The sequence below is a fragment of the Vulpes lagopus genome, chromosome 3, assembly GCF_018345385.1.
Source record: "Vulpes lagopus strain Blue_001 chromosome 3, ASM1834538v1, whole genome shotgun sequence".
NCBI lineage: Eukaryota > Metazoa > Chordata > Mammalia > Carnivora > Canidae > Vulpes > Vulpes lagopus.
In genome coordinates this window covers 19,830,820-19,933,234 of record NC_054826.1, presented here as the reverse complement: position 1 = coordinate 19,933,234, position 102,415 = coordinate 19,830,820, and the positions used below count along the sequence as shown (strand labels likewise).

At 39.9% G+C, this 102,415-nt stretch overlaps 2 protein-coding genes across 5 annotated transcripts; both read right to left on the bottom strand.

Annotated features, from left to right (window-relative positions):
- Window positions 1-386: 386 nt before the first annotated feature.
- On the bottom strand, window positions 387-53,442 carry C7 (complement C7). Of its 3 annotated transcripts, none has more exons than XM_041748607.1 (18): window positions 53,282-53,438; window positions 48,560-48,615; window positions 46,336-46,411; window positions 42,251-42,392; window positions 39,992-40,139; window positions 38,712-38,850; window positions 30,776-30,946; window positions 28,437-28,680; window positions 26,112-26,225; window positions 21,951-22,117; window positions 19,237-19,465; window positions 16,731-16,902; window positions 15,351-15,438; window positions 12,531-12,663; window positions 10,296-10,487; window positions 5,773-5,863; window positions 3,104-3,288; window positions 387-1,740 (listed from the first exon to the last, which is right to left on the bottom strand). In XM_041748607.1, the coding sequence occupies exons 1-18, from the start codon at window positions 53,285-53,287 to the stop codon at window positions 1,535-1,537; spliced, it is 2,559 nt and encodes an 852-aa protein (XP_041604541.1). In that variant the 5' UTR covers window positions 53,288-53,438; the 3' UTR covers window positions 387-1,534. The 3 variants fall into 3 exon arrangements, 1 of the variants encoding a protein (XP_041604541.1); XR_005986786.1 differs by lacking the exon at window positions 387-1,740 and adding an exon at window positions 5,067-5,271 and having other exon boundaries at window positions 3,154-3,288; window positions 53,282-53,442; XR_005986787.1 differs by lacking the exon at window positions 387-1,740 and having other exon boundaries at window positions 3,151-3,288; window positions 5,773-5,865; window positions 10,297-10,487; window positions 53,282-53,442.
- Window positions 53,443-82,231: 28,789 nt separating this feature from the next.
- Window positions 82,232-100,416, bottom strand: CARD6 (caspase recruitment domain family member 6). 2 transcript variants are annotated; one of them, XM_041750186.1, is made up of 3 exons: window positions 100,004-100,416; window positions 97,837-98,484; window positions 82,232-85,194 (listed from the first exon to the last, which is right to left on the bottom strand). In XM_041750186.1, exons 1-3 carry the CDS (start codon window positions 100,284-100,286, stop codon window positions 82,793-82,795), a joined length of 3,333 nt encoding a protein of 1,110 aa, XP_041606120.1. In that variant the 5' UTR covers window positions 100,287-100,416; the 3' UTR covers window positions 82,232-82,792. The 2 variants fall into 2 exon arrangements, with proteins under 2 accessions (XP_041606120.1, XP_041606121.1); XM_041750187.1 differs by having other exon boundaries at window positions 100,080-100,193.
- Between the last annotated feature and the right edge of the window lie 1,999 nt (window positions 100,417-102,415).

Here is a 102,415-nt window from a genome sequence, read left to right as displayed (position 1 = left end):
TTCCCCTCTGTTCCTCCCACTGTTCGAGTGCTCTCTCTCTCTTTGTAAAATAAATAAATAAAATCTCCAAGGAAATTTTCTATGAAAAAAGATCTTATGCTGTGTTCTTACCATATAAATAAATAAATAAGTAAATGACAACAACAATGATAATAAGAGAGGTAGGGGAAAACTTTCGGAGGTGATGGATGTGTTTATGGTCTTGACTGGTGTCTACTTATCCCCAAACTCATCAAGTTGTATACAATAAATATGTATAGCTTTTTACACGCCAATCATACCTCAATAAAGTAGTTTAAAAACTAAAGATATATTTAAAAAGAACACATTAGCCATTCTTCATGGAAAGATTCACAAATACAGGTGAAAAAAATTCCAGAGACTAGTATCTTTAATGAGATTTTAATCATTGTCATTTTAACTAAGGTTTTGTTGAAATGTATTTATCAGTACCAGAAAAGTACACAGATATTATGTGTATATAAAAGCATATTTTAAATTCCATTTAAGCCCACTCATTTCATCTCCCACAGCTGCTTTTTTGTTTTGATGAAACATTGAAAAAGGAATAAATAGAAGGCCAATGTCTTCAATTGATGTACCTGTATGGCCCCCTGAAAAATCCAAGCATGTATTCATATGCAAGAAAACTGTTCTGTCAGATACACAATCTCTCAATAGCTCAGGCCAGAACTGATGCCTCCTACAAAAGAAAAGGGGGAGAAAGCACGCAAATTGCATTTCTTGTGCTTGACACATACTAAAGAAAAGCCCCAGAGAGAAGATGGGATTGTCTTTGTCGTCAGACAAGAAGGCAGAAGGCGCCAGTGACTACAGCACAGTGGTCCAGACTTTTCAGGGGGTGCATCTCCCGACAAGATTTAGGGATCCCTGCATGTGGTGCTTGAGTCCTCGGGCAGCTGAGGTTGCCGCTTGGGGTGGGTAGCCGGATCGGCCTTCTTCCATTCAAGGTGCCCTTTGCCTTATTCAGCTTCACTGGGGGAAGCAAGCCGACCTCTCTGACCTTCCAGTTTTCCTGATCCACGTGTTCAGACTGGGTGTTCTGGCCCCCCGGTGGGTGGGGCCGATCACGGGTCAATCATACTCGAGGGAATCAAAGGGCGGGGGTAGTCGCCTTCCTCTGGGCTAAGCCCCTAATTTTCAGATTTAAAAAAGTCACGGTTCAGACACATTAGCAGTTTGTCCAAGAGCACACGGTTCGTGCAAGGGGTCAGGTGGGCTGCTCGTGCAGACTGGCTTTTTTCTTTTTTTTTTTTTAAGATTTTATATTTTTTAAAGATTGTATTTATTCATTCATGAGAGACACACAGAGAGAGAGAGAGAGACAGAGAGGCAGAGTCACAGGCAGAGGGAGAAGCAGGCTCCACGCAGGGAGCCGGACGCGGGACTCGATCCTGCGGAGCATCCGGCTCGCGGTGGGCGGAGCCACGGGCCGCGCTGGGGTTGGGGCGCCCGGCGGGGCGCAGCGGGGACGGCGCAGCGCAGGGGCCGGGGCGTGGGGGGCTCCCGCGGGTCAGCGCAGCGCGGGCGGCGGGGCCCCCGGCGGCGCGCAGGGCCGCGTGCCCGTGACCGTGACGCTCTGCCCGCGGCACCGGAGCGCGCCCGCCGCGCACTCGCTCACGGTCCGCAGGGCGCCGTCCACCTGCGCGCACACCGCGAAGCCGCCGTCCTCGCCCTGGCACTCGGAGGCTTCCCTGCAGACGCACCGGCCGCTCGCGGCTGGGAAGGAGACGGCGGAGGCTTAGAGGCACGCGGCGGCGCTGGGGCGCGCAAGGCCCGAGCCCCACCCCCCCACACCCGCGGGGCGCTGCCGGAGATCTCTAGGGCTCCCGCCGCCGGGAAAGCTCTCTCCAAGTGGGGGCCCCCAGTGCCCCGCTCCCCTGTGCCGCTGTCTGGGGAAGCCAGAAGCGGAGCCCTCCTCCAGCCCCGGGCCGGGGGCTGGAGACCTCAGAAGAGACCGCGTCGCTGCGGGGCTCAGAGGCAAAGGAAAGCATTCAACCTGCTTTGAGAGATGGGGCCTAAGACACAAAGGGCCACATGTCCCGTAAAAACAAGCCAGAGATGAGTTGGGGACGATTCCACCGTGTGCGCTGCAGGTGCCAGGCTGGAGTTACACCAGCCAGGTGTCTGCAAACGGAGTGACCAGGTCAGCCAGCCCAGGGGTGACTGCCACTCCCAACGTGACCCAGCGGGGAGAGTTCAACAGTGCATCGTGGCTTGTGTGGCAAAGTGTCCAGGAGTGAGGGGGGGAGGGCCTGAGATGCTGCAGAGGTCTCACAGATCACGCAGTCCAGCTCCCAAATTTATAGAAGGGGAAACTGAGAGCAATGACTTGGCGCCAGCCGCCCAGGCTTTCCCCCTTGGTAAAGTAGCTAAACCTGTGGGAGGTAGGCCGTGCCAGGGGTGCTGCTGCTGTTCAAGGTCATGCTAAGTGCTGGTCGGACATAGCACTGGCAAATCTTGAAAAAAATCACTCCTTTTTCTCTCCTTCAAATTCTTCTGATTACTTCTAGGAGAAAGTGTCACCTTAGCGCTGATACGCTTTTAGGCACTTTTACCACCTCCTTAACACTTGCTAGACTCCCTTCATCCCAAAGAAGCAGCATCCCTCAGGCTGCCACCAGCATCTGGCTAGCATCTGCAACCTTACTTTGTGTCATTATATGCATTTTTGTAGTTGCCTAATATTTATGGCAAGTGGTATCTCCTTTTAAGAAAGTGATAATGAAATTTTCTTCTTAAAAAATAGTTATTTTTATGTGAATCTATTTTTTTTAATGAGTACATAAAACGGGTAAGACAAGGACAGAGCAAAAATCATGAGGGGAGACTGGGAACCGTCAGTGTTTGGGAGGAGGACATTCAGAGCATCGATGGTGGGTTTTTGTCCTCTTAGGTACTTGATCCCCCCAGCTCCCCAGGAAAGGCTGTGGGCAAGGACAGTTACCCTTAGACCAGCCTGGGACTTTCACATCCTCAGGGATCTGCTTGGACTTGCTGCTAAACTAGAAACTACAGTTTTTAAAACCTCAGTACGACTGCCTCAGCGTTGTCACCGTTACAATTACGAAATGCCCCTTACCATCACATTTTCCCCAGAGTGGACAGGCCCCGCAAGCTTTCTCGGTGGCGGCCGGCAGAGTACAGCTGTCGCTACCAGCAAGGGTGTAATTTCGGCCCTGACAGTGGAGAACATGCATCTTGCACACTGTCAGAGGCAGTATCCTTTTGCTTCTCTCATCTCGAGCACATACATCCAAGGAGGACCTGAAACAAATGTTTTAAATTCCATTATTTAGAAGATGTTCATTCTCAAAAGTGGAAGATGAGAAGTGAAAGGAGAGGCTCGGAGCTCCGTGCCTCAGATGTTACCAGCCACAGCAAAAAGATGAAGCAGAACCTCAAATTTCCTTCATGACTGGGGCTCACCCTCCTCAGATCTTCGAAATGAACATATTTTGCTCTTTATTGGCTCACAATTTTTACACGCGTAGATACCTGGTGTTGATCTAGTTTCATCTAGAGCAGCTCAGATACAGCAAATTAGAAGAGAAGGCAAGGTCTGCTCAGGAAGCCGGGGGGGTGACAAGCAGGAAGGAGACAAAATCAGCAAAGATCACACACTCAGACACTAGTCCAGTGGGACCATTGACTGCAGGAGAAATTAGGTCCTCCCAGCCCAGCAGCCCTCAGAGTTCATGTCCATGATACGGCATTGTCCAACACCTGATGATCAAATCCTCAAGGGAAGATGAAATCATATTTGTCAATGGGATTTTTTAAAGTATCTGTGTTTACAAAATCATTTAGGGATATTTCTATGAAAATTTATTACTTTTTTTTTCTTAAGCATGGGTGCTAAAATGGTGAGATTCAGCTTTTTAGAAATGTCACTGATAAAAACAAGCATCTTTCAGAATGTTGATGGATAAGGAAGGCATTACCATAGTGAACCCTTAAACAACAAAGTGTTTTTGTATGGTAGTTGGAGCCTATATTTATTTTTATATATATTTAGTTCTAATATTTTCTTCAATGACCAAGAGCTAAATTTACTTGGAGTTATTTACATCAAATCCTTATATCTTTCTTTTATCTGCTTATTTAAGCTTTAAATCAAACTACTCAGAACAGCCTAAAGAGCAGAGACCTTGCAAAGCCGCCTTGTTATCAGTATCTGATAGAAAGCTCACTCGTGTCTATAGACAGTAGACCGCAGAGAAACTAAATGAATCAGAGAAGTTAGAAAGAGGATAAAAGTGAATCAAAGTCAACAATGATTCCCCATAAAGAACTAACGCCACAGTCAGAACATTCTGGTTGGACAACCACTGCCATTTACACTATTCAGGTGTATTTTTCTCGCAAGAAGTCACTTCTTATAAGATACCACCAAAATCACCATTGCCCACTGTTGGCGCTCAAGGAGTTGGATATGAGTCAAGTACAGTTGACCTTCCAGCAACACTGGTTTGAACTGCACCACAGGTCCACTTTTACAGGCTTTGTTTTGATATAGACAGTACTATAAATGTATTTTCTCTTCCTTATCATTTTCTTAATAGCATTTTCTTCTCTCTAGATTATTTTATTATAAGAATACAGCATATGACACATATAACATAGAAAATATTTATGTTATTGGTAAGGCTTCCGGTCAATAGTGGTTAAATTTTGGAGGAGTCAGAAGTTATATGTGGACTTTTGACTGTGCAGGGGGTTCAGCACCCCAACTTCTGGGTTGTTCAAAGGTCAACTATGATTAGTCAGTACATTTGTGTTTTGATTCTTAACCTTAAAGATGACCAGTAGATCTGGGGGCCCAAGTATCTCCCATTTGCCTCTCCAGATTCACTCTCCACTCTCCCCCTGCTGCCAAGAAGGCTGACACTATGAGCCACATCCACGGACTTCCTATCCTCTGGCTTTGGGTGCGTTTGATCAATGGCAGGAGATTGGAGGGATGTTCAGTGCCCTGGCTCACTGCAAGGAGGGTATCTCTGAGGTCCCTAAAATGAGAGACTAAGCTCTTCCTCAGCTCCCACCTGCACAGAGTCTTCTCTGTCTCCAGCTTTGCATAAGAGCCCCTCTCATCGCTCCAGGCCTGGGCGCAGATATGTAGCCTGGCTGTTAGCAGTCCAGAAGTACTGCCTCGTGGCATCAGTTTCCTTCACGCTGCCCACACTTCTGTAAACAGTCCCACTAGGAAACCTCTTCTTGTCCTACTGCAATCATACCATCTGTATCCACCTAGGACCAGATCACAGACATCTAGTACCTACTTCAGAAGTCCACCTACAGCGGAGTGATTTCAGGTTGGGTGTCATTCTTACAATGCACATCTAGAGGCACAGACATTTCAAGAATGGGAAAAGCAGCACTTGTATCTGTTGGTACACTGCATTGAGAGTTTATATTTCAAGGGAATTTCAACCCTAATCTCCTCAAGCTCTAAATCCTCAAGTGACAGTGTTTTCCTTTTCCTCCATCTCGTGTATAAAACAAGCAGTGCCTGAGTCCTTCAGCCTTTCTCTAGACGGAATAGAACACAGCTTTAACACCGCTGGTTGTCAGCCCCCATGACCCAGGCAAATAACAGACAGCAGATGGACCAGGTTAAAACGCAAACAACTATCCTTAACCCTTGGTCAGCAACACCTTCCATCTAACAGAGACTAGCATCCACCAACACATTTTTTTAAAAATCTTGAATAAAATAAAACAGAGAGAGGCGAGCAAAGAAGAGCTTACCCACATTCATAGGGCATTTTACAAACACATCTTGAATTCTGCAGTTTCTCCCAGCGCTGACATTTAGGCCCTGCTGGTATCAAAGGAACATCTGGAAGAAAAGGATGAGGGAGATACAATCATTAGAAGAGCTTCTTTGTCGTAAACAAAATGTTATTTTAATTGTTGAACTGGGTTTCTGTAATATTTTCAACTGCCACAAATTTGTACAGTCAAAAAACAAAGCTTTTTAAAGCATTTTATGGAAGACAGAGTGTTCCTAGGAGAACCCTACAAATAATGTCATTGTTAGCACTTCCTACTGTGTGAGCATTTACTATTGTGATATTTAATCCTCCTTAATAAATGCCCACTTCAGGTTAAAGAAACTAAGGGCCAGAAAAGTTAAGAAACTGGTGCTAGTTCATACGTTTAATAGATTGGCCAAGCCAGGATTTAAGTCCATGTTTGTCTGAATTCAAGGCCAGTGGAGCAGGCTCCCTTTCATCAAGAAGTTGGTATTTATAAACTGTTGTTTGGAACACATTTGCCCACTCTGTAGTGGAACAGAAAGCAACACAATGTGACCTGTACATGGAGAACTCCCTGGTACCCCAAGATCTATAATAATCTCTCACATGTAAATGTCTAACTGGGGATCCCTGGGTGGCGCAGCGGTTTGGCGCCTGCCTTTGGCCCAGGGCGCGATCCTGGAGACCCAGGATCAAATCCCACGTCAGGCTCCCGGTGCATGGAGCCTGCTTCTCCCTCTGCCTGTGTCTCTGCCTCTCTCTCTGTGTGTGTGTGACTATCATAAAAAAAAAAAAGTCTAACTGGTCTCCCTTCAATGGTGAGTAAATATCTAGAGATATTTACATTAATAAAACCCTTTCCATTGCTTTGTGTTTTCTACAAACTGCTCAAAATCAACCATCTTCCTATTTTTATAAGAAAACACCTTAGGTCCAGCTTACAAGAGCTTAATTTGACTGCCATCCCCCCAGCCATCCCTGATTACAAGGTGAATGACCTAAAACATCCTGTTTTTTCCACCTCCTGCCAGCTTCATGACAATGAAATTCAGGGACATATATTTTCCCAACATAAAATGGCCACATATAAAATGGCCTCATAAAAATGGCCACAATGTGAAGCATAGCGTTCCATGTCCAGCAACATCTGTAATGAATACTCATTCTTTAAACACTTCCCTTTCAAAGTTTATCCTAAATGCAATGTAGTATTCTGAATTGGATCCTGAATTGGATATAGTGAAAAAAACCAGTGATATATAAAGAAAATCTGGACTTTAGTCAATAGTATTACACTAATATTAGCGTCTTAGTTAACCCACTAAATTATGTCAAGGTATATGAGATGTTTATATTATAAGAACATGGTAAAGGGTATATGGAAACTATATTTGCAACTTTTCTGAAAACTAATATTATTCCGAAATAAGATGTTTTTAAAGATGGTGTTATCTAGGGGGCACCTGGGTGACTTAGTCGGTTAAGCATCCAACTCTTGATTTCACCTCATGATCTCAGGGTCGTGAGATCAAGCCCTGCCTCAGGCCGCCTTATTTAGCAGATTCTCTCCCTCTCCCTCTCCCTGTCCCTCTGCACCCCCTCTGCTAAAGCAGCAACAACAACAATAACAACAACAAAAAGATGGTGTTATTTAAAACAGTGCTTCTCAACCAGGGGCAATTCACCAATGTCCAGAGACATTTTTGGTTATCCACTTACAGGTATCTAGTAAGTAAAGACCTGGGATGCTGCTAAACATCTTACAATGCACAGGACAGATTCCCACAACAAAGAATTACCAGTCCAAAATTCTAATAGTGTTAAGGTTGAGAAAGTCTAATCTAAATGTACCAAAACCAAGGTTCAATGATAAAGTCATATAAATGAGTTCTGCATTATGCAGAAGTTTATTTGCCAAAGACAAAGGTGGGAATATGGAAAGAAGATGGTCAAAGGATCCAAAATTCCAGTTATAAGATAGATGGGTACTGAGGATGTAATGTGCAACACGAAGACGATACTTAACACCGCTCTATGATATATAGGTAGATTTTTGGGAGAGTGGATCCTGAGATTTCTCATCACAGGGAGAAATTTTCTTTTTTTCTTAATTGATTTTTAGTGAGATGATGGATGTTAACTGGACCTGATGTGGTAAGCATTTCACAATAGATGTAAATCAAACCATCATGATGTACACCTTGAGCATCTACAGTGATCTACATCAATGATTTCTCAATAAAACTACAAAAGACATTTTTTAAAACTTTATTTACTAACCATTCATAAGAATGAAATTTTAGGGATCCCTGGGTGGCGCAGCGGTTTGGCGCCTGCCTTTGGCCCAGGGCGCGATCCTGGAGACCTGGGATCGAATCCCACATTGGGCTCCCGGTGCATGGAGCCTGCTTCTCCCTCTGCCTGTGTCTCTGCCTCTCTGTCTCTCTCTGTGTGACTATCATGAATAAATAAATAAAATCTTAAAAAAAAAAAAAGAATGAAATTTTAGATTTTAAATGTTTTCTAGAAGTTATTATAATTTCTTTATGAAAAATCACTGGTAGAATTAGCTAGATGAAAGACCTTTGTATTTAAGAACACAGCTTTGTTGGGCACCTGAGTGGCTCAGTGGTTGAGCGTCTGCCTTTGGCTCAGGTCGTGATCCCAGGGTCCTGGGATTGAGTCCTGCATCAGACTTTTTGCAGGCAGCCTGCTTCTCCTTCTGCCTATGTCTCTGCCTCTCTCTCTCTCTCTCTCTCATGAATGAATAAGTAAAATCTTAAAACAAAACAAAACAAAAACATAGCTGCGTTATCTTCATATATGTTTATGAGACTGCATTCTGATGGAGGAAGGGATAAATGAGTAGTTGGTGTTTAATGAGTAGAGAGTTTCAGACTGGGAAGATGAGAAAGTTCCAGAGATGGATGGTGATGATCGTTGCACAATAATGGGAATGTACTTAATGCACTGAACTGTACATTTAAAAATGGCTAAAATGATAAATGTAATGTCTGTTTTACTACAATAAAAATAAAAAGACTCCTGATACAGCAGGTATTTTAAAACATCAGTTTTGGAGGCTGACAAACCGGGTTTCTTTTTTTTCACCTGTAATAGGCTTATTTTAAGGGAAGTTACTATTATTATTCATCATGTCTTCAAAAAAACACACAGGCCTGAAAAATATCCTTAATTAAAACTTTAATAGAATTTGCTACTGAGTAGGGGAAAATTCATACTGAATTGTGCTACAAAAGGACTGAAGCAGACATTTTAGAAAGACAAGTATATAATATCTCATTTGGAATAAAAGAGCAACCTCATCAAGTGTACATTGTTCTCTTTAATTTTAGAATTCCTGGTACAGGCCCATAACTTCAAATATCCCTGATAAATTCATATTTATGCTTCAGTGCAGTAGAAAACAAAGCACTTGTCTCTGCTGTGGACCTTTGACAGCTAATGAACATGGAACCAATGTGGTGGGCACTCTGCTGGCCACGCCGCCCTCCCTTTCTGTCATCAGGGTCTATATTTAACACCAACAGCCTATGTCCACCATCAGCCACAGAGGCCTCTATGCAGCCTGCCCTCCCTTCAGTTGTAACCATCTAACTCATCTGACAGTATCACTCACAGATTCTAGTACTTCATCCTCACTAAAAAAGGCAAATCTTAGCATTGAATTAAAAGTCATACACCAGAAAATAAGAATACCATATACCAAAATAAGAATAATGGAATATAAGTGAGTTTTCCCTCCTTCCTGTCTTTTAATTGTCACAAATATGTATTTTCCATTTATTTTTTAAATACGTTTAAAATGTAAACAAAGAAGAAACTGGAGGCTATTTTAAAAACAAACCCATCCTACCTTAAATACCCCTAAAAAGAAATAGTTTGCTTTCTAAATCTCTTCTTATTGTAGCTTCTTAAAAGACCATTTTAATTTGCCTGGTGTTCAAAAATACTGGATTTTTGGATTTCCACTATTAAGACCAACTTCACAAACCCCAGCACTTTGCTTTCAATAACTTCGGCTTTGCAGTGTTAAATGTAAATGCTTTTAAATTTTCTATTTCAATAATGCTAATAAACTCTCTGAAAGCTCAGGAATGAAACATACAGAATTTTTTATAAATTTTCATCTCAACTCTGTATTTAATAAAAGTACCTTTAAAATTTTTAGGAAAAAAAACAGAAATTATTTTTGAAAAAGCCTTTATATTCTTGGCACCAAAACAGATACAAAGCTAATTTTCAATAAGAAGGATTTAAGTTTGTTTCAGAATCACCAGAATTCTTGCCTTGCCTTGCATTCCATGAGTCTATCTGTGTCATGTGAAAAAAAAAAAACTGTTACCCAGTCTATGAACTGACCTTCCCGTAGAAGGGCAAAGAGGGAAGGAATGATTCACAGTATGTCCATCCAGGGCCATAAAAGACCACCACAAGGAGCCTCACTCACCTGAGTGCAGGTGTCCTTGGACAGATCTATGAGCTATTCACCTTTTTTCACACACTGAACGTTCTTCATGTCAGGACTCCACTTAAGGCTGGATCCACAGAGAAACGCTGAAGGACCTTCTAAGGACATGCCACCTGAACAGGAAATGGTCACCTTTTCACCAACTCCATAGAAAGGTTTGTGGGGATGACTCTGTATGCCATCCTTCAATGGAGGTAGAACACAGGCAATTTCTAAAAATAAAAGAAAACAGAATACAAGGATCATTGCTTTCCTAAGTCATCTTTTCTTAAATGATAGCTTCCAATAATGCTAATATACATGCTCTGCTTTTTTTCATATTAGAAGACAAAGAGGAAGAGGTAAGTTCACTCCTAGAATGCCCTGAAAGACATGTCCCATAGTGCCTGGCATGTCATTGACCAATGAAAGACTAAAGACCAAAACAATCCCCATTCTCCATCCCGGCCCTCAAAGCTATGTGACAATTTAAAATGAATCATCTTTATAAACAGAGTCCCAAAGCCCAGGCTGCTGTTAAAACCAGACTTTTCACAGCTGCCACTTATCTTTTTGGTCTTGAAGTCCCACCAGAATTTTCCCAGGAACTCTGTTCATTTGCATATCATTAAGCATACATCCAATTAGATATTTTTACTATCTGAAAGTCTTAAAGAACCACCTTTAATCTTGCAACCGTACAAGTATTAAATATCTTTGGTTTTCCATCTCTACTCTTTCTCACTCGATTACATTCATTATCTCAAATCTTCTACTTGAGAAAACAGCAAAGAGAAAAATGAGAAACATGCAGAGTTATGGGAAGCAAGTCAGAATTTATGATTCAAAAAAAAAATCTTGGCAACCTCTCTAATGGACTTTGGACAGTATTCTACAAAATATTGCTCTGTTTCTGTACCATTTCCATCAGAAACTCCATTCATTCATTAATTCAAAAACAACATCTACTAAGTGTCTATATTTAGCCAAGTATGTTGTGTGCTGCTGGGGATGTGACAAGATACAAATCTACAACGTTTGGTAATACCTTTCTCCTTGATGTATTTGTGGTTTGAAAAAAAAATGTTTGAAGTCTGCTAAACTAAGGAGGAACTGCTGCTCAGAGGCTGAAAAATGGATAGAGTTTTTAAGAGTCTTATAGGGTTAGGGAACTAAGAGTTAGAGTCTAGTCCCATCACAAAGGAGAACCTAGGAAGAAATCCCAGACTTTCTATTGAGATCCCTTAATGGCTACACACTAGGAATAAAAGTAAACAGGACATAAAACAGCCTCACTGCTTGCCAGAAACAAAAATCAAATCTTTTCTAGAGGAAGAGAACGTCATCTAAAACCTCAAATTATTCCCTTATTTTTTTACACATAAAGTCTGGCATTTAATCAAAACTAATCTAACATTTAAAAGGCCAAGAATTAACCAAAATCCCCCCAGAAGACAATAGCAAACTGCCCACAGCAGGTCCAGATTATGGGATTAACAGCCACGGACCTTGAAAAAACTGTTATTAACAAGTTGGGAAAAAATTAAATGACAAGGTGCAGGATCTCAACAGAGAATAAGAAAATATAGAAAAGTGGATAAATGAAATACCTAGGATTGGAAAATGAAATTAAGAACTCAACAGAGTTCTTAAAAGCAGATTAATACAACTGTACAGAGAATTAATAAACTGGAAGGTAGACCAATAGAAAATATTTAGAATGAAACAGAGAGAGAGGGAAAATTATGTAAAACAAAGAAAAAAATATACGTAATATACACAATCTAAAAAGTACATCATCTGTGTTTCACGAGAAGTGAGCAAGAATGGGACAAAGGCAATGAGGACACAGTGGCCAAGAATTTCCTAAAATTGGCAGAAGACATTAAAGAATAGATTCAAGAAGTGCTTCGAATATCAGCCAGGGTAAAGACAAAGAAAATCACACCTAGGGACATCACAGTGGAGGTGCTTCTGAAACACAAGGACCGGGAAAAAAATAGAAATTCTCAAAAGTAGCCAAACATAAGATTTTCAACCAGAAACAGTGAGACTCGGAGTACAGTAAAATGTGCCTTCCCAACAGGAGCACTATCAACTAGAGACTGCTGAGGGCTTTTTCAAGACACAACTGAAACTTGAACAGGAGCATATGAGCCTCTCTGGAAAGGGAGGTCAAGACACGGGCCACACAGTGAGCAATGATTCATCTTGATTCATTCTCTTCCACATTATTCTCTCATCTTAAGTTATATGCTACAGCCAAGGCCACTCACTTTGACAACGCATTTCCCCAACAAGCCACTGTAAATCATCTCCACATCTGGCTACAGGGTCTCCAATAAGAGAATATCCTTCATTGCAAGTGTATACTACATTAGTCCCAACAGGAAACATGGCACCTTCATCCTAAACAGAAATAAAAGAGAGATAGAGAGAAAAAAGTATGTCTATTTTGCATTAACAGAACATTTCTCTAGATATATTTGGCCTATAAATCATGTCTTCTATTAATCATCAGGCAAACTAAGTTCAAATAACTAATTTAGAAAATCGTCTTTAAAAACATTTTTCCCTCGATGGTCCTACCCAACCCTTGCACTACCATTAGTTGAAATAAACCCATTAACACCACTGTCCTATAATTTATTGATTACCCCCGAAACACCAAGCACTATACTAAGCATTTTACTAAAATAACTTTAGTGGACACTACCCAAGTCACTTCTTTCCCCCTACTTTTCAGGAAAATACACTTTGTTATCAGATTTTGGAAAAGTACTTGTCAGTCAGTTCTTTTTAGAGAGATGTCATGGGCTGTTCATTGGTAATACTGCCTAATAAGAGCCAGTAAGAACAGATAGGAATGTTCAAACCCTATCAGCACATTCATGAGAGTTAAGGTTTCTCACTGATGACTTTTAGGGAAACCATAGTGCTGATCTTCTCTCATCCCACCCTCCAGCCCCCACCCTGTAAGGGCAGTGCTTCTGGGGCTGGGCCAGATTCAGGGACATGGCATTAGCCCAAGATGCCAGGAGGTGAGATTTCACAGTGAAGCAAGGAAGAATTTGAAGTCTGAGACTGAAGGATGTAATCATGCTCTTCTCTTCGTCCTTTCCTCATCCTTCAGGTTCTCTGCCACGCCAGGGGTGGTGGTGAAGAACATCGACCTGGGGGAGGGCTGAAAGCCGGACCTGTTCCGCTCCCGGCAGTAGAACAAAATTCCATGATGCCATTTTCTTCTTGCTGTCAGTCCTGGACCAAGTTGGCTCCATCATGGGAGTTGGTAGGAAACAGAGGACCCAGGTTACTACCAAGGTTTGAAGAAAATGGGGAAGGATATTTGATTTGCTTTAAGTCCCTAGGCCTTCCTTTGTCTTGCAAAGGGGACTGCTATAAGGGGAAATTGGGCTCAACAGTGCCCAAACTTGACTCTGTATCAGAACCACTAGTAGCAATTCAAAAAAAGGGGGTGGGGGGCACCTGGGGGGCTCAGTTGGTTAAGTGTGTGACTTCAGCTCAGGTCATGATCTGACAGTCCTGGGATGGAGCCCCATGTCAAGCCCCCTGCTCAGGGGGGAGTCTGCTTCTCCCTATCCTTCTGCCCCTTCTCTGTGTTCTCTCTCTCTCTTTCTCTTTCTCTCTCATAAATAAATAAATAAATAAATAAATAAATAAATAAATACTTTTTAAAAAAGACAATTCTCAGGCTTTACCCTAAACATACAGAATGAGAAAGAAGAAGAAAGAAAGAAAGATGAGGGGCAAGCAGCAATCTCTGTTGTTAAGTTTCCTGGGTGACTATGTTGTAGCCCATCTGTAGCGCAGTGTTCAGGAGTCAGGGGTTCCAAACCCAGGAGTTTGGGACAGCAGTTCAGAATTTGCTAACTATACAAGTTTACTTGGTGTTGCTCTCCAAGCCTTCAGGAATTTCATGGATTGTGGGAGCTGTATTGGAACATCTGACTGTTAGAGCTGCTGGATTCATTCTCCTCTCTCTCTCTCTCTCTCTCTCTCTCCACACACACACACACACACACACACACACACACACCTTTTCCATTTCCCAACAGTACCTGTATTTGGAGAATCTTCGACAAAATGTCAGTGAGTGTATGTTTAAGGTCCTGGAATTTTAGGGGCAAATCCTTCATGGAGAAAGCAAGGCTGACCATACTGAGAGGGTCCTGCTGCACAGTATCTCCTATGTGAGCCAGGAAGACACTTCACTGGGGCTTTGGGGCCAAAGTCTCATCATAACAAGCAGCAAGAAAAATATGCATTAATATGGCCCCAAAGTAAAAAAAACAAAAAAAAAAAAACAAAAAAAATTCCCCTAGAACGACAAGTGGTAGATGACTTGTGTTCCTTCCTGAAGAAGAAAATTGCCCAAAGTATCATGACCCATATCTCACCAACACTGGCAAAATGTCTTACTGGCTTCTGGAATAAACCCAATATTTCATCCCAAACCCCATATTTATGAAAAAAAAAATTTTAAAGACATTTTTTCAGGGTGCCTAGTTGGCTCAGTCAGTTGGACATCTGCCTTCGGCTCAGGTCATGAGCATGGGGCTCCATACTCAGCAGGGACTCTGTCTCCCTCTCTCCCTCTGCCCCTGGCTTGTATACTCTTTCTCTCTCTCTCTTCTTTCTTTCTCTCTCTCTCTCTCTTTTGCTCACTCACTCTCAAATAAATAAATAATAAAATCTTTTTTAAAAAGGACATTTTTCAGTGGCAAGAATAAAATTCTCCTTGTTGAAGATCTTGCTTATGGATTCCTATTTTAGCGTCCAGAATGGAAATGTTCAGCAGCCCTCTGGCATGATTACATTTCTAATTTCACTGGGCAGCAGTATTGATTTACCTTACCACAGAAGATCTACTGCCTTCTGCAGAATTCTAATCACCTTGGGCCAAAGAAGAAAAGTCACGAACTAAAACCCTCACCACTAAAAGGACAATGCACATATAAACTATTTTTAGCTCTGTTTCATATGGAAGAAGGAAACAGATTATGACATCAGTAGAGAGAGAGTCCTTGGAGCAGAGAGTATATGTAAAGGAAAGCAATATATCTTTCATAACCAACTTGAACAAATCCATCTTTCAAGGCAGGAGGTGATGGACAGAATTCTTTTGGAACCAAAGACAAAGGAAAACAATGTGGTTCAATCAACCTGAAAAGTAAAGGAAACATAATTAATGTGATGGATTTCCACAGTATGATAAATATTTTGCAGCACACTGAATTTTTCATGTACATCTGAAGGGACTCCGTTCACATAAATACACTGATGCAATTGCCATTTTCAAAATCGGTATCTGATCATGTCCTGTAGTAGAGAACTCAAACATGAACTCAAGCTTCCAAAACATAGCTAGTAAGTCAGCAGTATGAAGAACAAAGAAGAAAGAAAAGGAAATAAAAGTCATTGGTCAACACACCTACTTTGTATGATTTCTAGAGGTCACCTGTCTCAGACCTGCTTTTTCCCCTGCTGTCTGGATTTGAAACGCCCTTAACAGAATTAAATCTGTATTAAAAATAAGGTAGGGCAGCCCGGGTGGCTCAGCGGTTTAGCTCTGCCTTCAGCCCAGGGTGTGATCCTGGAGACCGGGGATGGAGTCCCATGCATGGAGCCTGCTTCTCCCTCTGCCTGTGTCTCTGCCTCTCTCTCTCTCTCTGTCTCTCATGAATAAATAAAATCTTTAAAAAAAAAAATAAGATAATAACGGGCACCTGGGTGACTTACTTAAGTGTCTGCCTTCCCCTCAGGTCATCATCTTGGATTCCCTGGGGGTCAAGCCCCACATCTGGCTCCCAGCTCAGCAGGGAGTTTGCTTCTCCCTCTCCCTCTGTGCCCCCCACCCCCATCTCCCCACTTCTTCTCTCTCTTGCTGGATGGTTCTCTCAAATAAATAAATCTTTTTTTTAAGTAAGGCAATAACAGTTAGTGATCCTGCAAGAGAGGTTACACAAAAATAATAACTAGTTTTGATTGAGCATTTACTATGTGGTAGACACCCTGGCAGTTGCTCCACGAATGTGCATTATCTCAATTCAATTCACAGTGACCTTAAGAGCTAAGAAAGAAAACAAAGGCTCAGAAAGGCTGAATGACTTGTCCAAGGTTATAAAGCAATAAATGTCAGGGCTGCATTCATGCTGTAGTCAGCTAGGCTCCTACAGTCATGCTCTCTCTATCACCCAGCCGGTAGGGAGCAGATCTGCTTGATGCCACAGCTGCTCCGACCCCCTTGGCCAGGCGGCCTCTGAGTTACTCAGTCAGGAAAACGTGAAACACACAAGTGCTCGTGGACCACACACGTCTCCCTCCTTCATCTGACCCCACTGCCAAGGGCAAAGGAGTCACTGATGATTAATTTCTGAATCTTTAGTCGCTGCAAATCGCTTACTGCAGAGGGCGCTGTGCTCTCTGCAATTGCCAGGAACCCTGGTGGCCATTACCTCAAATGCTGCAGCTCCTCATCCTCACAGGGGCTGCTTTCCCGTGGTTCTCCAATACAGGATTGCCCACCCTCACTGGGTGGTGGGTTATTGCATTCTCGACGCCTTGTTTTCTTCCCTTGAACACAGGGGGTCCAAGAGGACCAGCAACTCCAACCCCCATCCACCCCTCCTGTAAGATAAGAGAGAGGCTGTTCAGAAAGCACTTGGAGAAGATTTCAGAGTTTAGTGCTGAGCTTCCTGCTCAGGCAGTTGTTGGCAGAGGGGACAATCTGGGCACTCACTACCTTCAGGACATCTTCTACAATGACCAGAGTATCTCTGCACATCGTCTAGGTTTGTCCATGTTAAGGCTGCATTAACCAATCTCTTGCAATAATAATAATATCTTAAATTTGTTTACTATTTTGCAACTGTTTCAGAGCACTTTTACATACATTCAACCCTTCGTTTACTTCTCACAAGAATGAATCCAGATGGGCAGGAGATCTGTCACCCATTCTCTGTTGATACGTATGGAATCTAAGACAAGGTGGTTAAATGCCATGCCCAGTGCTAAAACAGCTGCCAAGAGACACGTCCAGACAGCAACATGGTCTTATGGCTGGGTCTGGGCTCCTCTCATTACACCAGTTTCTATTGTGAACATTTCTATTGTAGAAGCAGTGATTGGGCATGAGAAGGACATAATCTACCGGGTATTCCAGACTGCCGACCTCAGAGCTGGCACCGCACAAAATGAGGAAGTGCATACATAGGAGAAATGCTGTTGCCTCCTGTCAACATCCTTCAATCTGCAGGCACTTACTTGGCCCAGCCTGGCCATCTTCCAACTCAGGGCCAATTCACCACTAACAGTGCTTTTACTATTTTCCCCCAACATATTCCTTGGGGGAGGCAAGAGAGAACTTGCACTATATTCTAAGAACTTGGCTTTCCTAGTTAGAAACTGATCTCAGAACCATGCCCCAAAGCATTACTTCCTGATGATGGATGTGTTTCCTGCTCTGTAGCTATTTCTACTGTGTAGACTGCACCCCTCTATTTACCCTCTCCCCTCCACTCGGCAGCCACTCTTCAGTATCACACACACCAAAAATAAACTAATTTGGTAATATTTTCCCATGAGTTCCTTTATGCTTTCTTACAGAATCAGCAATTGAGTTAATAAAGTAGTTCCCTGAGCATACCAACAGAGGGTGATAACAGCTTGATATATCGATCGCTACCCCGACCCTTACCAGCAGGGGGAGCTTCCATTTTATCAAATTACAGGAAATCCAAGCCATGAAGAAATGAAATCAAAGCGGTGGAATTTCAATTTACCAGACAGGCCACTTGGGAAGAGAATTAGAGGTAAGGATGCCTTCTTGATGCTTGTCTATAAGCAACTATAGTTTAGTCATCATGTATTCATTCATTCATTAAACATTTATTAAGTGACTTCTATGAATCAAGCCCTGTTGGGCTCCGGGAATAAAAAAAAGGAATCACGGTTCTGACTTTAAGCAATGAACTTTCTAGAGGAGAGAGATATATAAATAAATACAACATTACCTCATGCTTTGTCTACTCATGAAGTCATTCTCACATAGATCTGTACAAAAGTGCTTATAGTACCAAGAATTCAGTTGAGCACATTCAGCAGATGTTCAAAAGCATTTGTGAATAATTGATTGATGGAACACAATACAAAATAGAAAGATATTTCAAAGAGCTTGCTGTCAGAAAGGCTAAGCTATGCATACACAAGCTCCACAGACCTATGTTACAATAAATCCTTAAGGACATGACTTTGGAAGGACAGAGGTGTTTTAAGCATTAACCTATTCCAATGGAGAATGGAGGCCAGGGTGGGTCTGCAAATTAAGACAGGACAATGGAGAAACCCCTGGGTGGCTCAATCGGTTGAGCTTTTTTTTTTTTTTTTTTTAAGATTTTATCTATTTATTTGAGAGGGAGAGAATGACACGAGCAGGGAAGGGGCAGGGGGAGAAGCAGATTCCCTGCTGAGCAGGGAGCCCAACAGACTCAGAGCTCCATCCCAGAACCCCAGGATCATGACCTGAGCCAAAGGCAGATGCTTAACTGACTGAGTCACCTGGGCACCCTAAGTGTCCAACTCTTAATTTCAGCTCAGGTCATGATCTCAAGGGTCATGAGATCAAGCCCCACATCGGCTCCATGCTCAGTGAGAAATCTGCTTGGGATTCTCTCTCTCTCTCTCTCTCTCTCTCTCTTTCTCTCTCTCTCTCTTCCTCTCCCTCTGCTGGTCCCCACCCCCATCTCTCAAATAAATAAATAAATCTTAAAAAATAGAAAGATGGAAAAACAGAGACAGCAGAGGACCTTGACCCAGTAGCTAGGACCCAGAAGTGGAATAAGAAGGGTGATACTAAATTAAAATCCCCATACACAAAGAAGCACAACCTCAGGAGCCAGATGGAAAGAGTATTTCCCTTTTCTCTGTGTCCAGCAATAACTAGCAAAAATTCAGCACACTGACCTGCTTCATTTCCTACAAGGAATCCTTGCTCACAAGCCACACCAAATGTATATGGTTTGCAATGGCACTGACATTGGGTCCCCTCAACGGTGGCAATGCCACCATTTTGGCAAGGTCGGCAATGGCAGGGGTCAAATTCATCCAGATATTCCTCAAGAGCTCGCTTCAGGTAGAGTCTTTTCACGGAGGCACAAGGTACTTCCTTTACCAGCTCATACAAAGGTGTCAGCTATACAGATAAAGATATCATGGTCAGTAATCAGGGTTTTATGCAAGAATACTTTTTTTCTGGCATTTAGGCTCAATCCCCATTAGGATAAAATGAAAGGCTACTCTTAATGTTAATTCCAATTATTTCTTGTTCAAATAAAAAAAAAGAAATTCACTTTCTTTGCAAGGCAAAAGGACAAATAGGAATGAATAGGGAAGGAATTATTTTATATCTCACACGAAATTTTTCAAAACCAACAGGACCTTCATTTTCTAGTTACTGAAAGATTATTTTGAAGGCAGTACATTTCCACCCTTGCAGGGGACAGAAGACAGGGAAACACACTTAAATTACAGTGAAGAAGCAAGTGCAAATAAATTCACAATGAAATATCCTGACTCTAAGAGACTTAGCATGTCTCTTAGTGGAGATTGTGACTATTTTTCCCTGAAGAAATTTAAAACAGATAGACATAATTGCTCTGTGCTGAACATGTCCGATGAAAAGCAACTTGGAAACCCTAGATGTGCTGGCTAAGCTTTAACAATCTGCTCTCCTAACGAAAAAAAAAATGTTCCACTTTGTAGCATTTGCCAATTTCTGCAGTAGAAGAACTCTCCTCATGGCCAATTTCAGGTTGTCACTGTGATGCCAATGACCATGGAGTTGGGAAGACCTAAGCACCATCTGGCTCTTGTGAAGGCCCGTCCGCGCTGGCTGCAGCACACCACTGCGAGTCAAGACTCAGCCACGTTCCCCTCCATCTCTGCCTGGCCTTACACTGCAGCTTGAAATAATTGACTGGATGGCATTGTGCGGACATACACCTATAATAAGTTAGCACAGCTGTGACTGTTACAGTCTGATGTGGAGAAGAGCAGAGTTGAGAATGAGAAGGAATGTCTGTTTCCTCCTAATCCACGATTTCGAATTTTTCAAGATGTGTTATGGGGCACTGGCATTGAAAGTAGGTCATCGTGAATATCGGTGGTGGTGCTCTGTGATAAGACCTCCTCGGAAAAACTACCCTCCTCCCTCCACCCTTATTCAGAGGCAAGTGGGTGTGTGTGGGGTTAGGAGGGTGCTCAAGGAGCTGGTGTGATATGGGGCTTTATAAAATGTATCCAGGTCAAAAAAAAAAAAAAAAAATGTATCCAGGTCAAGTTTCACCTGGGACTCTGCTTGACTCCCATGATATGGAATAGACTATAGAATCAGTTCTGCTACAGCATTTGTTTTGAAAATGTGAATTTGTTGGGACGCCTGGGTGGCTCAGTGGTTGAGCCTCGGCCTTCAGCTCAGGGCCTGATTCCGGGACCGGGGATGGAGTCCCACACCCGGTTCCCCGCAGGGAGCCTGCTTCTCCTTCTACCTGTGTCTCTGCCTCTCTCTCTCTCTCTCTCTCTCTCTGTCTCTCTCTGTCTGTGTCTCTCATGAATAAATAAATAAAATCTTTTTTTTAAAAATGTGCATTTGTTCCATGGAGACAGATGTATTAGGAACCACTCTGAGTACATTGCAGATTTTGCATTTTCTTACATACACTTTCATCCACAAGAAAAACCAGGTGAACCCAGAAAAGTGGACACAACTGACCTGAGATAGGAATACACAAAATGCACACAAACACACACTCCAAACATCCATCCAGTTCAGTGTCTGTGTAATGAACTACACCGGTCCATGTCTGGTGCTACAACTATCATCTAGCAGTTTCTACGATCATCCAAAGGCTCTAGCCCTTTCTTCCTCCAGCAAGCTGCAAGTCTTTTTCCAGGAATCGCGCCCCATTAGTGCAGCATATGCACTCCTTAACAATTGAACACATATAAAACTGCACTGTGGTTTTTACTGATGCCTGTCTTTTTTTTTTTTTTTATTGAGCGTCAAAGATCAAGTTTTTTAGTTTTACGTCCTTAACCCCATTTTCCCCACACCCCAGGTAGTGTTTATTTGTGCAATCCTGCCTAGCTCTCTGATTTTTAGGAGCACATATGTTGCATTATAAAAGAAGTGACTGCATCCACAAAACATCCTAAAATTCTGCCGGCCGAATTTGTTCCATCTTTTTTTTTTTTTTTTTTTCGAATTTGTTCTATCTTGATGTATATGTCTCCGCCATGCCAGAGAAGGAAAAGATGACCTGATGAGACAGCAGACATGCCTAAATGCTTTCCTCTTACGAGAATCTATTCTTCTGAAGTAGAGACCAAGGAAAACATAATCAAATTTAGGTCAAAAGCTTACGATGCAAATTTTGTTATTAATTTCTCTTGGGATTTACAAGACATTTAACCTTTACAATTGAAATATGGACATACAAGATAATGAAGCCTCTGTTTCTCATTATTATGTATGCATTCACTGCACCATACAAAACATAATTGGGAGACAGAAAATGCTAATGAGGGCTGTCTCTGTTTAACCACCTTGATTTAATCTCATTTTCCCAGTGTGAATAAACATGCCTGCCTTGTGCTGCTTTCAACAGAGCAGGACATACCTTTTGTTTTATGACTTGGGGAAAACGAGTCACAGATTCTGCCCAGGAAGCATACCGCCCTTTGTTTCCAGCAGGATTGTCCAGCTGCAGCTTACTGAGGCCAGCCACGAAGTCTAAACTTCCCCCCTTGACATACGGGTCCCCTCGCACCATATTGCCTTGAGTTCCTACGCAAGGAGAAATCAGATAAATTAGATCAGGATGCTCAAACAAAACCAAAAGGAGACTATAAAAGTGAAAAGTCTATCAAGTACTAAAACACAACCCATCCAGCTTTTTTATATTCTGGGAAAGGAAGAACTATGGAGACAGTAAGAAGACCCATGAGTAAGAAGACCCATGATTGCCAACAGTAGTGGATGGGAGGAAGAGTACATAGGTGGAGCACGTTGGATGTTTAGAGCCGTGAAATTGCTCAGTATGATACTACATGGTGGATATATGGTATTAGACATCTGTCCACACCCAAAGAATGTACAACACCAAGGCTGAACTCTAACATAAACTATGGACTCCGGGTGATCATGACGTGTCAATGTAGGTTCACCAACTGGAACAAATGTTCCATTGTGGTGGGGAATGGACAGTGGAGAGGCCTTAGTTTCTGACAGGGGTGTACAGAAATCCCTTGTCCCTTTTGCTCAGTTGTGCTGTAAACCTAAAACTACTCTTAAAAATGTCTATTAGAGGAAAAAAGAAGGGGCACCTGACTGGCTTAGTGGATGGAAAGTTCAACTCTTGTTTTCAGCTCTCGTCATGATCTCAGCATTGTGGGATACAGCCCCAAGTCAGGCTCTGTGCTCAGTGCAGAGTCAGCTTGGGATTCTCTTGCTCTCTATCCCTCTGTTTGCTCAACAGCAAATTTATTTTAACAAATTTATTTGTTTATTCAAATAAATAAATAAATAAATCTTAAAATAAATAAATAAAATCTTAAAAAAAAAGAAAAAACACAATCATTACCTGACAGTAGATGATATTAGGGAATTATTGTTCATATTCTTTTTTTTTAAGATTATATTTATTTATTCATGAGAGACACAGAGAGAGAGAGAGAGAGAGAGGCAGAGACACAGGCAGGGGGAGAAGAAGGCTCCATGCAGGGAGCCTCACATGGGACTCGATCCCGGGTCTCAATGATGACACCCTGGGCTGAAGGCAGCGCTAAACCGCTGAGCCACCCGGGCTGCCCTATTGTTCATATTCTTAATGTTCTTGGTATTATAAGAGCATAGGAGACTGCCAAGCTTCTTAGAAAATATATGCATATATTTTGGGATGAAGCATCATGAAATTTACTTCCAAATTTTTCAAATAAGATTACAAATATTTTAAATATATAATATTTATGTTATTAGATAATCCACGTTATAAATATTAAATGTAGATTATATAGCAAAATGTCATAATAATCATTACATATAAGAGGTGAGTATATGGGTATTTATTACTATGTTCTTTCTGTGTGTTGGAAAGTTTTCATAATAAAATAAGAGGGAAGTTCTGGAACACTAACAATAAGAAAAAAAAACTATTAACAGACATACATTAACACGTGCAAAGTGTTCTAAACAGTGAATATTAATTGAATTCTTTTCTTTTTTTTTTAAATTGAATTCTTTTCTGCATTTATGTGCCTTGTATGTTCAGAAATATTTTTGCCTCCATTTGTAATTGATTGATTTTTACACTAGAAATTCCTAACTTGCAGACCAGATTTGGGGTGATTTTCCATTCATTTCTTTTCTTTTTAAGATTTTATTTATTTATTCACAAGAGACACAGAGAGAGAGAGGCAGAGACACAGGCAGAGGGAGAAGCAGGCTCCATGCAGGGAGCCTGATGTGGGACTCAATCCCGGGTCTCCAGGATGACGCCCTGGGCTGAAGGCGGCGCTAAACCGCTGAGCCACCCAGGCTGCCCCCATTCATTTCTTTTAACTAAATTTTGCAATTTCTTAAAATTTTTCAAATTCAAAACTGTACACATTTATCAGAAATTATTAAAGCTTGATGTTTTTAATAAATTAGCTGAGTGCTTCCTCATCTTCATTGTTAGCTCTGCCCTTAATATGCAAACAGTCGCCCATAGAAGGCAGTGAATCACAATGTTCAGTTCCTCCACGACCTGAACCAGAACCACGTGGAGTGACTACACATTTCTGAGCTCCAGCATCTATGAAAGAACAGCTAGGTGGAAAGCCCTGGAGTCAGTATTTTAACAAGTTTCCCCCATAGTCTCGATGTATACTAAAGTTGGAGAAATCACTGCCTTCATTGGCACACCTGTTTATGAATTACAGATTCTAAGAAACCAGTTTTATTTTTTTTAAAGATTTATTTATTTATGATAGACAGAGAGAGAGAGAGAGGCAGAGACACAGGAGGAGGGAGAAGCAGGCTCCATGCCCGGAGCCTGATGTGGGGCTTGATCCCGGGACTCCAGGATCGCGCCCTGGGCCAAAGGCAGGTGCCAAACCACTGAGCCACCCAGGGATCCCCAAGAAACCATTTTTAATTTTATTTTTAAGCCTGTAGCCACTCTCTTCACACCTCAGTGAGCTCCCTGCTCCAGCTGGCCCTCTTCCTCCAGACAATGGACTTGTGTGACAATGAGGACTGTGAAGCCAGATGTCATGCCTTTGAATCTCATGTCTGACCCTTACCAACTGCGATCTTGGGCAACCTTTCTGTGACTCAGTGTCCCTGTCTGTATAATGGGAATATGAATAATACCTAACTCTTAGGTCAGAGGAATGTATTGGCTAATTTTTGTAAACCACTTAAAATTGTGTTGGGCACAAAGTAAATGCTACGTGTTAAACACCAAATTACATAAAGTCAGCGAGCAGCCTCCAGTCACGAGCCCAGTTGGTAACTGATGTCTACATGTTCACAAATCTCCCACTCTCATTTCTATTTCCAGATCACTATATTTCTATCTCTTTCAAAGACCTGTCCTCCTCCTTTGTCATGCCAGTTCCAGGAAGACAGGCATTTTCTCGGGCATGTCACTGCTTGTATCCCAATGCTTAGAACAAATCCCACTGCATACCACAGGCTCCATAAACAACTGGTGAAGGAAGTGAATGAGTAAATAAACCTGGTTTCACTCTTCTGTCTCCCTCCTTCCTGCAGTCATCTGCCAGTATCTTGAGAGTCCCTACTTCCTTGGTAAGAACTCTGGCACCTGGATCAGTCAATTCACCTTTGCCCCAATTTCTGCCATCACCCCAGGACAATTCAAACTCTAGCACCACTCAGTCCATTGCTACCACACTGAGAATCTCTTTATTGTAAGGCAAATATGTTGTAATCACCAAATTCAATGAAGAGTCTCTGGTCCTTCTCTTACTTAACTTCTCTCTAAGAATTTCTCTCTGTTGACCTCTCCTTCTCCTTTACTTTTAATGTTACTGATTTTTCCAAGCTTTTACTGTTTTTTTCTTTCTTTTGTTCCTTTTTTTTAAGTAGGCTCCCTACCCAGTGTGGGGCTCAAACTCAATGACCCTGAATTCAAGAGTTGCATGCTATACTGAATGAGCCAACCAGGTAGCTGTTTTCTGGTTCTTATCCTATCAGATTGTCCCTTCTCAGTCTCTCTTCTTTCTCTAAAACTTCCTTTGTAATCTTTCATTTAATCATTCCCTATATTAAATCCTTTAACAGCATCCCTCGTCATCAGAATGAAATCCAAATTCCTTAACATGGCATCTAGACAGAATTTAAATCAGTTTATTTTTCTAATTCTTTTTTCAATCCCTCAAAGAATAACACATCACCTTCCCCACTCCCTCACCCTCCAGCAGCAGCAGCAGCAGCATGCACCAAAAAATGCACTGAGCATCCATGTCAAAATGGAATTGAATCTTCTCCTGCTGGTGTCTTTTTTCTAGGCCTGATTGCCAATGTCATTGTATGGGAGAAAGTTGGTACACACTGACGACATATTTACAGTGCACAGGATATACCCAGTAAGCTTTCCACTCTGTATAACATCCCACCGCTATGACATATGAAAGAGAGATCAGAGGCAAAAATAATGAGATACATTTAAAAAATAGAACACCTGCTAAAATCTCAAAGGCCCTTAGAGGTCAGGAATTAACCACAAAAGAGGGATAGAGATTGGGCTTTAATGCAAATTTCCCCTCTTATTTACCTGAATCTGATTTTAAGACGTCTTCCAGCTTTTTGCATTTGTTCTCTGATGATGTATAAAATAAAAAATTGAACGTTGAGGCAGTACATTCCTTCATATCTACTGAACCAAGACCTGAGGAGAAAGTTTTAAAAGTGTTTAATTTCTGCATTTACTAAAGAGCCCTTTTGAAATACAGCCAGGTATGAGAATGGAGATAAGAGGTTATGTCCTACTATTGTGGCTATCTAATCAAGAGCAATATGATAGGGACATTTTCAAGTGCTCTAGAAGGGTCAAGGATCAGAAAAAGGAAAATTTGATTTTTGTTTTTAAACAAAATAATAGATACATGCATATACCTAGGAATGAAGAAGCGTCATATGTCTGAAACTTACTTTCAAATGCAAATTTTGGTTCCAATCATTTTTGATCAGAGAGGGGAGAAGATTGGGATGATTTCTACATGAAAACAGTGGAAGGAGCAGAAACTGAACACCCCAAAGAGTAATATCTTTGGCCCATTTGGTCAGCTACTCAGGCATAAAGCAAATCATTAAAAGTAGACATGCAATGGTCCCCATCCACCTACTGGAAACCCCAAAAGCTGGGTTCTGGTTCTACAATAATTGATTCCTAAAACCCTAGGTCTACTGCCTCAATCTCTCCATTTTAATATCTTTACTGTCTCTGGTTTCCAACATTTCCTTCCCATCACTCATAACCTTAGAATGTAACAATTTCTACTCATTATCAAGTGGAGTTTGGCAATACATTTTTTTTAAGAGAAGGATAGGAAATAATAAAGTGTGGAAATATATTTTTCTCATATAATTTTGCTAACTATACTGTAATAAACTCAGTATTTCTTTAAGAACAAGGTTATACTTAAGCAGTTTTGATTATATTTCAATTAGAACTTTTTGGAAGAACAGAAACTGCTCAAGAGTAAAATTTTTACTCAAAAGTTACTTTGACCAACTTGGAAAGCTTTTAAAAATTCTCTCCATTTCTTTTAAGTACTAAGGAAAAAAGGGGGAAGCAGTGAAGTTTATATCAAGCCACGTGCTGGATTAATTTTCCAGAGAAATACTGCCTTTGTTGTTGCTTTAAAAAACAAAAACAAAATTGTGTTGTACATTCATTTCCAACCAGGGAAGTTAAAAAAGTTCAAATTCTAGTTAAGGCTTATCAGTAAAAAATTAAGCCAAATGGGGGGGAAAAATAACCCAATGGACATAGAAAAATATTATAGTTCACCTACAAAGGAAGGTTACAAGATCTCCTCTGAATCTCATGTAATAAGTCTTACCCTCCTCCAAGGCCTGACTGAATAGAAAGATTCTGAAGAAATGATCAGGAACGGAGAACGGAGAAGGAAGTTTGGACATCGATGTAAGGAAAAAGTTGGGAAGGAGCAGGTTTGACTTGGAATATTAATAAACCAGAGCCAAAAGATCTTTGGAGAAAAATATTGGACACTGAGACACCACTCTCTCCCCTCCCACATGGGGACACCTGGTGAGGACTCTCCTCTATGAGATCAAAAAATCATGAACTGAGTGGCATGCACTGATTGTAACAAAAATTGGCAACAATTCTAGCAACAACATAACATAAGAAAAAGTTCAGCTGACTTTGGAGCCAATTAGACCTCATTACAATCTATATGCCCTTGGATGAGTCTCATCGTAACACTGAGTCTCCATTTCTCCATCTGTAAGACCAGAATTGGACTGGCCACCTCACTGAGTAGTAGTGAGGATCGTTGCTAACATATCTAACTTACCGTTGTAAGAAACCCATCCAGTAAATTTAAGCTATTATTACAAGAATTAGGTAGTAAACAAACCTGTGATATCCAGAGCAGATTTTTTTTTTTTTAAGGAATGTGAGTGATAATGAACAGAGGTAAACAAAATGCTTCTTTAAAACATTTTGACAATAAATAAATAAATAAATGAATGAATGAATAAATAAATAAATAAATAAAACATTTTGATTTCTGAAATATAATTCTTCATTAACTTTTCCTCAAAGAATATTACTCAAGCTGAGAAATGGAAAAGGTTAAAAAGTATTCCAAAAATCCAATCAATACCCTCTGGAGATAAATGATAATAACTATTTCACATTTCAGGGGACTATCCAAAAGAATAGGCAGGCTTTTCTTAGAGCCTAAAGATTATGAGTAGAATATAATGGATTCTTACCATTTTGGATTCCTTTACAATTTAATTCTATTTGTCATATTTTAAAGCTCTGAAAGTTCAAGCTAACTACATGCCATTTCCCCCTCTAAAATCCCTACAATGATTGTATTTAATAATTTTTTTAATACTCTACCGCTTTGTTTGAGTTTATGCGAGTCTACATAAAATACAACTTTGTACTCTCCTCCTAGGGACCCAGACTGCAGATAATGTGTCCCATACTGGTCGATTAATCTTCGGTAGGCACTGTAATCATATAGAGGGGGAAGGAGGGAGAGTTCCTTCCAGAACGGTTCAGCAAGGTGTAAAAATTCCGGATTATTATTGACAAACTGAGCCACTTCCACAGTGTTCTGGACAATCAGCAACTGATAATTCTATGGGAAGAAGAAAGTAAAAAGAGTTTTAGGTTGGAGATAAGTTGAATTAGTTCCCTGTCCAGTGTCTCCATCAGCTTCCACCTCCAACCCAGACTATATGAATGTCTATTTTTGATGCATGATGAGGTCTTTTGTGGGCCCACTCACTTGAGACAATCTAAGGAATTTTTGGAATCCCAAATAAGAGTAATCTCTGAGTGATCTCTGAGTGATAACATGATAATTTCTTGCAAGTCATTTCTGACTTGAAAATCTCAAAACCAAGTTGTTACACCCTCAACTAGAAAAAGAGAATCAACTTCATTAATTTCACAAATAAGTATATAAAATGGTGTGTCCCTAGGGAGTATACATTGATAGTGACTTATAGGTAAGGTGACCATATAATTTATATCCCATCCGGAGGTCTCTCACTTCATAATGAAGGGTTTTTTTTTTTTTATTTTAGTGTAATTAACATACAATGTTATATTAATTGGACATGTATAATATAGTGATCCAACACTTCCATACATCACCCAGTGCTCATCACAAGTGCACTTCTTCATCCCCATCACCTATTTCATCCATCCCTCATCTACTTCCCCTCTGGTAATCATCAGTTTGTTCTCTATAATTAAGAGTGTGCTTTTTGGTTTGTCTCTTTTCTGTTGTTGTTGTTGTTCATTCATTTGTATTCTTAGATTCCACATATTAGGGGTGCCTGGGGGGCTCAGTTGGTTAAGAGTCTGTCTTCGGCTCTCTCAGGTTATGATCCCAGGGTCCTGGAGTCAATCCCCACATCCCTCTCCTTCTCCCTCTGCTGCTTCCCCTACTTGTGCTCTTTTGAGCTCTCTGTCAAATAAATAAATAAAATCTTTTTTTAAAAATCCCACATATGAGCAAAATCATATGGCATTTGCCTTTTCTCTGACTGACTTATTTCACTTAACATTATAATGTCTGGATCCATCCACATTGTTGTTTCATTCTTCTTTCTGGATGAGTAATATTCCATTGTGTAAATTACATCTTCTGTATCCATTTGTCTATCAATAGACATTTGGGCTGTCTCCATAATTTGGCTATTGTAAATAATGCTGCAATAAGCATAGGAGTGCATCTGTCTTTTTGGATTAGTGTCTGTACCCTTTGGGTAAATACCCAGTAGTGGTCACAATGAGGCCTTTGAACACTTCCTAAGCATCTTGTAATGATGTCCAAACAGATGTACTTTATACCAAATCCTCACTTCTGTGAACAATATAGTATAAAAATAATACATCTCCTATCTCCATAGTCAGCTTGTTAGTCATAAAACAAATAAAATCACTATTCCTTTATACCACTCTGCAATTTATTAATCAAGTTACTGACTTCAAAACTGAGGAGGGAAATACAGTTTTTAAATGATGATAAGCTTGAAAAATTCTTCAGCAGTAGATGTACATCAATTAGTACAATCTATCTCAATTGTTCAGGTTGGCCAAGATAAAGGTTTTAGTATCTCAAAACAACAAAGTATCTAAATATAAATCTTTTAACTTCCTCAGATAAAAATTTTAGTACCTCAAAAGTAATAAAGTATTTTAAAATCTTTTAGTTTCATGCACCTTCTAAGAAAGACTCTAGTATTAGTATTTAGGAAGTACATATTAATTGGATCTTTAAACTGCATATAACATTTATATAACCATGTATAGTAATCATGAATTCAAAATTTTTAAAAATTTTAACTAATAGATTTGAAAGTAATGCTTTTCTAAGAGTTTCAAATAAAAACAAATACTTTAATAAGAAAATAAAAAGGATAGGGGTGCCTGGCTGGCTCAGTCAGCAGAGCATGTGACTCTTAATCTTGGTCCTGAGTTTGAGTTCCACACTGAATATGGAGTCTACTTTAAAAAAAAAAAAAAAAGAAAGAAAGAAAAAAGAAAAAGTATAAACAAATATATTATCCAAGAGAAGTAACATGATACAATCTTACCTTTTAAAGAAATATATTACATTGTCTCTTTGAAGAAGATAATCCATTTGGTAAGTACACTTTTGTTAATGTTAGAAATATTTAAGCACTAAAATATGAAAAAGTCAACGAATATTTCATACTAACCTTGTTCTCGTGGATTTTACTGGTATGTGAAATACGATTATATGACGAAGATGATGAAGAACTGAACAAGGAGGATTCCTTACCAGATGATGTATATTCAGCTGAGGTATGTTTTACATAAGACCAACTACTGTTGTAAAATTCATAATTAAAATCATTATTTATTTTCACCTATAAAGAAAATGAAAATTTTTTCTGTGACCAAATTAAGGCCTTGGATATAACCAAATATCTTTTGCCACAGACCCTTTAACATGGATACTTTCTTCACAGTCTTCTCCAAAAAAGGCAAAGCTCTTCATTGACACATAATGACTGTGGCCCATATGTGACACATAATGACACATTACAACCGGAGCCATATGAATACAAGGGATAGAGTCCATTCTATAATTACTCTTTGTTAAGAAGGAGATATGGTATTAATAATGGCAATCCCAAGTGATTCACAGAACACATTTGTGTACCAACATCCCCCACTTTCTTTTAGTGTCAACTGTTAGCCCAGAAATTAGAAAATCAACAAAATTATACTAACAGAAAACTGAATAGCACTATGGTTCTTGATTTTTCATCTAATAGAAGGGAACAGAGATGCAAATTTTTTTCCTATGATAGATGGCAGAAGAAAAGGCCATCCCAAAAGAATTTTGAAGTAGACAACAGGATAGTCAGATGTGGCTAAGAGAGAAGTGACAGCTCCAGCACTGATGAAAAAGACAATCATTTATTTATCCCTTATTTTGTCCTAGATCAAATGTTAAAATAAAACGCCCACGGGGGCTAGCAAGTAATATAAATGTTGGAGGCATACAGTGGAAGGCAGGGTGATGAAGTGAACTCACACTGTCGAAAGAGACACCAACATTCAAATCCATCATACAGTTACCATATGTAACCATAAGTTCTAGCATTGACAGATTATATTTTTAAGAAAAGAGAGAAATATAAATCATGACACAAAAATCTCTAGATTTTTTTAAATCATAGGCAATTAATTTGCTAACAAATCCAGTCACCATGAAAATAAAGCAAGACATGCAAGATGACTTCCTCTCACAGTTTCTGCTTTGTATAAGTAGTCAAATCACTAACCGTCCTTCCACAAGCATTTGTGTTCTTGGCATATATCCATAACATCTATGTTTGAGATCAATCAAAGTATAAATAAGCACAGGGAACATTAAAATGATGGATATCAAACACTTTAAACATACACCTAAAAGGAGTGAAAATGACAGAATATCATATAGCCATTTTAAATGATGCCTGTGAAGAAAACTATTCATGTTAAATGAGAAAGTAGGTATAAATGTGATAATCCTGCTAATTACAACCATGCAAGTATATTTCCTAGTCAAAAAAGACCAGAAAGAAATTGACTTGGCTGACTGAGTGGCTCAGTCAGTTGAGCCTCCGACTCTTGCTCTCAACTCAGGTCATGATCTCAGGGTTGTGAATTCAAGCCCCACACTGGGCTCCATGCTGGACACAGAACCTACAGAAGAAGAGGAAGAAGAAGGAGAAGGAGAAGGAGAAGGAGAAGGAGAAGGAGAAGGAGAAGAGAAGGAGAAGAGAAGAGAAGGAGAAGGAGAAGGAGAAGGAGAAGGAGAAGGAGAAGGAGAAGGAGAAGGAGAAGGAGAAGGAGAAGGAGAAGGAGAAGGAGAAGGAGAAGGAGAAGGAGAAGGAGAAGGAAAGAAAGAAAGAAAGAAAGAAAGAAAGAAAGAAAGAAAGAAAGAAAGAAAGAAGGTAAAGAAATTCAGCAAATGCCATACTATATAACTTTTATCACTGCCCATCAAAATTACACATGCACACTAAGAACATGCTGGAAAATAAGAAAAGATAGATTTATTCATATCTTTTGTTAGAGCATTATTTTCATTACATTATGAAACTGGTTTGTTTAAAAGTCAAATGCAAAAATTCAGCTCAAACTGAGATGGAAAATATATTTATTATTGACTACAAAGAGGACAATAATGAAAGTGCCATTAGGGCAGCCCTGGTGGCGCAGCAGTTTAGCGCCACCTTCAGCCCTGGGTGTGATCCTGGAGACCCAGGATCAAGGCCCCTGGATCAAGTCTCATGTCGGGCTCCCTGCATGGGGCCTGCTCCTTCCTCTGCCTGTGTCTCTGCCTCTCTCTCTCTCTCTCTCTCTCTCTCTCTCTGTGTGTGTGTGTGTGTGTGTGTGTGTGTGTGTGTGTCTCATGAATAAATAAATAAAAATCTTTAAATAAATAAATAAAAGTGCCATTAGAGATTTCTACAGCCACTGGGTAGTGTCTCCATCCTATTTGGTTTTAGATAGACCTATTTGGTTTTTATCTTTCTTAAGAAAGAGAAGCTATCTATCTTCCTTTCACTGCACAGGGGAAAAAGCCTATTTTTCCTCATCTTCAGATCTGCAGTTCAAACTCTTGATTAATGCAAATAAGCCTCTTTACCTGCTTTAGTTCAGCATCGCCTGTACACACAGCTACAAGAGTCATCTTTTCCAAGGTAAAATGTGATCTTCTTAAATGCCCCTTAATTAATAATCTCTCCATCCAACTTACCATACCCCAGACTGATCCTTCCTCTGAAATCACAAATCCAAGTGTCCTATACCCTGCCACCTCTCAGTCTTTTGACTTTCATTCTATTATCACCATAGCTATTATTCAACTTTGTAGACACAAGTTTTTCCATTTAGTTTCCCTTCTTTCTCTCTCTCTCTCTCTCTCAGCACCTTCATTTTTCCACTTCCTTCCTTTCCAGAAAGACTTCATGGTTCATGACTTGAACCAGTGTCTCGCCAATGATCTTAACTCCCTTGCCTTAGATTTGCCCAGCCATCACGCTTGTACTGCAGAATCCCAACCCTGGTTCAATGCTCACAGCCAAGCTGCTCAGCACTACGATAGAAAAATCACATAACTATATATGGTACCACATCAGTCCACTCATGATTCCCAGTCTCATGAGGACCCTCAATGCAGTGCAGAAGCCTCATATTTCCATTCTCTTTCTCTCTCATTCTCTGCAGTATCTATTTCAAAATCTCTGTACCTACCTCCGTCCTCCAATCTTAGAACCACTCCCCTCACTCTCAGAACCTGATCTTCACCTCTTTCTTAACAAACATTCCCATTATCAGACAGAGGTTTCCTAAACTTCTGGCTAACAAATCCACAAACATATTTGCATTTCTTCTACTCCTCTTCTCCACAGGTGTCCCTCCTCCAGCTAAAGCTAATTTCTGTCTCATCTCTATTGTATCCCCTCCCTCTTCTAAAGACGTATTAAATTGATGGCTTATTCCCTCTCCCACAGCTTCAATTGTTCTTTCTCTACTGGCTCATTCCTATCAAACTAATATGTATTCTAACCCCACCTAAGTAAAGCATGTTGCAAGGGCTCTGCAAACACATTTCTTGGGTTCAGATTCCATGTTATCTATTATCTCTATGATTGTGGGTGAATTCTTCAGCATTTTTTGTCTCGGTTTCCTCAACTATAAAATAGAAACGACAGTACCTACATTTTTAGATTAATTATAAAGAAAAGAAGATCTGGAGCACCTAGGTGGCTCAGTTGGTGAAGCATTCAACTCTTGGTTTCAGGTCAGGTCATGATCTCAGGGCATTGGGATCCAGCCCTGTGCTAGGCTACATGCTCAGCAGAAGGTCAGCAAGGATTCTGCTTCTCTCTCTCTCTCCCTTTCCTTCTGCCCCTTCCCCCATTAACATGCACTTGCTCTCTCACTCTCTCTTTCTCTCAAATAAACAAATATTTATTTAAAAAAGAAAAAAAGAAGAAAATCCATTTTAAGCACCTGAACAATGAATACTATATAAAGGGCTCTTCATGTATGTGAGTTATTTCAATCATCATTTAAATTATTACTGGTTAGCAAGGTAGATTTAAAAATATCAGATATCTAGACTCATACCAACAAAAGAAACAGAGAATCAGATAATTAAGCATTAGTTAGAATTGCCTTTAGAATATGATTTTGTTGGGGCATCTGGGTGACTCAGTTGGTTGAGCATCTGACTCTAGGTTTCAGTACAGGTCATGATCTCAGGATCATCGGATCCAGCCTCAAGCCAAGCTCCATGATCAGTGGGATGTTGCTTGAGATTTTCTCCCTCTCCTGCTGCCCCTCCGCCTGCTCATGCTCTCTCTCTCTCTTTCTCTTTCTTTCTCTCTAAAATAAATAAATAAGTCTTTTTTTTTTCAAGAGATTATGTTTTGGGGGGGGTTTAAGATTTTGTTTATTTATTCATGAGAGACAGACTGAGAGAGAGGCAGAGACATAGGCAGAGGGAGAAGTAGGCTCTCTGCAGGAGCCCAATGTGGGACTCTATCACTGACCTTGGGATCACGCCCTGAGCCAAAGGCAGATGCTCAATCATCCAGGTGTCCCCATAAATAAGTCTTTTTAAAAAGAATGTGATTTTGTTATTTATTTGATATGCACATAGGATCTCTTTTCCAAAATATAATGAAGTACATTCAAAACTAAATACAGGAGGATCCAGGAGATAATTCATTTCCTCAACCCTAATCCTTACTTCCATCTGCAACTCATTCCAAGTTGACAATGAACACAACAGTCTCATCAGCCTCCATGCTGAACTAGCAAAGTGGCACCTTCTCTAAGAAACCATGGAGGAAGAATATGCTTATGTGTCCAAGGCTTCCTTGTGGTATGAAAAGTATGAGGAAAAAAAGAAAAATAAAAGTATGAGGGAACAATGTGCATGGTATCAAAGAAAGTGGCTTAGTCATCAAGAAACCAGGTTTGCCCCGGATAAACTACAATGTTAATAATGAAACAGAGATTATAAGATGTTTTGTTTTTATTTGTTAATATTTCTGTTCCAACAAACCAAAAGTAATTTTCCACTCAGAAGTAGCTGAATACCCACTGGTCTCAGGTCTATGTGAGCTGCAGAGAGCATTTACCACCCCCATCTACACACTGGGTTAGCACTTCAGTGACTGACTCATTGCCTATTGCTTCCGCCTCACTTCCCTCAGGCTGGATTCTCAAAACATCTCTATTCTTCACTCAATAACAGGTTATAATTTTCCTCTACCTCTGACAAACACCTTCAAACTCAAGGACTGGAAAGGCATTTCAGATGTCAATCCAAAAACCAAGCCATGCTGAAGGAAATGAATGTCAGGATTGTGCTATTATTAAATTATTTCTCTTCTTCAGAAGCTGCAGATTTCCAGCATGTCTACCTTCCAACTATGTCAGAAATTCTCTCATTATTTTCTCTGCTCTGTAACTCTCTAAATTTGACCCAAAAAAGTATATATGCAATTATCCCTCTTATAATTATGAAAGAATTATCACCACATCCTCCTAGGAATAGAGGGAAAAAACTTTCTACATATGCCTATGTTACATTCTCCCTTCTGGCCAACAGTTAAATTACAATACATATCATCCACCATGTAGAATTTAGAGTTGAGAAAGCCATTAAATACAAGATATTGGGAGAGTAAAATATACTAGAAAAAGGAAGGGCTCTGAAATATGGCAGATTGGATCCAAGCTCTGCTACTTATTAATTTGGTGATTTAGAGCCAGTCAGCTGAAGTCCTCTGAGCCTCAACTTCTACATATATAAAATAGTAAAATACCACTTACCTTCCAAAGATGTTATAAGGATTAAACATACACAAATTGCCTAAAACAGTACAGATGCCACAGTAGGTATTCAAAAATTGGCAGCTACCTTTTTTTTTTTCAGATCAGTTTCATTTTCCATTTCCATGATACAATAATTCCTTTATTTTATTTTATTTTTTTTTTTTTGGTAGGTTCAAGAGTGCTTTAATGGGGAGCGCTCCTGGGCGAGGTTCCATGACTCGGAGAGGTGGCCAGAGTCAGGGAAGTCGCCAATTCCTTTATTTTAAAGATTAATTTAGGGTGCCTCCGTGGCTTAGTCAGTTAAGCATCTGCCTTCAGCTCAGGTCATAATCTCAGGGTTCTGGGATTTTGGGATTGAGCCTTGCATTGGGCTCCCTGCTCAGTGAGGAGTCTATGTCTCCCTCTCCCTCTTCTCCCTCTCCTCTTCCTCCTTACTCATGCACACGCATGCATGCACTCTCTTTCTCTCTCAAATAAATAATGTATTTATTTATTTCAGAGAGAGAGTGACAGGGAAGGACAGAGGGAGGGAAAGAACCTCAAGCAGACCCCCCTGCTGAACACAGAGCCCAGGGCTCCATCTCACAACCCATAAGATCATGACCTGAGTTGAAATTAAGAGTCGGTCTTTTAACTGATTGAGCCACCCAGGTGCCCCTATGATGCAGTAATTCTTAAATGTAACTTATTCTATTGTAAGTCAGAAGACGATGCTGTTTATAATCAAAACTGCATTCTGAAGAGGGTTAATTTTGGTAAACAAAAGCCCTTCTGTCTGAACATCCAAACAGTTTTGATTTACAAAATTGGGGACAATAGATAAGAAGTACTGAACTGGAGATTTTTGGAATTCTGGAAAGAAGTGAGGAAGGGAGTGAAAGAAGAGGTCTTGAAAGAAGAGAACAAGAGACCAACATGTGATGAGAACAGAAGCTTTGATTTGTTGAGGTTCTAGAAGGACAGATGTTTTAAAATGGAGATGTCAAAATGTTTTTGTTGAATGTGTTAGCATGACTACAACAAAAAATTTCTCCTCTATATTCCCTTCAAATGTTTAGGATTCTCCCCCTTAAGCCATAACTCTATCTGTGTGAGTGGATTTTGTGTAGAAATCATGGAAAGAATGAGTTTCGGTGAGTATGACAGAAACAGCTTGCAAGAAGAAACCTGGAACAGAAACCCTGAGACTCTAAGCAAAATGGAAAATTCTGGCAATATAGACTAGACGTTGACAAGGATATGGAGCACAGCCCCTCCCCCCCCATTCCACACTGCTGACAGGGTCTAAATTGATGACACAAACATTTTGGAAGCTTTACTGAGTGTAACCTGTACATAACCTGCAAGGCAGCAATTCAAGCACCAGGGGTATGCCCTAGAGAAACTCTAGATCATTTGCATGGAACTCATGCACAAGAATGTGCAAGGCATTTTCATAAGAAAAAATTGGAACCAGCAATAAAAATGTCATCTACATCAGCATGAATAAGTTTCAAAACCATAATTTTGAGTGAAAAAAATTCATAGAAGAATAAGTAGGATTTACTTATAAAAATAGCCAAAAAAAAAAAAAAAAAAGCAGGCAAAACTAAATCACAAATTTTTTTTTTAAATCACAAATTTTTATTCAGGGACAAAGACATATGAGATAAACATATACAGAAAAACAAAGAAGTGATTAATACAAAACAGAAGCTAGTGGTTGTCTGGGGAACGAGAGTGGGGAGGATGTGACCAGTGAGAGGTAGATGAGAACCGCTAAGTCAGTCATTGGCAATATTCTATTTCTTAAGGTGGTTGGTGGACATAGATGAGTATTTGTTGTATGGTTTCCCTCAAACTGTATGTTTATGTTATTCATACCCTTTCACAGTTTAAAAATGAAATCTTTCACAATTTAAAAATAAAAGCATTTTTAAGTGACACTGACACTTTGGCAGTGGTAAAGAGATTGCCACAACCAGTCATGACCAGGGCCTTGAGTTATGACACCCATACAGGAATAGACCATCTAGTTTGGGGTCCATATGGTCCATGGACTTGAAAATGAGGCAAAATAATACTTCCACCTAAATGAGACAAATTAAAAGTATCACTGCCCTGAATCCCAGAGTTAAAGATATGTATCATTTTTAAGCCCATATAAAACATTTGTAAGAACTGACCAAATATTAGGCCACAAATAAATTCTCAACAAATACCAAAAAATCAGTATCACATAAGTAATGATCTCTGGCAATAATTCACAGATTAAAAATAAATTGAATCAATGAAATTAAGTACCTGGAATGTATAGGAAAGGATATTTCCACTCAGTCTATAGAAAAAATTTCCATCCCCACTAAATACTTTTCTGCATTGACCACCAAAACTTTTAGTGTTGATGACTTTGTTCTTAAACTGGCCAGTGAGTTCATTGTAACTATTTAAAAAAAAAAAAAGAAGAAGAAGAAGGAAGGAAGGAAGGAAGAAAAGACCGTTACAAACCAGAAATAGTGCTTGCTGAAAAAAGAAATTCTAGAAAATCTTGAAATATATTACAGTTAAGCATCTCTTCAAGAAAGTTCAAATAAAGAGAACAGTATCCTAAAGCACACCATACATTATTCAGCCTCCCCTGGGTAGTATAATAGGGAAAACTAATTGCTGGGGAAATCCAAAATCCCTTTAGCCTAAGAACATGTTTGGTAAACACACAGCCCTTTTGTATCTAATGGCAACAGCTGGTTTTTAGTTGAATCTATAGATAAACCAGTGCAATTAAGATTACTCTTGAGGAGAAGGAAATTTGTATGACAAATTTCAACTAAATTGCTTCTTAGCTTACTGAATGGTAATACTCTTTAGAGTAATTTTACCATTTCTCTGCTAATGAAATTGAAAATATTATAGAAAAGCCACCTCAAACTACCACTCTAAAACAAATTATTTTCAAGCCTTGATATCTCAACTTGGATCTGACCCTTAAAAGTTTTTCAGAATTCTTTTTGAAAGGACAAAATGGGTTTGTCCCAACTTCACCTGAAAATGAAAGTTTCCAGCTGGTTTAGACAATTATTTTTCAAGCCTAAATATTCCAACACACCACTTTCTCTCTTCTTTCTGTGTTCATACTCTATTACCTCTTCATTCTCTCCCTTTCCATAAGATGACCAACTATCTAGGTTTTCCCAGGTCTGAGGGGTGTTCCTGAACATATGACTTGCAGTGTTACAAGCAGGACAGTCCAGGAACAATTGGACACTCCACATTTACCAGATATATTTTCAGATATACAGTTATGAATTAAAAGTGCTCACACACCTAGCTGGCTCAGTTGGGGGAGCAGTGACTCTTGATCTTGGAGTTGTGAGTCCAAGCCCTTACATTAGGGGTAGAGATTACTTAAATAAATAAAACTTTTTAAAAATTCTTTTAAATGTTTCAGGGTATAGCAAAGAGTTCTGAGCCAAAGGCTTAGCTATTATGACTTGTTATTATACTTACTAAACCATAAAATAAAACAAAACCAAATGAAAAGCTATAACCCATCAATATGCACAGGAAGCTGCCCAGTACCTTACCCATTTCCAGTAAGTTCTATGTTGGGAGGAGGTTGATCAAGGTCACAGGAAGGTCTACTTTCTGAGTCCTCACATTTGTCTTCATCAGCACCATCCTCTTCACAATCAGAATCCCCATTGCAAACCAAAGATTTGCTGATGCACTGGCCTGTACAGAAGATAAGCCCCCACAAAAAATAACAGAGGAAGAAGGGAAAAACTACTTGGGATCAAAAAGATTTTGCCTCTAGGGCACCCAGGCAGCTCAGTCAGTTGAGCTTCCAACTCTTGGTTTTGGGCCAGGCTTGATCTCAGGGTCATGATTTGGAGCCTGGTATGGGGCTCCATGTTCAGCAGGGAGTCTGCTTGAAGATTCTTTCCCTTTCCCTCTGCCTCTCCCCCTGCTCCTGCTCACTCACTCTAAAATAAATAAATAAATCTTAAAAAAAAAAAAAAAAAAGATTTTGCCTCTGACCCCAACACTGCACTAATATTCTAAAGTGATTTTGAAATCAATCCTCAAGATGTCCAGGAAAGGACTGGTGATTATTTTGGTCCTCATAACACACAAAATTGATTCTGATCTCAGCTAGAAACAAAATGGAAAATAAAAACTGAATTCAAATTCCAGGCTCTCACCCATAATCAAGCTGTTTGTCTGAGTCTTCCCAAAATCAAAAGGTGCCAACCACTGGGAAGACAGATTGACATCCTGCCCTTCAACTTTCAGCTTATTTTTTGTAATTACTGACCAAGATGGCAAGGCTCTGTTTGTTTGTTTTTTTGGTGATTTGATGTATAAGCTTTTGAGAACATGGAAACTGGGTCAAAAACTTAAAACCCAACATTTCTGTGCAAGGCACTCTTCCAGATGTTAGAGTACAAATATAAATACAAATGGTAAGCTGGGATTTTCATATACTTTACAATCTAGTAGGAGGGACTATAAAGACTTAGATCATTATAGACATAGATCCCACTATGTAATTGTTATGGTAGATGTACATCCCAGGCACCAAGGAGGCACTGAAGGGTACTAAATGATCTAACCCTTGCCTACCTCCCCAGCATCATCTCCAACTATTCTCCTAGCAGCTTCCTGTGCCCTCATCACACCTACATGAATTAAAGGCCAGGCTTTCTGTCATCTCCTCTGACCTTGCACTTATAGTTCTCTCAGCCTAGAAGGATTTCTGTACCTGTCACGTACTTGTCCTTCAAGAATCAAATTAAACATTATTTTTTTCTTAGAAATCATCCCTATACCACAGGCTGTAATGCATGTCCTTCGTATACATCCTCATGGTATGCATTACACACAACTGTTCTGATGGTATTTCATGCACCCCAGTGTGGTCTCACTCAATCCAATGCAACTAACATTTGTTGAGAGTCTACTATGTACCAGGTACTTCAGATGCAAAAATTAAAGGATTTTATCCATATCCTCAAGGAGTTCACAAGAGAGATAACCAGGTCAACAAATACTCCAGATTACAGATGGTATGATGTACATGGGGAACACAGAGCAGTGACTTGTTAATTATCTCTATCAGTTGGGGAAATAAGGAATGCTTCCTTAAAGAGGAGTCATCTGATTTGGGTTTTGAAAGTAAAATAGGGGTTCCACAGGTATTGTCGAGGGGTACTTCTAACATAGGGATTATTTATGTACTATTCTGTCTGTAAATTTTAATATTTTTAAAAGAAGAGGTTTTGTATTTCATTTATATATCCACAATCCTCACCACTATTTCTGGACCATATTAAGAATAATAAATATTTGCCAAAGGTCGTTGAATTAATCTGACTGCACAAATGCTACATAAACAATAGGTCAAATAATAGTGCCAAAACTTGAAATTATGTTTCAATCACCCTGTACATAGGAGTGATCTGTATTGCTTCTTAACTAGATAATTAGAGTTACTTTTCTGGTAAACATAATAATAACTTGGGCAGTAACATTGTTTTTGCCCAATCTTGATATACCAGACTCTCACATCTTCAACAAAAATACAATGTCAAGAACTGTTTGGGTCTGTCAATAGCCGTATTTCCTTTCAAAGAAGCAAAGAGTATCTCCACCTTTATTACCAGATGAAATAATGATATTGCATTTGAAATAATGATAGCTGAGTGTGTAATAAGCCAATAAAATTAATTTTATGTCAATATAAATTCAGTAAAACTGAACAAATAAATACTGAGCAGGTTAATCAAATAACATTTTGAATTTACACTCTGCATGGAGTTTCCAAAGCTATGGAAAACAAATACCTGAGAAACACCTGAAACGCTCTCCACATCCCTCTTCTGTCGGACATCCTCGTGTAGGTTCACATGGTTGTGTTTCAAATGCACTTCCAACACATGGATGGCCGCCATACTGCCCATAAACAGCAACTGACCTCCTGTGAGTCTAAACACAAAACAGATTGTGCTTTTTAATATCTCCTTTCCTTTATCTGAGAAACAAAATCTGAGAGAAATTAATACAATTGAAGAAACATTGTTCAGGAAACTGTTCTGGTGCACAGATGTAAAACCTCCCAAATCAATAAACCCACAGACCTACTTGTCCTTGAGTACAATGACTCTTGGATTACTATTTATGAAGCACTCCCAGCCATATATTTATTTATTCTCAGGGTTGAGTGTAAAAAAAAAAATCAGTGAATCTTCAAGAAAGTAACTTGAAAGAGTTCTCTGGGTAGACATATAAGCAAATAGGTTGATATAGATGATTAATGTTTTTGCTCAAGCTATGTGTCAGGAGCTAACTAGAAGGGTGACACAAATTTTGCCAGAGGGAGAGAAGGATCTCGAGAACCAGGGCTAAGGAGAAGTAAAGTTAGAACAACCTTTGGAAAAGTGGTGGAATCGATTTTAGTTGGATGTTAAGCCTTCTTCAGGAAGGCAAGGCAAAGCAAAACAATCTAGAGAGAGTTATATGTGAACATGGAAGTCAGATTTTCAGTACAGAAATCTTGGTAGTCCAAAGGTGAAGCTACCTCTGCAATGGAATTCTACTAGATAATCAAAATCATTGGCCTTTGAAATGGGAAAGGCCAAAGGCAAATCTCTGGGAGACAAAGTATGGGAAAATAGAGGAAATCATCAAGCCAACTAAGAAGCAACTAATTCGTCATAAAAGTCACTTAATCAGTGTGAAGGCATGTATTTAATATTTAAACAAAAAGAAAGGTCCACAAAACCCTGTCCCTCCCCAACAGCAATCAGATACATCATACAAGCCTCTTCCTATACTCACCTTTTCCCTATTAAAAAAATAAATAAACACAATCTGGCATTCCAGAGAATTTTAATGGTAAAGACGAATGGGGAAGACAGGATATACAAACTGATGTGGGGCCAGGAGTGGAATGGTCAAGAAATAATTCCTGAGATGTTGGTGCTTATATCCTTAGTGCTCAAGGGAGAGGGGATGTGCAGAGTATCAGATCATAAATGTGTTTCTACTTATAAAACCATTTTGCAGGATTTCTCTGGTGCTTATCATTGGGTTCCTTATTAACTATCAGTGAGATGAACAGGCAGTCATGAGACCCTTTAAGAATGTAGCAACCAGAGGCACCCACGTGGCTCAGTTGGTTAAGTGTCTGCCTTCAGCTCAGGTCATGATCCCAGGGTCTTGGGATTGAGCTCCACACTGGACTCCCTGCTCAGCTGAGAGTCTGCTTCTCCGTCTCCCTCTGTCTGCCTCTCCTCCTGCTTGTGCTCTCTCTCAAATAAATAAATAAAATCTTTAAAAAAAAAAAAAAAAAGAATGTAGCAACCAGCACATATTTGATCCTTATGGGAACTCTGCAGGCCATAGGTCAGCCTTCTGGGCTAAACGTGAACACATTTCTACTTCTTTCCCTCATCACAAACCAAGGTTGAATCTCCTCATCCATCTTAAACCAGGTTAGAGATGGAGATTCTTTCAGACAAAGGGTCGCAGTATTGCAATTTGCTCTTTGAGCAGTTTTGTGTCAGCCTGGGCCTGACACTGGCACCTTCCATTAGATCTAAGCAGAGATGCCATGGAGGAATATGACTGGGGAATGGAACACAGTACAGTTCCTTAATAAGTTTTTAGTTTCTGTATTTAATTGTTGAAGATCTCTCTCTTATGTGTCTTATTAAATTATCCTTTTGTGAAGTTCCAAAGCACAGATTGTGTTGTCTAAATAATGCTTCCCTCTCTCTGTATATGAGGATCACTTTGATGGCTGCCCACTGTGGACAGTCTCATTCTCACTTGACAAATTCTGAACTTATGACCCTATTTTCATTTTCACTTGTCTCTTTCTGGGTGAAAATTTTGTTATTATAATCTAGGGATGTAATCATTGCATGATGACCTTCTCGCAAAGAAAAAAATTATTAATATGACAAATACCTTCCATCTCTTTCTTATTTTTAAATTATAAAAAGTTTTCCTGGGATCCCTGGGTGGCGCAGCGGTTTGGCGCCTGCCTTTGGCCCAGGGCGCGATCCTGGAGACCCGGGATCGAATCCCACGTCAGGCTCCCGGTGCATGGAGCCTGCTTCTCCCTCTGCCTGTATCTCTGCCTCTCTCTCTCTCTATGTGTGTGACTATCATAAATAAAAAAAAATAAAAAATAAAAAAATAAAAAGTTTTCCTTATTTGGTGTTTCACTTTTGCCTTGTTATTCAAGTACCCATTTGCTTGTAATCAGAGTAGTCATCTATTTGCCCAAAGCCAAATTCTACATTTGTGTAACTTGTTTTGTAAATATCACTCATGTAGGTACTAAATGCTTGACGAAAATGATGATTATGATGATGCTTCAAAACAGAAATTATCTTCTGTAATATGGTTCTGTTATTTTAATAATTAAAAAGTGATTTTTAAATACACATTTTTATTCAAGCTGAACCACCTTTAAAATATTCTGCAAATATAGAATCATGTTGTGTACCTGAAACTAATATAATGTCATATGTTAATTATATTTCAATAAAAACATATTTAATCATTCAAATGTTTAGAACCTTTAAAACAAACATTATATTTTTGGAATTTATCCTGAGAAAATTATCAGAACAGAGGACAGATTTCTTTTTTTTTTTTAATTTTTTTTAATATTTTATTTATTTTTTCATGAGAAACAGAGAGAGAGAGAGAGAGAGAGAGGCAGAGACACAGCAGAGGGAGAAGCAGGCTCCATGCAGGGAGCCCAATGTGGGACTCCATCCTGGTTCTCCGAGATCACGCCCTGAGCCAAAGGCAGACACTCAACTGCTGAGCCACCCAGGTGAGAGGACAGATTTCTATGTACAAAAATGTTCACTGAAGTTTTATTTATAATAATGAAAATGTAGATAACCTAAATCTCAAACAACAGGAAAGTGGATAAATAAGACTGATATACTCATATAATGGAAAATAATACAGCTGTTAAAATTCATGCCAAAAGTATAACTTTAAAATAGTAGAGTTGTGGAAGCCTACATGGCTCAGTCAGTGAAGAGTCTGCCTTTGGCTCAGGTCATGATCAAGTCCTACATCAGGCTCTCTTCTCAGCGGGGTTCTGCTTCTATCCTTCTATCCTTCTATGCTTCCCCCTGCTCTATCTTTCTTTCATGCTCTGTGTTTCAAATAAATAAGTAAAATCTTAAAAATAAAAAAAATAAATAAAATAGTAGAGGGGTGCCCAAGTGTCTCAGCTGCTTAATTAAGCACCTGGCTCTTCATCTTAGTTCAGGTCTTGATATCAGATTTGTGAGTTCAAGCCCACAAGCCCAATGTTGGGCTCCATGCTGGGTGTGGAGACTACTTTAAAAAAAAATGGAATATAGGGTACCTGCCTGGGTCAGTCAGTGGAGCATGCAACTCTTGATCTAAGGTTTGTAGGTTCAAGGCCCATGATGGGTGTAGAGATTACTTAAAAGCAAAATCTTTTTTAAAAAAGTGCAAAATGTTTCACTTTTCATGGTCATTCAGTATTCCTTAGGTAAAACAAAGCAGCTATGCTGTACTTGTTAGTGCTTGTTTTAAAATAACAAGTTTAACCCAATAAGTATAAAACAGATTTTGAATTACCTACTAACTTCATTTCATGCTCTTCAATTTCTCTAATAGTTAAATAGTGAATTGCTTTATTCTATGTATATTTCTAGGCTCAAATGTAAGATTTAGAAAAGTCCTGCAAGAAAAATAAGAATGCAGAAATTACTTTATTACATTATTATTAAAGTCATACTTTTCTCCCTTTAAAATTACTAAATATATTTTTAAGAAACAAAAAAATAACATGCCAAAATATCATTTGTCCATATGTAAGCTATTTCTGCATATAAACAATAAATACAAATTTTTTGTATGGTCCTACCTGAGTCTTGGTACACCCGTTGCATTCTGACCATGGGGCATAGGTATCCCACTGGCAATTGACTGGAGAGGCAGCTCTGTCAAATTGTTATAAATCAGGTGGAAAGATAAGAGAGGAGGACACAAAAAATAGTCAAAATTAATTTTTAAAAATTGCTTCACAATTTTTTAGGAGGCACCAAAAGCATCCCAAGATACTTAAAAATATAAGTGGAAGGGACCAACTTTTGTAGAGATTAACATTTATTAAGCATCTATAAGGTACTAGACACTATTTAGACACCCAAGCTGTAGACACAATAAGAGATGGGTCACTGACAAAAATGAAGATATATAATCATAATACAATAATACAAACACAATCCATAATATATCTAATTTGAACAATTTCTTGACAGAAATGTGTACAGTATAATATGTTGTGAAAATAAAGATAACTGATTGTTCACATTTGGGAGGGTAGGTGAGAACATATTGGAGGAAGGTATTCGGGCCTTTGAAAAGATTCTGTTTTTTTGTTTTGTTTTGTTTTGTTTTTAATTTATGATAGTCACAGAGAGAGAGAGAGAGAGAGAGAGAGGCAGAGACACAGGCAGAGGGAGAAGCAGGCTCCATGCACCGGGAGCCTGACGTGGGATTTGATCCCGGGTCTCCAGGATCGCGCCCTGGGCCAAAGGCAGGCGCTAAACCGCTGCGCCACCCAGGGATCCCAAAAAGATTCTGAATAATGAATTAAAGAACTATACAGAAACTCTTAACTAGAAAACAAAAAGCTCTAAAAAGACCTTATGAGAAGTGAGAAACTAAAAACTGGCAAAGACTAGAGGGACAGAAATTTATTTCTAAATGCTCCCCCTGTTCATTTAGGCTATTTCTCAAGAACACACCCAAGTAGGGTCAATTTGAGCTTAAACAACTCTGCTCCATCAAAATACATGAAAAATGGAGAGTGGGTTCTCATGTGATACTTAACTCCAGCTCTGTCAAGAAGATCACATGGCTAAGTCCTAAAGGATACCTCACCTAAAAGCACATTTTACAAGGTGTAAAGGAACTCAGACTCTTGATGTCTCAATTTCAAGCACATTCCTAGCCTTGGAGACACCTGGAGTCAAGGTGATATGTGCTTATCTTAAGCCTGTGAGATGACGCTGAAAGTAAGGGGTCCCATCTGTAGCATGTGTGCCTCACAGGCTTTCATGGAGCCAACCTTGCTAGTCTTCATCTTGACATGGCACCAACGATCCAAATGCCTCAGTGTTTTTGACCCTTAAACAATCTGAACTTGCTATTTTCCTGTGTTGTATCCCAGGGACAGGCAGAGGCCTTCCCCCACACACCAAGGTTTAGGAAGGGAAGCTAGCTTGGCCTTCTCCCTTCTGTTCTCCCATAATACCCCATGCAGACCTTTCCCAGAGCCCTTAGCACATCTGTAGTGAAACCAACTCTTTCAAGATCTGATTCACCCAATGGACTCTCAGTACCATTTTGATCCTCTTTATGTCCCCTGTCACTACCACAGGTCCTGACACATATTCTGATAGCTTGATAAAGTGAACTGACCCGGTCCTATCCCATCAAACTGACAGTGAAAGCACAAGACCATGGGTAGATGTTGGCTTTTTTCCAGGTCTCAACTGTCAATCATAAATAAATAAAAATTAAAAAAAAAAAACTGTCAATAAACCTAATTTCTTAAAAAAAAAAAAAAAAAGAAAGAAAGCTCTCAACCAGATGGGAGCTACCCTTGTAGGAGCATAGCATAAGGTATAGACTTGTCAAATCACTATGTTGTATACCTGAAACCAAGATAACATTGTGTATCAACTATATTTCAATTAAGGAAAAAAGAAAAAACCTCTCAACCTTTAAAATCCAAAGAATGTTTTGCAATGAGAACATTTAAAGATCAAATTGTACTCTAAGTTGTGTCGATTCTAAGGTTGGTGCATTTCTCTGAATTGCAGGTAAAATCATGGTACTGGGACAAGAAGAAAACCCTGAGGTATTTTTAGTCTTCACGTTTCTTCCTTTTAAGGAATAAAATAAAACAAGAATAAGGATAAAACAAGCTTTTCCTATCATTGCCTTTTTCAAAATGTGGAAAGATAAAGTATTGAAGGAATAAAGTTGTTCAGACTGCAATGTAAAAATCAGGCCATACTAAAGAACTTTCTAAAAATAAAAAAATTAATGATTTCCAACACAATCCAAAACATTCTCACCTTGAAAAAATTTGGAAATCTCCTGTAAATCCCACCAAGATGAACAAAGTTATTACCTGAGGGGGAGAGAATAAAGCATTACTTTAAGTTTGCATTTCTTTAATGAGTTGAAAGTGAATACATTTGTACAACAAGTTAAGATTTGTGAGTTGGGAATATAAGGAAGAAAAGTACCATGGACAAGTCTCAACTCTGCTTATCCTTTAAACTTCCATTTTAAATAAAAGTTTAATACTTTTATTAAACTCTGTTGAGCTCACCTCCTACTGTTCATTTCTGTAAAGACAACTTGGGGCCTGGGAATATCATGGCCAAACAAACAGAAAATTTAACCCATTAGTACATTTCTTTAGGGATCTTTTAATTCCTTTCTCCACTCCTTCGCTCTAACTCCCACACTCATAAGGACACCCAGATAGGAGGAAGCCTAGAAGACAGACCAGCCAAGAGTAAGGAGTTAAAAGGGAAATAAGCTTCATAAATGAAGAGTCAACCCAAAGTTAAAGCACATCCCTAGCCAGAGGGGCAGTGAGGCTCTCCAGGCCCCTTAGTTCTGCAGGTGGCTCAGGTTTAAAACACCTCTGAGGCCTTCTGTAACCGTCTCTACATGAAAGCACCAGCCTAAATATTGAGGATCTGACAGGTCACAAAATTGTATCTAAAATGGGGTTACAGGGATCCCTGGGTGGCGCAGTGGTTTAGCGCCTGTCTTTGGCCCAGGGCGCGATCCTGGAGACCGGGGATCGAATCCCACGTCGGGCTCCCGGTGCATGGAGCCTGCTTCTTCCTCTGCCTGTGTCTCTGCCTCTCTCTCTCTGTGACTATCATAAATAAATAAAAAAAAAAATTAAAAAAAAAATATTTAATAAAAAAAATAATAAATAAATAAAAAAATAAATAAAAAATAAAATGGGGTTACATTTTGTTCAAAAAATCAAACATGTATTAAACACAAATCTAGAGAGTCACCTGGGTGGCTCAATGGTTGTGTGTCTGCCTTCAGCTCAGGTCGTGATCCCCAGGTCCTGGGATCGAGTCCCACACCAGCCTCCCCTGCAGGAAGCCTGCCTCTCCCTCTGCCCATGTCTCTGCCTCTCTCTGTGTGTCTTTCATGAATAAATAAATAAAATATTTAAAAAAGAAATCTATAAAGAAATATAACAACGGTTAATAGGATTTTTCTGGGATGAAATTATAGGTGATTTCTATTATCTTATTTTTACTTTTATGTATTTCCATACTTTGACCACCGAATATGTGTCCAGGAATATAATTCAAATCTTTACTGAAGACTCTTTGAGAGTATCAAATGTATTCAATTTATAACCCGGTGTAACAGTCCTTAAAACCATCTTACCCAGATTTTAACAGGCCAATATTCTTTCTCTTCTCCCTCAAAGCTTTTTTTCTCTCCATGTAGTTGTGGAGTGGCTTCCCAACATTTTTTCCAGACCCTTCTACTTTCCTTCTTGGATTACTTACTGTCTTTTTTTTTTTTTAAGATTGTATTTATTTATTCATGAGAGACTGTGAGAAAGAGGCAGACACACAGGCAGAGGGAGAAGCAGGCTCCATGCAGGGAGCCCAACGTGGGACTTGATCCTGGGACCCCAGGATCAGGACCTGGGTCGAAGGCAGGCGCTAAACCGCTGAACCACCCAGGGATCCCTACTTACCGTCTTTTTACGTATCTTTCTTTCAGTTGTAAAATTGTAATTGCATACTTCTGCTTTTTATTGTTCTACAAAGCTTTTAGCCTGTTATTTTGATTGGCATAACCAAAACCCTAATAGCTGCGGGCATCCTGGAAATGAGTGAACAGTGGTGGCAAAAGTTGTAAATACTTTTCTGACTTTTCAATAAGTTTGTAAAGCAGTGTCTTTTAAAGGTTGTTGTTTTGTTTTTTAATTAAAAACTACAAGTTTTTTTTTTCCTTTTTAAATGATGTATTTAACTCTGTGCCATGTCAACTCATTTTTTCTGCCTGTAGGAAAGCCTATTTCATAGCTTTACTAGTCACTCCCAGGCACTAACTCTCACATTTTCAGAAAACAAAAATTCTGAAACAATCTAATAGTCAAATTTCAATTCAGTATCCAATCAATTCACTATCCTACTCCAGGGTCCTGGATGCTCATAACAGGGGTGAGAGGGTGTCTCCTTCAGAATTCTTTCTCGTTCTTTTTCTTTTCTTCCTCACCTCTCCAAGCTCCCTCTGTCTTCTTCAAAGTCACAGCAGCAGGAATGAAAGGGGCAAAAGCCAAAAAGGGTCTTGTGTGACTGAGCCAGCTGGAGATCATGATGGTAAACCAGGATGTTTGAATGTTGATTCTTTATCTCCCACTGTGCTTTTTGTGGTTCTTTGGATGCTCCCCTCCGCCCCATTGCAGTTCTACAACCACTGTACTCTGGTACAAATGATTAATCTCTTTGTTCATGACTCTGGATTCTCACCAGTGCTTGCCTCGTGGGAGTCCTTTCCCCTACGGATCCTACCTGTTGGGGTTGCTTCATCCTGCAGGCAGTTTGTTAAGCAGAATCCCTGGAGACCCAAGTCTGGCTCCTTCCCAAAGGTCCACTTTGAGTCTATAAGATACTTGCACATGTCCTTATCCTGTCAGACTCTAGATGTCCAGGATGTAACCAACCCTGCTGTGTTGATTTACTCTGCTAAAGGCAGACCAGTGAACCAACCTGTGGCTTTAGATTTTCCCATATGTGACTAGAGTATCATTCCCTGATATGGAAATGTTGGGGTTCAGAGCAAATGGTCAAGAAAGAATTCTTGAGACATCTACAGTGCAAAAAGGTGGTTTTATTAAAGCAGGAGGACAGGACCCACGGGCAGAAGGAGCTGCACTGGAGTTGTGATTGGTAATTAACTATATACTTTCGAGTTGGGAGAGAGATAAAGATATTGTAAGTATCTAAGGAATTTTGGAACCAAGGTTTCCTGGACCTTCAGGGGGCCCAGCTACTGTCTAATAATACCTTAGTCATGAGACCCTTCAGATGTATATCACTGGGCTATATGCTTGGAGGATGATTGCTAACATGTATCTTGGGGTGGGGGAGAATGGGAGTAAAGAATAAGGAAATTTCCAAAGGAATTTTTATTTTTTTTATTTTTTTTTATTTATTTTTTTTTCCAAAGGAATTTTTATATGCTAAAATAGACTTACAGAATTCTGTGGGGGGTCAGGATAATGTTAAGCTAAGATTGCCTTTTACCCTCAGCAAAGTGTCAACAACAAGGCAGCTGAGTTTCTAGAGAAAGGTCACTATTTGTTTCAAGGACTTGTCGATGGGCTATAGACAGTAAGGAAACTTAATTTTTTCTTTGGTCTTTGTTTCCCACATCATTCCCTATATCTCCAGTACTCTAAGGGGTTGATCTTGTATACTTTTAAGGATAGGTATACTCAAAGTGTCACCCGACAGAAGTAAAGCTACCTTTTTTTTTTTTTCTTTTTTTGAGAGAGTGAGAGAGAGAACATGAGCCAGGGCCAGGGAGAGGGATAAGCAGACCTTATTGAGCTCAAAGCCCGATGCAGGGCTCAATCTCATTACCCTGAGATCATGACCTGAGCTGAAATCAAGAGTCTGCCATTTAACCAACTGAGCCACCCAGGGGTCCCTAAGCTCCCTTTTTGTAATACTGCATTTCCTGTCCAGTATCTCAGTCTAAAATGTGGGGATACTCAGCATTCTTTGTTCTTGGCCTTCAACTCTCAGCCAATGCAGGCATCATGAAAAGATTCACTCTTAACATTCTTAACAGCTTTTCTTTTTTTTTCTTTTTTTTTTTTCTTAACAGCTTTTAAAACACATTTTAAAAGAAATTCAACCAAGTTTTAGGGAATATACTTTTTTTTTCTCATCAGGCCTGCCTTTGTCAACACCTTTTCCCATATATATACTCTTTATTATAACCTGTGAAGATCTGCTTATTACAAGGCAGTTCTCTTCATGAGTTATATAAGCTGAATCTATTAACCAAAAGAATGCCTTGAAATTTGCTAGCTGGGTCCCTGAAAATGAAGCAGTTATCATTTCCCAACTTCAGAAAGAGTATCTTAACAAATGGGTAAGATAGAACAATCACAAATTAATAACAAGTGATGCAAAAATAAGTTGAAGTTGCTGTCTCTGGTCCTCTCACTGGTTGAATCGTAATTTTCCTAACATTTGGCTATGTTGTATTGGGGCCAACAAGTATATTTGGTAAACCTTTAATTGCATTCCATCCATCTGTATCCTCCACTCTCACATTCCTGATATTTCATCAAGGATTCCAAATTCTAAAACTCCAGGACTCTTACATAAGTCAAGTCATGGGGGCTCATGGCATGGCCCCAAATCAAACAAATAAACAAACAAAATACACTGGAAGGAAGTTTTCCCTAAGAAATAACAATGGTATTATTGTATTTCTTAATCGTTTTCTCAGGACTTTCATAAACATTGCCTCCAGTCTCTGGTTCCCAGACCTCTGAACCAGTAATTTTACTGCAAAACAAAAGAAACAAACAAAAAATAGAATTCACTTTGGCCGAATTGTTAAACATATTTAAACAAGGATTTTTTTGTTGTTTTAAGTTACCCCCAGATCTTTGTCTTTCCTATTTCCCCATGTCTTCTCCTTATTTGAGTCATTTTGGTTAAGCCTCGCTCCCTTTTGAGATTGCTTCGTTCACAAAAGTAATGAAATTATTATCTTACCTTCATGTTTGGAAAAACATTCAGGGCAGAAGAAAGGAAGAAAACTTCCAGTGAGTGCCCAGTGAATTTTCAACAGCAGGAAGAGCCCAGCAGCCTGCTCCCTCTCTCTCTCCCTGCTGGGGATTAACTTGGCACTCATAAACAGAGCAAGTGGTTCTAAGACTTAGCTCCTACCCCAAGCAGATTCTCTGGGGACACCAAGAGCCTGCCCCCGGACTTAGTCTGTGTTTTGAAGCCAGATGCATCTTATCAATTTACACAGGCCTTAGCTATAACCAGCTGGAACTATTTGGAAGTATAGTTCTAAGAAAACATCTGTAAATCAAGAAAGGCAGCAAATGTTCTCAGTTCAATGTTTATATGATTTTCAACCAAAGGAGACTTTATGTAAGGCAAGGGATAAACCCCCTTCCTGTTTCAATCTTCTAAACTAAGCGGCTGTTTTCATGATTCTCTTAAAGGGTGTTGTACACCAAACTTTGAGATTAAACACTGTGAGAAAAAAGATATAAATGCAGTTCTGTCACTCAGGATATAAATGGAACATTCTGGAGTGGAATCTCCACCCCTCCCCCCAACAAAAAAAAGGAAAACAATACAACTATACTATATATATATATAGTATACTATAGTTGTGTATACACACACACACACACACACACACACACACACGGCGTAACACAGTATTACATTCATTTCCTCGTGTTTGACTTTCACAGAATGGTCAAAAACAGCATCATGTTTTGCAAACATTGAATAGCATCACCAATTTCCCCCAAGTTCTCCCCTTAATACTTTTTGGAGATCACTGTTGGAAAGTTCCTATCGTTGGTCATCATCATCTGTCCATTATCTCTTCCCCCATTATTGTCTTGCCTAATTCTTATAGATCCTCATTCCCCACAGGTTTGCATTGATTCTAGCATTTCTCAACATCACTTTCATAGACTGCAGGAAAGCTGCATTTTGAGGGCAAGAGTTCAGATTTTTTACTGAAGCTAAGCTATGGTTTGATTCACATGGTTTGGCCAAATATTCTGATGCTTGCTGCTAGGGCATTATAAATAGGCGAGACTCAAGTGTTAAGTGGGAAAGGGATTTTGAGTTGAGAGTAATTTTATAACTAAACATTCCATTAGTGAATACTTTGCAAAAAAAATATATTTTCCAGTTTTAATGATTTATTTCTTTCTTTATCCTAAGAATTTGAATAATAGAGACCAACCCCCATCTTCCTCTTATAAATTAGTGTTGGGCTTCCAGAGATAAACTTTCCACATCTTTTGTTAAGATCATTAGTGATTTGTGTGGGAGAGATTTTGCAACAGAGAAGATGACCCCCTAATTCCTGAAAGATTTTTTTTTAATTCAACTCCAGTTGCATGATTTCCAGATGTTATGGACTCTTCTTAAGAACTCATTGTGCAGAGGAGACTGAGTGACTCAGTTGGTGGTGTGTGTGAGTCTTGATCTTCGGGCTGTGAGTTCAAGCCCTATGTTGGGTGTGGAGATTACAGAAAAATGAAATCTTAAAAAAAAAAAAAGTACTCAATGTACAATTCTACATTCAAGGACTCATTTGCATTTCCCTGAAAGCAGATTCTGAGACAGGAAATCAATTGCAAGTAGGCTTTTTGAGGGGGGTTGGGAGGCTTTTGTTTTTTTTATCTGGGTTTTGGCTGGGTTATTTGTGGGGTTTTGTTTGGTTTTCTGATTTGAGAAGTGATCGTAGCTGAGGGATGGAAAAGGGAGACAAGGAAGGAGAGGTCACCAGTAAAAGGTACTTTGCCTTGTGGCGATTAGAACTCAGTCCCAGTGTGGAAATCTGGGGGACACTGCAGAGCACTTCTCAGAGCTATTCCAACTAAGTGAATATATCAACCAATACACTCTCTGATTGAGGGTGGCTCCTAGACTCAACTCTCTAACACTTCCAATTTGCCTTGGAGGTAGGCTGAGCAGCCCTGGTAGTTAGGGCAGGAAAGGGCCTTCAGGAAGACTGTTGCAGGTATCAGCAGTATTTGCAGGTATTTGCTTTTGTCGTGTAGCGAAAACTGCTGAGGGGATATAATAAGTAGATACCAACAGCCCTGCTGTGGTAGCCTGTCATTCATACGTGAATGCATTCATTTATTTGTTTATTCTAATTCAACAAATATTTACTGAGGACACATAATATAATAGGCTATAGATTTTGACAGCAATATCTTTTATTATTTTTATTCCTTACATGCTATAAAGATCATATGAGCCCATGTATAGAATATCCTTAGTCTAGAGGATGACACATGCATGCAGTATACCTATAATAATTTAGAACTTGAATTGTGCAGCTCACAGGGACTATATCCCAGAGAACATTTAAAAAGTTTACAAAAACTTCCTTTCCCCAAGTGTTTTGCAGTCTCCCATCTCCATATCTTTGCTCTCACATGAATAGTGTTTCTTCAACTGTTGGAATTTCAGTGGAGGAGGCATTAGAACAAAAGCTTTAAGTGAGGGTGGGAACCTTACTCCACTCCCCTCAGGTGGGAGATTTGACTGCTGGCATACGTTGTGTGGACTTAATTCAAAGGACAATAGGAACTCACTCAATGGAAGTTTTAAAGAAAGAATCAAAATGATGTTTCCAAATGATCAAAACAGTGGTGGTATGTGGGCCACATAGGTAAGGAACAGAAGGAGGACACATGATTTGGAATTTATTTCAGCAGTCAGATAAGGGGTAACCAGGCCTCATTCAAGAAGGGATGGACAAAAGACCAGAGAATTCACAAGGCTTGGTGATTAAACATGGTTTCATGTCTGACTGAGAATATGGGGGAAATATAACAAATGAATAAAAGAGAGAAATGGGAAGTTGAAGAGGAAGAGGTGATTTTGGAGAGAGAACATTTTATTTTGGAGAAAACAACCAACACATAACAGAAATGTAGATATTTCTGGAAAGAAATATAGGAACTTCCTTTCACAGGGATATAGATAGAGCTACTGGCACGAGGATAATACATAAGCGAAGTCATGAGAGAGTGATCACAGTGAAGCATAAAACCATAAGACCTGCCACAACTCAGGGAGCAGAAGGAAGAAGAGCCAAAAAGGAGAGAAAGAGGTTACAGAAGGAGAAGGAAAACCAAAACAATGTACTGTCAAACCAATTTAAGAGAATCATAAAGAGAGGTCAGTCAACAAAGACAAGTGGCTCTCAAAGAGAAGGAATATGGAGGGAAAAAACCACACTACTGGGCAATTGAAACCTAATCAGAAAACTGTGGATAAACTGTGGATAAACAAAGTTTCCCCACATATTTTCTAGTCTGGTGCTACAAGATATGTCTAATAAAAAATAATTAATTTTACGGGGTTTTTTAAAAGATTTTATTTATTTATTCATGAGAGACACACAGAGAGAGAGAGGCAGAGACACAGGCAGAGGGAGAAGCAGGCCCCATGCAGGGAGCCCGAGGTGGGACACCATCACGCACTGAGCTGAAGGCAGCGCTAAACTGCTGAGCCACCCAGGTTGCCCAATTTTATGTTTAAATATGTGTAGGAAGCATATATTATTGAGAAGAGTTTCTCAACCTGTGAATTACCGGCCTTTAGGGCATTGATCATTCTTTGTTGGTAGAGGTGGTAGGGGACACTTGTCCTGTGCATTGGAGGACACTCAGTAATACCCCTGGTTATCTACCCCCTCGATGCCAGTGATACTCTTCCCTAAGTCATGACAATCAAAAATGTCTCCAGATATTACTAAATGTCCTCTGGAGACCAAATCAATCCCCTTCCACTGAGAACCACTGTTAGGGTGTCTACCCCTAGCAAATGTTCAGCCTTAGAGTCACAAAACACATTGCACAGTGCATTGTAAATTAAATTTTCTAAAAGTTACACACCAAGTAAAATTTCTCAAAACGTTTTTCAAACCAGAGTTTTGCAAATTCATGTGACCCAGAATTTGTATTTCTGACAACCTTCAAAACTGATATAACAGACATGCTCTAGCAAACGGTGTCTGAGCCAACACTGGATCAATGGAAGAAGAAAGAAGATTGCTGCCAGACTTGGGAAGGGGGTTCGCAAGGCCTCAGTCCTCTCCCTCTCTCCTGCTATGACACATTCCCTATTACCCATTAGTCTTCACTTCCCTTGGTAGCACCTCAAAAACTTCAACATCTTCAAACCCTAATGAAACAGACCAGTGATGATATCAAGAGGCTATTATGGTCCACCTTGGGGAGATATTTGCAAACATCTTAACAAGCCTATTTCATTTGCTAGCCATTCGTTTTATTCTGAATTGTTCCACTGACTCCAGGAGCATGAGAGGACTAAACTTGGTGAGGAAGAATTAAGCCTCCTTTTCTCTCTTGTTGAGTCTGAGGTCAGAACTGAAACTTCCAGAGATTGGAGCAAAAGGCAACAGCACCCCCTAGTGGCAGGCATGCTGCAGTCCCGTGAGTGGTTGGTACAAGAGCTTTAGGCGCTGGAGTTAAACTACTCAGGAGAAAGAAACGTTGCATCCTCTTAGTCTCCCAGTCAAGTGCTTGTTAAGCTAATAAGTAATCCAGGCTGTATCTCTTTTTCCATTAAAGCGTCATTGTGTGAATAGTTTGAGAATGAAAAACGGCTGCTAGGCAGTACTTTATCTAAAGGAACTTTTCAGCAAAACAATGACAGTTAAGTGCTTTATCATATGCCTAATAAGATGTCCATCTCTGCTGGTAGCACTGCATTCAGTACTGTGATTTGTGCATTATTTTATTTGTCTGTTTATTGATTGATTGATTGATTGATTGATTGATAGACATTTATTGAATTCACCACAAGGGAGCAGTGGCGAACAGCAAAGGAGAGACCGCCTGCATTATTTTAAAGTGAGGTCACAAAAAAAGAAAGAAAAAATTGAGGTCACTAGATTAATACTCTCTGTTGGTATCCAGTCCCAAGGAACAATGTTTTAAGGTTTAAATAGATTAAGAAATATTTCCAGGGGCGCCTGGGTGGTTCAGTTGGTTAAGCAGCAGCCTTTGGCTCAGGTCATGATCTCAGGGTCCTGGGATCCAGCCCTGCATTGGGCTCCCTGCTCCGCGGAAAGCCTGCTTCTCCCTTTCCCTCTGCGCTGCCCCCCCCCCCCCATTTGTGTGCTTTCTCTGTCTCAAATAAGTAAATTTTAAAATCTTTTTTAAAAAAAGAAAAGAAAAGAAAGAAAGAAAAAGAAGAAGCATTTCCAGGGCATGACACTTCCTTTTGGACAGTTGTTGCCCTCTACAGCACTGGACTTGCCTTGGTCCTGGTGGCCCTGATGGCTGCAGATGGCAAGGATCAAAATACAATCAGGAAGCGATAAGACACGATTTTTAAGGTTTTCAATAGTGGCAGGCACCTGCTAAATTTAGGAGGCCTGGATCTGTTTGGGTTTCTGTCGTTTAGGTTTTTCAGTTATCTGCAGTGCACATTGCAGCGGTAGCCTGCAAAGCCAAGATACATTTCATTTGGTTCAAATTTGAATTAAGTCACACAGCTCTGAGAAGGAAGCAGGAAATGCAAAGATTTTCGTGGTCCTTTAACTGCTTTGTGTAATGACCAGCAGAGGAAGGGCGAATAGCAAAGGACAAGGTCATTTCTTCTTCTTTTTTTTTTAATTTATTTTATTTTATATATGATAGTCACAGAGAGAGAGAGAGAGGCAGAGACACAGGCAGAGGGAGAAGCAGGCTCCATGCACCAGGAGCCCGACGTGGGATTCGATCCCCGGTCTCCAGGATCACGCCCTGGGCCAAAGGCAGGCGCCAAACCACTGCGCCACCCAGGGATCCCAAGGTCATTTCTTCAATCTGCATGATAAACTTGGGGTATCTATGCAGAAAGTTGGCTTGTTGTTGTTGTCATTGTTTTTCCAGATCAGGAGTTCAGCATATCATAGCCCTACATTAAAAAGTAATCACCTGCAGAAAAAATGTCGGTCTATGCCACAATTTTAAGCTTTATCTCCTTAAGCTTTCTTTACACAGATACACTTTGATATCAGATTTATCATTACATGTTCCATAGGTCAAGAAATTAAATCCTGAATTATACAACTCTTCAAACGTTTATGAAAAAGTTTTAGGAAACAGTGAAGAACAGTCATAAATACATGACTAGAGGGCAGCCTGGGTGGCTCAGCAGTTTAGCGCCACCTTCAGCCCAGGCCCTGATCCTGGAGTTCTGGGATCGAGTCCCATGTCGGGCTCCCTGCATGGAGCCTGTTTCTCCTTCTGCCTGTGTCTCTGCCCCTCTCTCTCTCTCTCTGTGACTATCATAAATAAAATAAATAAATAAATAAATAAATCCAGGTAAAGTAATTAGCACTGTGCCTGGAATATAGTAAGCCTACTCCAATAAATATGAGCTATAATACAAAAAAATAGAAACAACACAGGGGTGCCTGGCTGGCTCAATCAGTAGAGCATGTGACTCTCCATCTCCGGGTGAGTTCAAGCCTCACCTTGGGCACAGAGCATACTTTAAAAAAAGAAAAGAAAGAAACAATACAAACATGCATCAATAGTGGATTCATTAAATAAATTATAGTATACACATTAAATAGAACATTGTTTTTGCTGAAAACTGAAGAGGTTCTCCATGCACTCCTATGGAAAGATCTATAAAATACACTGTTAAGGAGAAAAAGGAAAAATACAGAGCAGCAATTACTTTGGGGTTAAAAGGAATACATATTCATATTGGTTTATACTTGCATGAAGAAACTCTGGAAAATACACAAGAAACTAAAAAATTGTTATCTCCTGGGGCATGCATATGAGAAGGGCACTAGGTGGAAAGATGGAAATAGGATAGAGAAAGAGATGGGACGAAGACCTTTTACTTTACACTAGCTTATATTTGTAATACATTGATGAATGCATTACCTATTCAAAAAAAGAAATTTAAAATTATTTTGTTAGCTGCCATTCTTTTATCTCATAGTGCTGTAGAATAGCATCTTGAAGATTCTCTGACTTTTCTTGGCTTGTTTGTTTATTCATTTGCCTGAAGGAGCTGGGGTAGACTGTGAGGACACAACTGCGGTAAGAGAAACAAGCATCTTCATGAAACACTTGATGAATACCAGGATTGAAAGATTGGTCTGGAGGCCAGGTTGATCTGGTGATTCATAGATCCTCACTTCAGTGCACTGTTGATATATGTCCTCAATCTTGATGTGATCATGTTTACAGATGTATGCTACTTCATTTCATAGTGAGCCTACAAATAAAGTACACTGATCATTTGTATTTAGAGGCACATGACGATGTAATAAGGCACCTACACTCCTAAAGAAATTTGTTTTACTCTCTTCTTGTTCCTTCTTCGGCTTCAGCAAGTATAGGCCTGCTTCTTGGGAGAACGTGGCTTGCCAAGAAAGGACTTAGAACAAATCTTGTCTCAAATTTAAGTTTTACCACTTGTTATCTGTGTTATCGTCTTAACTCTCAATTTTTTTTTTAAGATTTTATTTTTTAAGTAATCTCTATGCCCGATATGGGGCTTGGACTCATGACCCCAAGATCAAGAGCCACATGCTCTTCCAACTGAGCTAGCCAGGTATGCCTTTTAACCCTCAATTCCCTTAAAAAAATAAAAGATAATTAAACTTTCTTTCTAAGGCTGTTGAAATTTAAGATCTATAAAATGCACACTGAAACATCTTAAGTACGTATAGATCTCCACACCTTCCACATCCATGAATAAATGAGTTTTTAATCCATAGACAGATACAAGCCAAAGAAAAATTTTAGCAAAACAATTTATCCAGAGTATCCCCCAATGATACACAATTTGAGTGACTTCCTGAGAACAATCAACTTGCAATCAATCAGAAGTAAACTGATTAATAATTAATTACCAGGGAAATTACCAATTACGTGACATTAGATTCTTTTGGGTCTGTGAAGATAGTCACCAGGACCAAGAGGTATTTTACTGATTGAAATTTACATGATCTAAAATGAGAATCTAAAAAAATAATAATAATTAAGTAATTTAATTTAATGAGAATGTACAGGCATTAAAGTATCAAGATCCTCTTCTTTAGATGAAATTATATCAACTAGCATTGTGAGTGACAGTTCAGACCAATGAGAAGGCCCCATTGAGAGTTGCATTATTATAACTTTGATTAAGCAAAAAGTGAAATCAATTCATGTTAATAAATGTTTTTACTGTCAAAAAAAAAAAGAAGTCTTCCAAAACCTGTGTCCAGGTGAAATGAAGACAGCACCACTCAGGGAAAAAGTTGGGAAGACCTTGATACAACATCCAACGCTTAATGTGGAATCAATAAAGGTTAGTGCTTCTCTCATCAAGATCAAAAAGAGGAAACCTCAAAATTATCCAAACGCAGGAAGTAATGTCTCTCTTCCCAGGGAAAACTGAGCAGCACTCTTGAACTGCATTAAACAGACCCATGAGAATGGAAATCCTCGTTGATGATTTAGTCGGAAATTGCCACTTACTTTTCCTTCCCTGCAGAATGGACCCTATGTATTCAGTCAGGATAGATTGAGGAACGTATATTTTAATGGAATGGGCAAATACATAAATAAATCCACGAAATACAAGGTGATAAGTCACCTCTGTATCATTCCTGAATTTCTCCTCCCTCTCACTGCCTCTCACACCCAGTCATCAAGTTCTGTAGAATGTGTTTCTGACTTCTATACCCCTTCATTCATTCATGTTGTCAGTGTATAGCCACACCCTCCAAATCATTTGCTCCCTTAGTGCCTGTCTGCTATATTTGTTTTTTGGGATCTAATTCACACAACATAAAACTCACCCTTTTGTAGTGCACAACTTAGTGGTTTAAAAATTACTCACATGTGTATGAAGCCATCACGACTATCTAATTCCAGAATATTTCCATTATTCCCCAAAGAAATTTCATACCCATTAGCAGTCACCCTCCCATTGCCCACAACCTCTAGCTCCTGGAAACCACCAACCTACTTTCTGACTCTGTAGATTTGCCTCGTCTGGACATTTCATACAAATGGACTCGCATAATATGTGCCTTTTTGTGACTGACTTCTTCACTTAGCAGAATGTTTTCAAGGTTTATCCATTTTGTAGCACGTATCAGTAACTCATTCCTTTTATGGCTGAATAATAGTCTATGGGTGTGCCAGAATATACAATATTCTGTGGCTCCGTCAGGTAAGCATGTGACTCTTGATTTCAGCTTAAGTCATGGTCTCAGGGTCGTGAGATCAAGCCCCACATCAGGCTCTGTGCTCAGCAGAGAGTCAGCTTGGGAGTCTCCTCTCTCTCTCTCTCTCTCTCTCTCTCCCCTTCTCTCTCTGCCCTTCCCCCAATCACACATGTGCTTGCTGGCTCTCTCTAAAAAATAAATAAATAAACATTTTAAAAAATCAATTGACTATAGATTTATGAATCTTTTTCTGTACTCTCATTTTATTCCATTGTTTTATATTTCTATCTTTATGCCAGTACCACACTGTTTAGAGTACTGTGGCTTTGCAATAATCAGGAATTATGAGGCTTCCAACTTTGTTCTTCTTTTCAAGTTATTATGATTACTGAGAGTTACCTGTAATTCCATGTGAGTTTTCAGATCAGCTTTCCATTGTTACAGCAAAGGTCACAGGGATTTTGATAGGGATTACATTGAATTTTTAAAAAAGATTTTTCAAAAAAAAAGTCATTGATTCTATTTGCAACATGGATTTTTAAAAGAAAAAAAAATTTTAAAAAAAATAAAAAAAAATAAAAAAGATTTTATGTATTTATTCATGAAAGACACAGAAAGAGAGGCAGAGACATACGCAGAGGGAGAAGCAGGTTCCCTGCAGGGAACTTGATGCAGGACTCAGTCCCAGGACCCTGGGATCATGAGCCAAAGGCAGATGCTCAGCCACTGAGCCACTCAGGTGCCACTTCAATGAATCTGTAGATGACATTGGGTAGTGTTACCACCTGAACAGTATTAAGCTATTCAATACATGAATACAGTGTGTCTTTCTATTTATTAAGGTCTTCTTTAATTTCTTTCAGCAATGGTTTAAAGTTTTCAGCATACAAATCTTGAATCTTCTTGGTCAGATTTATTCCTAAATATTTTATTCTTTTCAATGCTTTTGTAAATGGACTTAAAATATTTTTTATAATAAATAAATAAATAAATAAATAAATAAAATATTTTTATTTCCAAAAAAATATATTTTCATTTTGTTCATTGCTAGTTTATAGAAATACAATCATTTTGTTTATGAATCATAGATCTCATAACCTTGATGAACTTTCATAGTTTTCTGTTGGATTCCTTATAATTTTCTACTTATCATATCATCCGCAAAGAGAAATAATTTTACTTTTTCCTCACTTCAATCTGGATGCCCTTCATTTCTTTTTTTTGCCTAATTGCCTTGGCTAGAATCTTCAGTGCAATATTGAAGAGAAGTAGAAAGCAGACATCCTTGTCTTATTCTTTTTCTTAGGAGGAAAGCTTTCTGTCCTTTGATATTCAGTGTGATGTTAGCTGTGAGTTTTTCATAAATGTTGAGAAAGTTCCTTTCTACTCCTATTTTGTTAAGTGTTTATATCATAAAAGGACCCTGGAATTTTTCAGAAGCTTTTTCTGCATCTTAAGATGATTGTGTGGTTTATGTCCTTTATTCTTTTAATATATTACAAATGGTTAATGTTCATACATTGAATGAATCTTGCATCCCTGGAATAAATCCCCATTTAGCCATGGTATGTAACCAGACTGTTTGCTAGTTTTTTCTTGAGGAATTTTGTGTCTATACCAATAAGAGATATTAATCTATGTTTTTCTATGATGTCTTTCTCTAGTTTCTATATCAGAGTAATAAGGGCCTTGTAGAGTAAGTTGGAACATGTTCCCCTCTCTACTATTTTTGGGAACTATAGTTTGTGAAGGATTGGAAAAACTCCATCTCTGTCCTTCTACTCTCCTGTTAGTAAGTATTTGCATAAGTAACCATTCGTGTTAGTTTGAGTGTATCTTTCTGGCGTTTCTTTTATGCAAATATAAGAAAATACAAATATATGCTTTTATTCCCCCTCTTTATTACATATAATTAATATATGTAAACTGTGTGTGTGTGTGTGTGTGTGTGTGTGTGAAGAGAGGGAGAGGGAAAAAAAGAGAAATTGAATGTATGAGAGGAAAAGCATGAAATAGTTATCCACAAGTGTTTCAGTGTAAAAATTCTTGCATTCTTTTGATTGAAGCTACCCTAGTCAACTCTTCCCATCTCATCCCATCATTTATCTCTAGCATATGTGTGTGTGTTTGTGTGTGTGTGTGTATTTATTTATCAAAATCACAACCCTGGTTACACCCAGTCCAATTCTCTTCCTGTAGCCTCTGATTGGTCTTACTTTAAATTCATGACCATAAACTTCAGGTGGTCCATTAAGCAGTAATCACACTACACTGCCCGGTCCATTCAGTTGTTCACTATGACTATTTCACACTTCCTTTTTTAAAATCTCTCCTATGAACTTGCATTTGTCTCTCTGGTAATAACCTTGATCTCCACTTCACCGAGCAAACTGAACCACGAGAAAAAAAACTTCCACATACTCCCAGAGAACAAATGTACTCTGTGTCGCCTCTGGTTACAATGCATTGCTTCTTTATACTCCTAACTCAGTAGCAGAAATTCTACTTCACGTTTCTCTTCCAGGAGCCCTGAAGAGAAGAATGATAACTTTGGAGTCACACTGAGTCGTTTTGATCTCCAGATTCCCTGGGATGCCTGTCAGAGCAAACTGATTTACAATACTGAGGCAGTCAAGGCAGGAAAGGAGTCTCTGCCCTAACTTTCACCTCTGGAACTAAACTGGTGTCTTCCAAGGCAGTGGGATAAAGATGAAAATGAGTGATTTTAAGTGGCAGAAACAGCTCTCTCTCAGCCCCATAAGGGCTTGGGAGAATCCATCCTGGGCTTAACCATTCTTTGTCTTGCATGTCTGTCCCCTACGACATTCCTCTCTCATTTATCTTGCCAGGTTTGTCATTCAATCTTTCTTCACTGGCTTCTATTTAATATTGATCATTGGGATGGTAGGAATAGGTCGTGGGTGCAATGGGGAAAGTTGGTGAGTGTAACTTAGGCAGAAAAAAGTCCAAAACTTCTTACACGGGAACACGTGTGGGTAACTACTTCATACTCACTTTTCCCCTCACACATTACCTCTGAAATCTACTTTCTCACGTTCATTCTTAACCAACACCTTGCTTATTTCATTAAAAAATGGAATGCATTAGAAGAGGATTTGCACTTGTTCCCATTGTGCATCTGCCTACCAGCATCTGTGCTCCAATACTCTCTGCCTTACGCTCTGTTACCACAGATGAACTCTATATGCTCCTAACTGAGCCAGTTCTGCTCCTTGTTGACCAGATCTCATCCTGTCTACTCGCAGTAAGAACCTAAGGAGCCATCCTTCATTATCCTTAAAAACTCTGCTTGGAAGCAACCCTGCACTCAGTGAGACAACATCCTCATTCCTTTTACAATTAAGCATTGCATGACCGAGTGATTATGTGACCCTTGTACCAAAAGAGATATTTAAATGTTTCCCCAAACAAGTTCTGAGACCCAGTGGCGCTCTGCATTTGAGCTCATAGTAAGTGCTCAGAGTATTTTGCAGAATAACATTCATAAATACAACCCCAGATCCCAGGGCTGTAACTCCAGCTAGAGTTTCTAACCCTCTCAAGAAAAGCTTTGCCTAAGGTTTCATCAATTATTAATGAATGATCCTGATAAAGTACAAAAAGTATATTGATTAGACCTATTTCAAGAAAGAAAGTGTATTATACTTTCGAATCCAATATGTTGCCTACACCTTAGCTGAGGGAACTGGTTTTCACTCTCATAACCACTAAGTACTCTGCTGAGTGATGTGCCCTTTTGGTTAAAAAAAAAAAAAAAAAAAAAGATAAAATTGACCTGCTGCTCACCCTAAGTCCCTTCGGCAAGAATATAAAAAATACGATGCTGCCTGTAACTAAAATTGGTTTCTAAAGCATTTCATATTCCATCCAAGAGCAGCCTTCAAAAATATATGGCAAGAATGCCACTGATGAATTACGCTGCCAAGTAGTGAAAGGAGCTATTGAGCCTGACTCTTCCAGGATAGATTCAACACAGTAAAGCAGTGTTTCTCCTGAGTTAGCAGCAACACTAGCGTGTTGCAAAGACTTTGCCATGTGCCCTAGCCTCTGTCTCTGCCCTCTCTTTTCATCACTTCTCTTTCAACAACAACAAAAAATCCCCCGTGCCAATTTTCGCTCGTTTGTTCCAAGTCTATTTTCCAGATTCCTTTTATCCAAATATTTCTCTGTCATGAAGCCTAAAATTTAGCTTTAACAATTTATCCTTTGCTTCAAATAATCCGTCTCCAGAATGGGCCACTTAAAAGTCCCACTTGAAAGAGAAAAGACAAAAGACAAAAGAAAAGCAAGGAAAAGACATAAGAAAGAAATTAAGCAATATTTTGGCCTTTCAGTCCCAGTCGTGGCAGAGCTGAGCCAGAGATGCCAACACTCCTGGCTCTCAGAGCGCCCACTCTGGCCTCACCTCCTCCTCCAGCCCATTCTGCCGCAGTGACTAAACATTTCATCTACTTTGCCTGGGGCTTCTTGACAACAGCATCACCACTGCCATCTCTCTCCATGACTGCAGTGGCCAGTCAAGTGGGTGAAGCTGCTCTGGTGGAGGCAATGTGTAAGCCAACAGACTGCTACTGACTGCTTGTACAAAGGCAAGATGGATTATATATCCCATTTTCCCAAAGGGCAAGAGGTGTTCTCCTTCAGGAAGGGCACCACAATAAGGGTCAGCAGATATTTCCTTGCTCAAGCCCTTCTCTTTGCCTTTCAGGGTAACTACAAGCAGGTGCTCTTAGGAAGAACAGGCAAGCACACACAGCACCAGAGGGATTTTGCTGGCAATGTGATCTCTTGTGGAGCAGCTGCAGCTGCTTCACTCTCTTTCATTTACCCAGTAGATTTTCTCAGGACCCATTTGGCAGGTGATGTTAGAAAATCTGCCAAGTGAGCAGAATTGAAAAGCCAAGGTGGTTTCCTACCCCTGCAATACTATATGCCAGGAGTTGACTTTGTAGTATGGGCATAAAGGAGCTGACATCACGTATACTGGGCCCCTCAACTGCTAGAAGATTTCCAAACATGCAGGTGGAAGAGCCTTTTTCCAGGGGCATGATCCAAAATTCTCAAGGGCTGGATGAAGTCCTGTTAGTGTTCTGAAATTCAATTGGAAAATGGGGCCAGGATTTTCTTTCCATACAACACCAAGCAATTCTGAGATACAAACAGGGTGTCCAAGAATTCAACAGTGTGTCCAAGAATTCAGCTCAATTCTGACACTATCTACAAGGAGATAGTGCCAGATTCCATAGGCTGAGGGCTTGGTCCTACAAGACTGCCCCGCCCCCACCCCACTTTCTCTTCCAGCTTCAAGCCTTGGCTGTTATCTACATTCCAACCAACTGACTACAAATTGGAGGTTCCAATGACCCCCTCCAACCCAGGATGCCAACCTCAAATCCAGGTTTTTCCCTATACTTATAACTGACTTATTATAAAGTAAAGGTTCATATGACCCCACTATATGAATATTTTTCTTCACGGGCATCATTTAAAATAAAGACATGATATTCTGTTATTTACTAGAGTGGCTCACAGATCTCAGACAAACGTCTTATTTACCAGATTACCAATGTATCATAAAAGTGTCTATAATTCAGGAAGTGTCAGATAGAAGAGATACATAGGAGAAGGAAGGCATGAGGAAAGGATGCAGAGCTTCTATGCCCTTTCCAGATGGCACCACTCTTTCAGCACCAGCACCCCCACCTGTTCGCCAACCGGGAAGGTCTCTAAACCCAGTCCTTTTGGGTTTTTAGAAAGGCTTCATGACATAGTCATGATTGATTAAATTATTGGCCATTGATTCAACCTCCAGTCCCTGTCTCCTCCCTAGACGTCAGGGGGTGGAGCTGAAAGTTCCAACCCTCTAAACACATGGTTGGTTCTACTAGCAATCAGCCCTCTCACCCTTAGGTGGGGTCTAAAAGTCATTGCATTAACATAACAAGACATAACTTTAAGGCTTTCATCACAGAAGAGTCCAAGAGTTTTAGGATCTCTGTGCCAGGAAACAGAAGAAGGCCAAATATAGATTTCTTATTATGAATCACAATATTATAGAGCCCTTGTGCTTGTCCTGTATAATACATCGAAGAAAATCATCTAATTGCAGTCTAACTAGAAATCGGAACCAAGGAATTCATGTAAAATACTCAACATACTTAGCACGTGAACCACTCTCCTTTGAGAAAATTCTGGTGTCTTTACCCAAGCCAGCTCATATTTGTATGATGGTAGGGAAACTTTAGGAAACGGAACCAAGTGTGATCACACCAACTCCCGGCCCTGATGCTCCCACATATTGGTTATTTCTGTTTGGGCAGGGAATGAATGACTGTTACTTGAAGTCCAGAGATGAGGCAGCCCAACCTATCAGATTTAGGAACCATCTAATTGAAATAATCATTTTATAAGACCCCAAATTATGTCTAAGTATTTATTTGGACAAATTATGTTTCCCTTTATACTTAAGTCTTACATACCATTTTGCATAGCAGAATATTTTCAGTTACGTTCTATATTGGATATTCTGTTGTAAAATAATAGACACACAGAACACATTTTAGAAAAGACCTATTGAAAGGGAAAGAGTGAGTTATGAAAGAAAAACTGCCTTCCTTACCATTTTGCCAATGATTGGCCCTGGATAAAATAATTATTTTTGCTTATCTCTCTTGCCTTATCTAAATGAGAAAATACAAATGAAACTCTCTAATCAGGTGCCTGGTATATTGCGAGAAATAAATCTTAGTTTTCTTTTCTCCTTTTTTTTTTTTTTTTCAAAATGGGGGGTGAGGGCAGAAGGAAAGGGAGAAAGAATCTTAAGCAGACTCCAGGCTCAGCACAGAGCCCGACATGGGGCTCAATCTCACAACTCTGAGATCATGACCTGACCTGAAATCAGGGGGCTTAACCACCTGAGTCACCCAGGTCCTCCTCCTTTTCTATTCCATTAAGCTTCGCCTCCCCAGCCTACCTAGTATGCTATGAAACATATTAAAACCCATAAGTAAGTTATAAAAATAGCAACCTTCAGAACACTAACTAGAATTTATGAGTAGTAAACTATATACAAAAGACTTGAAACAATTAATGTATTCCACTTAATGTCATTCAGTAATTGGATCCAAAAGTGTTTTTGGTCCCATTATGTTCATTCTCCCCTTCTTATGTAGTGATAGAACTCTGATGTTGAACTGGACACATGATGTGGAATAAAGACTAAGTTTTATAACCTCCCTTACATTTAGGCAAGGACGTGATGCTAACCTCTGGCTAAGGAGATACCAGTGAAAGTGGTGTGTGCAGTGTCTCTGAAGAGATCTTACCCCAGTCTCATCCTCAAATCACAATAAAACCCCAACCCAGCCTCTCTCCCTGTTCTCATACCATTCTTGGGCCAGCTGGGAATCCTACCTGGGAGGTATTCTATCCCCAGAAACTTCATTATGTATTTTTATACCCTTTCGATATGTGCACGGCATCATCAGTCTTGAGGCCCAAACCAAATCTTTGGTGGAGGTGCATTCATCAAGGCATACAAATATTTTGTTGTTGTTGTTGTTTTTTTAATTGGAGTTCAATTTGCCAACATATAGCATATCACCCAGTGCTCATCCCATTAAGTGCCCCCCTCAGTGCCCATCACCCCAACCACCCGGCTCACCTCCCCTTCCGCTACCCCTTGTTCGTTTCCCAGAGTTAGGAGTCTCTCATGTTCTGTCAAAGGCATAAAAATATTTAATGAAAATTTCTGGTGATCTACTTTTTTCTGGCACCTATACGTTGAACGAGGAAGTTTCATAACCACTTAGACTTGAGAAGCATTACAAATTATACAGAATGGCAGACCTATAGTAATCCAACAATGTCACAGGGAAGAAGAAGAAGAAGAAGAAGAAGAAGAAGAAGAAGAAGAAGAAGAAGAAGAAGAAGAAGAAGAAGAAGAAGAAGGAAGAAGAAGGAGAGAGGAGAGAGGAGGAGAGGAGGAGGAGAGAGGAGAGAGGAAGAAGAAGGAAGAAGAAGAAGAAGAAGAAGAAGGAAGAAGAAGGAAGAAGAAGGAAGAAGAAGGAAGAAGAAGGAAGAAGAAGGAAGAAGAAGGAAGAAGAAGGAGGAGAAGGAGGAGAAGGAGAAGAAGAAGAAGAAGAAGAAGAAGAAGAAGAAGAAGAAGAAGAAGAAGAAGAAGAAGAAGAAGAAGAAGAAGAAGGAGGAGGAGGATCCCTGGGTGGCACAGCGGTTTGGCGCCTGTCTTTGGCCCAGGGCGCGATCCTGGAGACCCGGGATCGAGTCCCACATCGGGCTCCCGGTGCATGGAGCCTGCTTCTCCCTCTGCCTGTGTCTCTGCCTCTCTCTCTCTCTCTCTCTGTGTGACTATCATAAATAAATAAAAATTAAAAAAAAAAAAAAGAAGAAGAAAAAACTTCTGCTTTCCCAATCTAGTTACTAAGGATTTGCTGAGTATTTTAGTCTAAGCTGTGCCCAAGGCCTCAGGGTGTAGCAGTAAACGGAACAGACGACACTCCTGCCCTCATGGGTCCACTAGCATGGACTAGCATGAAAACATTACAATGCAATTGAGAATTTTCAGTGGAAGAGTTGTGGAGGAAGATGTTTGTTAGTGTCATTTGGAAAAATACCTACCCTTATTTCCTATCAACAAAATAATAACAACAACAGTATTTTTGTTGGTCAGTCATTTTCTGAGTACTTACGATGAGCCCAGCAGCATGCTTAGAACTTCTTATGTGTTATCAAGCATTTCAGTACAGGCACTTGCACTGGTTTTTTTCCCTTTGACCCATCTGGGTATAATAGAAAGAGCACTGCATATGAGTTCAGAGTATTTGGACTCAATTCCTGATTTGACCACTTGCTGGCTATATGACCTTTGCCAAGTCACTCAGTTTTCTTTACTCACAATTTTATTAAATAGAAAGGAATGTAATCTTTACACTGTCTTTCTGGAATCTAGACAGGGTCAACTGACATCTCTCATGCTAAGCACTTAGAGAATCACTCAGCACGTAGAAAAGACTCAATAAATATCGGCCATGATTACTATAATTATTTAATATTTTATTATTAAATAATGAGTAAGTAAAAAAGACATTGCACTATAAATTTAGCCTCATAACATGGATCTCACAGAGCACCAAGATTTTCTTCCCACTTGTTTAAATTTTTTTCTAAGTAGAAACCACACAATATAACTTACACTCAGATTATTTTTATCTTATTTATAGTATCAGATTATGAAGCTAAGATTATACTTTACTGCCTCATGTTCCATTCTTAAAGATCTGAGTGTATCATTCTTCTAGGGGCAGAAAACCAAATGTGGATTCTACTACATAAATGTCTGCTAGTAAAAAAAAAAAAAAAAAAAAAAAAAAAAGGAAAAGAGTACTTATTTTGCATAGTATCTTCCAGTTCTGGGCCTAAATATTTTTTTTAAAACCTCTTTTAAAAATATCTTGTAAAATCAGTTATTATTACCAGCATATTTAGAACTACAACATTATTTTCAACCAACTTCACAGAATTACATTGTACAGGTGTATTACCACATTTACTTAAGTTTTCTGGATTTTTCTAGTCCTTTATAAACACTGTGAGACTGTACATTCTTCACATTTATACATCTTTGCATGCATCAACAAGAATATGTGTAGGATGAATTCATAAGTAAATTCATTGGGCCAAGAGATATTTTATTTTTATTTCTTTTTTGTTGTTGTTGTTTATTTTATTTTTATTTCTTATAGAAGCAGTATAATTGTCTTCCCAGAGGACTGTAATAATTTCTACTTCTATCAGCAATAGAATAGCCATTTTACCCACCACCTCTATTAACATTAATCTTAAAAAGCTATCGTTGGACAAGGTTGAAATTAGTGGCCAATAAGTGGCTCCTGAATTACTTGTAAATTTTAACTGTGTATGTTTGTTTCCATCCCCTATAAACAAAAATAACTGACTTCTAACTTTAGCCTCCATATTTGGTAGGTATTACGTTGTTAAAGAATTTTTCCATTTAGCCAAAAAAAATTTCCAATTAACTAAAGAAATAATTTTAATTATGCAAAGTTTAATATGTCAGCCCTGGATTAGAAAGAGCTGGACAGAACTGGTTTTAAATTTTTGTATTGTTGTGGGTGTGTTAGCTTTCAAAAGATCCAGAAGGTGGCAGCATAATGATGTTTTTCGTAAATTTTGTAGCGCAACTACTTAAGTGGGAAAAATCTAAAAATATATGGATTTTTTTCTTCCAACGATGAAAATATATGATTGTTCCCATTTTTATTTTTTCTTGCCTTATAATACAAGATCATGAAATACAAGGCTCTAAGGAATGAGGACAGGAGCCCTCACACAGAAGAAAGAAGAACAGGGACTGGGTGGGAAGGGCACCCAACAGGGGATTTCAGGATTCCTGCCTCAAATTATACTCCTTTGGGTAAATCCCTTACTCTCTAAATCTATGTTTCCTGTAGATACAATCATCTAGCAATGCCCATCCCACAAACCGTTGTGCAGGCTAACCAAGATAAAAAATATAAATGTGGGTAGCCCTGGTGGCTCAGCGGTTTAGCACCCAGGGCCTGATTCTGGAGACCTGGGTTCGAGTCCCACATCGGGCTCCCTGCATGGAGCCTGCGTCTCCCTCTGCCTCTCCCTCTGTCTGCTATTCCCCCAGCTTGCGCACTCTCTCTTCTCTCTGTCACATAAATAAATAAAATCTTTAAAAAATAATAAAAATAAGGATCTCTTTAAAAAATAAATATCCTTCCCATTAGAGGCAGCTACTGAAATATTTATGAACAAAATGACATGAATATCTTGGATTTGCTTTTAAAGACTTTTTTTAAAAAAAGAAAAATGGGAAGGTGTGAACATATAGGTAAAACGATATTGACAAACTATTGATCACTTTTGGAGCAGCTGTGTTGGGGTGGTTATACGACTCTATTTGTGGGTCTGATTTTAAATGGCCATGCCCACCCATACACCTCACTCTAGCTGACATGCAGAGAACAGGTGACAGGGCGTCGAGGGCAGAGGCAGAGAGGGTGGTTGGTCCAAACGGGAGGTGACGGTGGCTTAGGCTGATCTGGTGGTAGTAAAGATGTTAGCAAAGTGCCAGGACTCAGAATATGTGGAGATCAAGTTGACAAGACTTCTTTGTGACTTAGGACAGATGAGGAGGGAGGAGAGGAAGTACTGCCAGGAGAAGTCCTGGCTTTTTAGCTTTTTTGTGATGAGTGGGGTCCAGGATGGGGTACACCTTTGGGACGAGTTCTCTTTGCCCAGTTTGGGATTCCAATCAGGCAGGCACCATTTTAGAAATGTCAGGTCAACAACTGGGTGGAGTTTGTAGCACAGATCAGGCAATCAGAGTCATGTGGCTAACATTGACAGTCAGGAGACTGAGTGATGCCACCAAAGGAGTGAACACATAAAGAAGGAACCTCAGGATAGATGTTTAGAGTCTGAGCATCACAGGGCTCTTGGAAGGATTACATAGGATTTTTCTATGTAAAACCCTGTGTGAGGGGCGTCTGGGTGGCTCGGTCAGTTAAATTCGGCTCAGGTCAGGATCTTAGGGTGGAGAGATGGGGCCCTGAGTCTGGCTCCGTGCTCAGTGGGGAGTCTGCCTGAGATTCTCTCTCTCTCCCTCTGCCCCCCTCCTCAATAAATAAATAAATAAATAAATAAATAAATAAATAAATAAATAAATCTTTTTTAAAAAACCACAGTAGTGGGGCACCTGGGTGGCTCAGTGGTTGAGCATCTGCCTTCAGCTCAGGTTGTGATCCCAGGGTTCTGGGATCGAGTCCCACATGGTGCTCCTCGGGGGGAGTCTGCTTCTCCCTCTGCCTATGTCTCTGCCTCTCTTTGTGTGTCTTTCACAAATAAATAAAATCTTTTTTAAAAATTTAAGATTTTTTTTAAAATAAAAAACAAAAAATAAACCCCACAATACTGTGTGACACGTAGCGAGTGTTCAATAGCTGTTGGTCCTCTTTGTCCCATTCATTTTTAGCAGACGACCTCTTCTCTTCCTAGAGGAGAATAGAAAAGAAAAGCCATGAGGAGGCAGCAGCTGCCCTGCCCTCAAATCTGCTTGTAAGTCTATCGTAATTCTTCCCAGAGTCATAAGATGACAAATTCCCTTTCCTCTTCAAAGTTCACTTTTTCCAACAGGCTGTCAGCTGTATCCCTCCCACCACTTCTTGGGACCTTGCCCTACCAATTATGACATTCTGTGTTACACTTTCTATTTTTTCCCCTTTATAGCTTTTTCCTCTCAGTCTATAATAATGAGTTCACGCCACCATTAAAAAAAGAGAAAGTTTTCCTTATTGTTTTTAATGATTTTTCTACAGGAAGCGCTTCTCTTATTTTTATTGTGCATATGAAATACCAAGGATCTTGTTAAAATGCAGAGAAGGTTTCAGGAGGCAGAGAGAGGGTGCCGAGCTGAGATCCCCCTGAATGCTGCTGCTCGTGCCACTGGTGCACAGACCACACTTCCAGTAGCAAAGTCCTGGGGCAGTGGTGCTCAACCTTGACTGCATACTGGAGCTACCTAAGGACCCTTATCTGGGTGCTGTGTCTCTGAGGTGGGCTATGGGCCTGGCAGCAGACCAAAAAAAATCTCTCCAGATGATTCTAATGTGCAACCAATATTGAGAAGTCCCACTTTCCAGAGGGTAGAATTACGAAGGACTTCATACAACATAGATTTTCCACAATGTTTGAATTTTTTCCAAATATTATGTAATCTTGGGCAGCCCGGGTGGCTCAGGGGTTTAGCGCCTGCCTTCAGCCCAGGGCCTGATCCTGGAGGCCCGGGATCGAGTCCCACGTCGGGCTCCCTGCGTGGAGCCTGCTTCTCCCTCTGCCTGTGTCTGTCCCTCTCTCTCTCTCTCTCTCTGTGTCTCTCATAAATAAATAAATAGAACATTTTAAAAATATATTATGTAATCTTGGATTTTTTTTTAAGAAAAAAGGGAAGATTGGTCAGAGGAAAAAGAAAAAGAGGAAAAGGAAAAGGAAGGATGGAAAAAGAGGAGGAGAGGAAGGGAGGAGGATGAAACGAAGAAAAGCCTTATCTTAAAAAAAAAAAAAAAGATTTTATTTGGGGTAGGAGTCGGTGTGTCCAAGAAGGCCTAGACATTAAAAAAAAAAAGAAAGAAAGAAAAGAAAAAGACATTTGGAAAAAAGGAGAAACATTTTTCATAAAGAACTGCGCCGGTTCAAGTCCTTCAAGAAACATACCCTGATAGGGTTCGAGGGCGCAAGAGTCTAGGAAGCAAAAGGGAGAACGGAGCTGGGGGCGGGGGGGGGGGGGGCTCCGGTTGCGGGGGGGGGCCGGGGGGGGGCGGAGGTTCTGAAGTCTCCGCCAGGCGCGCGCAGAGCCCAGACGGCGGCGGCTGGAGTCCCGCCCCCGGGACCTTCCCCCCCCGGGGACCCCCCCCCCAAGCTCTCGCGTCCCTGCGGTGCCGAGTCCCTGGCGGGGAGCAGCGGGGCGGGTTCTGCGGGCCGCGCAGCAGCAGCAGCAGCAGCAGCAGCGGAGGGCCCGGCTGCCCGGGGCCGACACCGGGGGGCGCTGACCCGGCTGCTGCCAAACGCGGCGGCGCACACCAAAGAGGCTGCTGAGAACCCTTGGCCGGTCTTCCTCTTAGTTTCAGAAACGTTCGTCTCATTCCTTATCTTAAAAGGACCAAAAGTAAGTCGGGGGACGCGGGGCTGGCTCAGTGGCTGAGCCTTTGGCTTTGGCCCAGGTCGGCTCAGGGCCTAAGATCGAGTCCCGCGTGGTGCTCCCCCTCCTGCATGGAGCCTGCTTCTCCCTCTGCCTCGGCCTCTGTCTCTCAGTCTGTCTGTCTTTCTTCTTTCTTTCTTTTTCTTTCTTTCTTTCTTTCTTTCTTTCTTTCTTTCTTTCTTTCTTTCTTTTCTTCTTTCTTTTCAAAAGATTTTATGTATTTATTCATGATAGAGAGAGAGGCAGAGACACAGGCAGAGGGAGAAGCAGGCGCCACGCAGGGAGCCCGACACGGGACTCGATCTCCTGACTCCAGGATCAGGCCCTGGGCCAAAGGCAGGCGCTGAACCGCTGAGCCACCCAGGGATCCCCTCAGTCTGTGTCTTTCATGAATAAATAAATACAATCTAAAAAATAATAATAATAATTAGTACTTCGAATATCATCCCGTTGCAACGGGAACCTGGGTAGTGGGGACAGAATGCCAGGAGCCGGGATCCCTGGGTGGCGCAGCGGTTTGGCGCCTGCCTTTGGCCCAGGGCGCGATCCTGGAGACCCGGGATCGAATCCCACGTCGTCGGGTTCCCGGTGCATGGAGCCTGCTTCTCCCTCTGCCTGTGTCTCTGCCCCCACCCCCCACCCCCGTGACTATCATAAATAAATTTAAAAAGAAAAAAAAAAAAAGGATGCCAGGAGCTGCTTGAGGAAAGGCAGCAGTTAAAGGCAGGCAGGGGATCAGTGAGGTGCAAGGAGGAGGACTGGCTGGAGAAGAGCCAGGAGCGGTGTGCTGGAAGCCCTGGGCAGGGTGTATTTCAAGAGAGGACAACAGAGCCTGTCTTGAGCATTTTATCAAGTCAGGACCAATTTCCTTACCTTTTTTTTTTTAAGTACTGATTTTTTTTTTTGAAGTACTAATTAATGTACTTTTTTGTTAACAGTATTTGCTTCTCTCTTATCTGATCCCTTAATCCAATCCTATCTTGGGAAAGGGGACAGACATTAAAGGCTCACAGTATTCCAATCTCCCTTTGGGTTGTATTGCTCACCCTTGAGTCTTGAAGTGGAAGTGGGGAATTTACCAATGACTGGGGGGGTAGGGCTAAAGGCCCATCTGGAGGACACTTACAACATCTCAGTATCTTGATCTATTCTCCTTTCTCTCTGCTTTTGCCAACCCAGAGAAATTGATCTGGCCTGCGAGACCCAGAGACAGGGGAGTGTCAAATTAAGACCCAAGGCAAAAATCATCTGCATCAATCCCTAGCAAAGTCATTCTGCCATTAGTGAAAGAATAATATGATGTAAACCAGTGACATTGGGGAAGAGGAAGAAAGGGCTGAGGCTCAAGAGGGAAAAAAAAAAAATCAAGTCTTAGCCATGGAGCAAAGAGAAAGAAGCACAGTTTGAAAAGTAAAAGGATGTGTTTTTAAATTTAATCAGCTACAAAACCTGCCAACAAAATGGGAAGTGTTAGATGTAGAAACCTATAGGTGGAAAAGAGCAGTCCTAATCTTAAATGGCTAAAACTTTTTACCTCATTATCACCTCATTACACCAGCTTTTTAGGGCACAATTTTCCAGCAGGAGATGAATAATGACTTTAATGAGAATGATAATGCAAGGAAATTATCCCAGACTGAATTCCTGGTCCACATGAAAATGTCTTTCTCTGAGCACAAATAAACAGGTTTGCAGCCCAGGCGGGATCTGGGTTTTCAAAATGTGGCCCCAGGATCTTCAGGATCTTCAGTGTCAGTGGGCATCCTGACATTTAAAAAAAAGCCGTTCCTTAGGCTTACCCTAGACTTTATCAATCTCTAAGGGAAAATGTAATAATATGCTATCTTAAAAACCACCTCTGGTGATTTTTTAGGCATGCTCAAATTATATAATCACTGTTTCAGAATTTAAGGAAACTCACCAAGAGGGTGTATAGAATGTTGACACCTTGGATTAGGGAACAGTCTAGTTTATATTTCTATTATAGAATGATGGAAAACATTTCGGCCCTTGTGCATAATATAGACTCAGGGGCAGGCAATACCCAGATCACAGTAGCAACATTTTATTTATATAAAAAGAAAAGAATATATAATCTAAAAATCTTCACTGCAAAATCACTCAAAATCCTCCTTTCAATTCAGGCAATTATTACCCCTTTCCATCACTAAAATAATTTATATCTTATAATAACTGAGAAAAAATTATGATTGAGGTAGTAGGAATGAATGCATTTTAGGATTGAATCTGGTGACTCTATCTTCCTCCTCTGGGCTTCTCTCTGATATTGATATTCTATGATATTTTGGCAAAATGCTGCTTTTCTCCTTCTTCCTGGATGCATGGCCACTCAGCTGGTGACTACCTTTCCCAACCTCATTTACACCTACACGTGGCCATATGACCAAGTTTGAGCCAATGGGGTGTGATTGAAAGATGCACGCAATTTCCAACTCATCTCTAACCTAAGTCAGGTTGGTCTCTTTGGAATTTGGCTTTCCTCACGTTCTGTAGATTGCATCAAGGAAATGAGAGAGTGGCTTCAATCGTGAAGAAAAGGACAATGTCCAAAGAGATGAAATAACAAAATGGAAGGAACTTAGCTCATGATTAACCCTGAAAAGAGATGCTCCACCAGCTTAGACAGGGTGAATTGTTACAGGAAGGAAAAATTAGCTCGTATATTATTTAAGCCACTAGATTTTTGTCTGCCCTTTGCTATAGTATCTCAGCCTTTATCCTAACAAGCCCTGAAAACTACTCTTAACCAAATTACCACTTAGAGCCACCCATTAAATCAGATTTCTGAATCCATGGTGGTCAGTGTCATGTTTATCCTCCCCAATAGACACTTCGCTTACATGGACCCTATATAGCAAATAAAAAGAAACCTATACCTTAGTCACAAAGGGGACTATAAAAAATTCTAAGACGTAAGGAAATGCAGAAGGTCACCATGCATGTGGGTAAAACCTAGTTTTTTGGGGCTAGTACAATTTGTGAGGCAGCTTTGCCCCTAATGCCAGTCTCTGTATCACATTGGACTATACTCCTTTTAAGCATCTCAACAAAGAACATGCATTTTCCAATGTTGAAAAAAAAAAAGTAATCTTTATTTGGAGTCTTGTATAAATCAATAAAAATTGATTTAAGGTGTTTAAGAAAGGACTTTCAGGTGTTGAAAAAGGTTAAGTCGTTGGGTAGACTCTTCAATCTACCAACAAAAAAAAGTCAGGTTCAAATTGAATGCTCTCAGTTTGGTAAATAATACACATAAAACAAATGGTTCTGAGTTTTAGCATGTGTGACTTAAAACAATCAAACTTGTGCATTACATAAAGATGCCCTTAAACTATATTTTATGTCTTAAATTCACACTTTCTTAAGACATCTGGAAAACCAATATTTCATACTGTTTATATTACCTGCCCCAACACTGTATTTGATTTTGCCACATTCAACCCTGATTGATACCTGTAAATATATATATTTTTTATTATTTTTTTAAAATTTTATTTATTTATTCATGAGAGACAGAGAGAGAGAGACAGGCAGAGGGAGAAGCAGGCCCCATGCAGGGAGCCTAACAAGGGACTCAATCCTGGGGCTCTAGGATCACACCCTGGGCTGAAGGCAGCGCTAAGCCGCTGAGTCACCCAGGCTGCCCCTGTAAATGTATTTACATAGAAAAAATATATGAAAATGTTATTAGTGAGTTAGAGGACTACATGACCAATTATTCTGAGTTATGAGATCAGACTATTTTTATTTTATTTTCTTGTTTGCCTACTTCTGCATTTTTGAAACTATAGATGAGCTTATAGTTTTATTTTTTTAATTTTTTTTATTATTTATTTATGATAGTCATACAGAGAGAGAGAGAGAGAGAGGCAGAGACATAGGCAGAGGGAGAAGCAGGCTCCATGCACCGGGAGCCTGACGTGGGATTCGATCCTGGGTCTCCAGGATCGCGCCCTGGGCCAAAGGCAGGCGCCAAACCGCTGCGCCACCCAGGGATCCCGAGTTATAGTTTTATAATAAAGAGGAAACAGATTTATAGGATCTCATGATCATAGCAGGATTTCTCATTCTCTTTCCATGTCTTCTCAGTTCCTACTGAAGAAATAAATGCAAGAGAAGGCAGAAAGGTGAAAAAAGGAAGAATGAGATGGAAAGGGAGGAATCTGCTAAGCAGTACCTGTTTGCCCCTCCAGAGTCACTTTCTACCCTGCTTTGAACCCTAAGACTGGCCAACACAAACTGCCTAGGTGGACTCCTTGTTCTCTGGTTTCTGGTTGGCTTTGGCCAAGGGGATGCACTGGGGATCCAAGTTGTGGAGTACATACTCTCCCTGCAGGTCACTGCAGCCTGTTGTCCCCCTCAACCAACCAGCCCCAAGATCCTTCCCACACAGCTCTTCTGACTAGGGAAAGCACTACCCTCTCTCTCCCTTTGGATCTTAGGGTGGGCAATGTGCCTTACTTTTACTAGATCCATGGCACTGCATTCTCTTTTGTGCTGTTTTTATATCTTGTCCAGCCCCTTTATAAATAGTTCCTTTATGAAACTCTCCTCGAGGTGTCCAAATTGAATGTACCATATGGGTATTGTTGAGACCCAGACTGATACAGAATCTGTTGGTGACAATTCTCCAGGAACTAATCTTGAAGAAGGATTCAGTAAAATGTTTTTTAAATAAGTATTGCTCATTTCAAAAGTTTAAACAATAAGATTATTTTCACTGAGGAACTCCACTTTTACACCAAAGATTCTGTAGTTATGAACACTAGTTATGCTTTTTCTCTTGAAAAGATAAAGACAGGGGATCCCTGGGTGGCTCAGCGGTCCCTGGGACCTGCCTTTGGTCCAGGGTGCGGTCCTGGAGTCCCGGGATCGAGTCCCACGTCGGGCTCCTGGCATGGAGCCTGCTTCTCCCTCCTCCTGTGTCTCTGCCTCTCTCTCTCTCTCTCTCTCTCTGTCTATCATAAATAAATAAATAAATCTCCAAAAAAAAGGCGGGGGGGCAGCCCCGGTGGCGCAGTGGTTTAGCGCCACCTGCAGCCCGGGGTGTGATCCTGGAGACCCGGGATCGAGTCCCATGTCGGGCTCCCTGCATGGAGTCCGCTTCTCCCTCTGCCTGTGTCTCTGCCTCTCTCTCTCTCTCTCTCTGAATAAATAAATCTTAAAAAAAAAAAAAAAAAAAAAAAAGTTTAAAAAGGGAAAAAAAAGAAAGAAAGAAAAGATAAAGACAAAAACCTACATGCATAGTCCTTTCTTTCTTCATCCTTACAGTAACTTTAAAGATTTAACACCCTCTAAATACTCAATAGTTTCTTGTTTAAAACATGCATAAGTGAAGGATGCCTACTGTAGTATGAGAATGTTTTCAGAAATTCGTTATTCCTTTTCAAAGATCGTTTTTCATCTATTTATCAATATGATTTTTTTCCCTTGGCATCCTTGAAAAAGAAAAAAAAATTAACCCAATGAAGACAATGTGGGGCCATTTTAGTACTTAAAACTAGTATTAATTTTATAAGAGTTATGAGTTCAAAAACCAGAGGTCTTAATCCAACTTACGAATCTTATTATTTAATTTCTAAATCTAGTGAATTTTAATATCAATCTTTGAAGTGGTCTTTTATTAATATTTGGTATCTTTTACAAACTTAATTAAACTTAAATATTCTAAGTTTAATATATTCCTTTTACTTATGCTTGTAACTGGCAGAACTTAGCCAAATGTTTAGGATAGTAATGAATCCAATAAAGTAAAATTGTAAATTTTGTGAATTTTAAGTTCTTTTAAACATTGCAATGCTTTCTACAAGCTTTGTAACTCTAAAATTAAAAATTCAATTATACATCTTAACTTGAAATCATGAGGATAGCAGATTTTTTAATAAGCCAAATTATCTTAACTATTACAAATAATTTATATATAAAACATTCACAGATCATACCCAAGTTAGTGCAAAATCATTTATTTCATTGGTTTTTAGCTCATTATTTCTGCATGTAAAGGCCAAATGAGTTACATTATCCAAGCAAATTGGAGCTGTCATCAGAAGTAAAAATGATTTAAACATCCCAAACAAACAAGATTATCTGCTTGGTGGCTGATACTGAACCAAAAAGTTTTGACCAAGATACCTCTGGAGTAGCCAACATCTAGTTTTTCTTGCAACACTGAAGATGCGTGAGCCTTATTTTATGGAGTAATCTCAACAGCCCCATTCCTTGAATTCAGGTTATATACTACCTAGTACTCAAGGTTGGATTCAGTTAATTTATTTACTGCTTGATTTTATTCTCAATTCTTTTCATATTTTTCCTTTTGGTGAACACAATTCTTACAGATATTTTAATGATACCAGTTAGGCTGTGCATATCTTTTTTTTTTTTTTCTGTGTCATGCTAATGATGATAATCTCTTATCATCACTGCCTTTCTTCTTTAGGTTAATGTATGATAGCAATGGCCGGGGTGAAGGATTTGTCTCATAGTTCTCTAGAAACAACTATGAAAACTAACGTTTTCCTGCCCTTGGATTATATGTCTTAGCCTGTGAAGGACTGGTCCTACATGACTTGGGTTGAGTCGGTCTGGGCTGAGAAGGTTTAGACTGGGAGGGCTTGGGTGGGCATGGTTTGGGCTGAGTGGGTCTGGGCTGAGAGGGTTTAGCTTGTGAAGGTTGGGGCTGAGTGGGTTTGGGTTGGGAGGGCTTTGGCTGAGTGGGTCTGGGTTGAGAGGGTTTAGCTTGTGAGGGCTGGGGCTGAGTGGGTTTTGTTTGAGTGGGTTTGGGTTGGAAGGGGTGGGGCTGAGTGGGTCTGGGCTGAGAGGGTTTAGCTTGGGAAGGCCGGTACTGAGTGGGTTTTGCTTGAGTGGGTTTGGGTTGAGAGGGCATAGATTGGGATTGCTTGACTTGGGATGGCTTGGGCTGGTTGGATGGGAACTGAGAGCTGGGTAAACATTTGCTATTGGACTTGGGATAGGATCCCATTTGGAAAGCTGGATTTGAAGGTCCATCCTGTGTCTTCAGTTTGGCTCCTTGCTGAGAAGCAGATCTTAAAGGCTTTTGTATGACTCCTGCTGGTTGAGAGGCCTGAGGGTAAAGACCTTCATTTTGGGATGTTGTTTTCATAAGTTTCCCAGTTGCCCTAGTTGGTTGTGTCCTCTGGACGTAGGCATGCTTAAGCTGTGGCTTCCCAACTGTTCCCACTAGTTGTAAACCCAGGGAATGGAAGTGCCCTACATGGGAGACCACTGCCCCAGATTCAAGAGCTCCCATTGTCTGTGGTCTCTTAGGCCAGGCCTGTACATGCTGAAACATAGGTCTTAGTGGTCTCCCAAATGTATTCATGTGATGTCTCCAAGCCGTTCTTGAAAATTTCATAAATCTTTCGGGTGAATAAAACCTCTGGGGTTGGAAGTACTGAAATCTAAAACTTTCACCTCGACCACGGTCCCTCATTTTCTGAAAGGGCCAGGGACGGAACCACTTAGACCTCTGCTCTGACCCAAAGTGGAAGCCCATAACCCAGGGAGCTTTCAAAGGAACATGGTTAAAGTTACCTCCAATTCTGGTTGGTAAAGGACAGGAATTTTCCAGATGAGGCAAGAATACTGGGGTATGGTGGAAATTCTGAAGATTCCAGCTAGCCCCAGGCTCTCTTACAGGCATCTCAGTTGGAGCTTCAGGTGAGCTTTCTGGTTGACTGTGTCTTTGTTGTCTCTCATCTCTAGCTGTTCTAGCCAAGTTTTCACTAGGGCAACTATGAATTACCTGAACATTCTCAAAGTCTTGGTCTACCTGGATTCCCAATTCCCTGGCCAGGGAGCCCATGTCCTCCATGGACACATATCTGAGTGAAGATGACATCACTTCTTGTAGAGCAGTTTGAAGATGCTCCATATTCTTTCCTCTCTCTCCAGCTTCCTCCCCCTCCCAAAAGAGTAGCTGTGATGGCTTCAAATTTAGAACCCTCTGGAAAAGCTGAACCTCTTCACTCTCCTGGGCTTGGGGACTGAGAACAAAGTAGAATCTTTCAGTGGCAGCTTCTCCTAAAAACATTAGCAGGTCCCATTCCTTCTCACCTAGGTAGTCAGTGAAAAAAAACACAGCTGAGGAAACTTCCACCAAAAAACCAAACTGTGTCCAAAAACTTTCTAGGTCTCCACGAAGATTGGCCAGAGCAACAGGCTTTTGGAAAAAACTGAGGTCTTTCTTTGGACCATTGCTATCCGGAAAATGCCACATTATCTCAACCAGGCCATCAGAGATTTGTCGGGGAAGCACTGGGACAGTAAAATCCTGATGGAAAAAGATTTTGTGTGATTTCAGTTGGGCAGGATCAAGCAGTCTGTTGAGGATTCTGGACTTGGAGAAGTTACAGTATCCTAGGCGCACAAAGGAGAGGACAGGCATCTTCAGAAACTTTTCTGTGTCCCCTGTAGGCCCTCCTGAAGACTGTGTTGACCACTTTTTCACAATGTCCTTCATGGCTCCTAGCATTAAGATGCTTTTGTTGTTTTCTGCATCTGGCAGGAGCAGGGGAAGAGCAAACTGGCACTGGTACATGTTTGACATGACTTCACGCTGCAAAGAGCTGTCTGAGCAGAGCATAGAGGCACAAAGAACATCCAATGGATTAATGGTTTGATTGTCTCTAACTTCCAAATTCTCTATTCCAGCCAGCAATTCCTCTTTGCCATCCTCACCCGGAACCTTGTGTCTGAGGATTGCATCTCTGGCTGTCACATCCAGAGCTTGAACTTTCATCAGGAAATTCCAGGCTAAGTCCCCTGGAGTCTCAGGTGTCCACATACATCCTCGATCTAAGGAGAATTGTTTAACAACATCTGGCAAAAGCTTTCTGGTCCTGTCCATGTTCAAAAATGACAGGACATCTTTAAACACTTTTTTTCTTTCTGTAGGGAAAAAGATACCTGGTGAATGTTACATTCAGAGACTAAGCTTCTTTCACGGACTTTTAAAATTAAGTAAATAAATAATTAACATTTTCATCGTAAAAAGATGGAACAACACAAATAAAGTGAAAGTTCCCTTTTGCCACTCTGCCAATTCCACTTTCCTTCTGACAGATTTCAGTATGTTACATATGTTTGCTTCCCATCCTTATGACATGCAAGGATATAAGTATGCATGCATATAGAGAAATATATTGTTTGGTTTAGTGGATGCTATTTTATTTTTACATAAATTATATTATACTAAACAAATGATTCTTAAACTTATTTCACTTAATGGTACTTTGCAAATTCTTCTAAATCAGTTTATATACAGACTGACTGAATTCATTTTAGCTAATCCATCATATTTCATGATTCAGATGGACCATTACTTATTTAACCATTTTCTACTGATGATCATTTAGGTTTTCCAATTTTTGATCAATGTTTATATACAGCAATGAAAAACGTTGTTAGTGATTCATGATATACATGTATGAGGAATTTTCTAGGTTTATACTGAATTATTTTTTATTTTTTTTTTTAATTTTTTTTTTTTTTTAAATTTTTATTTATTTATGATAGGCACACAGTGAGAGAGAGAGAAGCAGAGACATAGGCAGAGGGAGAAGCAGGCTCCATGCACTGGGAGCCCGACGTGGGATTCAATCCCGGGTCTCCAGGATCGCGCCCCGGGCCAAAGGCAGGCGCCAAACCGCTGCGCCACCCAGGGATCCCTGAATTATTTTTTAAATACATCTCTTGCTAAAGTTTGGAGAAATGTAAGATTTTATTTCCATTAAACTTTTCTCAAAATTTATGTGTTGTACGTAATTCCTCCTGATCTCCTATTTTCTAATATTACCCCCCACCCCCCAACCACTTCTTGAGAATACAGATACAGTGCTTGGTAGAGAAGGAAGACCAGAGAGCATTTTCTATTCCTGGTAGATGGCGAACTAGCATAAGATTCTTGGGTCCCCTATAAAAATAACCTGGAAGAAGGCTGCCTGAATGGCTCAGTTGGTTAAGTATCTGACTCTTGATTTTGGCTCAGGTTGTGATCTCAGAATTATGGGATTGAGTCCTGCATTGGGATCTGGGCTCAGTGGAGAGTCTGCTTGAGATTCTCTCTCTCACTCTGTTCCTCCTCCAGTGCTCTCTCTCTAAAATAAATATATATATATTTTTTAATTGGCTGGAAGAAACAACAGAAGTGAGCAAAAAGTATAGATTTTAAGAATTAACAAAGGTAACTCAACAAAATCCTTGGGTGGTCTAAAAGTTGCTTGGTTGGAATATGTTTTGGGGAGGAGGGGCAAGATGGCAGAAGAGTAGGGTCCCCAAATCACCTGTCCCCAACAAATTACCTAGATAACCTTCAAATCATCCTGAAAATCTACAAATTCGGCCTGAGATTTAAAGAGAGAACAGCTGGAATGCTACAGTGAGAAGAGTTCCCGCTTCTATCAAGGTAGGAAGACGGGGAAAAAGAAATAAAGAAACAAAAGGCATCCAAGGGGGAGGGGCCCCACGAGGAGCCGGGCTGAGGCGAGGGCGAGTGTCCGCAGGACAGGAGAGCCCTGTCCCGGAGAAGCAGGAACTGCACCAACCTTCCTGGGCTCCCTGGGACACTAACAGGCACCTGCGCCCCGGGAGAGTGCCCCGAGCTCCCTAAGGGCTGCAGTGCGCACAGCGGGACCTGGAGCAGCTTGGAGGGGCTCGGGCGGCGGCTCCGCGGAGGGGGCTGCAGGGTGGGAGCGCGAATCCAACAGCGCAGGCCCCGGAGCACAGCCCAGGATCCGGCCTCCCCCCGGGACAGGCAGAGGCCCGGAGGGCCCAGGACAGCAAAGACGCTCCTGCCTGGAGCTGAGCAGATCAGCGGCCCCGCCCTGGAGCCCCCAGGCCCTGCAGACGGAGAGCCCCGGAGCTACTGCGGGAGCTGACTCCAGGGTCCCAGAGCTGCCCCCGCCACTGTGGCTTCCTCCCGGGGCCTCACGGGGTGAACAACCCCCACTGACCCCTGCACCAGGCAGGGGGCAGAGCAGCTCCCCCAAGTGCTAACACCTGAAAATCAGCACAGCAGGCCCCTCCCCCAGAAGACCAGCTGGACGGACCAGTTACAGGGGAAGTCAAGGGACTTAAAGTATACAGAATCGGAAGATACTCCCCCGAGGTTTTTGTTTTTTTTTGGTTTTGTTTTGTTTTGTGTTTTTTTTTTTCTTTCTTTCTTTTTGATTTCTGATTGCTTCCCCCACCCCCCCTTTTTTTTCCACCTTTCTTTTTCTTTCTCTTTTTCTTCTCTTTTTTCCCTTTTTTTCTTCTTTCTCTTTTTTCTTTTTCTCTTTTCTTTCCTTCTCTCTCTTTTTCTCCTTTTCCCAATACAACTTGTTTTTGGCCACTCTGCACTGAGCAAAATGACTATAAGGAAAACCTCACCTCAAAAGAAAGAATCAGAAACAGTCCTCTCTCCCACAGAGTTACAAAATCTGGATTACAATTCAATGGCAGAAAGCCAATTCAGAAGCACTATTATACAGCTACTGGTGGCTCTAGAAAAAAGAATAAAGGACTCAAGAGACTTCATGACTGCAGAATTTAGATCCAATCAGGCAGAAATTAAAAATCAATTAAATGAGATGCAATCCAAGCTAGAAGTCCTAACGACGTGGCTTAACGAGGTGGAAGAACGAATGAGTGACATAGAAGACAAGTTGATGGCAAAGAGGGAAACAGGAAAAAAGAGACCGACAATTAAGAGACCAGGAAGACAGATTAAGGGAAATAAACGACAGCCTGAGGAAGAAAAACCTACATTTAATTGGGGTTCCCAAGGGCGCCGAAAGACACAGAGGGCCAGAATATGTTTTTGAACAAATCCTAGCTGAAAACTTTCCGAATCTGGAAAGGGAAACAGGCATTCAGATCCAGGAAATAGAGAGATTCCCCCCCTAAAATCAATAAAAACCGTTCAACACCTCAACATTTAATAGTGAAGCTTGCAAAAAAAAAAAAAAAAATAGTGAAGCTTGCAAATTCCAAAGATAAGGAGAAGATCCTTAAAGCAGCAAGAGAAAAAAAGTCCCTGACCTTTATGGGGAGGAATATTAGGGTAACAGCAGACCTCTCCACAGAGACCTGGCAGGCCAGAAAGGGCTGGCAGGATATATTCAGGGTCCTAAGTGAGAAGAACATGCAACCAAGAATACTTTATCCAGCAAGGCTCTCATTCAAAATGGAAGGAGAGATAAAGAACTTCCAAGACAGGCAGGAACTGAAAGAATATGTGACCTCCAAACCAGCTCTGCAAGAAATTTTAAGGGGGACTCTTAAAATTCCCCTTTAAGAAGTTCAGTGGAACAATCCACAAAAACAAGGACTGAATAGATATCATGATGACACTAAACTCATATCTGTCAATAGTAACTCTGAACGTGAATGGGCTTAATGACCCCATCAAAAGGCGCAGGGTTTCAGACTGGATAAAAAAGCAGGACCCATCTATTTACTGTCTACAAGAGACTCATTTTAGACAGAAGGACACCTACAACCTGAAAATAAAAGGTTGGAGAACCATTTACCATTCAAATGGTCCTCAAAAGAAAGCAGGGGTAGCCATCCTCATATCAGATAAATTAAAATTTACCCCGAAGACTATAGTGAGAGATGAAGAGGGACACTATCTCATACTCAAAGGATCTATCCAACAAGAGGACTTAACAATCCTCAATATATATGCCCCGAATGTGGGAACTGCCAAATATTTAAACCAATTAATAACCAAACTGAAGAAATACTTAGATACTAATACACTTATACTTGGTGACTTCAATGTAGCTCTCTCTATACTAGATAGGTCTTCTAAGCACAACATCTCCAAAGAAACGAGAGCTTTAAATGATACACTGGACCAGATGGATTTCACAGATATCTACAGAACTTTACATCCAAAGTCAACTGAATACACATTCTTCTCAAGTGCACATGGAACTTTCTCCAGAATAGACCACATACTGGGTCACAAATCGGGTCTGAACTGATACCAAAAGATCGGGATAGTCCCCTATATATTCTCAGACCATAATGCCTTGAAATTAGAACTAACCACAACAAGAAGTTTGGAAGGACCACAAACACGTGGAGGTTAAGGACCATCCTGCTAAAAGATGAAAAGGTCAACCAGGAAATTAAGGAAGAATTAAAAAGATTCATGGAAACTAATGAGTATGAAGATACAACTGTTCAAAATCCTTGGGATGCAGCAAAAGCAGTCCTGAGGGGGCAATACATCGCAATACAAGCATCCATTCAAAAACTGGAAAGAACTCAAATACAAAAAGCTCACCTTACACATAAAGGAGCTAGAGAAAAAGCAGCAAATGGACCCCACGCCCAGCAGAAGAAGAGAGTTAATTAAAATTCGAGCAGAACTAAATGAAATCGAGACCAAAAGAACTGTGGAACAGATCAACAGAACCAGGAGTTGGTTCTTTGAAAGAATTAATAAGATAGATAAACCATTAGCCAACCTTATTAAAAAGAAGAGAGAGAAGACTCAAATTAATAAAATCATGAATGAGAAAGGAGAGATCACTACCAACACCAAGGAAATACAAACGATTTTAAAAATATATTATGAACAGCTCTACGCCAATAAATTAGGCAATCTAGAAGAAATGGACGTATTCCTGGAAAGCCACAAACTACCAAAACTGGAGCAGGAAGAAATAGAAAACCTTAACAGGCCAATAACCAGGGAGGAAATTGAAGCAGTCATCAAAAACCTCCCAAGACACAAGAGTCCAGGGCCAGATGGCTTCCCAGGGGAGTTCTATCAAACGTTTAAAGAAGAAATCATACCTATTCTACTAAAGCTGTTTGGAAAGATAGAAAGAGATGGAGTACTTCCAAATTCGTTCTATGAGGCCAGCATCACCTTAATTCCGAAACCAGACAAAGACCCCACCAAAAAGGAGAATTACAGACCAATATCCCTGATGAACATGGATGCAAAAATTCTCAACAAGATACTAGCCAATAAGATCCAACAACACATTAAGAAAATTATTCACCATGACCAAGTAGGATTTATCCTCGGGACACAAGGCTGGTTCAACACTCGTAAAACCATCAATGTGATTCATCATATCAACAAGAGAAAAACCAAGAACCATGTGATCCTCTCATTAGATGCAGAGAAAGCATTTGACAAAATACAGCATCCATTCCTGATCAAAACTCTTCAGAGTACAGGGATAGAGGGAACTTTCCTCAACATCTTAAAAGCCATCTACGAAAAGCCCACAGCAAACATCATTCTCAATGGGGAAGCACTGGGAGCCTTTCCCCTAAGATCAGGAACAAGACAGGGATGTCCACTCTCACCACTGCTATTCAACATAGTACTGGAAGTCCTCGCCTCAGCAATCAGACAACAAAAAGACATTAAAAGCATTCAAATTGGCAAAGAAGAAGTCAAACTCTCCCTCTTCGCCGATGACATGATACTCTACATAGAAAACCCAAAAGCCTCCACCCCAAGATTGCTAGAACTCATACAGCAATTTGGTAGCGTGGCAGGATACAAAATCAATGCCCAGAAATCAATGGCATTTCTATACACTAACAATGAGACTGAAGAAAGAGAAATTAAGGAGTCAATCCCATTTACAATTGCACCCAAAAACATAAGACACCTAGGAATAAACCTAACCAAAGAGGTAAAGGATCTATACCCTAAAAACTACAGAACACTTCTGAAAGAAATTGAGGAGGACACAAAGAGATGGAAAAATATTCCATGCTCATGGATTGGCAGAATTAATATTGTGAAAATGTCAATGTTACCCAGGGCAATTTACACGTTTAATGCAATCCCTATCAAAATACCATGGACTTTCTTCAGAGAGTTAGAACAAATTATTTTAAGATTTGTGTGGAATCAGAAAAGACCCCGAATAGCCAGGGGAATTTTAAAAAAGAAAACCATAGCTGGGGGCATCACAATGCCAGATTTCAGGTTGTACTACAAAGCTGTGGTCATCAAGACAGTGTGGTACTGGCACAAAAACAGACACATAGATCAATGGAAAAGAATAGAGAATCCAGAAGTGGACCCTGAACTTTATGGTCAACTAATATTCGATAAAGGAGGAAAGACTATCCATTGGAAGAAAGACAGTCTCTTCAATAAATGGTGTTGGGAAAATTGGACATCCACATGCAGAAGAATGAAACTGGACCACTGTCTCTCACCATACATAAAGATAAACTCAAAATGGATGAGAGATCTAAATGTGAGACAAGATTCCATCAAAATCCTAGAGGAGAACACAGGCAACACCCTTTTTGAACTTGGCCACAGTAACTTCTTGCAAGATACATCCACAAAGGCAAAAGAAACAAAAGCAAAAATGAAGTATTGGGACTTAATCAAGATAAGAAGCTTTTGCACAGCAAAGGATACAGTCAACAAAACTAAAAGACAACCTACAGAATGGGAGAAGATATTTGCAAATGACATATCAGATAAAGGGCTAGTTTCCAAAATCTATAAAGAACTTATTAAACTCAACACCCAAGAAACAAACAATCCAATCATGAAATGGGCAAAAGACATGAAGAGAGGGATCCCTGGGTGGCGCAGTGGTTTGGTGCCTGCCTTTGGCCCAGGGCGCGATCCTGGAGATCTGGGATCGAATCCCACGTCGGGCTCCCGGTGCATGGAACCTGCTTCTCCCTCTGCCTATGTCTCTGCCTCTCTCTCTCTCACTGTGTGCCTATCATAAATAAATAAAAAATTAAAAAAAAAAGACATGAAGAGAAATCTCACAGAGGAAGACATGGACATGGCCAACATGCACATGAGAAAATGCTCTGCATCACTTGCCATCAGGGAAATACAAATCAAAACCACAATGAGATACCACCTCACACCAGTGAGAATGGGGAAAATTAACAAGGCAGGAAACCACAAATGTTGGAGAGGATGCGGAGAAAAGGGAACCCTCTTACACTGTTGGTGGGAATGTGAACTGGTGCAGCCACTCTGGAAAACTGTGTGGAGGTTCCTCAAAGAGTTAAAAATAGACCTGCCCTACGACCCAGCAATTGCACTGTTGGGGATTTACCCCATAGATTCAGATGCAATGAAATGCTGGGACACCTGCACCCCGATGTTTCTAGCAGCAATGTCCACTATAGACAAACTGTGGAAGGAGCCTCGGTGTCCATCGAAAGATGAATGGATAAAGAAGATGTGGTTTATGTATACAATGGAATATTCCTCAGCCATTAGAAACGACAAATACCCACCATTTGCTTCAACGTGGATGGAACTGGAGGGTATTATGCTGAGTGCAGTAAGTCAATCGGAGAAGGACAAACAGTGTATGTTCTCATTCATTTGGGGAATATAAATAATAGTGAAAGGGAATATAAAGGAAGGGAGAAGAAATGTGTGGGAAATATCAGGAAGGGAGACAGAACATAAAGACTCCTAACTCTGGGAAACGAACTAGGTGTGGCGGAAGGGGAGGAGGGCGGGGGCTGGGGGTGAATGGGTGACGGGCACTGAGGGGGACACTTGATGGGATGAGCACTGGGTGTTATTCTGTATGTTGGTAATTTGAACACCAATAAAAATTAATTTATTAAAAAAAAAAGGAATATGTTTTGGGGTAAGAAGATGAGGGGGTAGTTGAGGCTACCAAAAAGGGTCCAGAGGAGACAGTGAGAGGTTGAGGTCTGCTCTTGCCTATCACTTATTTTGTCTTTGGACAACAATCCTCTGTTTCTTCAGCACAAAAACCAATACCTACACAGTCCAAGCCAAGATGCCTAGTATTGTCAAGGTAATAACAGGGCTACTATGGAGCTCATTTGCGATACCACCAAGAAGCAACAAAGTAAGTTTTATACACAGCAACAATGATACAGTCAATAAGCACAGAGTTGGATAAAAGGGAAAAAAGTTAAAAAGCAATAATATCTAGAACGCAATACATTATTATAAATTTAAGACTCATGAAAATTGCCCAGCTAAGGCAAAAAGAAATGATCAGAGATTTTAGCTGCCACCCACTGAAAAGAAAATTTTGAATTTGAGTCCAGTTAGGTTAACTGGAAACTAAAATATATTAAAAAAATTAGGACTCTTTGGAGATATTTTACAATCTAGAGTCTCTACAACCTGTCATGATAACACAATAGTTAGAACACAATCCAAAGTTAACAAATATAGGAAGAAATAGAACATATAACCAATACTCTATCAATGGAGACTGACCCAGATATTGGATTTAGCATGTAAGAATTTTATTTTATTTTTTAAAGATTTATTTATTTTAGAGAGAAAGAGAGAGCACATATATGTGAGTGGTGGAGGGGGGGGGGAGGGTGAGTAGAGGGAGAGAGAAAGAGAGAGAGAATCTCCAGTAGATTTCCCACTGAGCACAGAATCCAATGCAGGGCTCAATCTCATGACCCTGATATCATCCCTGAGCTGAAATCAAGAGTTGGACATTCAATTGAGCCACCCTGGTGCCCCTAGCATGTAAGAATTTAAAGCCTTAACTACTCTTAAGAATGTAAAATAAAATAAGTTAATAATGAATGATTAAATAGAAATCTCCAGGATAAAGCAAAAAGTATTAACAAAATAGAAATTCTAGAACTAAAAATCACAATATCTAAATTTTTTAAAATCAGTAGAGGGACTTAACTGCAGATTGGAAATTACAGAAGGTAAGACTGTATACTTAAAGATTTAGCAATTGAAATGATTCAATCTGATGGATAGAGAGGGAAAATATTAAGTAAAATGTAAAAAGCCTTAGGAACCCACATAACAGTATCAAAAACTTTAACATACATGTACTTGTAGTCTCAGAGAGAAGGGAGCAAACAGAACAGAAAGAACTATTTGGATAAATAGTGGCTGAAGATTTTACAAATTTGGTTTAAAATAAAAGTTTTACAGATTCATAAAACTCTCCAAACCCTAAGGAAGATAAAACAAAGGAAATTATATGTGAGTCAACTGCTAAAAAATTTTTAAGAAAAAAATCTTGAAATCAGCCAGAATAAAAATGTCACTTACAGGGAACAATGATTTAAAACACAACAACAACAACAACAACAACCAAAAAACTGCAGACTTAGCATCAGAAGCAATGGAAGCCAAAACACAAAGGAATGACATCTATAAAGTGCTGAAGACAGAAAAATGGCCAATCTATAATTCTATAGCTAGCAAAAATATCCTTCTGGAATGAAAGCAAAATAAAGACATTTTTTCAATAAACAAAACCCAAAAGAATTTCCCACCAGCAGATCTGCACTACAAGAAGTAATAAATAAAATTCTCAGGCTAACGGGAAACATCACATTAAAACTTGGACCCTCAGGAAGAGAGAAAGGGCACAGGAAATGGTAAATCTATGGGTTCCTACCACTGGATGAACTCAACTATAAGGAAGAAGTGAAGGGAGTAGATTGATACAGTCCATATACAAGTTGACCTTATACAGTGCAGGGCACATAGAGCAACACCATAAGCCTTCCTGAGACACAGATTTGACACTGATTTTTTTTTTTGTCACGAAATTTAGCATAACAAAAGCATGATGACTCTTCTCCTTTAAATCAGATGAATTTGGGGAGATCCTCAGGTGGCTAAGCAGTTTAGCACCTACCTTTGGCTCAGGGCATGATCCTGGAGTCCTGGGATCAAATCCCGCATCGGACTCCCTGCATGGAGCCTGCTTCTCCCCTGCCTGTGTCTCTGCCTCTGTCTCTGTCTCTCTCTCTGTCTCTGTCTCTCTCTCTCTCTCATGAATAAATAAATAAAACCTTTAAAAAAATAAATCAGATGAGTTTGGATTTTTTTTCAGTCCCTAATTGTATAGACAAATAAATATTACAGAGGACAGCCACATGTCTCCAGTCAACTAGATTGGATTGGTTAGCTATTAGAATTACACAGTAAATCATAACTACATTATTACTGAAACCTTTCTTGATGTGTTTTACTAAAGATGTTAGATTGATTGCAAAAAATAGCCCCAGTTAATGGTTTTTTGGATATTTTTTGGCTTTCTGAAATATTACTTTGTAAGAAGTGGTATCTATTATTCCCTAGCCCTTGAATTTGCACTGTCTTTGTGACATACTTTGACCAACAGAATGTGGCAGAAGTGATGGTGTTATGAGTTGAACTGTGGTTCTCCCCTTCCCCCCCACACAAAAAAAATTGTGTTGAAGTCCCCAGTATCTCAGAATGTGACCTTATGTGTCAATAAAATCTTTACAGAGGTCAAGTTAACATGAAGTCATTAAGTTGGGACCCCATCCAGTATGACTGATAGGCTTACAAAGAGGGGAAATTTGAAAACAAAGACATGCACAGAGGGAAAATGATTTGAAGACACATATTAGATGGTCATCTATAAGCCAGGAAATAACTGAGGCTACCAGCGAAGAAGGAGATAAGACTGGACCAACTCCTTTCCTAATGCCCGCAGAGAGGTTATGACCCTGCTAACGCCTTGGTTTCAGATCTCTGGCCTCCATAACTCTAAGACAATAAATTTCCCATTGTTCTAAACCACCCTTGGTGTACTTTGTGTACCTTGGTGTACCTTTGTAGTACTTTGGTGAGCCCTAGGAAACTAATATAGGTGGCATGATAGTTCTGAGCCTACACCTCCTCCTCTCTGTCTCTGTCTCTCTCTCCCTCTCTCTCATCTTCTCTCTCTTATACTCTTCTGTCCTCACCATAAGAATATGCCCCATCTAGTCTGAGAATAAGTCCAGACTAGTCTGCCAGGAGATGACAGACTAGCCTATAGGCAGCTGACCAGAGACACATGAATAAACCCAGGAAAGACCATAAGAGCTGCCTAACCAACTACAGACACTCTGATTGTTTTGATATGCTTTGTTATGCAGCACTATTGCAATAAATAACTGATACAGAAAACAAGATCATACAAACTAAAGAGTAACATGCAAGAAACACATCATAATATTAGAATGTTACCTATGGAGGAATGGAGAATGAATAAAAATGTAATAAACAGACAAAAGAGGTTTTTGCAGAATAATGATGATACTATAATAATTAAGTCAACCCTATACAATATGTGAAATATGTAAATAAATAAAAATTAAGAATGAAGCCTAGAAATGACTATGGACTGGGAAGATACAGGGATGGGACAAGATTAGTGTTGTGAGTTAAATTATGTACCCCTCAAATTCATATGTTGAAATCCTCACCCCAGTACCTCAGGATGTGACATTTGGAAATAGGGTCATTGCAGATAAAATTAGTTAAGATGAGGTTATTAGGGGGGCACCTGGGTAGCTCAGTTGGTTAAAGGTCTGCCTTCAGCTCAGGTTATGATCCTGGGACCCTGGGATGGAGCCCCACATCAGGCTCTCTATTCAGCGGAGAGCCTGCTTCTGCTTCTCCCTCTCCCTTTGCCTGCTAAAATGCCGTGCTAGTGCTCTCTCTATGTCAAATAAGGAAATAAAAATCTTTAAAAAAAAGGATGAGGTCATTAGGGTGGGCCCCCATCCATTATGACTAATGTCCTATAAAAGGGAAAATTTAGACCTAGAGAAATGCATTCAGGGAGACCATGGTGTGAAGATGAAGGCAGATAAGAGCAATATTTTTAAGAGCCAAAGAATGCCAAAGATTTCCAGCAAACCACCAGAAACTAGGAACAGATTCTCCTTGACAGCCTTCACAAGTAATCAACCTTGTAGACACCTTGATGTCACCCTTCTAGCCTCCAAACTGAGATAACACATTTGTGTTGTTTGCTGGTGAAGCTCTCCACTTGCAGCACTTCACTCCAGCAGCCCTTGCAAACTAAAACAAAGTGTGATGAGGAGGACATTACTCTCTCCTACCTAGGACCAGATGATGAATCCCCAGTATGTGAACTGAATGGGAGAGAATAATTACCTTTCCCTCCTCTACTCAGTACTTGGTGATATTCATTTTCACCTCTCCAAATGGAGGTATTGTCTCCATTGGACAATACCTCTCCAAATGAAGCATTTGTTGGTTTTTGAATTTTCATTCAGAAATATTCCAATTAAAGATTCTGATCTAATTTCCCTTACCAAGATGACAATTTATGACTAGATCAAGTCAAGTAACACTACTTTGGGCTCTTATCCATTCATCACAGGCTCCTCTCTGATTTTCACTTCAGTAGTTAGGCCATATCTCATTGGTCATAAAGGCACTAATAGGACAGAAGAGGCTCAATTTGAGCAATAGAAGATAACACCTAAAATTAGTGGGTAGGAACTTATACGTACCATGGAGGTGACTGTAGAAACCTATAAGCTGACAATCAGTATTTATTTTTGGGTATACTGTCCACCATTGTGTAGGTTCTGGGTATTCCTCTCTGTCAATACCTGCCTCTAAGGAACTCCCAGGTTAGGGAGGCATAAAGAATCTCTGAGTAACTGCATTTCTGCTGACATCGGTGCCTTTCCTCACCCCTTCTCCCCATTATGACATGGAAACCTAAAAATAAGTTGTTACCAACTAATTATCACATATCATTCCCATACCTTCAATCCTTTTCTCCTCCTCCTCTGCCTCCTCCCCCTCTTCCTCCAATAACATGCCAGTTGCTGAATCTTCATAGCTCTGTTCTTCATCTGAGAAGTGTGCGGTTTCTGAATATGCAGTATCCTCCTCGCCATCATAAACACTGTGCTCTGAGTCATTATAATCCTCTTCTTCCACAGTGGGCTCTGCATCTTCAGAGTATCCAGCGGATTCTAGATATTCCTCTTTTCCTAAGTATAAAGAATCATCTGGCTCCTCGTATCTCTGTCCATCCTGTAAATAAGCAATAGTTGCTGGAATTTCATATTCAGGTTTTCTGGAAATTTCATATTCAGTGTTCTGTCCATCCTGTAAATAAGCAATAGTTGCTGGAATTTCATATTCAGTGTTCTCATATTCAGGCGATGTGACTTTGGGTGTGTTGTCTTCCTTTTCATTTTCCCTGGAGGCCCAAGCAGTTCCTTTATGACTAGTCTTCTTGTCCCTGAAGGACTCAGAGGTTCCCATATCATGGTGTTCTTTCTCTGTAAAGGACACTGTGATCTCAGGTCTCTCAGGCTGTTTCTCTCTAGAGGAAAAAGTGTTTTCTGAATTCTTGCTTGCACTTATAGATTGAGTACATTCTATATTCTCATGCTTTAAAAATTCTGAAAAGAACAAGAAAGTTGGGGGGGGAGTTCATTTTTCCAAATTAACAAAAATTAATTTTATAATAACTTGAGTTTCCAAAACCTCAAAGCATCATCTCTCTTCTTATTTCAAAACTGGAGGATGAGAATACCTAGCATCTCCCACATAAATAAAAGTCAACTGTCATTCTGTCACTGGAAAAAAATCAGATCACATTTCTAACTTTCTCACGAGTTTGAGTTCTTCATAGCAAACTCAAAGAGTACATGAGTGAAACAGAAAATGTGAATTCAGGTGCCTGAGTGGCTGAGTCAGTTAAATGTCTGCCTTCAACTCAGGTCATGATCCCAGGGTCCTGGGATCGAGTCCCGCAAATGGGCTTCCTGCTCAGTGGGGAGTCTGCTTCTCCCTCTACCCCCACCGCCCCCTCGTGTTCTCTCTCTAATAAATAAATAAAATCTTAAAAAAAAAATGTGTATCCTATGAATAGTGCTTACTTGTGGACTTACTATGACCCAAAACCAACTCAGATTTCCTAGGACCATTGCTTTTTTTTTTTTTTTTTTTTTAATTTTTATTTATTTATGATAGTCACACACAGAGAGAGAGAGAGAGAGAGAGGGGCAGAGACATAGGCAGAGGGAGAAGCAGGCTCCATACACCGGGAGTCCGACGTGGGATTCGATCCTGGGTCTCCAGGATCGCGCCCTGGGCCAAAGGAGGCGCCAAACCGCTGCGCCACCCAGGGATCCCCTCCTAGGACCATTGCTAATGAAATCTAATCCTAATAATTTGTAATCAGGAAGCAAATAGCTCTAATTTGGAATAGCAAGTCGTAGAAATAATAATAACTATTTCTCTATGCATATGGATCATGTTCTACATTAGAGACCATTAACATTAATCTTTTTATCTGAGCCTCTACTTCTCTAATATCTCTTAAAATAATCTTCAGTATTTTTTATATTTTTAGAAAAAGGAGTTATACCCACCTTTAGTGGTAATCCACAGAATTGCTAAATAATCCCTTCTGGAGGAACTACTACCTCATCTGACATGAATTATCTTTAAATGTTGAAGAATTAGCATTTTAATTGCTCCAAAAAAGTAAGTTTCTGCTGGCATTCTTATCACAGAAAAAATGAAGTTACTGATCCACCATGTACGTGTGCTAAAAACCATTTTTCTGATATTTCCAAGATGGTTATACTAACTCCAAGATTGGGGTTGTTAAATATCCATGAATTTACTTCCTGAATAATAAGCAGTTATTATAGCACTAAAAAAAAAAAAAAAAACTGCGAGTTTTGGACACAGGTTCAACAAAAAATTATCAATCCCCTAAGCCACTAAAATATATAGTTCCCTGTTTTTAAAATCCTGGACACTTTAACCCTTCATTAAATTTCAATTAAAATTATCTCCAGGAGATAAACAAAGGAAAACAAAAGGCAATAATTTTCTTCTTTCAGGAAATCTGCCTTGTCCCTCTAACCCTCCCCATCCCCTCAAAAAAAGTACAGAAATCCAACTTACCATGCTGTAAGCCCCAAATGGTAGCTGACTCTGGAAAAGTACTAAGTAAACATTTGAGAAAATGCTGACAGCTCACCTCTCCCTTTTTCTGCACCAAAATTAACAACTTTCGACTTTTCTTCAGAGGATCAGTAATATTCTCCAGAGTCTCATACTCTTCCTCAGAAATCAGCCTCCGAGAGGTTAATGTATCTAAGACAGAATCGGAATCTTTTTGGAGGATTTCAAGTAACCTTTTTCGTTCCCTTTCTATGATCTCTGAAGGAGCACTCCCCGCAGCCATTGTTCTTGTGTCCTCTAGACCAGGAAGTGGATTATGCAATCATTCTAATAGTAAACAAATACAAGTTTTTCAAAAAAATAGGAAAGAGTAATTCTGTTTGGCAGAGATGAAAGATGCCTAGCATTGGAGGGAGTGGATACAAACAAGCCAAGATAGTGGGGGAATCTAGCCCTGAGCACCCCCAGCCTGGCTCTCTGTAGATTACCTAGCTACTCTATTGATGACCTGAGTCTGTCTCATCTTGATTAGCCTGAGTCAATTCCTCCCAGAATCTCTCTTGAACTTCAGTTTGGACAAGGTATTCTCTGCTCTGAGCTCTATTTGTGATAAGAATGTGAATTGATTAACTCTTTCTGGAGAGAAATCCGGCAATACACAGCAATAAACAAATAAATGCTGATAGATAATAACACAAATTTAAGTCATTCAACTCAGCAATTTCACTTCTAGGAAATTATCTTAAGGAAATGATCAGACAAATGCCCAAAGATATAATATGTGCAAGAATCTGCATGATAACATTGTTTATAATAGCAGATAATTTAAAATGACAAAGATTTCCATAAATTAGGGATTTGTGGAATAAACGTTGATACCTCAACAGAAAAGAACAATTTAAAAGGATGAAGCAGGGTGCCTGGCTGGCTCACTCAGTGATCTTGATCTCAGGGTCATGAGTTCAACCCCCACAGTGGGGGATAGAGTTTACTTAAAGAAAAATAAAAACATAAATAAAAGGATGAAGTAAGTATATATATTTTGACAACTACTAATATCCATGATATATTGCTATGAAAGACCAAAAGAGAAAAAAAAAAAAAAAAAAGAAAGACAAAAAGTGGGACGCCTGGTGGCTCAGAGGTTGAGCATCTGCCTTTGGCTGGGTGTGATCCCTGGGTCCTGGCATCCAGTCACGCTTCTGGCTCTCTGCATGGAGCCTGCTTCTCCCCCTGCCAGTGTCTCTGACTCTCTCTTTCTGTGTCTTTCATGAATAAATAAATTAAAATCTTAAAAAACAAAAACCCAGAAAGTTACAGATCCCACTTTTGTTTAAAAAATTAAAATGTGTATCGTGTATATAGATATAAATGTATATATATATATAAATGTATATATAAGTATATTTTTTAAAAAAGAAGACTGTCAGGAGAGAGATACCTCAATTATAACACTGGTTATCTCTGGGGGTATGATTATGGAGGGATTCATAATTCCTACTTTAAACACTACTATATCTTAATAGTTTACATTTTTTGTTTCTATTAAGAGACTTCATTTTTTATTTTTTAGATTGAATTTTATTTATTTGAGAGAGAGAAAGAGACAAAGTGTGAATACATGTGCATACAAGAGGGGAGACAAGCAGATTCCATGCTGAGCACAGAGCCCTATGCAGAGCTTGATCTCAGGACCCAGAGATCATGATCTCAGCTGAAATCAAGAGTAGGATGCTTAACTGACTGAGTCACCCAGGCACCCCTGATTTTTTAAAAAAGTTATCTAGTTGATCTTTTTTTTTTTTTTTAAGATTTATTTATTTATCTGAGTGCATAGGCAGAAGGGGCAGAGGGAGAATTCCAAGCAGACACCACGCTAAGCATGGAGACTGACACAGGGTTGACCCCAAGACACCAAGATCATGACCTGAGCAGAAACCAAGAGTTGTTTGCTTAACCAACTGAGCCACCCAAGCACTCCTAGTTGGTCTTTATTTACATAGTTCACAAGAACTTGAAAACAATATAAATAACTATCAACAGGATACTGGGTGAATAAACTGTAGTATTACATGTAGTAAACATGTAACAGTACACACCACTCAAAAAGAATGAACTTCAGTGACCCAAATATGATCATAAAAATATAAAAGGAAAACTTTAAGTCCCAAAAGATTATGTACCACATGACACTGTTTTAAAAAATTGAATGTAACTAAAATACATGCACACACACATCTTAGGAGTATACAGTCATTAAAATTATAAAAGTGTGGATTCCTAGCTATCTCAGTCAGTAGAGCATGCAGTCTTGATCTCGGGGTTGTAAGTCTGAGCCCCATGTTGGATATAAGGATTAACTTAAAAATAAAATACTTAAAAATAAAGTAATTTTAAAAATTATGTAAAATG

Bases quoted from the DNA above. Each gene is read 5' to 3' on its own strand.
- C7 (XM_041748607.1), bottom strand. The intron at 46,412-48,559 runs GTGAGAATGTTT...ACAATTTGACAG, and splicing joins GATTTCCAAATTTTTTCAAG to AGCTGCCTCTCCAGTCAATT. The intron at 22,118-26,111 runs GTAAATAAGAGG...CTCCTTGCGTAG, and splicing joins CGTCTTAAAATCAGATTCAG to GAACTCAAGGCAATATGGTG.
- CARD6 (XM_041750186.1), bottom strand. From the start codon at position 100,286: ATGGCTGCGGGGAGTGCTCCTTCAGAGATCATAGAAAGGGAACGAAAA. The intron at 98,485-100,003 runs GTAAGTTGGATT...TGTTCTTTTCAG, and splicing joins CATTTGGGGCTTACAGCATG to AATTTTTAAAGCATGAGAAT. The intron at 85,195-97,836 runs GTATGGGAATGA...TTTTCCCTACAG, and splicing joins GGAGGAGAAAAGGATTGAAG to AAAGAAAAAAAGTGTTTAAA.